Raw genomic sequence first — 144,179 nt, forward strand, 5'->3', positions numbered from 1 at the left:
TACCCTACAAGGCTATCCTTCTGAAATGAAGAGCAAATAGTATATTTCTCAGACAAACAAAAACTGTGGCAGTTCACTACCACATGACCACCCTTACAGGGAATTCTCAAGGGAGTATTGGGTTTGGTACCTGAAAAATAACTACCACTGCCATTAAAACTCAAAAAAAAAAAAAGTCAAACCCACTAGTAAAATAAAATTGCCAACAATGAAGAGAAAAAAAGTTATCTACAACTCAAAGAACCATCAAATACAGAAGACAGACAGTAAATCAGAAAGAAAGGAACAAAAGACACTTAAGACATCCAAACAAAAATCAATAAAAAGCTAGGAGTAAATCAACAACTTTCAGTATCAACACTTAATTAAAAGGATTAAACTCCCCAATCAAAAGACACAGACTGACTAGATTAAAAAGGAGAACCCACCTACATGCTGCCATCAAGAGACCCACCTCATCTATAAAGACTCACATAGACTAAGAGTTAAAGGATGGAAAAAGATTTACTATGCAAACAGAAAAGAAAAACGAGCTGGAGTAGCTATTCTTATATCTGATAAAATAGACTTTAAACTAAAATCCATAAAAAGAGATAATGAGGGCCACTACATAATGATAAAAGGGTTGATCCATCAAAAAGACATAACAATCATAAATATATATGCACCCAATGTCAGAGCAACCAGATTTATAAAGCAAACTATTAGACATAAAGAAGGAAATGGACACTAATACTATAATAGCAGGGGACATGAACACCCCACTATCAATATTAGACAGATTATCTAGGCAAAGAATCAGCAGAGAAACACAAGATCTAATCAACACTCTAGATCAGTTGGACTCGGCAGATATCTACTGAACATTCCATCCAACAACCTCAGAATATTCATTCTTCTCATTAGCACATGGATCATTCTCCAGGAAAGATCACTTGTTAGGTCACAAATCAAGTCTCAACAAGTACAAAAAAATTGGCATTGTCTCATGTATTTTTTCAGACCACAGTGGATTAAAGTTAGAAATCAATAACAAACGAAATTTGGGAAACTACAAAAATATGGAAATTAAACAGCATCGTGAATGGGGAAAAGCAGAAAGCTTTTCCTTAAAAAGCAGGAACTAGACAAGGATGCCCATTCTCACCACTCCTATTCAACATAGTGTTGGAAGTACTAGCCAGAGCAATCAGAGAAGAGAATTAAATAAAGCGCATCTAGATTGGAAAAAAGGAAATCAAGCTGTCCATGTTTGCAGATGACACAATCCTACATATTGAATAGCCTAAAGCCTCTACAAAAAAACTCTTGGAGTTGATAAATGATTTCAGCAAAGTTGCAGGATACAAAATCAACACACAAAAATCAATAGCATTTCCATTCTCCAATAATGAACATGCAGAAAGAGAAATCAAGAAAGCTTGCCCATTTACAATAGCCACCAAAAAAATAAAATACTTAGAAATTGAGTTAACCAAGGATGTAAAAAAAAATCTCTATAATGAGAACTGCAAACCACTGCTGAGAGAAATTAAAGAGGACATGAAAAGATGGAAAAATATCCCATGATCCTTAATTGGAAGAATCAACATGGTGAAAATGTCCACACTACCCAAAGTGATCTACAAATTCAATGCAATCCCCATCAAAATTCCAATGATATTTTTCTCAGAAATGGAAAAAAACTATCCAGACATTTATATGGAATATCAAAAGACCATGCATAGCCAAAGCAATTCTGAGCAAAAATAATAAAGCTGGAGGCACAACACTACCTGATTATAAATTATACTACAAAATTATACTTACCAAATCAATATGGTACTGGCATAAAAACAGACACTGTTCAATGGAATAGAATAGAGAATCGAGAAATCAACCCACACACCTACAGCCATCTGATCTTTGACAAAGGCACCAAGCCTATACACTGGAGAAGAGACTGTCTCTTCAGGAAATGGTGCTGGGATAACTGGATATCCATATGCAGGAGAATGAAACTAGACCCATACCTCTCACCATATACCAAAAACAAACTCAAAATGTATTAAAGAATTAAACATACACCCTGAAACAATAAAAATACTCAAAGAAAACATAGGAGAAACAATCAGGAACTAGGCCCGGGCACAGACTTTATGATTATGACCCCCAAAGCACAGGCAACCAAAGGAAAAATAAACAAATGGGATTATACCAAACTAAAAAGCTTCTGCACAGCAAAAGAAACAACTAACAGAGTTAAAAGACCACCAGCAGAGTGGGAGAAAATACTTGCAAAATGTACATCCGACAAAGGATTAATATCTAGAATATACAAGGAACTGAAACAACTTTACAAAAAAAAAAACCAAAAAACAAGTAACCCAATTCAAAAGTTGACAAGAGAACTAAATAGGCATTTCTCTAAGGAAGATATACAAATGGCCAACAGACATATGAAAAAATGTTCAACATCACTCAGCATTCGGGAAATGCAAATCAAAACCACACTGAGATACCATCTCACCACAGTTAGGATGGTTAATATACAAAAGACTGTGAATGATAAATGCTGGTGAGGTTATGGAGAAAAAGAAACTCTCATACATTGTTGGCGAGACTGCAAAATGGTGCAGCCTCTATGAGAAATGGTATGGAGGTTCCTCAAACAATTGCAGATAGATCTACCATATGACCCAGCTATCCCTCTGCTGGGAATATATCCAAAGAATGGAAATCATGAAGTCTAAGGTATACCTCTTCCCCAGTGTTTGTTGCAGCACTCTTTACAATAGCTAAGATTTGGAACCAGCCCAAATGTCCATCATCAGATCAGTGGATAAGGAAAATGTGGTATATCTACACAATGGAATACTACTCTGCTATAAAAAAGAATGAAATACTGCCATTTGCGATGACATGGACGGACCTGGAGAGAATTATATTAAGTGAAAGTAGTCAGGCACAGAAAGAGAAATATCACATATTGTCACTTATTTGTGGGAGCTAAAAAATAAATACACAAACAACCTGGAGGTGGGAGGGAAGAAAACACAACAATTACAATTCCTTGAAGTTGATACGACAAGCAAACAGAAAGGAGATTGTTGGGAGGGAGCAGGGACAAGGAGGAGGGAGAGAGGTTTTGGTAATGGGCTACATTAATCAACCACATTGTATATTGACAAAATTAAAAAAATAATAAAATCCAACACATTTTATTTTACCCTTATTTATTGCTTCTCTAGAAATCTATACAGTTTTCTTCTTCCTGAAAAACTTTTTTTAACATTTCTTACAAGGATGTTCTACTGCCAACAAATCCCCTAAATTTTTGTTGTCTTTTCAAAACTTTTGAATGATAATTTTGCTGGATACAAAATACAGTATGGTGGTTATTATCTTTTGACACTTTAAATATTTTACTCCACTCTTTTGCTAGCAAGGTTTCTGATGAAGTCTGAAATTTCATCAAATGCATGCAAGAGAAATCTGATGTAATTCTTACCCTTGCTCTTCTAGGTAAGGTGTTTTTGTTTGTTTCTCTCTTGCTTCTTTCAAGATTTCCTTTCTGTCTTTGATTTTCTACAGTTTGAATAATATGCCTAGGGGTGTGTGTGTGTGTGTGTGTGTGTGTGTGTGTGTGTGTGTATTTTGGTGTTCATCCTTGCTATTCCCTAAACTTCTTGGATCTGTGGTTTGGTATCTATCATTAATCATGGAAAGTTTTCAATAATTATTGCTTCAAATTTTTTTTTTCTGTTTCTTTTTCATTTCCTTCTACTTCTGGTATTTTTATTATATGTACTTACACTTTTGTAATTATCCCACAGTTCTTAGATATTCTGTTCTATATTTTTTATTCTCTGCCTTTCAGTTTTTAAAGTTTCTCTTGACTCTCCTTCAAGCTCACTGATTCTTTCCACAGCTCTGTCCAGTCTGTTGATAAGCCCATCAAAGGCATTCTTCATTTCTGTTTTAGTGTTTTTGATTTCTAGCATCTCCTTTTGATTCCTTTTTAGTTTCCACCCCTCTGCTTACATTACCAACCTGTTCTTTCATGTTGTCTACTTTCTTAGTCATGTTATAGTTGGGATATGATTTGTTCCCACCAAAACTCATATTGAAATTTGATGCCTGCAGTGGATTGAAGGCCCGTCAAAGTCATTGGAGCTTAATCTCCACTGTGACTGTTGAGGGAGGGAAATCCTATGATGGTAATTGAAAGGTGGGGCGTTGAAGAGGTGTTTAAGCTGATGGTTTAATGATGGTCAAGAGGGTGGTTCTTGGGGCTTTAAAAGGAGAGCACGTCAAGAGCTCACTCTCTCTGCTCCACCATTTTCTGCCACATGAGCCCCCTGCATTGCTGTAAATCCACCACCAAAGAAGACCCTCAGCAGACGTGTTCCTTGGACTTTGGACTTCCCAGCCTGAGAATCTAAGAAATAAATTTTGTTTTCTTACAAATTACCCAGTTCCAGGTATTTTGTTATCAGCAATAGAAATGGACTACTACAATACCCATTGTAGGAATTTTCAGAGGTGGGGTCTAGTATGAGGTGTTTAGGTCATGGGGGTGGTTCCTTCATGATTATATTAATGCCCTCCCTTGTGGGTGAGCAAGTTCTCACTCTATCAGTTTTCATAAGAGCTGGGTTTTTTTTAAAGAGGCTGGCAGCTCCTCTCCTCCTCTCTTGCTTCCCCTCTTGCCATGTGATCTCTTGCATTTGCCAGTTCCCCTTCTACTTCTCACCATGAGTGGGAGCAGCCTGAGACCTTTGCCAGATACAATTGTCTACTCATGGAATTTCCAATGTACAGAATCATGAGCCAAGTAAATCTCTTTCCTTTATAAATTACCCAGTCTCAGGTATTCTGTAACAGCAACACAAAAATGGATGAATACAGAGCTCTTAGCACATTAATCACAGCTGTTTTAAATTCCCGGTCTGATTATTTCAACATACCCACCATATCTGAGTCTGTGGGTCTATTTCTTTATTCGCTATTCTGTATCAAGACCTATTTGTATCTCTACCAATACCATACTATCTTGGCTATTATATAGTAAGCCTTAATTTGGGGGAGTATGATTTCTCCCACTTCATTCTTCTTTGTTTTCTTCGAATTAAAAATGGCTTATTGTTATCATGACAAAACTTTTTTAAAATAAAAAAGGCACATTACAACAACCTTCACATCATATTTCACTCCTGCAGAATTCTTTTTTACTATTTATACATAATTTTTATTTGAAACCATTGAAGGTTTTTCTTGTCTTTTTTTATGTTTTTAATTGATATGTATTGATTGTACATATTTATGGGTGCAGAGTTATATTTTAATACATGAATATGAAGTGTAATGATCAAATCAGTGTAATAGCAAATTAATCATTGCAAAAGTTTACTGTTTCTTAGTGATGAGAATGTTTGAGCTCCTCTCTTCTAGCCATTTGGGAACATACGATAAATTGTTATAGATGCCTAGCGCCACTATACACCACCAGAACTTATTTTTCCTATATAGTTGTAATTTTATGTCCATTAACCAACCTTTCACTTTCTCCTCACCCTCCTCCTCTTCCCAACTTCTAGTAACTACAATTCTACCCTCTACTTCTAAAAGTTCTACTTATTTTTATTATTAGCTCCCACATATGAGTGAGAACATGAGGTATTTATCCTTCTATACCTATTTCACTTAATGACTTCTAGGCTCATCCATGTTGCCACAAATAACAAGATTTTATTATTTTGTTTTAATTGCTGAGTAGTATTCTGTTGTGTGTACATATCACATTTTCTTTATCTATTCATCTGTTAATGGACACCTAGGTTAATTCCATATCTTGACAATTGTGAATAGTGCTGCAGTAAACATGGGGGTGCAGATATCTCTTCTGTTTCCCTTCTGGAACACTCATAATATGTATGTTTGAATCCTTATAGTTGTCACATTGATCTCATAGGATTTCTTCATTAAACAACATTGTTTTTTCTTTGTTCAACTTGGTTATTTCAAAAAGCCTGACTTCAAGTTCTGAGATCCTTTCTTCTGCTTCGTTTAGCCTATTGCTTAGGCTCTTGGTTGTATTTTTTATTTCACTTAATATACTCTTCAGTTCAAAGATTTCTGCTTGGTTCTTTTTTATAATATCTATCTCTGTTAAATTTCCCCTTCAGATCTTGAGTTGTTTTCCTCATTTTTTTTGTGTGTTGTCTATACGTAATTTCTTGTATCTCCTCGAGTTTCCTTAAGATTATTATTTGGAATTCCTTGTAAAGCTTGTTATAGATTTTCTTTTCTTTGGGCCCTAGTACTGAAGAATTATTGTATTGCTTTGGGTGTGTCATATTTTCTTTCTTTTTCTTTTTTTTTCATGTTTCTCATATCCCTATGTTGATGTCTAAGTATCTTGTGGAACAGTGACTCCTAATTTTCTGGAGTAGCATTTGAAGTGAGAGACATTTTCTTGTAAATGTGTTCTCCAGTGTCAGTTGGATAGGGTATTTTAGGTTTGATTCCAGGTGAGCAGAGCACTGTAGCCTCCATGTGATTTGACTGTATTAAATGTTGGAGTTGTCTGTGAGTGCCTCTATGGCCTAGGCATTGGGGCACTCAGCTGCTTCTTGCTGATGTGGGTAACACTCAGCTGGGTTGCTAGGGTTGTGAATGAGATCTTGGGGTCTTGGGAGAAGCATTGGAGTGCTCTGTGGCTCCTCAGCTTATATGGGCAACACAGGGTGGGATTTCTGGGGCTGTAGCCAGGACCTTGGACTTTGAGAGAGCCAATGAAGCTCTCAGTACCCCCTTAGCTCAAATGGGTGCCTCTCGGTGAGGTCACTGGGGCTTTTGGATGGGCTCTACACCCCCCCCAAAAGAGTCCCTGGGGCATTATGCAGCTCCTAAGTTGGGGTAAGCCACTCTGGGCAAGGTCACTGGTGCTGCATGCAAGATCCCCCAAGAGAGATGCTGGTGCACTCTGCAGCTGCTCAGATGCAGGGGACTGCTCTTGTTGATGCTGCTGTGGTCATGGTTGGATTCCTATGCCCCCAAGAGAGATTCTGGGACACTCTGTAGTGTCTCAGCTGGAGTGAGTCACTTTGAACAAAGTTGTGGGGTTGTGAGCAGCAACTTGTGCTCCCATGAGTGATGCTGGGGCACTCTGCAACTTCACCATTGAAGTGAGTCTCTCTGGGTGAGGTCTCTGGGGTCACGGGAAGGGCCCTACAGCCTCAAGAGAAATGCTAGGTCACTCTGGGCCAGGAGGTGTGCGTAGGACCATGCACCTCCAAATGAGACCCTGATTCTCTCTGCAGCTCCACTGTTGGTGTGGGCCACCCTGGGCAAGGTTGCTGGGATTGTGGGTGGGCCCCTGTGTCCTCAAGAGAGATGCTGGTTTGCTCTACATCTCCCCAGCTGGGACAGGTGGCCCTGGGTGGGCTCAGTGGAACTGCAGACAGGACTCTGTGCCCCTGAGAGAGGTGTATAGGAACTCTACACTTTTCCAGCTGGAGAGGTTGGCTCTGAATAGGTTTGCTGGAGCCATGGTGGGACTCTGTGTTTCTGGGAGAGGTGCACAGGTTCTACACTGAAGAGAAAAGGACTGCCAGTGATGGCAGAAGGCCCTGATCAGTTGGCTCCCTCTCCTGGGTGTGGCCTCCACATTATGCTGTATCACCTATTCTTCGGGGTGCAGGGCACTATGTGGGCTCAAGTGTTGGAGTCACTGTGTGATAATGGGGCCTTAGGGCTGTGGAGATGCCAGGGCTATTGGGTGCCAGGGTAGAATGCAGTCAGATCTCAGCTCTGATCTCAAAATGGTGATGTGCTACAGCAGGCTAGGACCCAGGGGATGGGGGAATCAGGGGAGTGCCTCAGTGTGAACTCTTCCTCTAGACCAATGCCATTGTGTGGGATCTCAGCAGCTCCCTACAGTGGGCTCATGGCCTACAAGGTCCACACAGCTCCCCTGTAGCTTGGATTGTAGGTGACTGTGGCACAAGTGGGGACCACTTGGAACTCACCCTGCCTACCTTTCACCTGTAGCAAGGATTAAAGATTTCCCCACAGGGAGTGTACAGATTTGCAGCTTCAGTTCCTGTTTGAGGGGGAGGAGCACTGTTACAACTGGGAGGAATGGGTGGAGAGGAATGCACTGTCTAGTCCCTCAGGGTGGGGTGTAACTGCTGTTCTCAGCTGGCTTGGGGAAGTCAGCTCACTGGCAGCTTAGTCTTTGGAATGAAAGGGTGTCACTCACCCCTGGGGTAAGACACTTTCCAGCAGCAGTTCCAGATCCAAGACAGGGCAGTAATCTCAGTAGCCACAGAAGGTGGGGCACAGTGTCAGCTCCTCTGGGGAAGTGTAAATTTGTGGACTTCTTGGTTGATCGCAGTCTTAGGAGAAAGCATTTAGTCTTTCACCATTCAGTATAAAACTAGCTGTAGGCTCTTAATTTTTTGCAAATTTATTTTTTTAATCAAACTGAGGTAATTTCCTTCTAATTTGCTAATGGATTTTTTTTTTAAATCATGAGTGGGTGTTGGGTTTTTTCCCAATTGTTTTCCTGTGTCAACTGACATGATCTTGTGATTTTTTCATCTTTAGCCTGTTGATACAAACTAGTTTATTTTCAAGTGTTGAACAACCCTTTACAAGTAGGAAAAAAAACCTACTTATTTATAGTGTATAATTCTTTTTAATCATTGTTAAAGTCTGTTTAATTTTTTTTTTTATATACGAATTTGGTCTCTTAGTTCATGAGAGACATTGGTCTGTAATCTATTTTTTTTTGGTACTGTCTTTCCTTAGAATTTGTATCAGTGTAATATTGGCCTCACAAAATGAGTTGGAAGTGTTACCTACTTTTCTATTTTCTGGAAGATATTGTGTAAAATTAGTGTTAATTTTTCTTTAAATGTTCATTAGAATTCTCTAGTAAAACCATCTGGGCCTGGAAGATTTTTTTCCTTTGGGAGGTTTAAATTGTGAATTTATTTAATGATTTTAGGATTATACAGGTTTTCTGTTTCATCTTGATGGAGTATTGTTAACTTGTGATTTTTGAGAAATTGTAACTCTTTTAGTTTGTCAAATTTATGAGTAAAAAGTTATTTGTGGTATGACGTTATTACCCTTGTAATGGCTGCAGGATCAGTAATGATATCCTGTGTTTTATTCCTGATATTGGTGACTTGTGTTCTGTCTCTTCTGTCATTAGTCTTGCTGGAGGCTTACCAATTGTACTGGTTTTATTTTAATGAACCAAATTTTTATTATTTTCTATATTCAATTAGATTGATTTCTGCTCTAATCTTTATTATTTCCTTCCTTTTGCTCTCTTTGGATTTGCTTTGCTCTTCTTTTTCTAGTTTCTTGAGGTAGAAACTTAGCTTATTTATTCAAGATATTTCCTGTTAACATAAGCATTTAGTGTTATAAATTTTCCTCTCAGGACTGCTTTAGCAGCATCCCACATATTTTATGCTGTATTTTTACTTAGTTCTATGATTTTAAAACAAATCCTTTGAAATTTCCTTTAACCCAACGAATATTTTAAACTGCATTGTTTCCAAGTTTTTATGTAATGTCCCTTTCTATCTCTGGTAATTTTCTTTACTTTGAAGTCAAACTTATTCAATTTTAATACAGCCACTCCTGCTTTCTTCTGAGTAATATTTGCACAGTATATCTTATTCATCCTTTTGCTTTCAACCTACATATGCCATTGAATTTGAAGTGTTTTTCTTGTAGCTATGATATAGCTGTTATTTTGTTGTTTTTGCCTCTCCCCCAACTGTCAATCTCTCTTTTGATCAGTGAGTGTAGATTACTTACTTAAGCTTTAACATATCAAGAATTGCTTTAAATATATGTCAGTTGATTATTTTTCTATTTATTTCCTCCAGCTTAGTTCTTTTTTTCTTTTTTTCCTTCCTATGGGTTAAGCCTTTTTTAGGATTCCATCTTTATTTAACGTGTTTTAAAGAGATATATTCTCCAGATATATAGTTTCTGTAGTAGTTGCTTTGGATATTACATTATATAGCTCATCACATTCTATTGGTATCAACATTTTAACATTTTGAGTGATGTGGAAACATCACTTCCATTCAGGTCCCTTTATCTTTCCCATTTTTAAATATCATTGTCTTAAGTATCAAATGCTGTTATAATTGCTGTTTCAAGTATCAAATATGAAATAAGACTCGTGAGGATTGTCTGTCATAATACCTTTATTACTGCTTTCATTTACCTTTTTATCTTTTTCCTGATGCTCCAAAGTTTCCTTCTTTTATTATTTACTTTCTGTTTAAAGAGTTTCCATTCACCAACCTTTATGGGCATGTCTGCTAGTGAAAAATTCTTAAAAGTTTTCCTTCATCTGAGAATGTCCTTATTTCCCCTTCATTCATAAAATGTAGTTTCACTGGATATGGGATTCTGGGTTGACATTTCTTTTACTTTCAGCTCTTGCAAAATGTTGTGCCATTTCTTTCTGGACTCAATGGCTTCAAATGATAAATCCTCTGTCATTTTAATTGGTATTTTCCTACAGGTAGAGATCTGCTTTCAAGATTTTTGTCTTGTTTCCAGACATTTAATTATGATTATCTTTGTTTGCATTTATCCAATTTAGATTTCACTCAGTTTCCTGAGTGTGTAGGTTTGTGTGATTCACTAGGTTTGGGAAGTTTTCAGCCATTATTTCCTTGAATAGCATTTTAGCTTCACCCTCTCTCCTGGGACTCTGATGAAACAAACATTGGCTCTTTTGTTACTGTTGCACAGGCTCCTGAGTCTCTGTTCATTTTATTTTCTAGTCTGTTTTCTGTTGTTCAGAATGTAATCAAACTCTATCGACCTGTCCTCAAGTTCACTGATTCTGTCTTCTGTCATCTCCATTCTGCTACTGCACCCACACACTGAGACTTATTATTATATTTTTCAGTTCAATAATTTCCATTTTGTTTTTTGAATAACTTCTATTTCTTTATTTTTTCATTTTCCCCCCAAACAATTTGTATTTGATTTTTGATACAATTCAAAGATGAATGTTTTAAAATCACCTCAGTGTTGATGTCAGTTGTCTTTTCTCATTGAAGTTGTGATTTTCCTAGTTCTTGGTGTAAGAGGTGATTTTCAATTCTTTCCCTGACATCCTGTCTATAACAGACTCTGGGCTCTATTTAAATCTTTTATTTCAGCAGGCAGTCACTTTGGTTAGATTTGGCACCCAGGACCTAGACTATGTTTGAGGGCTGTGGGCCCAGTGATGTTTAATTTTCAGAGGTTTTGTGGTATGTTACATTGATCTGTTTCCAGCTAGGGAAGTCTCTTTGTCCCTCTGGCCTGAGACTCCTCTGGCTGGGTACTTTTTGTGACTCATATTTATGCCATCTGGCCATCCCAGTTTCTTTGGACAGAGAAGGGGTCTTAGGCCTGCTGGGGCAAAGCAGCTTCCCAGGCTGAGCTGCTTGTGGTTGAGTCCCTCTTGCTGTTGCTTGGCCAACCTAGCATCTTCCATTAAGGGTGGGGAGTCTTAGGCCTAGCAGGAAAGAACTCTTCCATTAGCCATTTATTATTAACCAGGGTCCCATCAATTCCTCTTGCTGGTGGTGCCTGCCTCACCCAATGGGTGTCAGAGACACTGATTGATCACCTGGAGAAATGAGCATATCTGGGCTGCCTTCTGTTGACAGGCTTGGATAGGTCAGACCTGGGTCACTTTCTTTTATCAGGTGAGGAAATTTAAGATCCTCTGCTCTTCCTCCAGGACTAGAGCTCCAAAACAATTCATCTTCCTTCTAGCACTTTTCAAGGCTCTCCTTTTGTTGTCTCTTGCATTATTTCCAGGATTTACAGTTGTACTTAGTGGAGAGGAGAAGGGAGGAACGAGTCTGTCATTTTATATAGACCATATTCTTCCTCCAATTATTTTTATAATCTTCACATCTTTCTAAGTTATTTCTGATATGGGATAATTTTCTTCAACAGGAGATACCTGGCCCAGACACAATAATTTAGTAAAGTTTGGATTGGTCCTCACATATATCATTTGTGACTGTTTACTATGAAGAGTTGTCATCTATATTTTAAGGTAAAAGGGAAGGAGAAAAAGAGTCTGGGTCAGAGTAAAGTTCTAGATGAATTTACTTACCATTTGCTTTCAAGAGCTACTGTGAGCATTTAATGAAATAATACATGTAATTAATGCATTTATTGCCAGCACATGTAGAAAAATAAGTATCTAATAAATGTTACTGTTCCTCTTCTGCTACACAGCCCAATTTTTACCTTAGTGGTGTAAAGTCCCTGAGGACAAACAATTTGTCTTCTCCACTCTATACCACTAGGGTCTGGTAGAGTATCTGGCAAAAAATTGAATGGCCTGAATAGGATCTTATCATTTTTAACACTTCTATTTCTCCCTAGCTGTGCTCTTTCCCTCTTCTGCTTTTTTGAACACCTTGTTATTGTTTCTTGCTTGAATTAGCTCATCAAAAGCTTTCCTCCCCTCTAATTATTTGCTGGGCCAGCAAGCAGTAAGCTTCTCTGTGTTTATGTATCTTGATTATCCTTTGGTACTCAATCATCTATTCTTGGGCAATGATATAAAATATTTCTTTTCCTCCTGAAAATTTTAGGCAGTTGCTATCACAGCCCCTGTGATTTGGAAGAAAAGGGATATTTATTTTAAAACATTTTTTGTTTGTTTTTTGGCAGTTGGCTGGTAAGGGGATCTGAACCCTTAAAGGGGATATTTCTTTATAGCACCAATTTTATTTCCTCATACTAATGGGACTACCTCACAAGTTTTTAGCCACTATATTCACTCCTCATAGCAGATCAAGAGGATGAAAGGAGAAATTCTAAATTTAATCCCAAGTTACTGCAATCTAAAATCAAACCTAGATAAAAAGGATTAGCATTTAAATATTAATGTCTCTAAAACCTGCATCTTATATTGCTGTGTGAAATTAAACTCCAGAAAACATTTTATTTTTCCTTAACAAATAAAATAGGTTTGAAAAAACACTTTGAATTATTTAAAAATGTGTATGTGCTCGGGTGCTGCACAGTGAGAACACAAAACAATATTCATCTAATACCATCCTCTGTGTCTATTTCTTTGGGATTTCAAAACAAAAACTTTCCAAATTATACCCCAAAGCCTTCTGCCATTTCTGCGATAACATCTGACATTATGCAGAGTGAAACTTAAGTTCACTGCATTTAAAAACAACTGAGGGCATGATGAAGATGGCTCAGACACAGAGTAGGACTCACACTCATGGGAGGCAGCACAGAACACGAGTACTGTTCCTTTCAGCAGGAAACTCCTCATATCAGATAGATATTAAAGAAGCTTAACATTTTACCCAACATTGTTATTCAGGGAACAAAATTTATTTACTGCAAGTATCTGTGTAATAACTTTTTCTTTGTATTGAAATAGTTTGCCAGGATGTCCTCTCAAAGTCATTAAAACATGACCTGGTAGGAAAATATAAGTTAAACATTTACCGTCAAAATTTTGATCTAGACACATAATATTCTTTTTTTCAACAGAAAAAATATTCCATTGGTTCAAGGATACATCAGATCCATTCAATTCAATATCATGTTATAAAAAGTAGAAAAACACAAAGGAGATAATTCCTTAAATCCAGTGTTTTCTGCAGACTAAGACCCTTTTTGAAAAGTAAAATTATATTTGCATTTCTGTAAAACTTGGATAGAAATTAATATCAGTGTATATGTACATAGTGACATTTCTGACACTAGAGCAGTGGTCTTTACTACTCAGTTAGAGCAAACTCCTTCTAGAATAAGGTAGTATTTTTCTGAGCCCCTTTGAAATGGTGGTTAAATTTACACACAGGATACATAAATGTACTATGAGAAGGCAATGATGCAGCAGGCATGAGAAACCATTTAGATTTAATAAACTTATATGACTTGAAAAGCACTGATGTTTTGGTATGTATCTAAGTCCAAATGGGTACTCATTTGAATGGTTCAAACTTAGATAAGAAAATCTCATACAATCAATGAAACTTACAAGAATATAGACTATATCTCATTCCGGGAGTATAATGAAAACGGTGCCTAAGAAAATGAAGGCTTTGTGTCTAACACATGACTTGTTCGGTAAATAAGACTAAAAAACATAAAAGAAAACTCTTTCTAGAAAGACTGACTGTGGCTTTTGACTAAAAGCTCAAAATTCCATTTCCACACTAATTACATTCTATAAAATTCCCAATGTTAAGCAGAGATTGAGCGCATTATCTAAAACAATTCTACAGAAGGCAATATTTCCCTGGTGGGATTGTTAACTCTGAAGAATGACATTTTATTTAACAGACAGCATGGACTTCATACCTATCCATTATCAGTGCTTTTAAAACCAAACAACTTTAAAAGTTAGCAGCAGTTTCTGCATGTACAAAAATACACATTTTTTACATAACATATGGTAGTAAAATTTATCAAGATATATTATACAAACTCAAAGGATTTTAGATAAAGTATCAGTCTCATATATTACAGAGTGATGAAAAATAAAATGGCATATAGTCTGTCTTCAAATCACACAATATACTTTATACAATATTAACATATTCACATTATTACAGGATTATCGAAGTGAACACAAAGAATAGGAAAGGTTATTAAAGAACCTCAGTACCTATTTTCTTCTGATCCTTCTAGTCGAGTGGATGATTTTCTACCTGCCAACATGAAAGAAAAAAGGCTAGAAATATTATTTTCATAGGAAGGGAAACAGTGTTTTCCAGAAAAACACTCCAAGCCACAAGAGCTTCATTCACATCTTGCAGTTCTGACAGTAGTACGCCGTAAGGGTGAGGTAAATCCCTGCTAAGTTTATATATTACACCACAAAAGGTGTGGACACTTAGGAGTCTTCACATGGGAGGAGCTGGTTATAAGGTGAAATCTACTGCACACCTGTGACTGAGGTGGCCAGGGTCATGCAGGAGCTCTTTGGACACAGAGTTCTAAAAGTTAATTATAATGATTAGGGCAAAGAATGCCATGTCCTCAAGAGGAAGGTAGCGCGTATAGCTAATACCAAAGTAACTTCCATCTTAGAGAAAACATTTTTTCCCTATAACTGGAAATGTAACCTTTAGGACAACAAGGAAAAAACATTGATATGACAGTTTTCTGGTGACTGATAAGAAAAAACAATTTGGAATAAGCTAGTTTGTGGGAGAAAGGACCATTTGATGGTGGACTAAAGAGTTCACATGGACTGTAAGCAACTTCTTATAGCAAATAGTTTAAATGAAGGACGACGCACATCCATTTTTAGTGCTATCCCTTCATTCTGGTCTGCGAGGCTTATGGTCTATTCCTAGGTGAGGAAATGAACAGGTGTAACCTTTAAGGAAAGAGAAAGGTCCATGGATATGAAATAAAACATGGATACGAAATGAGATATAAACCATGAATCATTTGGGACAAATATATGGAAAAACTTCCGGAAGTAAGAAAACCCAAAGCCAATGAACATCTGATAAGGCCTGGCAGCCACTTTGTTGGGTATTCTATCCAAGGACTTCTTATAATTTACCAACTTCTAGATTGCTCTCTCAATTACAAAACTACAAAAATCAGAAAAACGCTTTATGTCTACGGCCCTCACACCCTGAACGTGCCCTATCTCATCAGAAAAACAACTTACGTCTATGGCCCTAACACCGTGAATGCAACTGATCTCATCAGAAAAATGATTTATAAGTAACTTTTTTTTCGGGCTGACTGTAATCTGAGGGTAAGGGCTGCAGAGAAACGCCTCAGCAAAGAGGTGCCAAGCTTTCACATGATTTGATGGTTTATACCTCCTTGATTTAAGCCTCCATGATTTATTTATACCTCCATGGACCTTTCTCATCTCTTTTGCCATAAAAGGTTACACCAAGTCATTTCCTCACCTAGGAATAGATCATTAGGCCTTGCCAACTAATATAAAAATGGATGTGTGTCTTCCTTTATTGTAACATCTGACTATAATGCTTTGATTACATGTTGGTAACAGCACTTGTGTAACTGAGAAGGGACTGTTGCTGCACTCTTCTCCTCCATGCTGAGAAAGCGAATGCTGTCAGGAGGTCAACTTCTGAATAGGAAAAGTTACATTTTTGGAGAATGTTTCTAGCACAGGTACCTAAGGAAAGGGTATTGAAATGAGCAACCATTCCCTTCTTTCTCCTCACATCTTTTTCTTGGAGCCTTTGCAAAGCAATTCAACACTAATGGAAAAACAAATCAACTAACACAACAAACAAAAGTTATATCATGGTACCCGGGGCTCTTGAATCACTCCAATTTTCTTCACAGTAGCTGAATCAATGGCCTGTTCCTGGAATGATACTGTGAGGACATGTGACTATAAGATACCACAGAATGGCCACTGGCTTAGATTTGAGGAAAGGGTTTCCATGACTTCCATCATTATCAGACATGCTTTTCTTCTTTTGCTTTGAGTAGTGGCATTTTTCTTGCTTATTAAAAACATTCCATCGAATGTGGATGTTTTCTCTGTGCCCTTCCCCTCTCTCTCCAGTCCCCTATAGTTCATTTATATCCTGGTTTTCTCACGACACTAATCTCACAGACTGTTCATAAGTCATGTTTCCTTTATAGAAGATGCTTTCTCTAGTCCTCTGCTAGTATCTCTATAATCCCATGCTTTAATAAGGAAAATATCTCCCAAACACTTAAGTGATAAAATTTTTTAGCATAAAATTTTTGTCAAGTAGTCTCAATAAAAAGAATTATTTTGTTGCCCTAAGTATTTGCAATAATTATCCTTATGCTACCTATCCCAGATGTCTTGTACAAAGAGGTCATAATAACTATCATCTTTATATTATAAGCCCAGTTCTTATTCTCGTAGATGTCGGATCCTCATTGTGGTTAAATGTCTTTGGTTAAATGTCTGGGCTGGCCATATCCTCCATTCTCTGATAGCTGGCTGAGGCTCTTCCCCAATGCAGAACTGTAGAATAGCCCTGACCTACAGGCTTGACTTCCTTGTGGGACTTCATACACAGTTTGAGTCCGCTGTCTACTAGGCTGAATGGAGAACTGCTGTGTCTCTCTGATTCCTGGGAGGGAGAAGAATTATATGAATGGGTTGTCTGCACAGTACCAAGGTCCACGGCCTTCATGGGCATGTCTTTCTGTCTCTCTTCCAGTGAGTTGGCTTCTGGAACACCAGAAGCATGAGGAGGTGGCTCTGAAAGTCCTTTTAGAGAACCTGTTTTATTTTCCTCTGGCCTGGCTGCCTTTACTTTGTTTTTGAGAGACCAGTTTTTCAAACTGGCTATACCATTTCTCAACCATGTGTTGGGGTGAAGAGTTACAGAACGCATTTGTGAATGCTGCCCTACACTATCCTTTTTCGTATTGACGAGGTGGCTGCTGCCCTGCCCTGATGACAGACCAGGCATTCCAGAAATGAACTTGGAACTGCTAAAGTCAGAAGAGAGCTCTCCTTGTTTTCTTTGAGCCTGAAAATTGCAATCTATTGGAGAGGGAGTTTCAGTGGGTGTAAACACGGAATGTTCAGAAGTCTGAGAAAAAGGACTGTCCTGAGAACTCACTGATGAGCCAGATGGGGAGGTGCCTGGGGAGGATAAGCTGCAACAGCTAGTCTTTGGGCAAAGGCTTAATCTTGGGGGTAAAACCTTCTCAGTGTTTTGGTTTGTGGCACTACTCTTGCCCACCTCAATCCCCATGACCAAACTCTGATTAATAAGCTTTTGCCCCTCCATTTGCAAAGACTTATGCTGTTTGAGATAATCCTCCTCTCCCTGCAAGAGACCAGCTTCACAGCTGGTTTTATGTTGTTTCTTCAAATCAATCCCCCTGAGATAGGTCAGTTTGCAGTGCTGGTTATCTATGATGGGCTCTGAGCAGCGCCGGTGTATCCTGGACCTCTTGAGGGTATCTGTTGTGTGTGGCAGGGAGTATCTCGATGTATCTTCATCAAAGGGCTGGTTCCTCGAATGATCTTGTGAGGACATATGACTATATGATGCCACAGAAATGGACACTGACTTGGACTTAGGGAAAAGTTTCCCATGATTTCCTTCAGTACCAGACAAGTTTTTCTTCTTCATGTTTTGATTGGTGGCATTTCTCTCACAGACATCAGTGCTTGTGACTGAACTCTGTTTAAAACATGTCTTATCCCCTTCCTGGAGAGGTTGATTCTGCTTCAGATAATCCTCATCTTTTTGAGAGAGAATTGCTTCATAGCTGGACTTGCGCAGCTTTTTCTGATAAACCTCCTCGAGAGAGGAAAGCTTAGAATCTAGACAGTCAGTGCTGGGCTCCGAGCAGTGCCGGTGTCGCCTCAGGGTTTTTGGAGCATCTGTTGCATCTGAAGACAGGTAGCTGGGTGTGCACATGTCAGATGGGGCCCTGGCATGCTCCTGCAGTGGGAGGGCCTCTCTGTACATCACTGCAATTGTCATCTGCTTGGATTCAAGAGGCTGTTTCATTTGAATGTCTCCATCTTTAGACTGGTCTAAGTCAAAGTCACTCAGGGTTAAAAGGCCTTCCGCCTCAGGCTGGTCAAGACCTTCCACCTCCAGCTGGTCAAGGTCATAGTCACTAAGGGTTAAGACAGAGTCCATGCTTCTGCTACTCTGGTTAAGTTTCTTTGCCAAGTCACTACAGGGAGTGTCCACATCCCCATTTACTTCATTTTCCAAGCTGTCATAGGAAGAGTCACTTGGTTGGAAGCAAGAGATATCTGTCAAAAAAAAAAAAACATGATTAACATATTTACTTACCATAAATATAGCCCAAGCTTCATTAAACACAAACTATGGTGCTTAGTTTAATTATCTTTTCACATAGAGTGTTCAAATCTCTACTCTCAGGAAAGAAAGATTCTGTCACAATCTTCTCAATTGTTAGTGCAGAATAAAAATAAACTGCTGGGGTATACTGTACTAAATTTATCTCAGTTCCTGACAAAATGTTCCTTTAGTTTTTCTCAAAACAATAAAATGTCATAAGACCATGCAAGGATTAAAAAAAGAAAAAACCCAAACCAAAACAACAGCATAAGGGAATTAATACTAGGTATACCCAGATTCCAAATAAGACTGCCTTCTAACATGGATTGTTGGTGTTTATACATAATTAACTGTAGTCTTGGGGAAACCATTTACTAACCCTATTAGTTCCTCTTTTACAAAGTTCTTCAATATCCATTACCTTATTTAATCTTTACAATAATCATAAAGTTAGATTTTATTGTTATCCACATTTTACAGATGAAGATACTGATGTTCAGTGGCATAGAATAATTGGCCAAGGATGACATAACTGGCAGTAGAGGAATTCTGGAAGGTTGTATGTCTTTGAATTCAGCACTTCCCCAGAAAATGATGCTAGTTTTCAAACTGTTTCATAGCACACTAGAATCCTGAGGTGTCTCAGGGACCAGTAAGAGGAAGGAGAGAAAGGAAAACAAGAACAAAAAACAGGTCTGCCTCTACTGCCTTTGGGCCTTCTACCCTAGTTTTAACAACAGCAATTCTATTATATATATTAGGATTCTTCATAAAGTTTTACTGAAAAAAAAAAAAAGCTTCAAACTATAATGCCACAGCACACTGCCATTAAACATTTCTTGAAGGCTGGGACCTCATCTTACATATTTCTTAACCCCACCACACTGCTAATATACTCTGAAGGAACAGAGGCCCTGGATGCCACTAACCCAGGTCAGAGGCCTCTTTCACCTCAGCTGCTGTGGGCTTCTGGACAACCACTGTCCCAGCATCTTCACAGACAAAATCTCTCTTTCTCACAAAAACCAACCCAATTGTTCACAATACCTGAGGCATTCTCTCTAGTGTCACAACTCACTGAAGTCTCTCCTAAGAGGGAAGAAATTTCTTCACCAAATATCCTACAGCAATTTTCAATCAGAAACTGTACAAGCAGGGAAACCTGTAAAAAAGGGAGAATGAACTGCTACTTTTCATATAACATTTTTATAAATCACATTTTATGTGAATCTTGATTTTAACAAAAAATACTAAAGTATCCTGAGAAATTTATATGCTTTAAAAGTATACAAAACAGTTTCCCCTAAAAAGTACTTTCAAGAGAAGTTTGGCCATAGAACTTAATTTTAATCAGTGGCCTAAAATTATTTATGTCCTTGGCTTAATGCTAACATTTTATACCAATAGCTCTGTTTGTAATATTAGGATAATTTCAAGTATTCTTTATAGGGTGTTTGGGATGAAGAAATATACTTTGTTATGAAAATTTGTAAAGTATCATTACAAGATAAAGACTTATGAAAAGTACTTCTTGTGTAAAGGACAGCTTGTCCTAAGCTTGGGAAGAGGGCTCCTCTGTGGGTATATTATAAAGGACAGAGACAGCTAGAAAGAACATTTGTATTTTTCCTGATTAGTGTCTACCCATGCACTTGTCTGACTATCTTATCCACTGTTGCCTTCCATAAGCTTCCTAACTGAAAGTGCTTGTGGGGGTAAGAGTTTACTAGGGGGCTTTGTGCATCCATTGAGATGTACTGGAACCTTTCTGTAGTTTCTTACCCCAGTAGCTGAGGCCAAGGGGCAGGAGGAATGTTGGGAGCAAAGAAAACTAATATCTCCAAACCCTTTATTAACTGCCAGGCACTGCAGGAGTGTGATTTCAAGTAACTACAGTATTATCACCACCTCTATTTTTCAGATGAGGAAATAGTGGCTCAGTATAACTGACTTTGCCAAAGACTGTACATCTAGTAAATGGTGGGGCTGAGAATTAAACCTTGGCTTGTCTAACTCCAAAGTCCTTGTTTGTTTGTTTTTTTGTTAATAATCATATCAACTGCTTTATTATCACTTTATGGTTTAAGTCAGTCATAGAGTTTAGCCTCCTTAAAGGGAAAAGAGAAGAAACCCAAGTGCAATCTCTTTTCTGCTTAACAATCACCTTCCTATAGCCTATTAGGATAAGATAAAACACTTCATAATCAGTAAACTCAGTTTATAAGGAGGTGTACTTAAGTTAATTAAGAAACTGTCTTTCAGAATTAATGCTCTGAATTTTAGTTTCAAAATGGGGACTCAGTCTCCCAGGGCATAAAAATGAGAAACTTCTTTACCTTTTTTGTAAATTCATTTTCTACTTCTGGGCTGGAGGAAAAAGGAGGCCAAAGGATGCTTGGAGCAATACACACAGCTAAATTATATGCAGTCATCTGGTTAGACGAGGACTGTTGTTCGATGTTGTGTAATACCCCAAAAAGATACCTTAGGAGAACAACATTTGCTCTCGGAAGCTGGTCTAATAGCCTAAAGACAGAAAAATGTGCTGTTTAAATATTTTATTAAAAAACTTGTAAAGATGGGCAACCCTAACTTTCCATGAGGAACTGTGCAAGTCAAGGGGGAGAATCGGGAACAGAGTTCAGATATGCAAGAATTTCAGTTAACGTGGTACCATACAGAGTGAGGACCACCTATACAGAAAGAGAAAATTTTAAAAAGCACTGGGGATTTTTTTTTCACTACCTTCACAACCAAAGAAAATGTAAAAGAATGCAAAAAAATGTCCCATAAAAAAGTGCTGCCTGAAATATTTCCCTAAAACTAGTACAATGTGTTTTAGCTTAGGCAAATCCTATAACATTTCAGGATATTCTCAACCAAAACCCACAAAAAGTTTTCTGATATAGTTTAACAGTGATTAAATTTAAAGTGCATCTAGCTGCTTTTGTGGTAGCCATGGTTATTGTGATGGCTGTGATGGGCCACCCACATGGAGGTAATGTTTTTGGCATGCTTCTTGGCACTCGTGGTGTGCCTGGTTGTGAGGAGTGTCTGGTCCCTGGCTCCATACCTTGGGTCCCCAGGTGGGCCCCAAGGACCTGGAGTGGTGCCTGGTTGTGGGAGTGCTCTGGTCCCTGGCTCCATGCTTCAGGTCACCGGGTGGGCCCTGAGGCACTGACACAGTATGTCTGGTCGTGGGTCGGTTTCTGGTCCCCTTCTCCATGCCTTGGGTCCCCAGGCAGGCTCTGAGGTGCTGGCACAGTGTGCCTGGTTGTGGGAGGGGAGTCCAGTCCCCACTCCATGCCTCATGTCCCGTCCCCTGACAGACACCAAGGCTCTGGCGGTATGCCTGGGCTGGAACTAATTTTTTGTCCTTTGCTTCCCACTTCCTGTGGGAATTAGTACTTGAGCAGTGTGGTTGAGCTAAATTGCTGCTCTGTTGCTGTTTCCCTAGGGAAGGCTTTTTTTGCAACTCAGGGTTTAATGGTTGACCTTATAGGTACTTCCAGCTCCACAGAGACCTGGTGCACCAGGGTCGTGTAGAAACTCTGATCTAGGCCTGAGTTTTTCCATCAAACTGCACCCATACAATTCTGCATTCTGGACCAGTCTACTCTGAGTGGTCCTGTGCTGACTGGGGGTCAGATCAGCTGTCCTTGCTGTGTCCCAGTGTTCTATCAGTGGGCCTGTCTCCCCCACTGCCCATGCTCCAAACAGTTCCCATGGGATGGGGCCTGCACTGGTCCCTTGCGATGACTCATTGTCCTCTGAATGGCTCCCCTTTTTCAGCTGTTCTGGCTCCTCCTGTGTGGCTCCATGGGAACCCTATTAGTGGTCTTGCTCCCCTGGGGCCCACCAAGGCCCTCTTCTTCCTCCCTGCTGCCTCCAAGTAACTCCATCTGAAGGGCACAGCTGCAGCTTCTGCTGGCTCCTGCTCCATGCACTCAGCAGTTCCAGCCTTAAAGTGGCCACAGCACGAAATGCTCAGAGCAGTTTTTTCTTTCTGTCATCATGGTTTCTCCCACCTTCATGAACTCCGTAGGTCTCTCCTTCTCTTCCAATGAGCTCCAGCAGCCTCAGCTTGGCAGATGTTACATTTTTACAGTTGTAAATTTGTTGATATGTGCAATAGAGGGATGTGGCAGACCATCTTTTCTGCCACCTTGACCAGAACTTGATATGGGTTTTTTAAATGATCATTCACAAAAATGTTTTTTACTACCATTCAGAAAACAGATAAGCTGATATTCATGACTACTGCTTTTTTCAATAAGAATCTGCAACCTTGGGGGAATGAGGTAATTTGACTCCTGTTGCAAAAACAGCACAGAGGTCTTTCTTCAGTACAATGGACTGACAATGAGTATATTTTGTTAGATAAGTTATGAAGAACTTTGAAACAGACCAAAAGATTACTGGGTGTATTCAATGGCAAATAAGTCATCTAGCAAATGCTTCTGGGTTATCTGTTTCTATGGGGGCTCTGAGACTTTGAGCTATTTTACAGCTCCATACATTATAGATAACTGATAGCAGTGTACCTAATACTTGTCTACAGACTTGAAAATTCTGTTTGATGGAGAGACAACTGATTGATCTGCACCCATGTTTGAAAGTTGCTCAAGAAAAAACTGTACTAAACAAGCACACACAAAGAAATTATGTTGGGATTCTCGGGTTTTCTCCTAGTATCTTTTACAGCACAGATTACACTGCATTGTAATTCACAATTTATCTACTTTACTCTATCAGACTGCAGGCTGTGAGTTCCTTGAAGGGAGAAAATAGATCATTTTCTCTGTATCACTTCGGTTGCTGAAGACAATAAGGAGTCAACTGGTTAGTTAGATATTTACCAAAATTAAGACCATAAACTATAGATTGGGCCTACATATTAGTTAGTAAAGAAATGTGTATCATTTCCTACCAGATTCAGATATACAGAAGGTATACAATGTTCAAATATTCCATTTTAATAAGACGAGGGAAAGAAACAATAACAATGACAGAAGTCAGCATAAATCTATTTTCAAACTGGTCCCTGGGACTATGACTTTGATAATTGTCTTTATTTTAATAGACAAGCTTATAAAAGCTTTTAAGAAGTATTTTTGAGACATGACCAAATTAGAATAATTACCTTTGAATTGTATTTATTTTCTCTTCATTGTTTCCTTGATCCATTACACAGACCCAGTGATCATAGAGATTTGATGAAAAAATGCTTCCAGGAATATTTCGCAGAAATTCCTTACATAGATGGAAAAACAAACATTTTAAATCATTATTCTCATGCCAAATATGTATTGGAGAAATAAGAAAGAAAACATCTTGTTGAAAGTTCTGTGAAGTCCTCCCTTCTTCGTACTACACAGAGCTCTGTGCCCGCTCTCCACTGACTTCTGCACATGGAAACGTGTGCTTTTATTTTTTTCTAACGAAAACCGTTCGGATAACCAAAGTCTGGATGATGGTGAGAAAGATAAAGGACAACCTATTTGGGCCAAAATCTCCTGTTTTATGTATTTTAAGCAAATTAGTACTTTAAGGGACTGGCAGTAAACAATCTTAAATCCTTTTTTTCTCCTTTCCCTTAAATAGCTAGTCCAAGGAAATGCACCAAAATATCTGTGAGATTCATAATCTGGTAATCATTCATTTGCTCATTCTATATATATTTATTCAACACTCTATATGTATTTATACATATATGTCAGGCACTGTTTGAGGTGCAAGGAATAGAGAAGTGAATAAAACCAAGTCCATGCTAAATAGTATGTCCATGGTACAATATCCTTTCTTAGCGATCCCATTCTGCTGAGACCACTGGCAGGGCTAAGTGTGGTGAAACTAGATGATGACACAAACAGGATAGGACCAAGGGCATTTGCTGTTTGGATTTTTGTTTATCAAAAGCTTAAAAATAAAATATATTTGGTCTTGGTCCAAGAGTTCATTCTAGGCCAATCTTCTCTGTTGCTTTCGGTATGGCAACAAGAAGGCCAAGCTTGCAGTCTCATCTCCCATCAGCAAACTTTAGTCAGAGAAAACTCAATTCTTTGTCAATGCCAAGCACAGCCCCAGCCATAGTGGAAGTCATGACTGAACTGCTGCTATGTGTCAAATGGGAAAATACTAACGGGGGGCAAGGGAAGGCTAATCAACTGTAACTGAGATTCTAAGATAATTTTCAGGACATCCTTGTAGTCACTCTCTTAACATATTTTTTTTAGAGTGGTTAACAAGAAGAAGGATGGATTAATTCAAAGTTTTCCACTGTTCTATTGTATCTTGCAGTAGAAATATACCTGGATACTTGTGGTTCAGATATATTGTCACAAAACTTACCTTTCTGGGTAAAGCAATGGAACTTTCATAATTCCAAACTAATTTTAGCTGCTGCACCCACTTTAAAAGTCAGTTATAAGAGGCAAAGTTTTTTATTTTAAAATGGGTTGCTGACAATAGCTCTCTTTTTAAATCTCAATGGAAAACATACTTATGATCTGCCTTGAAGAAAAACATCATTAAATCTTAAACTTACACTTAAAAGATAATAACTCATAATATCTCAATGAACTCTCCCACAGCTGGAATAACAAGTTACAAAATAGAGCCACCATCACAGCTGAGAAGGATGTGCGAGCTGGTTCTGAATTACAATCACCAACTCACAGAAACCACAGCCCAGACCATCAGCATAGCTCTCCAATTCATTTGAGATGAAATTCTGCCAGATTAAATATGAAATTTTCCTTAAAGGTCTGAGAGATCAAAGCTATAGTGTCTCAAGCAATTTTTGTCCAATTATAGTTTGAGAAGATGAATTTATACTATACCACTTTAAAACAGTCTTAAAAATGAGAAACAAAAGTTCAAAAACTTTTGGCAAAATTGATCTCCTTTCAGGAAAGCACTTGGAAGAAATGAGACTAAAACACAGTTACATAATGATAAACCTTCAATTATTTGGAACCTATTTAACCAGACTCTTCAATCATTTGGATAATTTTTTGTCTTTTGCTTATTTTTGGAAAAATAATATTTCTGCAATCTAAAACATAAACGAACTCTTCTAGAATCATGCTTCTTTGTAATAGCATCAAGAATTTAGCAAAAAATTTTAAGAAGAATGGTGTTGTGAAGAACAGCACAGTAAGGAAATTCTTCTAAAACATTGGTTTTACCTTCCTAAATTAAGAGCTGGGAGAGAACCTAATTATATGAAAAAGAAAAACTCATATGCATTTACTCGTATATCCTTGGCATATATATCTAGCTAAGCATACCACAGATATCCTTATTGTATTTCAGGACTGAAGAGTCATCACAAACTCTGTACAAAACAGATTAGATGACCCTAGTTAAAACTCTCCAGTTCTCTTGAGTGATAATTTATTGCAAACATCCACAGCAGGGTTTGTTTAAGAGCAGACATGGCCCATTTACCCCCAAACACCTAGTGTTCATGAAGTTATGCAGTAAAATTCTGTAAGCAGCTGGCCACTCAACTGGAGTAGGGGGTATGTAAAAGTCTTCTTTGCAATATTTTCCGTCATTTCGTTTTTATGTTTCAGGCCTTGGGATGCAGGCTGGGGGCCTTGTCTCTACCTGTGGCTCCAGTATACCCCAACCCTTTGGGAAATGGGGCCTCCTTCTGCAGGTCTGCAGAAACTACTACTGGGGTCAAAAGCTCTGCTTAAAGCTGGTTTTGACTCTAGGTTTTCCAAAAATGTACGACATTTCCAAGAATGTGAGGGAAGAAAACGTTTTAGAACTCTGTCAGCCATGGGTAGATGTGACTTAGTAACCATGGGTAAAGGGTAAGAACAATAGAGAATGTCAAATGTAGTAAAAGTGAAAGAAGGCCCAGATGTTGTAGCCATTCTTACTCCACTTCCAAAGTAAAAGGCATTAGGGGACAAAGGAAGGAATATTTGTGGGCATGATGATTACGGAAATGAATGCAATTTTCAGTGGTCTCAATAGTTTTTTGTTTCAGTTGTAAGGCAAATGCTTGTTTATTGCATGGTAAGCTGTAACTATTTTTGAAAATTTAACCTTCATTAGGAAGGTAGTGAGATAGTGAAAAAATCATCATAAGCAGGATGTTCATTTTGGTAAACATGCTGTGTAAGTTTTGAGTATTTTAATTTTTAATTACAACTTTTTCTTTTTGCATGGGGTGGCAGAACTGAAGAAGAGATTGGTGTGAGGTAAAAAAAAATTTTTAAAGTATATCTGACATGTCATATCATTGGCAGTGGCTTTTAAAGTCCAATATTGACTTTTTGAAATGTTTTTAACCTTTTTTAGATTCTAAATCTACTTTGGTTCTTTCCAGATAGAAATAATGTTCATAATGAAACAAAACAAAACATAAAATGTTTAACTTCCTCCAGAGCTACACCACGGGGTGGATAAAGGGAGAACTTTTCCTACCTTTAAAACAGATGCTATCACAAAAATACATTCACAGTCTAGGTGTACTTCAACTCCAGAATTCAATTTCTCTTTTAGCTCTCTGCAGGATTTCAGATTAGCTGATAGCCTGAAGATTCCTTTTGATAGGGGTCCTTTTTGATTAAGAAAGTAAAGCATATCCTATGGGGAAGCAAAGGAAACAAAACAAAAAAGCACTTCACACATACATGCAAGGGAATATGTACTTCGGCTGCTAGAGGCCAGATTAAAAGCACTGAAGGATCGGAGCTGGATGGACAGCTAGAAGGATTAAAGTCAATCTTTTAGAGAGTAGCATGGTGGTTACCAGTGGCTGGGGATGATGGCGGGGGAGTTAGGGAGCTGTTCATCAAAGGATACAAAATTTCAGTTAGATAAGAGAAATAAATTTAGGTGATCTATGGTATAACATGGTGATGACAGTTAATAACAATGTATTGAATTCGTGAAAATTGCTAGGAGAGTAGATTTCAAGTGTTTACTCACTTTGCTTTCTATTTGTATGACCTCTGCATGCAGTGTAGGAAGAGAATGGGTTTTGGAGACAAGAAATCCATGGCATTTAAAATCTAGTTATGCCACTTATTTACTGTGCATCCCTGGGTAAAGTTCAGAGGCTTTTTAAAAAAATTTAGTAAAGGGCCGAGCCCATGGCGCACTTGGTAGAGTGCTGCGCTGGCAGCGTGGTGACGCTCCCGCCGCGGGTTCGGATCCTCTATAGGACTGACCGGTGCACTCACTGGCTGAGTGCCGGTCACGAAAAAACGAAAAAAAAAAATTTAGTAAAGAAGGAATGATGACAATAATAACTACCCCCTATATTTGCTGTGACAGATAAGCTGTGAAGGGGCTAGACTAGTGTCTGGCATTTATAGATGCACAATACAGCATAAAATGCCATACATCTAGTATAGTGTTTGCAGGATACTGGATACTCAATAAAAATGTTGGTTAACAGTGATTGTTTAATATATCAACACAAACTCAGTGGCTTTCAACTGACCCATTCTATACACAAAAGATAACTAAATGCCAGAGAATGTATCTTTATTCTTAAACACTTGAAATACAAATAAAGCAGTTTTAAAAACTTTAAAAAATATAAGATTAAGTAGTCTCTTTTGCTGAAGTGGCAAAAAAAAAGTTTCAGAACAATATGGATTTTAAGAAGGATTTGTGAGAGATAGAATATGGATTGTCTATCTACAAAGCAAATTCTAATTTACCTGAGCAGGCTTATATGGCTCTTTCTTGAAACCAATAGTCTAGATTATCTCTTATGTCTTCCTTATGATTCTGCAATAGCTAAGTCAGATTTTAATTCTTTTAAGTAATGATAATAGAGATTCTTAGCTAAAGCCAGGGATGTCTATAATCTTTCCATCTGGGGACAGGTTTACTTTCCAGAGTTCCCCATTCCTAAAATTCCTTTCCTATTAATTTACAGGCCAAAATGAGACTTACCAAGACAGGTTTGGGCAGATTATCATTCTCACAAATATTTGGCAGAGAAACTCCAAACAGCTGTCCTGGCACAGGAGATGTTGGAGATATGGGCAAGTTGTGCTGGTGAGTGCTAGAACCTTGCCAAAAGGCCCAGTTTAAGATAGATCTTCTCCTTTTAAATGTCTTCTGATTTGAATCTAAGGCAGAATTGAGAGTATTAGAAAAACTAGTTTAGTTTACTTAACTTTATTTCTATAATTTCCATTTCACTGTATGTTCATTAGTATGGCTCAGAAAAAAAATGCTTATAGATGTCATTTGTTATTGACAATTCAACCTCTGAAATTTCATTATATTCTGTAAATTAAGGAAAAATCAACTAAGGAAGAATCAAATGTTTGGTTCTTCTTCTATCCATTTTTGAGACACCACTGGTATGTTTACTCGAGTTTTGGCACTAAATTTCAAAGGGGAAAGAATGGCTTCCCTATTGAACTATTACAACTTAAAGCAAAAAGTGTTTTTCATACTAACATATACATTTTCCCATTTTAAAGATGAGACAGGGCATCCAGAAATTTGAAGACTGAATTATACTACAATTAAATTATGAGAAAAAGCAAGCAAGGAGGAGGGAAACAGGAAGATGGAGGAGAAAGAGGAAGAAGAGGAGGAAGAGGAGAAAGAGGAGAAGAGTTGTTGTCTCTATTAACATGTCCTATGGAAACAAAGAATGCTTTATTGCCTGATGTCCCACTCTACTAACACCAGATACAGGAAGCCAATGTCCTTCATTTTTTCCCTTTCTTTACAACTGCAAAGACTTTCATGTATCTTTTCAGTTCCTGACTTTAAGACGTATGCTTAAGGCAGGGTGGATGGGTGCAAACATAACTGAGACTTGCCCTTGCTATGGTGACATTTATAATCTAATAGGGAACAAGACTGGTGGTGGGGTGGGAGAGGGGAAAAGCAAGTGTATTAAGAAATAAAACATCACAAGGGAGGAACAATGGACCAAAGGTATTCAGAAGAAAGTAAAGCACATTGGTCCAGTACGAGGGAGAGGAGTGATCCTAGAGGTGTTTGCATTTGATTTGGATGCTTTTTTGGCAGTTGGCCGGTATGGGGATCCGAACCCTTGACCTTGGTGTTTATAACATCGTGATCTAATGAACTGAGCCAACTGGCCAGCAAGATTTGGATTTTGAATGAATAAGACTTCAACAGACCGCATCCAACATAATGCCTTGTACCTCATAAGTACTCAATTGTTACTGAACAATGATTTAAACTGAGGAGAAATTTAAGTGGAAAAAAACAACATATACCAAGTAGGCAGAAGTAAAGAGGGTCAATAGTGAGTTATGATTTTGATACCACAGTGCTGAAATTTTTGTCATCTGTGTCTAATTTTAACATGAAAGTTAGTTTGCAAACGATCTGATACATAAAAATGTTCCATTTTTAAAAGTTTCACTTCTAAAAGTGGCTGGCTCCTTCTCCCCCTCTCCTTTCCCCCAACACAAACACACAAACACACACACACACACACACACACACACACCAACAAATATAAACTCTTCACAAGTGAATGTAAATAAACCTACCTGTAGTCACTAAAGATTGATCAAAAGAAGGTAGATACTGAAAGAAAAGTTTGACCATTCAAAGAAGGGAATGGCATGGCACTGAATGTTTCCCATTCTTATAGCTTTTATCATGAAGACAGGCCCAGGGTGGAAGGGTAACTAAAATTTGGAGAGGAACTGGAACTCTTACTGGCTTGGAGAAATAGAGAACAAAGATAAAGGTACCCACAGCATCTGGAAAGTGAGAGGGAATCACAGAAAGGACAAAACCTGACAGTGGAAGCCCCAAATATTGTACATTCAGTTCTGCGCAAATTGCTGGCTAACCCCTAAAGCATGCATTCCTGGGGCAGATTCAAAACACCTTGCAATTAAGGCTAACAGAACCAAGATATGAGAGGCCACAATACCCAGATAGCACTCACTCATGGTTTGACTCCATTCTCTCTTAGCATCGTCAAATACAAACATTAAAGAAGTCTTTTATCTCATTTGGATATAATGTATCTTAGTATTTTATTTTCTCAGAATAACCTACTTAAACCAAATATTAAAAAAGCCAAGTTGTGAGAGGAAAGCAAATAAGCAACATTTTACCAGATGGCCTTACGACCATCATCCACACTTCACTCCCTTAGGATAGAGTAAGCATGTCGTCAATGTACACACACAGTCAGGTGGGCAAAGCTCTTTGGCTCTAAAGCCAGGAGCTTAGTTAGACTCTTGGTTCAGACACTTATTTAGGAGATTTACTTAACTTCTTCCCTTAACTTTAAAATGCAAAGGATAACCTATCCCTCAAAGGCTTACTGAAAGGATCATGCAAGATAATGTACGGAAAGTATTACTTTGCCCAGGGCATGGGTCAAAAGAATCTTGATTAACGCTGCCAAGAGACCAATCTACTCCTCAAAAACAAGACCTCCTCTCTGTACTTACTCTCCATTTGGTTTAACAGCCTTCTGGAGGTATGTAGACATGAAAGAATACCACTACTCTGTTAAGAATTTTCTTCCTGCTTTGACATTCCCAACCTACACCATTTTAGAAAACAGAAAATGAAATGAAACCCTTTCTGAAATCCAGAAAGGGGTTCCTGTATGTAGAGCAATGTCAATCTGGGCAAATGTTTGTTTAGTATGTACCATAATATATATGCTGAGTAGCTATACTCAGTCTGGTTTGCTCACATTTAACCTGGTTTTATTATTTCTATAACTATGATATTTACTTGATTTTTTAGCTTTCACATTTCTTAAGAAGAATGCTCTATCACAAGTTATAAACTCAGTTATTCTATGAATGTAGACAGAGGTTTAAATGGAAATTGAGGTTTTTACTTTATCATAAATACTTTCAGCTGTAGCCATGCTTTTTATGTTCAGAATTCAATGTGAGAGTTCAGGTTCCCTCTGGGACTGAGAGAAAAAAAAATTCATTAAAATTTACTTTCATGCAGAGCCTTTAATGTATAGCTTTTATTTTCTAAATGTCAAAAGCTGATGAAAAAAACATGCTACAATAAAAAAAGATTATGTAAATGTAAAGCAAACTAATTTCAGGTAAATCTAGCTTTCCTAAATAACCCTGGCAAGATTCAGGCTAGTGTTTTTGCATGCTTAAATTAGAAAACTGAATATTAAAAATTACAATCCTTAAAACTTTGTGCATATAGAACAATAAGCACAATAGTAAAAGCTTTAATTTGAAATTCTATTCTGGCCACATACCTACAGAAATTAAGAATACCTTTATTTTTGTTTTTTTCCAGAGTGGGAAATACATATGAGAGAACTTGGAATGACAGGGCACACAGGTAAAAGAAACATGTCCCATATTTTACTATCCACTATAAAAGTTCAGATTAATTCCAGTTTAGTCCTGCATCTGAAGCAGATATGGAAGGTAATAAGCCTGCTGTGGGCTCATACAAATGGGAGTTCCATTCACAATAGAACCCCAAAAGTTGCTTCAGACCACACTCAGAAAGATCCCAGCTTAATTAACTCTTCCACTTCATTTAAGTTTTTCCAGTAGATGTGACTAAGCCATTCAATCTTTCATTTAACTTCTGCTCTGTTATGTACACTGGACTAAGTCCTTGGATGAGTTCTCAGGCCTTAGAGAAGCTCATAGTCTAAAGAGACATGTAGATATGTAAACAAATAATCACAACATAATTTTTTATATTACACTAGAGATATGTATACAGAGTTCTGGAGACACAGAGAAAGGGGTAGCTAAAGATTCAAAGAAACAAAGATTTCCTAGAAGTGACATTTGAGTTGGGTCTTGAGGTCAGATCTTTGAATGTCTATATTCTGCATCCTGAATTAACACTAGAGCTATCTCACTGTGGACCAAGCACCCCAAGGATGAGTTGGAGTGACTCAAGTCTCAGAGGTGGAGTTCTGAGAGACCTATTGCTATTCTGTTTCCAGTGTAAGACTATTTAGTAGGAAGTCTTCTCCACAATGAAGCAGAAATTTGAAAAACAGATTGAAGATGACTGTGCAACCTAAAGCTATGCTGGTTAACAGGGATATTTCCTTTGAGCTAACTAGAGAAAACCTCTCTCAGAAATGGATGTATGAAGCTTTGTCTAATTGTGGCTTATTTTATTCCGGTGGTTTAAAATCACAATATGAATTGTTCTCAGCCAATATTTAAATAGAAATTATCTTCCTCTTTTGTCTCCTTGCTAACCTTAGAAACAAGATATAAATTTCCACATAAGATCATGCAAAATATCTACTTCCTGGGGCTAAGCAATTTAAAAATTTAAGAGTTCTGTGGATTTTAAATATACAGGCCACAAACAGAGTGTGATGAACTCTGAGTATAACAAGTGGCACTTGGTAAATAAAGCCAAATTCTATATGTATATAATATGTGCTGAAAAAGAAGTATTAGCTCATTTTTCCCTATTAGTAGTCAGGTTAATTGTTGGTATGTATGTGAAGAAAGGCAGGGAAAGAGAGTGAAGAGAGTCTTGTTCTTAAACTCATTTCTTCCTATGAGGTCTCCTTTTTAATTCTGACTTATGTTAGGGATGAGTTGGGGGCACAGAAGGTGGGAAGGAAGGAAACAGAAATATGGACTTTAAAGTACATTAAATTTTGATAATCATAGGGTCATATATTCTACATCACAATGAGGCTATGGAAGTACTGAAAACATTTTCCAGAGTGGCATGTTGCCTTCAAAATAAAAAAAAAAATCAAGAGTATTAATAAAAGCTGTGAGGATGTTAACAGTAAGACAAACAATAACTATGTAAAACTGTCTCCATTTCATGAAGTGAGTTAGTACTAACATGTCCACATAATAGGGAAGTTTGGTCAAGTGATGAGTGGAGATCTAAGGACAGAAGATCTATGTTGAGATTTCAGTTCTACTGCAATATGCTTTGTGATGCTGGACACAGTCTGAGTCTGCTCACTTGTAAAATGAATAATAATGTAAATTTACATGGTTGTTTTGGGGCTTAAAAGAAAGTATTCTATAAACTGTTAAGTTTTATGTAGAAATTACTTGAGAACATTATGAAGAGTGTCATCATCCAGGGACCAAAAATTCCATTTGTAGAATTTCTAGGCTCTCTACAGTTCTTTAATCTTTCTAGATGCCTTTTGGCTTTTTTACTTCTAATGAAAACACTGCAAAGATGTAACAGGCAAAGAAATGGAGACCAGTCAAAACAGAGGGTTCTGTTATTTAGGGGAAGCTCTGTTATAAAGTCTGGTAGAATACTGAGACTTTAGCTGAAACGTTTTTGATTAAATGTGCATTCTAATAATCTAAATTAGAGTGCAGAAAACTACGATCCCTGGCCCAAATCTGGCCTGCCACCTCTCTTTGGATAGCCTGTTAGCTAAGAATAGTTTTTACATTTTAAAAGGTTGAAAAATTCAAAAGAAGAACAATATTTGGTGACACAAAAAATTTTATGAAATTCAAATTTTACTGTCTGTAACAGTTTTGCTGGGACACTACCACACTCATTCATTTATGTATTGACTATGACTGTTTTCACTTAGCACTCTATGGCAGAGTTGAGTAGCTGTGACCAAGACAATATGTTGTGCTCTCATTGCTTTGCACGGTTGCTCAGGGCACTACAAATTTCAGTGACTCCATTATATCTTGACAATGTTTTAAGTGCCAGGTGTGTCATGATACAGCAAATCTAATTTTTTAATTATTATTATTATTCATGTCAAAAGAAGAAAAGTAGACTTCCAGTGCTGAGTTTTTAGGGCACTGTGAAGTGTGTATGACATTGTTATTGAATCAATGGGCAAAGTATAGTGGTTACTGTGCAATGACATAACAGCCATGGTGAAAAAATATATGTCAACTTTACCAGACTAAGCACTTGTCAATATATGTTGACATTACCAGACTAAACACTAACAATCACAGTATCCCCAACTTAAAAGAAAGCAACCATTAGAAAAATTAGAATATTTAAAATAAAATATCTCATCACTGCAGAATTTCTTCACAAAGACAAGAAATGAAAACAGATTGCAACAAAAGTAAATTTGAGTGGCTCATTTGTTAGCCAAGAAAGGACAGCCATATACTAATGGTGAGTTGATGAAATCCTGTGTGCTTGTAGTAGATGAAGAAATGAGCCCAGAGAAACTAGATTTAAGATTATTAGCCTTTTAGTGAGAACAGCTGATCAAATAGTTGAGCACATCAGGAATAATATTCATTGTAAACTAAAACAAGGCAGGTGACTCTCTTTGGTTCTTAATGAGTTGACAGATGTTACCAATACTGCTCATTTGCCTATTCAAGAAGTTGATGCCGAGTTTGAAGTGACTGAAGAATTAGCCTTAAACAGACTGCATAGAACAACTATGGGTGAGAATATTTTGAAAGAATTTGAGAAAATAATTCAGCACCACCTGAAGTGGAATCTGCTAAAATGTGTTATATCTGATGATGCAGCAGATGTGTGGAGTGAAAAATGGTGTGATTCAACAAATTTACAAAGGTTGTAAAATTTTAAAATGTTTAATAGCTATGGTTTATTCATTGTATTGATCAGTGGTACTGCAGGGAAAATATTTCAATCTATAAAGTGTTACTGGATTAGTAGTGTCAACAATGAACTTCATTTACTCTCATGGATTAACCATTGTCAGTTTTGTGAATCATCAGAAACAAAAGCCAAATATTAGCCTTTCTTGTACTATCACAGAGTAGTTCAATGGCTCAGCAGTGGTAAAGTTTTATAATGAAGTTTTGAATTCTGGGCTGAGATTAAACTTTTTATGAATGAGAAGAACTGCTTTCAATCACTATTCCTGGACATTGAATGGCTTTATAAATTAATTTTTCCTGTAGATTTGATGTTTCTTAATAAATCCAACCTAAAATTAAAAGGCAAAACAATGCTTGTGCATAAAACTTTTAATGCAGTAAAGTCATTAAACAATATTTAATCACAAGTAATGTCAAGCTGCTTTATACACTTCTGGTGCTGTCAAAACAAGAAGCCAGATCTCTAGTCCCACACAAGTCTGCAGCACATATATTTTCCGAGTTCAAACGATAACTCTAGTAGTGTTTTACCAATCTCCACGCAAGAACAAAAGAAAATATAATTCAAAATCTATTTATTCAATTGAGGAGCTTCCACTTAACCTTCAATTGGAAGTGATTATCTTCCATGAAATGAAGAAGAATCTAACACAAGTCTACAAATGCCATCTAAGAGAGAAATGTGCTCAATTAGGATTGTATGCTCGTAGAATGATATCGATATTTGGCAGTACCTATCTGTGTGAAGAAAATGCTTTCAAAGATGAAATATAAAAATCTCGTTACAGATCAGAACATTTGCAATTGATTTTGATGATTAAGTCACAAACTTTAAATCTCAATTATGTCAAATTTTTCCGCCTCCAAAAAATTCAACTCTTATTAGTAGACCTGTATTATGTATAATTATACTCAATTATTATATTTTGAATTCCACCAGTAAAAAAAAACATGGAAACTTTCCTTCTTTTGTTACATAAGCACCTACCTGCAAATTTCACTATCCAGCCCTTTACAGAAAAACTTTGCTGACCCCTGATCTAAATCAGTGGTTTCTGAAACAGTTGTTCATCAAAATCTTCTGTATTAAAAAAAAAAAAACCCACATAAGTGGTTCACCTGTAATTTTTAGTTGCATAGCTGGTTCTGATATCCAGCTTGGCTGTGGCACCATTGGGCTATAGTTACTCCATCCCTGATCCCATTTGCCACGAATCAACTACCACTGGAACTACCATTATCCTAACTACCAATAGAAAGAAACTAAGCAGAGGATTCCTGCAATTTAACTTAGAAAGCAAGTCACAGGCAGAACTGAGTAAGACCCTTAGGATTCCTACTCTCTGATTATTAGTCAAATTAATTAAAATTAACAACAGACCCAGAGAAATAGTTCTGAAAACATGGGTAAAAAAGGTAGAGTGGGAGAATATTATTCTCCTTAGCATAGTTATAAAGATTCTCTTTGTATCTTTAATGAGATAACAAATCTAAATTTAATTTGATTATCCATTAAACAAATAATCATTGAGTAAATACTCATTTACATATGCCAAGCACTGTGGCAGGTTCTGGCAGTACAGAAGTGAACAAAACAGACCAAAATCCCTGCTTTCATGAAGCTCACATTTTACTGGATGGTAAACCATGATACCTCTCTCTATAGCACCCCCTCAGAACAGCCCAAGGAAGTGAGCAAACAGCTTTATAGTCCAAAAGTTCAATTTACCGTTATAGGAGAGGAGAAGATGACAGGTATGAATTCACGGTAAGTTTGTACACCGGTGTTGGCAAGATGAGGGAGTCCCTGATGACCGATCTATTAATTTACTGTTGACTTCAGTAAAGTATAGAGTTCAAGGCCCGGTCACTATCCACAGAAACTGACGGGATTGGGTGTATATATGTGTGTGGAGGGGATTCAGACAGAACAGTTGACTCAAGGAGTTGGAAAATGCCTTAGAGAAACAGTTAAGTCTCTGTAGCCAGTATAGACTGCCCATTTGAGGGGGGTCATTAGTGATATAAAACCTCCCTGCTGCTGTATTATTTCGTCTAGCAGTGTTTCTTTAGAGTTCATCTAAAGAAGGAACTTTTCTAGGTACATAGGAAAGCAGGAAAGAGGGTCAAAGAAGCTGAGGTTATCTGCAAGAGAGATAATCATGATAATCATGGAATTCAAGTTGGATAAGGAAAGAAGTAAAAATAGGAGTTGACTAAAAGATGGAGAAAGTGATACAGTGTTGTAGGTTATAAGTAGACAGAAGGAACCTGGGCTTCCAGAGAGGAAAAACTGTTTTGTTTTGTTTTTCCATGTTTCCATGCACAAAGACTAGACGTGTTACTGTAAATGAGGAACTGACAAATCATTTGGGAAGGTCGAGATAGTAAATATTGTAGCTTTTGTGTGCCACAGCTTCTGTCCTAGTTATTTAACTCTTTAACAATAGCAAGAAAGCAGAGAAGAAAAAATGAACAAAGGCTGGCTGAAGAGGAAGAGGGTAGTTACAACTCTTTTTGCCTAATAAGATGTCAAAATTTGGAATCAATGGAGTGAATAGGAAGATAAATTTTACGCTAGTATTGCAATTGTTTAAAAAAATCTATAGATGTCTTAATATGAAAATTATATATTAAACAGTTTTACATGAATTGAAAAGTGTTTTGTTTAAAAGGATCTTGGTGTGTAAAATTCTTCACGGTGAGTGCTGATTTGTCTGTTTTCTCTAAGTTTAGATTGCTACATACACATTTTTCTTAAAATAGGGTCATTCTGCAATGAGGTTAAAAACAGTATGAGCTACTTTTTCATTAATGCTATGTCAATTGGATCACACACAGAAGAAGTACTTCAAAATTTCATCTGGCATTCAGACGATGCCTAAAATCTGTCATGTGGCAGGTAGGTGGCTTCAGTGATCTCTCAAGGTCCATACAATGCCTTTAAGTTTATTACTCCTTGGGCCCAAGTTTGCTCATTTGCAAAGGCAATCCCACTGTTCACTGGAACACCTAGTTGGTTCAAATTCATAAGGGCAACTGTAGAAATTTAGCATCAATTTTCTACTATCCCACTCATAGTTTCTGGTATCCATTTTCTATTTCCCATACAATCTTAATTTCAGACTGAGAGCTTAAAACTCAAACTTGGGTTAGGGTAAATTATGTTGGACACCATTTTTATCATTCTACAGTCTTTATAATGGGGAGGTAAGAAACAGCTCTCTTCACAGGAAATTAATACTCATTTGGTAGGCTAAAGAGAGACTTCTGTAGAAATCATCCTAGTCTTCACATAGTTATCAGTCCCAGGATCCAGGCAGGGCATCAGAGTCTTCTGACATCCATCACTGACAACCTCCTTTTTATACTGTGACCATTTAGGGGGAACACACAGTGGAGTGTATTACAGTACAAAGAAGGTATTGAAGCACCTGCAGCATTGCCTAGTGCCTTTGACTCTGCAGTGGCCATAAGGTTAAAGGGGAAAGAATGGTGAAGAAAGAAGGGATAGACTGTATTGCTATTAGTTGCTGATTGCTGATTTCTAAAATGATCTTCTTCTAAAACTCCATCTTTCCGTTCAAAACCCCTAGCTAATCCAAAAGAAAAATCACCCCATCTGGCTGGAAGATTGGTTCTTTTCATTTGTACAAAATGTGTGTCCAGGAATGAAAACTTTTGCTGAAAGAAGGCTCTATGAAGGACGAGAAGCGACTCACCACTCAGTTGCTGGGCCATAGCCAGACAGCTGCGCTTCAGGATGAACTGGCACCGCATCTCTTGGGGAAGCTGTTCCATAAGGAAGGGCTCCTGGAAATTGAAAGATGTGGTGGAGTCCTTTGATCCCTGTGTCAGGAGAGCAGAGTCTCGAAGATGGCTCATTTTAATTCCATAAGGATATTCATGCCCTACACAGAGAAAAATCTAAATGTAGACTTCAGACAGGCTTATACAGTGAGCATGTGTGCTAAAAACTGTAATGTACTGCAATTTACCCCTGGTACTTTTGGTGTAAAGAATCCTTTTGCTGACTGAATGATCACCATGTGCACTCTCATAATGTAGGTGGTCCTACCAAAATAGTTTTAAGGATGAGAAGAAAGGGAGGAAGAAAAAAAGTCTTTAAAAATATCTAGTGTGGAGTGAATGTACAGGTCAGTTTGTGAGTTGCACAATGTTGGTTTCTCCTATTTGCATATAAGAATATTTAGAGGTATTCTAGTTTCTCCTTTGACACTAACTGCATCTATAAATCTTTGGCAAAACCCCATCCTCTCTCAGCCTCAAATGCATGATTAAAAATACTTACTCTACCCCTATCACACAAGTATTGTAAAGATCAAATAAGTAAACATTGGTGGTTAATATTATTTAAATAATAGGGACAATGAACTATATATGTCAAGAATTACTATTGTTACTATTATTTAACACAAGATGTTTGACTGAAAAATGTTTAATTAGTTTTTATTAGTTATATAAGTAGAGCTTCTCAAGAGCATTCGGACGGGTTTGATTTATGCTTCCCTCCCACTGCTGCCCTCTGAGGCTGGTGTTCATAGGCAATAATCAAAGGAAGACTGCAGGGGATTAGAAACACAGAAACAGATGCAAAAAGGAATTTACAAACTAGAAAAGCTAAACCCTGGACATCTGATCACAACATAATTTTTGCTCTTTAATACTCTAAGTAATTGCATCCTCTTAGAGTGAAGCTCAAACACTACTGGGTTGCAGATTTTTTAAGCACAGGAGTAAGTTCCCTTCTATTGCTGACTTATCACTAAATGTAACTCAGTTAACGCTTACTGTTCCTTTCTACCTGGCATAGGGACTTAATGTCAATATTTGATTAATATCAAGCAATACAGCAACTTCTAGGAATTAAGAAAAAAAAATAAGCCTCCTATAACAGCAATAAAACAATTTATCCAAATAGCCAGCAGCTAATCTACAATTGAGGTTTGCAAGGCACATTAAAATATACAATTATTTTTGTGTTTATTTTTTGGTATATCGCCAATACAGGGAAATGAACCCTTGGCCTTGGTGTTATAACACTGCACTCTAACCCACTGAGCTAACCAGCCAGCCCCAAATATACAAATAAGAACTGCTATTCAATCGTGGGACAATCATATGTCATGTTCCATGGTTTTTTAGTAAGAGCTAGTTATGAAGCTTGGAGATGTTTTAAGCTTAAAAGTTACCATCTACCTAGTTTTAATTAAATTAATGTATTTTATTAAAACATATTTTAAGTATGTTTTTAAAAATTTGACAACTTTAATTGTTGTCCATTGACTTTACAAAAATGGCAACATTAAGTGAGAGCTAAAAAGAGAAAGAAAGAAACTACAATCACAATAATACATTGAACTTTGAGAAGTAGAAAACAGAACTGTAATCACTAGAGGTGGGAAGGGGTGGGGGTATTAGGGAGCAATTGTTTAATGGACACAAAGAATTATTACATTTTGAAATGATAAATACACTAATTATCCTGATTGGATCACCATATACTGTCCACAAATACTGATAGTCCACTCTGTACCTCACAACTATGTATAATCAACTATTTCAATAAACATAAAATTTTAAGATAGAGAGGGAAAAAAAAAACCTGAAATAAGTCAATTTTGTCCTCAGTTTATGCATGATCACTTTCTACATTCTAGGCATACACATTTTGTAGAAAAGTTTGGTTTTAGATTACTCAGATCACTTGAAGCACTGATTACACAGTAGTGACCTCACAGATAAATGAAAGGACTGCACGAGATGATGCATGTGAAATGCTTTTCACAATGTCTAGCAGGTAGTAAGCATTTTTCAATTGTTAACAGAAATCATCGTCATCAACATCATTGTGTTCATCATCTCAAAATCTGCTACAGATATTGTCCCTCATTTTAATTGCTCGTTTCTGTTCACCACTCTGAATAAAGTTACTGATCAAAAAATATTTTTAGCAAAATGATTTAAATAAGGTGAGGTGTATCCTATATACCAATACTCCTCAAATCAAATGCTGGGTAATTGAGCTACAGAAATAGCAAAGTAAGTTAGTGAAGGGGTAGTAGGTTAGCCAGTGAAGATTTATATGTTTAAATGGATTAATCCATTTTCTTTGATGCCTAGAAAATTCCTGGCACAGGGCAGGTATTTCATACTCACTGATGGTTTAAGATGCATGACTGGATTATAGACTGGTCTTCCAGAGAGGCAAAAGAGTAGATAGGAAAGGGAACAGAAAATCCCAACAACTGAACATAAAAATAAGTGTATGAAGAAAAGGAAATACATATTGCTGTGTTACAGAAAAAAAGTAAAGGTTTGGTAAGCTAGCTCTGTATATAAAGTGAAAAACAGAAAAAATCGACAATTTTTTCTTCCCAACTATAAAATTAGCTGCTTAGCATAGAGATTTTGTCTAACACACAGAAATGTTTGGTAGATATTTATTCCTCATATGAGATTTAACATTTAATAGTATTTAAACTTAGGACCATATCACTAATTCTCTCAGACACTTAGTATTCACTGAATTTTAATTACAGTTCTCTTAGATTTTCACAGAAACTTACCAATGAGTGGGTATGGTGCCGCTTCTTTGCCAGAATTGACCCATAACTGGTAATCTCTCTCTGAGCCCTTGGAGATAAAAGAGTTAAAAGTCATAATAAATCTTCAGCATTCGTACTTCAATGAGGACTTTTTTTTTTTTTTTGGCATTTTTGTTTTGTCAAAGGAAAAAACTGGGGACAATGTAAATGCTATATAGGTTCACAGGAGTGATTATGATTTTTAAAGAAAACCCCATCTCTCTCCCCCCCAATCCCCAGTGATGGCTAGGGATCCACAAACTTCAATGGAATCAGGCCCTCAATATAAAGGTAGCCCACGGAGTGTGAAATCTTGACTAAATCTTTTTACAAAGGAAGAACAAACTTCCTGGTTCTAAAAGGCTAATCTCTTCTTTAGAGTCCTGACTTCTGCTATGTCTCTGGATTTCTCAGAGAATATCAGACTTAACCTTCAACATGTCCCTGGCAAAGACAACCTTGTTATCCAGAAAACCACAAACATTTCTGTATGTATGATTAAGAAGTAAACTATCAAAGGCTGATTTTAGTTCAGCTGCTTCTGAGCAGGAGAAGAATGACCAAGAGGCTTTGAGCAAAGAGGCAGTTGGCATAGTCTACATTGGCTTTAGTTTGGGCAAGTCCAGTCCTGGGCACAGAAAGAATGAAAATTCAATCTAGAGAATAGGCCCAGTCATGGAAAACAATAAAACAATAAAATTGTTCACTAGTAGAATTATAACCCAGGAAGGGTTATATTCCTCTAGGAGGAATAAGGTAAATATATTTTAAAAGAAGCTAGAACAGATATAGTCAAGTCTGTTGGAAGTATTTCATATTCTTGACTTTAACTTCTGATTAGCAATCATGGTCCTGCCCTTATAATGGAGGATCTTGGCTATGGCAGACTGTTCCCACTACCATATACACATAGTTTGTTACTTTATCACTAGTCAAAAAATTATATTTCAAATGGAATGAGCAACCTAATAAAAATCCTTTCTTTTATATAGTGTCTAAAAACACTGTGATCATCTCTTAGATCAGGTATACTCAAATAGCTCCAATTCCTAATTAAATTAATAGAACTATTTTGGGGTCTGAGGATATTGATCACTTTATCCAAAAGAAAAATACAGATAAGGAAATGAATCCTGTCATTAATTAATCTCCCTTCCTACCCCTAAAACTATTCACTTTCTTCCAAAACATATTCACACAGGTTAGAAATCAATGCAGAGATGCCTGCTTTACTCACTGCATATAAATTTGATTACATTTAAAATACATTACTAAATTTAATAAGTCAGATTTTTAAATCCCAAATTGTTAAAGAGCTCAGGGCAAACCCTGAGCTCTTTAAGGGCTTACCATAGCACCGTGTACTAGCAAATTGAAAAACATGGCATGTCTTAAGCAATGTGTCATGTCACATCATAGTGTGTTTTAAAATTTATAGGGAATCTCACACAAGGAATAGTGTTGTTCAAGTGCTTTCCTTAGTTTCCACCATTCTGAAAATCAGTCTTTAATAAAAGTACTCATTATGTGGTGTTTATATAACTGAGAGGGAGGCAATGAGGAGAACCTTCCAATTCTCTTTCCCCAACTCATTCTCAAACATTTCAATATTTTCATCTAAAATCAAAATGTAACCTCTGTCCCAGAAAACAGGAGCAGAAGCTAAAAGCAAAATGAAAAAGTGTGGAGTATACACTAAAGCCCTTCAAATCCATGATCTAATTAAAAGCTTGTCTTTTTATCTACCAGTTCATTACAAGTACCAGGCATCTGATGCTCAGGACCTGCAGCCAGGCAATATGGCTTCTAGCCATGTGTTCTTTATGTAAAAATTCTACTACAGAGCAAATCCTTCAGAATTCATCATCCTAAGACTAATAGTGTCTTGGGATAATAACAGGATGATTAGGTAGGGAGAAGAACTGTCAAATATTGACAAGTGGAAAGGAGGGAAAGAGTTGAAACTTCATTATTAAGAATCTTACACCAAAAAAAATTTTTTTGTAGATGTATATACCATATACAATAAAAATACATAACATCACCCTAAAATTATAGTCCAATCTTATGCTTTTTGGTTCATACAAGTTATAAAATAAGAGTGGAAGATAGCATCCTTATTTTAAACTAATATTAAAGATTTACTGTCCTTATTTTCTATGCTTTGGGGGATAAAATATGATTTGGGTATATCTAATAACCAGCTGTCTCATGATGGAAGGGAAAATATTTACATGAATCTAAAGTATCAAGGTTTGTTTTCAATTAAGAATACCTAGCAGAGTAACTTACAGTTATCCTTAGCATTGTTAATGACATGTTGATAACTTCATTCGCTGTGTCTGAATTCATTACTGTTATAGTTTTAGACTGTAGAAAAAAAAGAAATAAGAAATACAGCTATGAATAAAGAATTTTAAAACAAGCGAACAAATAATAATTGTCAAATGATTATCCAAAGGAAAATCCTGATTATCCAAATTTCAAACCTGATTTCAAGTGTGGACAGAGTAAATCACATGACTTAAGTAGAATATAAACATTTGACTGTAATTTACTTTCATTTTCTTATATATTATGCCCTTTAATAAAACATTTATTTCTCTCATAATAAAGGATGTGTGGCTCACAAAATATAAGAGCTTAAGCAAGTAAGGAGAAGACTAAATATATTTCATAGAGAGTACAATAGAAAAAAAATTCAGTGAGGCTGGTGTTCTGCCTCATTTCCATTGTTGTATTTCCATAGCGCAATGGGTAATAAAAAAGGGAGAGAGCTGAATCTCTTTCTATCTCTTCCTTAGTACTGTTTTCACAATGTAGGATTTTATTTCTTTGCATGGTATAAAGTCAGTTTAGCTAAAATCAGAATAAGAATTGGTCATGAAAGACATTTAAAGCTTTGAATTTTAAAACACAGCTATTTATTGAGCACTTTCTATGTGTTAGGCATTGTGGCTACTAAGATTCTTATTGTGAAAATCTTCAGAGAATTTAAAACTGATGAGTCTATGAAAAAACTGAAAAGTTTAGAAAGCTCAATTCTATTACCAACTCTGCCATTCAATAGGGTATCTGTAATAGCTCCCATGCTAAACTACATTGAGAATTGCTATTTACAAATAGACAATTTGCATGCTACAAACAGAAAAGGGATTAACAAGATTCTGAGCTATCTATAGAGCTCACTGCTTTCAAAAATATATTATGTAAATATAAGGCAGTGTTGTGTTATCAAAAAGGAAATATTTTTGCTATTCACATAGGTTTTATATATGATAATTATCAGATAAATAAGCGATCAGGGCTGCTGATAGAAGGGCTTAAATGGTAAAAATAAGTAGCATGAAAGGAAAAAATATATAAAAGCAAAAATGATATAAAAATAAAGCTAAGTGAAATCCACTGATAATTCATCAATTGTTGTTCCCTTATATTATGTCTTCCCAATAAGTCAATTACTTCACATGACAAATTGCCTTTAAAAGTTGTTGGTTAATTGAATTTTATTTAAAAAAAATTTTTTTAATTGCACTGATTTCAAATTGTCCTCCTTCTATCCCAAAGATTATGCAAAAGTGTCTCAGAGCACAACAAAAAGTGCTTGGAACGCCCAATCCGGTGCCTGTTTTCTACCAGGGTGGCATAGTTATATTACATACTGAGCTTTGTAACTTGACGTATAATTTCAAAAAGGCTTCTGCTTTTTTCTTTTTCTTTTTTTTTCCAAGTCTGAAAACCATTTGATTCAATTTAAAGAAAATCTCTCATGAAGTCTTTTGTTGTGAAGAATCTATCCTCCCAATTACCTGGTCTCTAAGGTAATGGTTTTTCTTAACACTAGGCACATATGTTCAAAATAGTGCTATAGGAAATGTATTTTTTCCTGCTTGCCTTTCTGGTAGATAAAAAAAATGAATTTTGTCTGATACAGCTCTTTGGCTAGTAAACAAACAACAAAATAAACAGACAAAACTGAAAATGTGGCAATTCCTTTCCATATTAGCAGAACTCACTGACAGGTTGTGCCTAACTGAAGACCAAGGATAAAGAATACTTCCCATAGATGCACTCCTATTTGGGGAAATCACTCTTTCTGGAAGCAGGGCTTCTCGAAAGAGACTCCTGCCATTAAAGCTACTTCAGAGAGCAAAGGACATAGTATGTCACAGCACCCTTGACTTATAAAGGGTACTAGTGATAAAAGCAGAACACACAACCTGACCACACCTCCTGTCTTCTCTTTCAACATGGGGGACATCAGTCCTTTCTGATGCACACACTTTCTATATACTGAAAAAAAAAGTGTTAAAGGATTTTCCATGAAAATCCTGAATGTAACCAACTGCCACAACAGTTGAATGAAAGCAGGCCGAAACAACAGTGTTGTTGTTGTTGTTTTCCTACTTTGCTGCAGGAGATCTCTGTAGTCTCATACCATAAAAATCTGAGTACTTTCCTCAAGCAGCGATATCTCACACTCAGGAGTTGGTCAGAACATTTGCATAGCTTTTGCTTTTCTCCCAAACACAACAGTTTTGCATGTATTTTCTACACACAAATAAAGCTATCCAATGTAATCTAGAGCTGCTGTGTAGTATGATAGTCCATAGTACCATAAAAACATTCGTAAGTTTCCAACTTGTTCATCACTGATAACATCTTGGCCCTTGTATTACAATTTCAGTCATCAAATTAAACTTAACAACTAGGGTTAAACAATTAATATTAATTTGACCAAAATGATAAATACTGTGATGTAGAAAAATGCTGATTCCCTTACAAATATCATCTTTCTCAGATCTTCCACTTATTAACCTGAGGGATTCAATCCCTAAAAACTTAAAGAATGAAAAACTTTTCAAAACCACTCTCTACTTAAGAAGTGATAAGTTGGAAAAAAAAATTGCTTAATACTAATAGGAAATACTTCATGGAAGTAGATTTACTAAAAGCCTCTGCAGCTGCTATTGAAAAGATCCAGAGAAACATTCATGCCAGGGGGGGAAAAAGACATCTGACAATCAATATTTTTCCAAGTGTAAATGTTAATTTCTGTAGTTAATATGAATCTTTCCTGCTTTATTTATGCTAGTTTTACTTTTCATATATACAAAGACATAAATATATCCAGGAAAATGCATTTTCCCCCTATCGTATTTCAAAATGCCTACCTTCTATGGCACATACACAGTCTGTTTTCCTGCCTGTCTCTCTTTTTACTCATGGTGTTCTGCCTTATGCAGGGACTTGGAATTTAATTTTCTGGCTTAGAAACACTTACATAGGCACAATCCCCAATGTCCTTGGTGAAGATTTTGAGCGGAATGCTCTTCGGGTAGTCCTTCTCTTTCTCTAGATTGATGTATCTAATCAAATGCAACAACAACCCAAAACAACACTGAGTCAGATGGAATTCGCTAATGGCTTATTTTAAAAATCAATCTATTTTGCTAATATTCTCAATATACTACTTATATGCTGTTTTTAAAAAGACAGATGGAAAGACTCAGCAAACTCAGATTACATTATGGGTTGGAAGGAAATTTTAAAAAATCAGGACATTAGGCATGGGCACAAAAAAGAATGGGACATTCATGTCAGATGAGGTTGGAGAAGCACAATCAGCTCAAGGCACCTCTGGGAGATATTTTATCTTCAAAGCTTCCCTGTCTTCTCTGGACAGGTCTGGCTCCTTACTAATAAGTACAGGAACATATACGATACTTTTAACGAGGACAAACCAAAGCAATGGCTTTAGAATTCTCATTTAGCTCTCCAGCAGAGGGGAAATCTTGGTTATCCCACTGCTTAGGAAGCAGGAGAGGGGAGAAAGGGGAAAAAATTGTGGGTCTAACAGAAGTGCCTAAGTTGACCATTTTAGTCTGTATGTTCAATAACAGGGATAATAATTCATTTTTGAGGTGCTCAGCAGAAAGCCCTGAATTTGTGGAAACAATATATACTTTGAGGAAACTGCTAGTTCCAATTGTTAGGTTGGAGACAACAGAAAGATATGGGAGAGATTATTATCTAAATTATGTCTAAAATGATCTAACTAGACCTCAAAGTTCTCCTTCCTAGGAAGCACAAAATACATGTAATGAGAGAACATTATTTACAGTAAGTAGTAGCTAATGTGCAATCTAAACAACAGCTTATTCTGAGGACAAATGAACAATTTCTACCAAAGAGAAGGAAAATAGTTTGGGGAACATCTCTGCAGAAAAGGTTTTAATTCATTTATTACAGGTTAAAGACTAAAAACACATATACTGAAAAAGTACCTCTGAAGGAGAGAGAACCATTTTTCCTTTTGTTCCGGAGAACTGCAATCAAAGAAAACGAGAGAAAAAAAATTAAACCATGTAAAATACTATGCTAGCATATTTAAGATTGTCAATCCAGGTGAAAATATCAACAGCCTGTTGTGATTGATGTATTTACACATGTAAGCTGCAACCTCGGCACAACTGTGTTTTGGAGAACCCTGCTGTGAAAATGCCCTTTAGGAAAAACTATATAGTCAAGTGTAGTTTTGACTTGTATAGATAGAAGACAGACCCAGTGTCCTCCTTTACTGCTCTTTTACAAATGGTATTATACCAGTGGGAGGTATCTCTTACAGTGGAAAGAACAACTTGATTTGGAATTCAAACACCTGGTTTCCAAATTATATGCAGGCTAGGTGATTGTAAGTCACTTAACCTCTCTAAGCCTCAGTTTCCACACCAGAAAAACTGGGTTAATTATCTCCCAGAGTATTTTTGCAGCTTAAAGGGCCATACAAATAAATTATCTTAGAAAGTTTTTGCAGTTGAAAAGGGCCATACTTCAGAAAGTATGCTTAATATTGACATTAAAGAGATTGAAGAGAAATTTGGCATATGGATGGAAATATCTTGGCCCAGAAAAGAGCCTGTCAGGAGAAGAAACCTTTTTTTTATATGCATAGAGCAGATGTGTAACATAGTAAATCATTCATAGAAAACTTATTCATAATATCTATAACCTATTAAGATCAAGATTTACAACTAAATTACTATTAATAAATTTTCTGTTGATGTCACTGCTGCATTTAATTCTTAAAGTTAAAAATAATTTAAAGTTTATTCCTACATGGTCTTGTCACAAGCTTTTAAATCATATTTCTAATTCTTTAGAGAAGTTGGAAACTCTAGTTATTTTCATGTTCCAGAAAAATATGTTTAATAAATATTTGTAGTTTGTTTTTAATTTTGTTGCTTAGCAGTTTTCTCCATAAGCAATCTTTCAGGATTTGTTATAAAAAAGAGCTTTACACATTTTCTTCTTCTTTCTTTCTCTCTTTTTCTTTCTTTCTTTTTTTTTTTTTACAACCACTGACCATACTATTTCCAACTTTCAAAATTACTATTTTTTGATGTATTACTTTCCAAAATATTTTCTAGGTTCATTTACGCCAAATGTTGAATTTTTTTTAAGCAAAAATCTATGTTGAAACCACAATTACTTGAAGTTGATATGACAAGCAAACAGAGGGGACATTGGTGGGGGGGAGGGAGGAGAGAGGGAGGTTTTGGTGATGAGCAATAATAATCAGCTTATCTATATCGACAAAATAAAATTTAAAAAATAAATAAATAAATAAATAAATAAAAATAAAAAGACAAAAAAAATCTATGTTGAAAAATAGATGTTTTCTTCAGACCCATGAACTTTTTTCAAAGCAGTTAAACTGCCCCATTAAGAAACTTAGTATCTTTTTAACTCTTAATTGACATGTAAGACATATAGAGAAAACTGCACAAGGTTTAAATGTATATCTTGAAGAATTTTTACAGCTGAACACACCCATGTAATCAGCACCCAGATTATAGAACAAGAAATCACCTTGGAAGGTCCCCTTATGCTCCTTTTCAGGCAGCAGTTCCCATTATACTGACTTTCAACAGTATAAACTAGCTTTGCTTGTTTGGGTTCTTTATATAAATGTAACCATGCAGTACATACTATTTTGTGTCTGGCTTTTTTCATTTGACATTATGTTTGTGAAATTTATCCACATTACTTCATATAGTTGTAAATCATTCATTCTTATTGCTATATAGTGTTTCATTGTTTAAATATATAGTGTGCATTAGCTTAAAAATAAACAAATTATAAAATGTCAGTTTAATATACAGAGATTGATTTTTGTAATCTTCATGTATTTTCCCCTTGCCCCCACTCCATACAAGAATCCAGGACTTCCCTTTCCTTAGCAATTCTTAATTTCAGGCATTTTTTACAAGGCTAAAACCAGAAGTACTCCAAAGTAAATGGCTATCTCAGAGTTTCCTAAGCCCATTAAAAAATGATAAGATCAAAAAAAAAAAAAAAGAGAGAGAAAGCAGTATATCTTAGTATAGAAAAAGAGCAAGGCAGATTGGAAGATACTCTCAAATTGTTGAAAGTACAGAAGTCTGTCATCTTTGAGTGTGTGAACTGGGAATCATATGTCAGCCACTTAAGGTACCCTAATGAAACAGAAAATACCTGGAGGAAATAGTTTTAAGGAGTAACTAAGGAGGCTTGGTCCTAGGCACCAAGGCTTTTATATCAGCAAAGACACATGCACCCGACATGTGGCAAGGAATCATAACATCTCTGGGCATACAGGGACAACTATGGGCACAAAAAGATGATGTCAGAATTGACTGTGATAGACTGAAGGTCAGAAGCCTTTCATCTGTTTTGGAGACATCACAGAAGTGTCCTGTATTTTGGTTCCTCCTTAAGAAAACAGGGGTTACAGTAAAAAAGAAAATTTCCTATCAACCTGACAAAGTGGGGGCTTAAGGTTTTAATTTTATCTATAATTGAACAGGCATATCTGAGTTTGTAGCCTTAAGATTCATGCTAGGTACTTAAGTTTAAATATTATTCTTCTGATTCCTTTTGTAGACAGATTATTGTTAGATTTAAGTACTTCCTGTGTCTTCTGAATAATTTTTCCAAGCTATTGTAATTATTTGTAAAATCAAGGTTTAGCACCTATTTTTCTGGTGGATATAATTCATAGGTTTATAAATCAGAGTACATGTAATAATAGAGATATGAAATTACTTTTGGCCTTTTTTAAAGATGTAAATATCTACCCTGTTTACCAAAGTACAGCATTTAAAGTTCACATTGATTGTTTGCTCTTTCCCCAATTCGACTTAATTGGGAATTCCTTACAGATTCTGGCAGTTGTTTGTCAGTCTTAGATTTCACAGCTATTAGTTTTTAGTTTTGTTATAGATATTTTATTAACTGGGTAGGAGAGACTGCTTTGTAAGCTGCTAGTCTGATGGCATTTTAAGCTGATTATGACCTAGATTTCCTTAATATTTACTGAGATATATATACCATTTTCAATGGTCTTCATCCCTTTTTAAAGATCTGAGCTTCCCTATGATATCTTTTCACTTCAGCCTGAAAAACTTTCATTAACACTTTTTGTAGAACAGATAAGCCTTCAATAAATTCTTATAGTTTTTTAAAAAGCTCTTTATTTTACCTTCATTTCTGAAAGATATCTTTGCTGGATATTTTATTCTACCTATTTATATTTTATTTTATTGGTTATGCATATTTATGGGGTACAAAGCTGTCCGTCACCACTTGTGACCAAGATGTGATGCTTGAGTATTTTCTCTCAACACTTTATTTTTAAAGTTTATTTATTTATTAATATATTTTTTTTACATTCTATGATGTTGTTGCAGAGCAGATGGGGGAGGGAGAGAATGGAAAGGGGAAAGAAATAGGGTGGGAGAAGGAAGGAGGAGGGGCAGGGTTGAGGCCTGTAGCACCCTCCTCATTCCTGCATGGGAAACCGGGGGGGGGGGGGGGGGGGGGGGGGGGGGGGGGCTTCCAGCAGTGGCCTGGTAATTGCTGGGCTGTGTGCAGATGTCAGAGGGGTGTGGCTGAAGCCCTCACGCTCCCACCACACCACCACCCTGTCTCAGGAGCCTGGGGTGCTTCCTGCGGCAGCTCAGTGGTCACTGCTTGGCTGGTTGTAGGTGATGAGGGATGTGGCCAAGGACCTTGGGCCTCCGCTGCCCTGGCTTGGGGGAGCCCATGGCGCTTCCTGCAGTGCTCGGTGGTGGTTGCTGGGCTATCTGAAAACTTTAAAGATGTTTTTCCACTGTCTTCTGCCCTTCATAGTTTCTAATGAAAATCTCACAAAATTTCAAATTGCAGTTCTTCTATATGTAATGTGTTGCTTTCTCTCTGGCTGCTTTCAAGAATTTTCTCTTTTGATTTACAGAAATTTGTTTATAACATGGCCAGGTGTAGTTTTCTTCATACCCTTCTTTTTGGATTTACTGGGCTTACTGAATATGTACATGTTTGTCTTCCACCAAATTTGGGAGATTTTTTAACCATTATTTCTTTACTGCCCCAAACCCTCTCTCTCTTCTTTTTCAGATTTCATTAATATGTATATTATACCTTTTAATTTTTTTTTCACAAGTCTCTGATACATTTTTTCATTTAAAAAAATCTCTGTTTTCTCTGTTCTTCAGAGTGGACAATTTGAACTGATATATCATGAAATTCACTGACTCCTCTTTAATTTCCATTCTGCAAGGAAGGCCATATGGGAGATTTTTTATTTGAGATACTGCAGTTTTAGAATATTTATTTGGTCCTTTTTATATTTTCTTTTTCTCTGCTGAGATTTCCTATCTTTTAGGAATATTTATTTGGTTTTAGAATATTTATTTGGTCAGTTTTAGAATATTTATTTGGTCCTTTTTATATTTTCTTTTTCTCTGCTGAGATTTCCTATCTTTTCATTAATTTCAATTGAATTTTCCTTTTATCTATCATGCATACCTAAAAAAGCTGCTTTAAAGTTCTTTTCTGGTAATTCAACACATAGGTCATCTCAGGATTGGCTTTTATTATCTTTTCTCTTTCCTTGTTATTCATATGTCAAGAAATTTTAGATTGTATTCTGGACATTATGAATGTTTTGTTTTGGAGACCATATTCTGTTACAATTGCAAAACAGTGTTGATGTTTTCGTTTTAACAGACAACTAACCTGATTAGATGAAGCTAAAAATTCTATCTGTGGTGGGCAGCAGCTCAGTTCAATTCTTTTAGTCTTAGGTTGAAGGTGCTTTGAGTCTATCCCATGCATGTGAGGTTCAGCAATCAGCCACAGACTTGGGCAGTATCTATACACAGAATTTGGAGATTCCCTTCTCTAATGCACTCCTTTTTGAGATTTCTACTTTTACTTTCCAAATACTGTGGTTGATCTGGACTTTGTATTCTAGTTCATCAGCCCAGAAAGATTGTGGGGTGTGGTCAGTTTTAGTAGCACCATACCATGATGTGACTGCAGTCTGACCTCAATCTAAAGCCTTAAAAATAGGAAACACACCCAGTGTGGTGCCTTCTTCCAAGTTTCAACTCCTCTCCCAAATCTTCCAACTTTTGTTCACTCTCCCAAACCCTCAGTAGTTGCTGTTTGTATATTGTTCAGAGTATACAGTTGTTATCTGTAGGGTGGTCAGTCTGTTAAGACCTCACCCTGCATTCCAGAGGCAGAACTCAACACTTTACTTTTTTAAAAAATAAACTTAATTTTGAAATAATTTTAGATTTCCAGAAAAGTTACAAAGATAACACAGAGATTCCCTGTATACTTCTCACCCAGTGCCAGTTCCCTCTAATGTTATCCTCTTACATTATCATGGCCTATTTGTCAAAACTAAGAAACCAATATTGGTATATTACTATTAACTAAACTCTTGACCTTCTTCAGATTTCACCAGTTTTGTTTTTTATTTAATTAATGATCTTTTTCTGTTCTAGGAGCCAATTGAGGATACCACATTACATTTGTCTCCTTAGTGATTGGTCTATGACAGTTTCTCAGTCTTTCCCTGTTTTGTTTCTTTTTTTGTTTGTCTGCCATTTTATTTTACCTTCACAGTTTTAAAGAGTACTGGTCAGGTAACCTACTGAATGTTCTTAATTTGTGTTTGCTGTATGTTTTTTTCATGATTAGACTGAGATTATGGTTTGGGGGGTAGAAATATCACAGAGATGAATTTCTTTTCTCTTCACATGATATCAAGGGGTATATGATATCTACATGAGATCACTGGTAATGTTAACTTTGATCACTTGGTTAAAGAACCATAGTTTGAGCAATACAATGTATGTAAAACTTGTTTCCACATTTTCCCCTCTTCTTAGAAAGAAGTTTCATGGAAAATCCATGATTAAAAATATCATGTAGTCACAACCCTCACTTGAAATTGCTTCCTTTCACTTCCAATTCCAAGAAGATTAAGCAATAAGTAATGATAATATGAGAATACTTCAAAAGGTTCATGGAAAGATTCATATTATCTTTTGATTCTACTTTTCCACAAACTTTTTGAAGTGTCCTTTTAACTAAAGAAATACATCATGCAGAGAATGATACAAATACATGTTTCTTCCAAATAAGCTGTTAAAATCTTGGGGTAGGCCAATACTGCAAAAGAGAATATAATGACATGCCTGTCCTTTATTAGAAAATTAAGATCCTGGAAAATTTTAGTTATGTGGCTTTAGAATGGTGCCTAAGGAGTTTGGTGGTAGTGTGAAGAGAAGCAGAATGAAGAGCATCATTTGAATGTGAAAAATACTAACTCTTAATTGTAAAATAAATACTGGAGTTGGGGCACATTGTTTAAAATTCACAGGTGTGAATTTTGGTTGTTCACCCTAACTGAAAAGTACAATTAAGTATGTTCAGGATGAGAGGACAAATATTTTGTATTCATACATTCTCCTACCCCATCTCAGCTGAAAAGTGAGTCTTGGGAAACTAACTTTTACTCCTTAAACTCATAAATTTGCTTTTGATTATTATATTTCTATAGATACTAAATCAGACTTAATACACAATTCAGGCAACCCAGTATTTCATGACATTAATTTAATTTATATAATGAAAAACTTTCTTTAGAGAGTTTGTCAGTATAAACCAGTTAGTCAAACTTAATTGGACATTTAATAATCATTTTATAATGATGGAAATGATCCCAGGAGTTCCCAATATTTACCATTAATTTTCACATATTTTAATTAAAAGCTCTTTGGGAGAAACATAAAGCACACAAGTATTTTTATTGGGGGTGTGTGTCAAAACATGAGTTATCAAGTGAATACTAGCAGAATAAAACATTTCGTTTTTAAAAAATTAAAGGAACAAGATTTTATTAAATTTTTTCTCCATACAAGAAATTTTCACGGTAGCTAACCCAGGTAAATACAGAACAAGCTGTGGTTCTTACCTGAAAGTGGCCACAAAGTTCACTGTGGGCCAGCCCAAGACAAAGGATTTCATGGCATTGGTGTTGCCTTCTCCCACTTCGTCCACACAGGTTGCTGTCCACATATCAGTTAATTTAATTTTATATTTTATCTTAAAGTTGTTGTTATATCTAGAAAGATAAAAACCAAACAGGATCTCTTGTTTTGTTTCTTAAATTTTACAGGAGCTTCTGTACTTGTGATAAGAGGGCAGTTTTCACTAATCATGACTCAAGAATGTCTTATTCATTGTATTAATCTTCAATATCCAGCACAGTAAATTGTAACATGATTGGCTACTTTGGCCCAAGAAAGCCTCTGAAACTTTGGTGAAACATTTATTTAGTCGTCACACTTGCATTTATGGCAGCAAATAGCCATAAACTGGCTTGTTTTAATTTTCTATATGTTAAGCACTGTATTTGGATCAAAAATCTAATTTTAAATTTACTGCTGTTACAAAAATTAATTTATTATTTAGAATTTGCTTACTTCCAAAATATTGGAGTTGCTGAACACAAACTACACATGATTTATTAAGATGTTTATAAAATTTTTATCCTAAGAGAGATGCACTAAAAAAACCTGAAATTAGAGGAATTTATAGTACATTTTTAAGTAAATGGTTACAAAATTTTCTAGCCTTTAGAAGCACAGATTATTTTAAATTTCCTTTCTTAAGATTTTGTTCCACTATTTTCCTTTATATTCCAGCTAAAACTGAAAAACTGTAGTCTAACAACAGAATCTAAACTTAAACAAACAAAAAAGCAGAGCTGACAAAATTAGCATTCATCTCTGGGGACTTTAAAGGTCATCTACTTTAAGATAGCAGGGAAATTGCTTTTTGACAATTTCTACCTTATACAGTTTAGTCCCCTGTTATGGAAACCACCATCCATCTTCACCTAATTGACAGATTTAATGCTCACGATAGACCTGAGACTTAAATACACATCAATCATAACAAGTCCTTGACCTTTTTAGACAAGTGAATAGATATGATGTGGGGGGAGAGGGGAGATAGGAATGGGGAAGAGGAACGGGTAAAGGGTCATGAAAACCAACTACAATGTATATTGAGATGTTAAATTTTTAAAAAGATACATTTGGAAGTATCCCTAAAACTCCTCTAATTTATAGAATATTTAAAGCTAAAACTATTCAGTGGGATTATAAAATGAAAAAGGGTTTTTCAGGAACTATAAATGAAGGATGATCTAGATTCAAAGTCTCATTTATACTTTCCATAGGGTACACTGATTTTAAGTGTAATTGAAAATTGCCTGTGTGGCATGATAGCTTCATTCTATATCTCACCCTATTGCTATAAATCTTTAGATTTTGTTTATGAAATAGACTCGATTACAGACAAAATCTTACTTCTTGGTGGCAACTATTTAGGTAATATCAAACAAAATCTATTAAGTCAAACAGCTTAAGTAATAAAGCTAGAATATGAAATTGGGCAGTGTTGATTCATGATCTTATTCATGCCCTTAACTACTATGTATCTATAAAAAGCTCTGGATATTGCCATTCCTATAAAGCACCTGGATGAAGTATCTTTCCATAAAGTTCCCTTTTGCATTTCTATCTTTGTCCTGCTTTTTTGTTTCTCCAGAGCTATAAGGTTTTTCTGATGAGGCTGTTAGTTTACTTCAGAGTTTGGGGGAGAAATCTCATGAACACTGATAGAGTTTGGATGTGTTATCACTGCCAAAAGAAATGTGGAAATCTGATGCCCAATGTGGCAGTGTTGGAAGCTGTGTCATGGGGGTGGATCCCTCATGAATGGATTGATTCTCTCCCTGGGGGATGGGGGTCCTGAGTGAAATCTTGCTCTATTAGTTCCTTCGAGAGCGGGTTGTTTAAAAGACTTTAGTACTTCTCTCTCTCTGTCTCTCTCCATGTGATCTCTTCCTCTCACCATTTGATCTGCTAGTACCCACCAGCTGCCTTCCACTTTCCGCCATGAGCAGAAGCAGCCTGAGGCCCATGCCAGACGCAGCTGTCCCAGAATTGTAAGCTAAATAAACCTCTGTTCTTTATAAATTACCCACTCTCAGGTGTTGTGTTATAGCAACACAAAATGTATTAATACAAATGCTTTTGTACATAAAGCTAGATGGGAAAGCTTAAAAATACTTAAAAGAAGTATTCCAATAAAGATTTATATTAAAACTAACAGGCCTGAGGTCACAGTGTACTTTTTCAGATTTGTCACTCTCAATTTCCAATAGTGTTATGCTACAAAAATTTAAAAAATACAAATCTAATCTGAACTGGCTAAAAACAAAACAAAACAACCCCTAAAATCAAATCTTTATTTCTACAATGTAGTTCCTTACTGCAAATTTATTAAGATAACAGATATACTTTTTGCTATCCTATCCTCCAATCTTTAAACTGTAAGGAATTAAAGGGTAATGTTGAAATACACAAGATTCTAGGGAGCTTTCTCCACATTCTATGATGAAGATATCTTATCAAATATATTTTGGAGCATAGATCAATATGTATTCCACAAGTATATGATGGCAATTCTATTGATAATGAATTAATAATCAGATTTTGTTTAACTTCATCTTTTTCACTTAAACAGAGCTCATCGTTGTTTACTATTTGCTTGGGAAGTAAAATATGAGAATAGTGATGGCTTGAGAGGGTGTGAGGTAAGTACAGTCATTTTCTCTCTGTAAATTCCATACGAGTACTGCTGTAGTTTAGATATGTTTGTCCCCTGAAAGCTCATGTTGGAAACTTAATTCCCACTGTGACAGTGTTAAGAGGGTGAGAAATCCTTTTATGGTAATTGAAAGGTAGGGCCTTTAAGAGGTGATTAGATAGTGAGGACCATGCCCTAGTGAATGGATTAATCCATTGATGGTTTAATGATGGTTATGGGTGTGGTTCTGATGGCATCAAAAGGAGAGCTCATGAGTAGCTCTCTCTCTCTCTCTCTCTCTCTCTCTCTCTCTCTCTCTCTCGCTTCTGCCATTCTTGCCATATGATACCCTTTGGCACTTATAGTCATCACTAAAAATGAGGCTCTCACCAGATGTGTTCCCTGGACTTTGGACTTACCAGTTACCAAAACAGGTTATAAGCAATAAATATTATTTCTTTACCAATTACCCAGTTTCAGATATTTCTTTTATAAGCAACAGAAACAGACTAATACAGGTGCTCTATGACTATTAAAAAATATTAACTTTTCTAAATATTTTAATGTCTATAAAACAGATCCTGTTTTAAAAAATGAAAAACCATAATTTTATTGGAAAAACAATTCTTATTAATTTTTCTAATGAATATCAAATGTGGTCTCTAATAACCCATCTAGCTTTAACACTTTTCTAACTTAGTAAGGAAAACAATGACAATAAACTGAAAACAATTTTCAGCAATGTTGTCAACATTCAGCACAAAATAGAGCAAATGTAATACTTTAGCCAATAAAAGGAAGCATTTAACATCCTCTATATTATTGCACTTACTACAATTTATTTAGTTTGACTAAATAAATATGTAAGTAGCTAGTCAATGATTTATCCCGCTTGTTTATTTCTGTAGGCTCAACTAAAGATTGAAAGCAGTTTCCAAATGAAGCATGAAGATGAGGTGATATAATATGGAAATTAAGTTATCCCCTCCTTCCTCATGGATAAGTATAAAGACTAACTGCTAGTCTTGGATAATTTCAGCAAATATATTGATTCACAGTACTATCCAATCCTTCATCTAAAAGTGAGAAGTGATAGGAAAGGAACAGGTTTGGTATTGCAGGGGGCTATTTCTTCTTGGTTGCTGTTTATTTCAGAAAAAAAAAATAAGTTATTTCATATTAAGAAGGATCTGTGAATATATTTAAATGTTTGCTACAGGAACGATCATGTAAGCAATTTCCTGAAAAATGGTGGTCAAAATTTTTGCAATGTGGAAGGACTCAATAATAATATAATTATCTCCTCAAATATCTATGTTTTATCCCAAGGGTCTTGGGTTTACGGCAAAAAAAAAATAAGTAAAAACAACTTAGATCACTCACACTTTTAAATATCCCCAGTGGATATAGAAAGTACTAAAATGAATTGAATCTCTCAAAAAACAACATTTAAATCAATTCATATAAATTTTGTCACTTCATAAAAGCATTGAAGTGGATACAAAGAGTTCTCTCAAAAGCAGTCTGTGGAAACAAATTGTGTAACTTTAGGTACAATCAAAATAAAAAGTCAGCTATAGAAGTAGAAGATTGGCACACATTTTTCCAATATATCTAAAACAGCAATTTTCTAGTGGAAAAGAAATTGTCCTTATACAAAAAGTTTTTACCAAAACATAGGTTACATAAAAACCACTTAGATGCTACCAGTAAACAGAACATAAATAACTTCAGGTAAGAAAACAGGCCTTCTAAGGTAAATATTACTACAATTGCTAAAAGAAAAAAATCTAAAGATAAAGGAAAATACATTCCTCCCTATGAACTAGATGCATGTTACAAGTAAATAGTCTTTAAGGTTCTAAAGTTTAGGAAATTGGTTATTATAATAAATTTTTGATGTCTGTCTATCTACCTCCAGGCTGAGCACAAAGCTATGTACCTAATGAGCACAATGCAGTAAAGTGGAAAGAGCCAGCCATTGGAATTAAGGCCTTCATTCAAACCCCAGGTCTGCCATTTTCTAGTACCCAACAAACCTCACTGAGCCTCTGTGTTCAATATGTAAAACAACTCTTGTTTTGGGGACTTGTTAGGAAAATCATTATTATTTTTTCCTACTATTTTTTTGACAGTTTTTTTTATTGATCACCAATATGTGGTGATCAAATCAGGATAATTAGTATACTAATGTTTGCAAAATGTAATCAGTCTTTGTGCCCCTTAACTAATTTCGTGCTAACCCCCCTCCCCTCTCCCTTTCCCACCTCTAATTTGTTAGGAAATTTAAATGAGACATTTGTGATTCTCCTATTATAATACCTAGAATATAGAACCCATCTAATAATTTTTAAACAAAAAAAATCATAACTAAACTACATGTTTAAAAAATAATGATTTGTTCTTTTGTTAATAGCCTCCCTACTTAGAGCTTCAAGTAGAGCTAGTGCAAAAGCATAGAAGGAGAGACTTTTCTTTCTCTGTATTCCTCATAACATCATATCCACATATAATTACATTGTATTATTTCTATTCAAAACACATTCTGAAACTGTTTTCTTTATCTTTGCATTCAAAAAAAAGATATGAACAGTTCACTAAACATTCCATTGAATTTCTTACTAGATGAGTAGTTGGACACTTTTACTCATCACAAAGGGAAAGACTGATTTAATGGTAATAAAAACTATATGGTTGAGAAACCTGTGAAAACCAGAAGAAAGCAAAGAGTAATAGAGGCAGCAGACCACATATGGGTTAAAAGAATGAAATTTGAAATAAGATGGACCTAGGTTCACATGTAGGCTCAACTAATTACTTTGTGATCTTAGGGAAGTCACTTAACTTCTCTCAGTATCAATTTCTCTTGTAAAATGAGTCAAATAATACCCACCATGTAGAACAGTTATAAGGGTTAAAATACTTAGAATAATACCTAACATACAATAAGATCCCAATAAATGTTTGGTTTTTATTGCTATTAATACCACTCAGATTAAATATACTATGTTGCAAAATTAGTACTTAGCCCTGCCCATGTCTCATTTATGACACTGAACAACTTAGGTGTGAGACTGTAGGTATTAGAAAAAAGTGTTTACTATTCTCTAGTGACTAAAAATCCCTTTGATGCAATTGAATTTGCTAAAATACCCTTATTGTTCATGATGTTTCATAAATAATGAGAATGAGTGGTGGAGCAAGTAGCTGCTACCACGTTCTAGTCTGGGTATTATTGCATTAACATTGCACATGAACATTTAGTGTTGAACAGAAAGTGAATTCTCTTAGGTACTTCTAAAGTATATTCCAAATATGTCTGTATCCTTCTTTTAACTGTCATTTCCTCAGATGAAGCCTCCTTATCTCTCATCAGGATTGCTACAATAACCTCTTGTCTAGTTTCCTTGCTTGCACTCTTGCCTACCATTAATCAATCCATTATCTAACATGAGCCAGACTGATATTTTAAAAACATGAATCACATTATGCCACTCCACCAATTAAAACCCTTTGAAATAATATCCAAACTCCTGATCACAACCTTGGTGGAACCAAGCCTCCAAGATGGCACCCAATGAACCCTGCTTCCTGATATTCACACCCTTGCAAAATTCTCTTCCATACTGTACCAAGACTGATCTGTGTGGCCAATAGAGTATGTCCCAAATGATGGCACACCACTTCCAAAATAAAAGAATATGGCTTCTATTTTGGGTGCTCTCTCCATTGCCTTCTCTCTCTCTCTCTCTCTCTCTCTCTCTCTCTCACACACACACACACACACACACACACACTCTCTCTCTCTCAGATTTTTCACTCTGAAGGAAGCAATCTACCATGTTGAGTAGCCCTGTAGAGAGACCCACATGCAGAGGAACTAAGGCCTCTGGTCAACAGCCAGTGAGGAACCGAGGCTGCCAGCATCCACATGAGTGAACCTGAAAGTGGATTCTCCAACTTCAGTCAAGCCTTGAGATGACTGCAATCCTGGCCAACAAATGACTGCAACTTCATGAGGCCCCTTGAGCCAGAATCACCCAGATAAACACTTCCAGCTTCCTGTCTTCAGAGAAACTATGAAATGTTTATAGTTTAAACTGTTATGTTTTGGGTTAATTTAGCAATAGATAACTAATATAACCTACAAAGATCCTGATAACCTAACCCTTGTCTACTTTGATCTTAACTCCTGTCACTCTTCTTTTGTTCATTATGTTCCAGTAACACAGGCCTTTTAATTCCTCCAAGGGCCAACCTTTCCTACCAGCTTTAGACCTGCCATTCCTTCTACCTAGAATGCTTATCCTCACAATACCTGAATAGCTGGTTGCTTTTCATCCTTCAATTATTCTTTGCTCCTATTTCACCTACCTAACATATATTCCCCACCCCATTTTACTTCACCCAGCATCCTATTTTCTTCATGGCACTAATCACAATCTATAATTCCCTCCCCCACACATAAGAATGGAAGCTCCCAAAGTGTAGGGACCATACCCATCACATTCTTCATTGCATCTTAGAATAAATTTATTCAGGGCATGGCATAGAACAGAGATTAAATAGACATTTGTTGCAGTTGCATGAATAACAATTGACTTTTTTTTTGGAAAAACAAAACAAAAAGCTCACTACAGATATTAGCTTTAGTAATAGAGGCCAGACATTCTTACGGTAAACATTGTGTAGAAAAGGTATCTTTGTTAGTGGAAATGCAATCTTATAATGATTACTGGGAGAGAGTATGCAGTATACTTACTTGATTTTAGTCACAAGAAACAGATCGTTGAATAGGAAAAGGTGTCGCTCCTGCCTCTGCAGGCCTCTTTTGAGTTCTACCGGGGCATCAATCAGCAGAGTCCTACTGGAGCACATAAATGATGACAGAAATGCAGACCTGTCAAAACTAGCAGAAGAACTTTTCCTGTAACAGATCAAATGCCACAGATCAGTTAGTCAAATGATCAAGTATAGAACCAAGTTTTTATAAAAGTATAGCTGATAGTTGGTCAAGAAATATAAAATTCTATAATATTTTTAATACAATGGCATAGTGTCCTTATTGGTCTCCAGTCTATTCTCCACACAACAGTCTTTAAAGTTTCATAATAAAAATTTTGAAACATAAAGCAAAGCTGAAATAGTTTTACAGTAAACACATGTATACCCCAATGTAGATTCTACCATTAATATTTTATGTACTTGCTTTATCATATACCTACTCAACTATCTATCCTTCTATCTCTTTATTAATTTTATTTTTGGCATTCAGGGCAAACTGCATACGGCAGTGCATATCTCCCAAAATATTTTGGTATGCATATCATTAGAGTTCAATATTTATTTAGAATTTTTCGTTTGATATAAAATTACTAAAAATTGAAATGCACAAATGCACAAATATTCACTGAGTTTTGACAAATGTATTCATCTGTGTAATTTAAACCCCTATCAAGATACAGAAAATTATTATCATTCAAGAATATTCCCTCTTGTCCCTTCTCAGTAATTATATAAATTATCTCTATGCATTGGCCCGTAGGTTGTTTATTTTTTCATTCTATGCTGAGACCTATTAGCTCAAAAGCTCGCTTGTACCAAATTCAAGTTTACACACCCAATTATTTGAAAAACAGCCCAAATGAGCAGATTTCTAGCCCCCCACACCACCGCCATGCTACTGAGCAACATGACCTGGACATGTAACCGCCAGAGATATCCTCTCTGATCTTCCTCTCCCTTAGGAGGTTCCCTTGTCCTCCTCCCCTTCTGGATGGTGGCCCCTTGCCATAAGCCTCTGGACAGTTTCTTGCTATGAGGGACTTATCTTATCAGGCAATCCTGTCCAATGGTCATATCTTTTTCCATGATCAACCCCCAAATCCCTCAAACTCCTTATACCAGTCAGTCTCTATTCCATCTCCCCATAAGCAACCACTATTTCCCAATAAAGATTAGTTTTGCCTGTTCTAGAATTTTATATAAATGGCACCACAGTATATTCTCTTTTGTGTAAGATATCTTTTACTCAGCATGTTTTTGGAATTCATTCATATTGTTAGATTTGTGAGTAATCCATTCCTTTATATTTATATTCAATGTATAAACATACCAAAGTTTATCTCTTCTCCTATGGATGGACATCTGGGCCGTTTCCAGTTTTAGCTATTATGAATAAAACTGCTATTAAATGTTCTGTTGTTCTTTTTGTGACTTATGTTTTCATTTCTCTTGGGTGACTTCCTCAGAGTTTAACTTTTGGGTCACAGAGCAAGTGTATGTTTAATTTTAGAAAAAACACTAGTTTTCCAAAGTGGTTGTACCGTTTTACATTCCCAGCAACACTGTAGAAGAGATCCAGTTTCTCCACAACCTTACCAACATTCGGTGGTGTCTGTCTTTTGAATTTTAGCTACTCTAGTGGATGTATAGTAGCATCTCATTAAGATTTTGATTTTCATTTCTCTGATAACTAATTAATTTATTTCATGTTCTTACTGGCCATTTGTGTATCTTCACTGGGAACTGTCCTTAAATCTTTAGCCTATTTATCTAAAAATCATGTACGTATCTTTTTATTACTGAGTTGTAGCAATTTCTTTATGTTTCCTAGATAGCAGTCATTTGTCCGGTATGTGTTTTGGGAAATATTTTCTCCCTACCTACTGCTTGCCTGTATACTTTCTTAATGATGTTTTGAAGAAGAAAGAAACAATCAGCACTAAAGGTACATGTTATCCCTCATTTTACAGATTTGAAGCTATTTACACTTGTCAAAATATACCATAATTAAGTGAAGGTGATTTACAAGTAAGCATGGTTTCAAAATATGTACATTTAAAAATTCTATGTAGCCTCTCAAACAGACAAGCATTTCACATTGATTCAACTCCCTCCACCCAAGGTGACTTAGCTCAGTAGTTTAGCTGAGTAGGTTAGGACTTAATGGCTTGGGAGGTGGGGGCTGATTCTAACTTTTTTGCGAAGTAGCGTGCAAGTTATTTGGTTGCCTGTTTCTGCAGCTGTAAAGTAAGGAAGTTAGACTAGGATTATAAGATCTTTAAATTTCCCTTATAATTTGTATATCGTACTAACTGTAATAATAAGTACCCAAAAAGTAGAATTAAGATTACTGATGAAAAAGAAAAAGATAATGGATATGATTGGCTATCTCCATGAAAGCAACCCAATCCTAAAGTATGGTTTATAAATGCATAGTTAGGCATATTGTTAGTCATCTCAGGGAAACAATTTAGAGTTGAAATAATAATAATAATAATAATAATAATAATAATAATAATAATAATAATAATAATAATAATAATAATAATAATAATAATAAAACCCAAGCAACAGTGACACATCCATGCAAGCAGCAAAACCAGATGAGATGCCTGGGGGTCTGCAGGCAGGGGCCAAGGTCTTAGGCCGTGCCCTTGCCCACATCCAGGAAAGGAACACAGCCAGCCAAGATGTTCAGAGGTCCTGAGATGGGAGCCAAGGGCCAGCCACACCCCCTACCGCAAACAGACCCTAAAATGTATTTATTAGACATGTGTGTTTCTTTGGGGTGTGTGATTTATCTTCTCATTTACTTGACCGGACTTCTGTTTAGGTTTTTCTAACACATTTTTAAGAGTTCTTTTTGCAGTTAAAAAATAAAATAAAATAAAATAAACCCCAAGCAACAGTAATAACAATAATAATAACAAGAACTAAGAGATAGTTCTCTATTAGTCTAATTAAAAATGAGCTCAAAGAACAAGAACTTGGCAGAGTCTCCATTAAAGTACACGTTGTAAGAGTCCATGAGTTACCACCCCAACTATCCAATTCACCTGGCAGCTATATTAAATGGAGATTCTAGCTTATCTATGTTCCTTGAGTTTGAGTAGTATGGGTCATAATGTCTGATCTCTCCCAGGAATACTAAAAGTCTAAGGACCATACACTATCCTGACAACTTTGACATAATGCCTGAGTGATCAGCCATCCCTTCCTCTATTATAGTCATTCTCTGTGTGTTGTCCCCTGACCAGTAGTATCAGCAATAACTGGAAACTTCTTAAACATGCAAATTTTAAGGCCCACCTCAGACTTACTGAATCAGAAATGCTGAAGTGTTGGTTCAACATTCTGTATTTTAACAAGCCATTCAGGTAACTACTACACATTGACGTTTGAGAACCACAGTGGTTGACTGCTGGTAACAGAAACTGTGGGTAATGGGGGACTATGTGTAACTTAAAAAGATGTATAGGTGAAGAACAAGGCAAGTAAATCAATTAGAGTCCTTTGGAAGAAAAGTGAAAAGGGTTTTTTTTTATGCTTGCTATTATAGATTGGAATTAAGCAGGGACAAAAGAAAATGCCCACATTCTCCATCATAGAGAAGAATCTTTTTTCTCTCAAATTCTCTTAGGGTGAGGGATCAAAAAAAGGTATAATGACATCTTTTACTATGTAGTGATCTTCAAATTTATAGAAGATAGGAATAAAGCTTCATTTACTCTTGCCAAAACTGAGGAAGGACAAGGCTAGCAAGCAAAAAATGGATGAAAGAATGGCTAAAACAGTATTTTACATAGCTTTAATCTCTTTATGGAATGACAAGAAAACATTGAGAGAGAAAATCATCTTTTGCATTTTGCTTTAGGTATCCAATAAACAACTGCTTTTTGGTTATAGTAACAAACCAGCAGAGAGCAGTATGGTTTAAACTAGGGATCCTCAAACTATTACGTAAAGGGTCAGATAATAAATAGTTTAAGCTTTGTGGGCCATACAGTCTGTGTTGAAACTATTCAACTCTGCTTTTCTATGGCTACATATATATAAATTCACACACACACACACACAAAAACCGGGGGGGGGGGAAGAAGATATAACACACCACAACTACGTGAAGTTGATACGACAAGCAAACAGAAAGGACATTGTTGGGGGGGAGGGGAGGAGGGAGAAGGGAGGGAGGTTTTGGTGATGGGGAGCAATAATCAGCCACAATGTATATCGACAAAATAAAACTTAAAAAATAAATAAATAAATAAAAAATAAAAAAATAAAAAATAATAAAAAACTCATAGACAATACATAAGTGAACAGGTATGGCTGTGTTCCAATAAAACTTCATGCACAAAAACAGGAGGTCTGTCTGGGCCACGGTTTGCTGACCTCTGGTTTAAACAATACTTCTAAATGTTTAAATGTTTATAAATTAAGGCTAATCTGAAGCAATTAGGAAATTATTATTTTTTGCTTGTGATTAGCCTAGGCCAAAGATTAATTAGGCTAATTTTAAAAATGGTTTTTATTTCAAAGCAATTCCAAAGCATGTTCATACATAGCAACTCATTTCTACTTCATGGTAATACTGTCAAATAAGTACATTTGGTGGTGGCGTTGAGGAGAATCCACAATGAAATTACTTTTATTTTTCTGTGTGGGTTTATCAACATATATGTCTATAATCTGTCATGTTAAAGATCGACATATAAGTATGGCAAGAGATGTTTCAATACTTTAGCAAGCTCAGCATTGGTTAAAAATCATTCATGCAGTACTTCAGAGAAAAATAAACATCTCAGCAACCACATAAGTTAAAAAGAAAAAAATCTTTCATAGAATGAAACAAAAACACAACCTTTGTGTTTTTTAAAACTACAAATCTTAATCAGTGTTTCCTATGTTAAAAAGTATTTCTCAATTATGTGATTCTGAAGTGTTTATTTTTAATCTGAGTGCAAAGTAGATGTGTTTATTTTAGTCTCTTAGACTATGGAAATGGGGAGGGGGTAAGATTATAACCTTCTATTTAGCCTCTTAATATAACCTGACTAAGATTTACAGGTTTTAATGAACAGAGCTCTAAAATGATCTAACAAATACAAGAAGAGTCTAAGAATTAACCTGTTGCTTGCTTCTTATATATTAACATTTCATTTTCAAATGGGATTGTGACGCTATTTCTGAAGGCAAAATGGAGTTTTAGGAACTTAATCATTTTTTTTTTTTGCTAAAACTAGATAACTTTCATGAAAGATGGCCACAGTAATATCTCTTAATTTATTGCTAAGGCTCATTCTAAAAGTCAATCCACTTTTTGGTACAGTTTTAGAGGTGGTACTTTGTTGTAAATCACAAAATAAACTAAAATTCAGAATACTTCTTGGAAATGTCTGTGTTTATAAGTGGTAATCAATAAGAGATTATGATGACCAGTGCTATATAGGACCTGGAAAACCACAAAGCCTGTTACAGTAACGAGCACATAGTCACTGCTCAATAATTATTGAATAACTGAATAGAATTTACCTTCCAGAAATTTACTCATATCTCAAAGCCCATTCCAAATGCCATCTATTCCATGAAAACTTTCTCTCAACAGAATCCTTTCTTGGCATCTTTATATGATATCTAACATTCATATTCTCATTTGACATTAATTGAACACACAATTACCATATAATAAGTTATTTGTAATAGTGATAAGGGTTGCCTTTGCTGGCTACATGCCATGTGCCAGGCACTGAAGATAGGTTTGATCCCTGGCCTTAAGGATTTAGCAGTCTGATAGGGGATTCGGACTTACTAGTAAACACAATGATAAACCAGTGAGGTAAGTGCAATAAAAGAAATGCAAAGTGCCAAGGCACAAAGAAGAGCAAACACAGGAATCCCTATCTGAGATTGGGTTGGTTAGAAAAGTTTCTTGGAAGAACCAAAGTTTTAAGACAGACAGACCAATGAAGTCTGAAGAGAACTCCAAGAAGAGCATGTCAAACATGTACCTGCACTGTGTGCTTCAGGAACTGTGGAAAGTTCAGAAAGTCTGGAGTTACAAGCACCTGAGGAAGAGTTGCAGCAAATGAGGAAGGGACCAGATCATCAATGTTTTCCCTACCATGCTATAGGGCTTAGATTTGATCTGAAAGCATTAAAGGATTTTAAGCAGTATACTGTGTTTTGTAACATATTGAAGAATACAAAGAAGGGCATCTTACAGGAAAGGAGACCATTAGGGTGTTACTGCAGTAATCGTAGGGAAGAAATGTTGTACATCTGAGTTGGCAGTGAGAAAAGGATAGGAAAGATAGAAGAAAACATATTTAAGAGATATTTTTTTAAAAGATTGTTAATTAATTCCATGCAATTGTATGTTTAAAAATGCTTAAAATGACAATCCTTATGTGTATTTTACCACAATAAAATAAATAAGCACAGATTGTTAAAATATGTAAATTGATTAGTTGTGAGGGGTGAGATGAAGATAAAACTAAGAAAAATACAGCCTTCCTGCCCAATCTTTATTTATTTTTCATGCATCAAATACATGCTGAGCGTCTATATGTGTTGGCTAGGCATTATGCTAAAATGGTGGAGATGCAAAGCAAACAGGTTAGATTACTCTGTATTCTTTTGGAACTTGAGTCTAGTTATTCAGCTTGATTTCTAGTAGAGGTTGGAAACCGCATTCCACAGTCTTTTTTTATTTGGCCCACAAAGGATTTTCAAAAACATTTGGTTTTCAATGTCTAGTTCACCACGTTCCCTCTCTGCTACTTCTTTACTCTGTCTACTGCACTTCCTAGGGCCCTGAAATCCTTTCAGTTTGTGATTCTTGTCCTAGTGTTGCTTCTTTTTAACTAGCTTAATTTTGAGTTCTTTTTTAAAATTATGGTAAAATGCACATAAAATAAAATTTTCCATTTGACCATTTAAAATGTATAATTCAGTGGTATTTAGTACAATAACAATGTTGTGCAACCATTAACACCATCTAGTTCCCAAATATTTTCAGCACCCCTAAAGGAAATCCTATACCTATTAAACAGTCACTTCCCTTAGCTCCTGGCTGGCAACTACTAACAACTTTCTGTCTCTATGGATTTGCCTTTTCTGGATATTTCATATCATATAATACATGTGTCCTTTTATGTCCAGTTTATTTCACTTAGCATAATGTTTTCAAGTTTGATAGATGTGGTAGCATGTATCAATACTTCATTCCTTTTGATTGCTGAATAATATATTCCATTGTATGAATATACCAAATTTATTTATCCAGTCATTAGCTGATGAACATTTGAGTCATTTCCACCTTTTGGCCATTCTGCATAGTGCTATTAAAAAAGTTTGTGTGCACATTTTTATTTGAATATCTGTTTTCAATAATTTTGAATACATATCCAGGAGTAAAATTGCTGGATCATATGGTAATTGTACATTTAACTTATTGAAGAACTGCCAAACTGTTTTCCACATTGGCTGCATCAGCTGACATTCCCACCATCACCGTATGAAGGTCCTAGTGTTACTTTTGATTCTTCCCTCTTTTGCTCCCTGCATATAATAATTTGTTATGTTTTAAGGACATTCTAACTAAAGAATAAAATTTCTTGACTCCAAGCCCTCACATAACCTACAGTCATTTCATTCATAATGAACTCCTAACTGAACTCCCTACTTTCATGCTCTTTTTTCTAATCTATATTACTCACTTCTCACTTCTGTCAAATTAACCTTCCTGATGCAAGTACCAATCATTATAACATGTACTCTAAAGAGTAACCCCAACTTAATAAACTATCAAGTTCTAGCATGTTTTACCTTACCTGGTTATGATATATCAGGTTAGAACTCCCTATATTGCCTGTATGTGGGGTAATCCTGTTGAGTCTTAGACAATAAATCAGTCCAGAAGTAATTTGGAACAAAAAGACATAACTATTGAAATAAAGCAATAAAAAACCATTACCAACATCAAAACTGTACCTTACTCAGCAATAAAAATTTGTCTATTATATATTAGTGACTATTTTGAACATCTCAGCATTGAAAGCATATTATCTGGAAATATAGTCTAAAACAACCATTTGTCTTATTGATGAGACAAGCATAAGAAAGTACTATTACATTTCAATTGTCATTATCTTGATAAAATCACATTCAAATCACCAAAGGAAATTACATATAGTGATTATAACATGATGTGATTGCAATATGTACTATACTTCCACTTCCAAGTACTCTCAGTGATAAAATGATGAATCATGTAGCTCATATACAGTCTGAATTCTGACTTGGATTAGAACAAAGCCTAGTGATAATCCCAAGATCAAAATGAACTAAGATAGGATAAGGGCTTAGTAGGATTGATGGATGAGTGATTGGATAAACATAGTGAGCAAGGGCTTAAAAGCAAGAAGTATTCAAAGCAGCATTTAGAAATTATCATCAAAATGCTGATTGGAACAGACACCTTATGTGATATAATGAGATCAATAATCTTACATCAACAATAATGCTAATATTTAAAGATCAAGGAAAACATTACATTAGTAAAGTCTGAATAACAAGAATGGAAAGAGGGAGTGAAGGACAGAAAAAAACACTAATAAATTGTTACACTAATAGAGCAAGATCCACACACAAAGAAACATCATTTCCAAAGAAGGGAGTTAATTATATTACTTCCTCACAGCCTTGACACAGAAACTGCGCAACAACATCTATTAGGAATTCACTTAGTACAAAGCACTTGACATTACAAAAACAAAGGAGAGAACAAGATCCTATAAGCATTGTCTCTGAGGACTTAAAAAGGTGATAATTTATATACAAATTACATACCATTATGCAAGCCCATTAATCAGAGAAAAATTTGAGCTTGAGAACTTCAAATAGCCTAGTAAAAATGGCAACTTTTCGAGAACAATAGCTCTATTTGATTGTGGAAGAATGAGTAGAAACAGAGAGATACCAATTAAGGACTGGAGAAAACTCCAAACCAGTCACTTTCATATGGCCTGCTGGCTTAAAAATACTACTTATCTTCATTATCAGCTAAGTAAAGTTGATTTTTATCATTATCTTGAATCAAAGAAGAATGGAGAAAACAGTCAGGCTACTCGAGGAAATTTATACATGTAGTACTTACAATGTGATTTGGTTATATGTGGTTACTGATTCAACAATGAACCAAGTCACTAGTATGCAGATTAGGCATTCTAGTAGTTTGACTAGTTCAGGTAATAATTAAATAATGGTACACTAAAAAGAGAAAAAAGAATAATACCTGATTAAAGGTAGTTTTATCTACAATTTTTATGTCTGTTAAAGTTAAAAAAAATTATCAGCTAATAACTTCTAACTAGGACATTAAGAACTATCATATTATACCTATTTATTACAAAGTCTTTAAGGCAGTATACTCCAGGCACTGACTTAAGTTACCTATCACCTCCAGCTCATTAATGCCAAAATGTCAATATTCAGGTTAATACATAAATGAGTTGATTCAAATATTTGATTCATAATTAATAGAAAAGATAGCTTGGACAGGAAACTTTAACTATTATCCTGCCAAAATACCTACATAATATGTTTTAAGATAAGTAAGAACCACATAATGAATACTTGCTTTAAGACATTTTTAAAAGAAAATAAGAGGTTCAACGAGTTAAAGTTTCTTTAAAAAATATCATTAGAGTCTATGAAATAAATTTTTGAGCACATTCTTGTTTTCAATAAATTTATTTCAAATTAAATCATTGGAAGAATTAAAGCAAATAATTTTTTTAGAGGATGCTTAATAAAAACATGAATATAATGGAATATTTTAATTCAGAGTGTTGTTTTTCTATATTGAGGTGGCTAAACTATTTGATGAAGGTTTAACTTTTATTTTTTAAATCCCAAATCATATTCCACATCTAAAAATAATTTATTCCATCACTCACACATGAATGAATGCCCACAGTACATTAAATACTATTCAAAATACTTGGAATCTAGCAGCCAATGAAGTAGCGAGGGGCCACGCAAAAAATTTCACATTTTAGTCTAAGTGAGATAGAAGAGGGGATGGTTTGAACAGAGAAGCAGCGGAATCCATATGGCGAACAGATGGCAAATAGACTGCAGGGAGGCAAGAGTGGAAGCATGCATTAAATACTTGCTTCAACAAAATTTTAAAAGACGGTGTTATAACAACAAGGTCAAGGGTTTGGATCCCTTTACCAGCCAGCTTCACAACCCCTGCCTCCCAAAAAATGAAAGAAAATTTAAAAGAAAACTACAGTAAAGAGTTGGCTAAAATTATTTAAATAGAAACTTATCAGAGGCTTTTTGCAATATAGTAACTTAGGAGAGAGATAATGATAGTTTGCAAAAGATGGTAGCTATGGAGGTGCTAAGAAATTCTGGATCTATTTCAAAGGTAGAACTTAAAAGGATTTGATGATAGAGTGATTTCTAGCATGAGCAACTGGGGTGGAGGTGAAGAGAAGAAATTTGGTTCTGTACAAGTTAGGCTTGAAACACCTATTAGACATCAAAATGGGGATTTTAAAGCTATGGGAGAGATCAGATCATCTAGAAAGTTAGTACAGAAGGAGAGCAGGTTCAAGTACTGAGCCCTGTGGTATACCGACATTTACAGTTTGGGAAAAGAAGGAGAAACTAGTAAAGCAGAACAAGCTGGGCTGTCAGTAAACAGAACCAAGAAGCCAAGGGAAGAAGGGAGAGACTGGGGTGTCCAATGCTGAAGAAAGGTCAAGGAATATGATATGACAAATATTATGAAGTTCTCTAGTGACCCTGACAAGAACAACTTGATGGGCATTCATGAAGAAATGACTCCAGCTTGGTTTTATGTTAACTTCAAATTTATGGAAATTGATGATTCTGCAAAGTCACTATCTAACTTGTTCAAAACCATGTTCAATTTCTGGAAAAATGTGTTAAGATAACAAATAAAACTGGATACATACAAAAGATGTCTCTAATCCAGGGAAGCCCTAATAAAATGATATTGTCCGTTATTTGGTAGAGCTATTTACAAAGCTGTAACAGTATTCTCTCTCTACAACATCTAAAACAACTAAACTTAATAGAACCTAAAAGCTACATCATAATTAGAGTAGATATTTTCACATATTCCAGGAAATTCTTCCCCACAGTTCCAAGAAAGTATCTCCCCTGTGAGAATGCTAAGCATGCTTTCTTGTGATCAGCAGCAATAACATTTAAGAAACACTACCAACTTCTTGCAAATTGTCATTGGAAGTTAAGAATCAGTTGAGATAAAGAAAAGAAGTCAGAATACTCTCTTTGACAGCCAGTCCATTTCAGTTTTCCAAAAGAATGTTTTAAAACTATCTTATATATTAAAGCCTTGAATAACTACCAACAAACCTGGGATTTTTTGTTTTAACATTTAGGACTGAACAGCCTTCCTGTCTGCCAAATCTAACATATGTATGTCACAATATATATGTGTATATGAATATGTGTGTGTACAGATGTTTTTAACTTACAATGGGGTTACATTCCGATAAAAACCCATTCTAAATTGAACATATCATGGGTTAAATATACCTAAACTCATGGAATGTCATAGCTTAAACATGCTCAGAACACTTACATTAGCCTACAATTGGGCAAAATGATCTAACACCACACTTATTTTTATAACAAGTTGTTGAATATCTCATGTAATTTATTGAATACTGTACTGTATTGAAAGTGAAAAACAGAATGGTTGTATGGGTACTCGATTATGGTTTCTACTTGAATGTGTATCACTTTCACACCATCGCAGAGCTGAAAAATCATAAGTTGAACCATCTTAAGTCAGGAACTGTGTGTATCTGAATCCTTGATAACTGAGGATTAAGGAGATGTTAGAGACACAATGAATTATGATTCCAGACAAAGGAATAGACTCATAAGCCCCACATAACACAAAATACTTTTTAAATCAGTAAATCTCTGATGGTAACTTGCAATAAAATATTCACATGTCTCTTTTGGATAAAAGTACACCAAAATTCAGATAACTGAGGTTTCCAGATAACTTGGTTGTTTATTTTACTGTACTAAAACTTACTTACTCTAGGTAGACTAAAAGCAATAACATAATAAAAACATGCCGAAGTCTTAGATAGGGCTGCCTTAACATATCTCAAGTGCTTCACGCAAGCCTACATTGGAAAATCTAATCTTGACATTTACACTTTGAAGCATTAAAATCTAACATACTTTCCATTTTCAAACAAAAGTAAACTCAAGTCTTAAAATTATATAGAACAAATGCAACATACATTGTCAAAATCTTTGTGCTAAAACGCTCAAATTGTACAGAAAAACAATTTTATATTTACTACTGTATAAGAAATTGTCTATTTTACAATTATTAATCCTTTCCACCTGGTGCTGTCACCATTGGTGAAAACACCTAAATGAAATATGATATAACAGTACTTCAAAGTTCTGGCATTTAAAATAACTTTTTACCCTGTACAATCTTAACATCTTTCATTTCATTTCACCGTCACCAAAACAAATAAAAATCCTCTAAATTGACCAGGCACATGTTCTTTGCCATTAATATGTATTAAAAACAGTGTAATTAGATGTAAAAATGATACAAAAGAAGGTTAAAGGTGGTAAGTATCTTAGAAAAGAGGTAAATATTAAGGGTTTAGGAGTCAGAAAGTGTCCCCCTGGCAACTAGGTGGTGAAGTTGCAGAGGAGTGGGCAGGGAGGAAGACGAGATCAGAAAAAGCTTCACAGAGGAGTCAGCATTTCTTCTAAGTCTTTTGGAGACTTGCGTTTTGGACAAAAGAGAAAAACTGAAGAATAAATTGATCAGGTAATTTGCTAAAGGTCACAAAGCTACTTATTGCAAAGTCAGACCTGGAACAATGGTTTCCTGATGCCTAAAGCAAGTAGACTCTGGATTAGGCATGAAATTCTGGACGTAAGTGGCAGTTTGGGCAGTATTTTTCATCTAGTTTTACTTGTAGGAAATAATCTTTGTTTATTTTTCCATTTCTCTGGTTGAAATAGGTCACAGTGAAAAAAAATTGCTAAAAGGACACTGAGAACAAGAAAAATTCCATAGCTCATGTTTAAATTTGCTGTGTTTCTTGATCTTTCTCTTCTCTAAACACAGAAACTATATGAAACCTTAAAAAAATCCCCTTATCCCTGGTATATTGGCCCTATCTGACTCATAATAGGTGTTATAATTATTTGTTGATTTAGTGTACTTATAGCCTACAAATATTCTACTTAGCACTTAATTACACATTAGCTCACATTCTTTACTAATATTTTTAATTTTATTTTCTTCATTGTACATGTTTATGGGGTACAGTTTGTTATTTCAATGCAAGCATATGTTGTATAATAATCTAACCAGAATGTTTAGCATATCACCTAAACATTTACCATTTCTTTGTTACAACATTAGAGATCCTCTTTTCTGGCTATCTTGAAATACACAATACAACATTATTAGCTATTGTCACCCCAGGGCACCAGAACTTACTCTACCTGTCTAACTGTAACTTTGCAACTTTGTATTAGTCTACCAACCTCTCCCCTCACACCTCACCCCTTGTTCTCTACTTATTTTGTATTTGTACATCATATTTCCCCAACTAGAGGGTAAGTTCCTAGTTGGCACTTTACATTTTAACTACACTATGTAGCAAGGCAGGAACTCTTTGGCTCCACAACTACGGCTATTGAAGGGCTAATGTCTGGAATCCTCACACAGTGCCAATTGTCTAGCTCTTAATCCTGTTTGTGACACCAACTGTAGAGCTACGTGACCATGCCAGTTTTCAGACTCTTTTACCTGCCCGTAATCCTGCACCAACTGGGCCAATTCATGAGCTAGGGCTGGGTCTAGAGCTCCCAGACCCCTCAAGCCCATTCACAGACTGGCTCACAAACCCTTCACACAACAGGCTGGGTCATGAGACCCCTTCACACAGGTCTATGAGCTAGGTAACCAGCCAAAAGGTCCTTGGAGCCATAAGTTGGAAAGCATGGCTGCGCACGGCAGATGCCTGAGGCCATCACCTGAGGCTGATGCCCTCGTGCCTCCTTGCTTCACTAAAACCATTTCCCTACTCTCTCTCTCTCCCTGAAGAAGAACAGAAGAATAGCAAGAAAACTAAAAAGATACATTGGCGCACATGTGCACTAACTCCATCCACTCACACACACAATTTGCTTACAATGGATGTGCTAAAAACACATTCAATGGGACCCAAGGGGAGGGCCCTGACCAAACTATTCTATTTTCCCAACAGGAACCAAATCTTATTTCTGATCCCCTGTTCTTAGAACTGTGCCTAGTATAGAAGACTCAAATATCTGTAGAATGAACAGCTAAACAAACACTACACAGTGTCCTTAGTTTCTTCTCTACATATAAAAATGGAGAAATCATTCAGTTTATTTGTATCATTCAGAAACCAAAAACAAACCCCAAAGCCATTTTGGTCTGAATGTGTGGTGACACAAATATATTTTAGCTGGAGCAGAGGTGGGGTGGGGTGGGAAAGAGAGGTTTTTTCTCTCTTTTGTCTGATAATCACCACAGTTACAGTATCCCAGTGGAACACAGGTAAAGAAAGCAACTACCTCTCTTGAGCAGAGGTAGACCCATCTGATCATCTGCTCCCCTTCTCTGCCTTTATGATTGTAGTAGCACCTCTACATCCATGCCACTCTATTTCTGGAATTCTTTTCCATTAGTGCTTCTAAATAGAAATCAAAAACGAGGGAATGAGAATTCAAGAAAAATGAGTACCTGACTTCATGCAATTTAGTTCTCTAATTGCCCCATTTTATTTTCTCAAGTGATCAAATCATTCCAAAAAGGGAGAAAAAGCTAAATGCTATTAGATATTATGTAAGGCAACTGTCTCTCTTGCATAAGGTAATAGACTGTAAGTCAGACTCAACCCTCTCAAAGACTTAGGCTGTGTGCACATGTACAACAGCTTGTGCTAAGATGCCCAGCATGGTTTTGGAATTCAAAACCCTAATGTGAGGACAAATCTTTCAATTTTGCTCCTTACAAAATACAAAGTCAAGCATATACTCAACAAATGCTTGCTGAACTGAAATCCAAATTGAAGAAAACCAAGAAACGTTAGTGTACTTATCCATAGGATATCAGTCATAGGAGCCATCATATGAAAATCATTCTATTAAAAGTCCTTTCATCATTCTCCAAAAATTGTTCCTCAAGTTCAAATTATCAAGAGATTTAATCATAATGATCATAAATTAATGCTAAATATTTTAACTTCTATTTTACTCAGTCTTTAAAAAACATTAGTAATAATGGAATACTTATAAATAACTGCTGATGCATGTCAAAGTGTGGAACCCACATATTAAAAGCTGGACAAAATAAAAATTGACAGCTCAACTAAACCTAAACCACATTTTAAGTCCTTATTCACAGAGCTGAAATGACATCATTCCCTTAACAAAGCAGAAAGCACGCATTGCATCTGTGTTGGTGGAGCTGAGCAAACACACATGTGGCCTGATTTATTTCCAGACTGTGAAAATTTTAGTGCAATGCTATAGGTGTTTTCCCTGACCATTTAAGCAGTAAAGCAAAATTCCCTGGCATAAAGGATTCTCTGGAAAGAGAGGTAAATGGGAAAGCGCTCTACCTATTCTATCATTCAAAATAAAACTAATTATAAATAAATTCTGGAGGTTTCTGGATCTTGGAGTTCGGAGAAGAACTGAGAATAAATCTTCAAGCAGAACACAATTAGATTCCAGTACAAGTTTCATTCTCATTCTTCAGAAAAGCTTCTCCACTGACTTTTACTCTGAATATTTACATGGAGAGTTAGTATTCCACAAAAACAGAGTAAAACTAACAATATTTGAGCTGTCTATTCTCTTTTTTTAACCAGGAAACTAGGTAGACAACTTTCTGAAAAAGAAGAAAACAACAACATCAAAAAAGGATAGGAGCAAGCTTTATTTGCTTCTGGAACCACAGCCAAATGTGTTCAAAACATTAACACAACAAATCAGGGTCCCTGCCTTCATGATACTTAAAATCTAATGAGACAAGTTGAGCACATATGAAACAAAGAACAGAAAGTTTTAAAATAGGTGGTACCAACTACAAATATAGTAGAAAGAGTCTCTGTCTTATAACAAACAAACATAAGAATCCTACACTAAAATCTGGTAGAAATGAGATTTAGGTCTAGCTTATCAATTAATTACTAGAGTGAAATCCAAAGTGGGGAGAAATGGGAGACCTATACGTAAATTACAGTTAGCACTAATATGTTTTGGATTGGAACATGAAGGCAATCACCACAAGGCCAAAGGTTTGACTGTCGTGTTCACTGCTGTGTTCTCAGAAGCACCTGGTCATAGGAAATACTTTTATTATGGTCTTGTAAAGCCTCTTTTCCACAGTCATGGGTTTCCTCTGAAGGTGGCAGATACTTGGTTAGTGTCCAAGGAAGAGCTATCTCTTTGAAGTAGGTGAGAGTGCCTATCTCTGACCTCTCATTCTTCTATCTGATGCCTTATTAAAGAGTGGAGATCCTTGGGGTTGGAACTGAGATGACCAATAGAAAGAGAGGAAAGAACAAATCCAAATTTATAAGTGAGATTTCCTAAAGGTACACGGTTTTCTTTATTTCCTTTAGGGCCCAGCATTTCCCTGAGTATCTTCCATGAAATGTTAATAGGTGTCTCAGATCAGGGAGGCCTTCTCTGTCTATTCTAACCTAGTCACTCTCTAATTGCCCCATTTTGTTTTCTCATACTAGACATCACTTTCTAATATTATAATTTGTTTGTGTGTTTTGCTATCCATCTCCCAATTAGATTGTAAACTCCATGAAAGCAGGGCCTTATGACCAAATGCCTAGAAAAGTGCTTGATACATAGTTATTGCTAAAATATTTGTTGAATAAATTGACAATTATCAGGTACTGTTATAGGGGATGAATGAGACAGATAAAATGCCTATTCCTTCCAGAGTGCACATTCTGTGAAGGCATAGATATGGTACTGGGAAAAAGAAACTGAGGGATACACCGGATTGAAGAGGTTTCTTTACCTATTTTTCAGAGCTTTTACTGTGCCAGTATGTGGAATAAAAATTGATGAAGAAACTTTCTTTCATACAACTGCACACCTGGCAGGAGAAATGTTTCCTACTTACATTGAACACACTGAGAAATGCAGTCCAGTGTCTTGCTTAGGTAGTCCCATCCAGCCTGCTTTGGCTGTGATGCTGGCACTAGGGAAGATTCCTATATCTTTTCCTGGGCTACAGTATTACATAGCCAGTGTGGTGATAGCAGTGATAACTAGGGAGAGATCTCCAATGCAGTATGGAAGCCAAGTGACAAAAGGCTAAATTGACAGTTCCAGCCATCACTCTTCACCTGGATGTTCTCCCTCTACTACTAGTGTAGGAGGATCTGGGTTTTATTGTCCAGCTTGAGATTCTCTGGGTCCTTACTAATTTCGTAAAATTCTTAGCCATTATATTTTCAAATATTTTTTCAGTCCCTTTTTTCTTTCTCTTTTTCTTCTGGAATCCCAGTAACATGTATGTTAGACTGTTTGATATTTTTTCATGACTCCTGGATGCTTTTGTTTTTTCCTTTGTGTTTCTTTGTGTTTCACTTTGGAAAATTTTTATTCAGCCATCTTTCAGGATTACTGATTCTTCATTCAGCTGTATCAAGTCTACTGATGAGCCTTTAAAAAAACTCTTCATCTTTGATATCATATATTTATCTATAACATTTCCATTTGGCTTTGTAAAATTCCCATCTCTTTGTTAAAATTTCTCATCTCTTGGCGAATGGGGTCTACCTTTTCCACTAGATCCTTTACATATTAATCATAGTTGTTAAAATGTCCCTGTCTGATAGTTCTAACATTTGGTTATCTCTCAGTCTGGCTGATTGTCTTATCTTTCAACAGTAGAGTTTCATTATTTTTTAGTGTGTTGTGGAATTTTTGATTGAATGCCGGACCTTGTGATAGGAGAAGAATAGAGAATGAGGTAAAGCATCAAAGAAATGGGCATGTCTCTTCTTCTGTTAGGCTATTAGCATGAGAGGTTGAGTCAATTCAGTCAATAGTTGGGTTTGGATTTTGTTGTTGCTATCTTTAACCTCAGTATACCACAAACTTTAAATTCTTCCAGCAATGGGCTATTGTTACCTTGTGCTCAATGCAAGGGGTGGGATGTTGGAGGCTATTCCCCATGTTTCAGCTCTACTTTCAGCTTTCAGCAATCCCTAAATGCTTGCACTACAGAAGGGAAAGTTCTCTTGGCAGCTAGCCCCTTCACCAACAGCAGACTCCTATTGCTTGTTAGTCAGCAGTGGGCTCTTGGTGGGAGCATGTGAAATTCTCAGAACTTCTGGTATGTCTCATTTCTAGGCACAGCCTATGTCCCTGGGCTTCTGAGGTAGGGTCTTCTCATATTCCTGCACCTCCTTAACCCCATGGCTTCCAAATTCTGCCATGAATCTGTGGTAGCTGTTGGGCAGAAGAAAGTTTCCTTCAGTGGCAGCAGAACTCTGCTTTGTATTGGTGCAGAACCCTGGGAACAAGAAGTTTTTTTTTCCTTCCCATATGCACAGATGACCTGTACTTCTACTGCTTCCCCAGAAGCTCTGGGTGTTTGCATGAGTCCTTTGGGTGAGGGAGATTGTTCCCTCTCCAAGAGGCAGATGGGTTTTGCTTTTACCTCTCCCCAGGAAGGAAAAGAGCTTCACCCGGACTCAGGATGAGAGGGATCGCTTCCCTCCCTTGGTAGCTTAAGGCTTTTGCTTAGTATGAGAGAAGATTCTGAGGAAGAAGGCAATGAGTGCTTCATGTCTGTCTCCCAGAGGCAACCAATTGACTTTTCATGCCTGGCCACCGAGGTGGGCTCTCTTTCATCTCCTGAACTATCTCTAACCTTTTTTGTGAGAAAACCAGTGTAGGCCCATGGAAAAGAACCTACATCTGAATATAAATTCCCTTTGTGTTCTAGGGATTCCAGTTACTTTAAACTGATACTTTAGCCCATATTTGGGGACTTTACAAAATACTGAACTTTAGTTGATTTCTTTTCACCTGCTTTGGTGATGTCCACCTCTTCCTCCCATGATCTTCCAAAAGTAAAACAGTTTATGTGTCCTATCTCTCTTTGGAGGGGCTTGTCACTCTTTGGAATTTAGTTCACTTGGTTGTTTTACAAACTCAGTTCACTAATGGGTTCAAGAAAACCTACATTTTTGAAGATTACATGGCATTTACTCATTATTAGGATGGAAATGATGGTCCATTGAGAATTTATTTTATTTAAAAAAATGGCTGTTTAATATTTTTTCAATCTTTCATCCTTTAAGATGTGAGGGATTTTTTTGTTTGTTTTTGCTAAGTTCATTTCAGTTCTAAATTTCTAAGGTTCTGAGAAAATCATGGAAGGGAAATATAAAGTTAGGCTGGAGTTATCAGTTAAAAAGAATAAGAAACTAAACCTGGCGATCAGGTAATCACTGGCCATTCTGAGACACAACAGAAACCTAAAGAAATGATTGTTATGTGCGAGGTGAAAAACCATGATGGGAATTTAGTGTGAGGAGTGGGGAGCGTTGGAGAGGGAAGATAGAAAGATCTGGCTAGGAAAGGTATCACAAGGCATAAGTTGAACTGAGCCATGAAGTAATAATCTCAGTACAGAAGCAAAAGGGGAGTCTATTCAAGGGAAGAGAGATAAATAGACCTTAGAAGTGTCTAGGGCTGAAGGGTGGGGAGGGAGTGCCAGGAAATGAGGATTAATGGCATAAATTTAGGAGTTAGACAGACCTGAGTTTGAAACTTGGTCTGATGCTTCAAGACTGTGTGACTTTGGACAGTCAGGTAAGACCTTTATATTGCATTTTACCAGTCTTTCAAATGGAAGCATTAATGCCTAGTTCTCAGAGTAGCTGTGTGGACTGAATGAGATAATCCAAGTTAGGCACTTAGCTAAGCACATCTGGATCACATCTGTGCTCAACACATAATGGCTGTTACTACTGGTAGCAATGGTTCTCTATCACAGAGTAGCAGCACCACACATCCTCTGCAGTATTAATCACTTGGAATTTCTCTAGAAACTTGAAGGAGGCTACAGGGTCACTTGCTTTAGGAAAACAATTGTCTCCCTGTGGCCCAAGAATAATTCTCTGGTTCTTAAGATATTGCAGTTCCTATCTCCTCAGCACAAAACCCAGAATATATGTTTAAAAGTAGTTCCAGAGAGTCCCTTGTACTGGGAAACAGCAAGTAATAATTTATGCATGGCAAATAGGAAGAACTACTAATTTCATCTGTTTCACTGCCTCTATGTGGGAAGGAAAGCAGATAAAAAAGGGATACACTGATAATCCATTCTTACTTACATGGCAGAGTTAAACCCATGTTTCATAATGCAAATACAGTGAAACACAGTTCAGCAAAGACTTCATTTCTGTACCAGGAATTAACGTTTGGTCCATGTCTATAACATAAAAGACTCAGGTACTGGTTGTTTGTTTGTTTTTTGTCTTGGGCTACCAGAGCCTGCAGTAGCTCTCCAGACACTTAGCAATCCTGAAGAGGCCTGAGAATTGCCCTCCTAGTGTCGCTAAGGAGTAAACTATTTTACCTGAATCTTATTCCCTGGGCTCTACCATTTAACTATGGCTTAATCACTTCACAACAAAATTAATGTGAGCATTAACTCACAGATTACTTTCTAATAGCAAAAGGGGAAAAACCCCTTTACAAAGGATATCAGGTTAACTTAGCTAAGTGGGACAACCTGACATTATGTACCTCCTGAAATGATGCAATATGAAATATGAGTATTTCAAAAAGTTCATGGAAAAATATAATTAAAACATAACACAGATCTTTCCGTGAACCTTTTGAAGTAACTTCGTATACTCTATCATATATAAAGCATTCTTGCACATAATGATTCTTGAATAAAATTAAGTAATCAAGCATTTAGATATAATTTCCAGTTTATAAGAAATATGGGAGAAATAAAAGAATGAATTAAATGACAATACAAAGAAACATCAGACAAATCCAGAATGTGGGCTGTGGTGGCCAGCCTCTAAGTCAGCATGCCATGATATCTGACTACTGGTATCCACACTCCTGTGTATTCAATTCAGAGCATGTACAATGTTGGTCCTTTTGACCAAGAGCCTACAGCAGAAGTTACAGTATGTCACACTTCCAAGATTAGGTTATAAAAGACACTCTAGCTTTCATCTTGGGTCATTGTGTGTGTGTATGGGTTTGTCTTTCTCTTGAATTGCTTTCTGTGGGGGAGATTAGCTGCTATGTTGTTACCAACCCTATGGAGAGACCCATATGGCAAAAAACTGAGTCCTCATGTTAACAGCCATGTAAGTGACTCTTCTTGGTACTGATTCCTCCAGCCTCAGTCAAGCCTTCAAGTGACTGCAGCATCAGTTGACATCTTGACTGCAACCACATGACATATCCTGAGCCAGACCCATCTAGCTTAATTGCTTCTAGATTCTCATCCTCAGAAACTGTGAAATAATAAGTGTTTGTTGTTTTAAGCTGCTAAGTTTGGGATAATTTGTTATCCAGAAATAGATAACGAATATTGACTATTCTATAGACAGATCCAGATTTTATAACTAGTCTCTTTAAGAAGTTAAATAGGGCTTTAAAAAAAGTTACAGAACCTGTTCTATATTACAAGAGAAAAAAGAGACATAATACCCAAATGCAACTGTGAACTTTGATTTAATTCCTGGTTTAAAAAATGATAGCTATAAAAATAGGAACTATTAGAATAGTTTGGATATAAACATATTTTAGATGACATTAAGGAAGTGATGTTAATTTTCTTAGGTGTGATAATGGTATTCTTGTGTAGAAGAATGCTAATAATTTTAGGAGTTTATGCTGAAGTATTTTGGAGTAAGAACTATTAAATTAATTAATAGTTTATAATTTAATTTCAAATGATTTAGAAAAAAGAACAACATATATATAAATACCTAAATGAACACAGATGAAACAAATAGACCAAATGCTGATAATTGTATGGAAAGTATAGGTAGTGGGTATATGAGTGTCCATTGTACTATTCTATAAATTTTATGCTCAAAATTTTTCCTAATTAAAATGTGAGAAAACAATCAAATGCCCCACCCACCCATATTAGGCTATATGTAATTGTCATTAGAATTAAAAAAAATCCAGCCCAGTGGAAATTGAGTCCAAATTTCTACACTACAGATTCTCGCTACTCAGTTCAGAAGTTTGCACAATTGCAAAACAAATATATCAAAGGACCATTGTTGAACCAGTTGTTTCACTTAAAAGTTACCCCATCTGTCCAATGTTTGCTGAAGGTTAAAAAATAAAAAGTTGTTACTAAGTCCTTCATCTTTTCCTGTTTTTATTTTATTTTCCTTTTAATAAAAAGCAGACAGTTACTAAGTCCAAGAGGAATTAGTCCTTTTAAGAATCCAGGTGCACAAACATAACCATAAACTCATTTTTATATAATAAATTAAGAACTTACGTGTTTATCCAAAACACAGGGGGAAAAAAAACATAGTGGAAAGAAGAAAAAAAAAAGCCAGCAGGAGTACAAGGAATTAATACCCAGAAGTTAACTGGAAAAGGTCCTTTAAAAACCAATGAGTTAAATTTGCAAGTTTAGTAAAATTTTACTTTCTTCTGTACCTCCAATATAAAAATATTATCTGGAGACAATTGCCCTGTTTAAAAAACTTGAGTGACATACTCGTCATTAACACAACCAAACTATGCTTTTTTAAAATATAAAGAACATCTCTCTTTCTACCCTGCACTTATATTTTTATATCATGAATTTCCTATAATGTTTTCATATCAGAATAAACGTAATTCAAATTTATTGAGCATAACATATAATTTTAAATATAAGTTTTACTTCATGCCACTAGAAATTTAAATTAAAAGTAATCTGATACATCATATGAAGATACTCTGTTAGTGAGGCTGTAGCAAAAACAGGTATTCTACATTACCGGTAAGAATAAAAATGCTACAACCCTTATCAAGGAAAAATGTAGCATTATTTAGCAAAATTATACACAGCAATCCCACTTCTGAAAACAATGCAGAAAAAATTAAAAGAGAGATAAGTGCAAAGTTTTCCACTGCAGGGTCATTTATAACAAAAGAGTGGCAATGATGTAATCAATCATTCATCAGTAAGGAATAGTATGAATAAACTATGCTGCATATATAAACAATGGATTACTGGGAACCTGTAGAAAGAGAATAGAAATATTTCTATATGCTGGTATGGAGTGATCACACAGATATAACGTTACATAAAAAAAGTAAGGTGGAAAATTATATAGTATATTATGGTTTATCTAAGAAAAAGAAAGATATATACTTGTGTATATACTTGTATATATATGGATATATATATATATGGATATATATTGGACATATATATATGGATATATATATATGGATATATATCCATATCTGCTTATATAAAATAATTGAATTTTTTAAAGTAAACAATGGCAAAGGGAAACAGACAGGTTTGAAGAGACAGAAATAAAAATCAAACTTCTCTGAATATAGCTTCTTTTAATAGACTCAACTTGAACTATTTACATATTTATAAAACCAAAATAAAATGAAAATAAATTAACCAAAATTTATGTCCAGGTAGTGTAATAAGCACACAGAGAAAAACTATTCCAAGTGACTTTTTTAAAAACAGTAATATAATACATCACTACTGGTATATGTCATAAACATAAATATAGTTGCTAAAAAAAATCTTAAAGTATTTACAGTAATCATATTTGTGGTGGTAGTATTGATACTGTTATTCTAAAATTTTCATGTGTGCATTCTAAGATAACATAATTATGTGATAGTCTAATCCCTAAATTCCCAGTGCTATTGAGAATAGGACACTCAGCATACAAAGAAAAGAAACATGATGTTAACATAGATTACTTTAAGTTAAACACCTGTAGTCTTGAGTCTGAACTGGAAGTCAAAATAAATTCAGTCATGACAATATATTTTCCTTATTATATCCACTGAAAAGACCTAAAAATGATGACCAGTCCAGTAGCAATGAATATCCCTTGTCCCCACACTGTAGTCATGGATAAATACCTGAATACAGGTCTCAGGTAGGAGGTATACAAGATAAACCAAGAACATGTTGTCAAACTAAAAAATACACTTTTAAACAACTCATGTATCAAAGAAGGAATCAAAGGGAAATTAGAAAGGATTTTCAACTAAATGAGAAGGAAAACACTACATTAGAATTTGAGATCAATTGAACAATTTGTCTCTCAAATGTATTCAACTGAAGAATTTGTCCCTGGATATTTGTAATAAAATGTATTAAAATCACAAGCCAAAACATCATATTAGTTAACAGAAAATTGTTCTTATACATGCAGTAAAAGGAAACATAACAGTTCACAGGAAGTAATTCTGATAAATGCAGTGAAAGGGAACTGAAAGCATTATTTCCAAATTCATCACATCACATAAATTTGGTAAAATATAAGTCCAACAAACTGAAACAAACTCCTCTCATTTTCTTGTCCTTTGTTTTACATTTGCTCCAATATAACTTGATATTTGGGGTATGCATGCCTAGAGATGACAAGAAACAGAAGTAGGATCATTATGGTTAACCTCAGCATGCTGAAAACCAAGAAGAGGCTAAATGTTATTATATGCAGCCCATGAATGGGAATGAATAGTAGAACCCGGCTGAATTACACACTGCAAAATAAGCAGCAAAGTTTGGGCCAAACAGTCACCAACAATTTCCAAATAACCAATAGTTCATTGATGGCTAGTATTTACAGTACCAAAACCCCACATTTTCCCTCTCTGGAGCACTTCTGCAATGATACCTGATTCTGTGACTAAAACAGAAATCACTGATTTGCAAGTAATGACCTGGACCAAAAAGCTGTATCAGATGCAGTTCAAAGTAATGCTTGCATACTTTGTGACAGAAATTGTAAATATTGACCATAGAATAAGTTGAAATTCCAGCAGTAGTAGTAGCTGCTTTCCCTGTGACTGCTGTAGACCATAAGAAAAGAAGATGAAGTGACATCTTCCAGGGAAATGTTGGGTTTTACAGAAAGAGATTCAAAGAGAGACCCAGGACAAATGGCAATTGCTGTGAACACATTTCCAAGAATAGCCATTTTTGCTTTAAGACGTCAATGGCTGGCAGGTTAGAAGCACTGAAAATCACAGGTTTCAGTGCATCTTGAAATAAATAGCCAATGAAATGAACATTTTCTCAAAATAAAACCACTCAAAAAATTGAATTTAAATTTGGTCAATGGGTTAATCACAACTGACAAATTTGAACCTAAGGGACAAACTGTTCAACTGAAGAACTGGAGAATTTGACTCAGAGACAAATTGTTCAATTGATCCCCAAATTGTGGGATGTCACTAAAGTAGTTCTTGGGAGAAATTTATGTTATTTAATTCCTAAATACTGAAAAAGATCTTAAAAATACTACATAAATTTCCAAATTAAGAAACTTAAAAACAAACAATAAAAAATTAAACCAGAAATAAATGGAAGCTCATAATAAAGATCAAAGTAGAATCAATGAAATGGAAGACAAAAACCCACAGGAAAAAAATCACTGAAACTAAATGCTTGTTCTTTAAGAATATTGATAAAATTGTTAAACCTTTTAGGAATAAAACAGGAAAGACACTGATATTACACTATATAATATACTATATATTGTATAATACACTAATATATAATATACTCTAAGATGCTCTAATAGTAGAATTACGAACATCAGAAATTCAACAAGTAACAATAGTACAGATTCTACAGATTTTTAAAGGATAATAAAGAAATATTATAAAGAACTACATGTCTAAAAATTTGAAAACTTAGATGAAATAGAAAAAAATCTTTGAACTACATAATCTACCAAAGCTTTCTCAAAAATAAATAAATAACCTGAATAATCCTATTAAAGGAATTGAATATGCAGTTAAGGCCTTCCCACAAAATCAACCAACCAGCTAAAACTTCAGGCCCAAATAGCTCCACAGATGAAATCTACCAAACATTTAAGAAAGAAATAATATTAATCCTACATAAACTCTTCTGTAAAATTGAAGGGGAGAAAATACTTCTCAGCTTGTTCAAAAAGGCTAGCATTACCCTAATACTAGAACCAAAGACATTATAGGAAAGGAAAACTGAAAACCAACATCCCTCAGGAATACAGAGGCGAAAATTCTAAAAAATACCCTTAAGCAAACTGAATTCAACAGTATATAAAAAGGATATTACATCATGACCAAGTGAGGTTTATCCAAGAATTCAGAGTTTCTTTGACTTTAAAAAAAAATCAAACAATATAATTGACAGTACAAATTTTAAAAGGAGGTATCATCATCTTAACAGATAGTGATGGTTTAAAAGCATTTGACAAATTCAATACTCATTCATGATGAAAAGTTGGCAATCTTGGTATAGAAGAGAACTTACTCTTTACTCCTAATATCAGAAATAAAACAAAGATGTCCACTATCACCACTGGTCCTCAACACTGTACCACTATACTACAGATTTTGTTCAGAGATATCAGGGAAGAGAGGGGAATAAAGGGCATCAGATTGGAAGAAAGAAGTAAAACTATCCTTTTTCACATGGTAGTCTATATAGAAAGTTTAAGGGAACATACAAAAATTTTTACTAAAACTAAAAAGTGAGTTTAGTGAGGTTGAAGGATATAAGACCATTATACAAAAATTGACTATAGGCCACAGACACTAGAGAGGCCCCAGGCAGGCAGAAAACCTGGGCACTGGCTGCTGCTGCCCTGCCCTGCCTGCACAGAAGGCAGAAACCTAATCCTGCCACTACTGGTGGAGACCCTCACACAGCCTCTGTAGAGGTGGTCCACAACAGCCACCATCACAGCTTCTTCTAGTACATGGATGGCTTCCTGCCACAGTGACATCTGTGATTACCATGCAGGTGGTCCACGGCATATCTGACTTCATTGACACAAGGAGAGTCACTTGAGAAACATGGAAACAGAGGAAGAGATCTTAACCATCAAAGTCCACTCCACGGTAATAGAGGAAGCAACTGATCTATCAAATGACCAGAAATCAACATAGAGATATTAGAAATACAAAAACAAAACAATCCACCCCCCCCAAAAAAAACCCCAGAAAATATGACACCACCAAAGAAATTTAGTAACTCTCAAGTACAAGACCGTACAGAACAAGAAAGACTTGAAAGGGTAAAAGGAATTCTGAGTAACTATCTTAAAGAAACTCAATGAGGTAAGAGAGGACTCAGACAACACAATGAAACAAGAAAAAATAACCAGGACATTCAATGAAATAAAAAACACAATGGAGAGCTTAAGCAGCAGATTAGAGCAAGCAGAAGAAAGAATTTTTCAACTCAAAGGTGGTCTTTATGAAATAATCCAGGCAGAGAAAAAGGAAAAACAATTTAATAAATGAGGAAAGTTTAAGAAAGCTAGCAGACAACCTTAAGCACACAAACATCCAAATCATGGGTGTTCCAGAAGAGGAAGGAGGTAAAAGCATTGAACATCTATCTATTCAATGAAATAATAACAGAAAACTTCCCAGAATTTTCCTGGAAAGAAAAGGGGATGACATATTCTAAACACTAAAAGAAAAAATAGCGAGCCAAGAATACAATACCCAGCAAGGTTATCCTTCAGAAACAATGGAGAAATAGTATATTTGTCAAACAAACATGGTGGGAGTTCATCACCACAATCAGCCCTGCAAGAAATTCTCAAGGGAGTCTTGCATCTGGAATATGAAAAACAATAATCACTAAAACAAATTTGTAAGGAAGAACAAAATCCACTGATAAAACAAAAATGCAAATGAGAAAGAAAAAGGAAACTAAATCTTACCACACCTCCCCAATACAAACTTTTAAGACAAACAATAAAATGGGAAAGAAGGAACAAAAGATATTTAAAACATCTAAACAAAAAGCAATAAAATACCAGGAGTAAGACAATATCTCTCAATAACAACCCTATGTAAATGGATTAAAGTCTCTACTCACAAGACACAGATTGACAAATTGGATCAAAAAGCTAGACCCAACTATATCCTCTCTTCAAAAGACTCACATCACCTGTAAAGATGCACACAGACTGATAGTGAAGAAATAGAAAGAGATATATACCACACAAGTGGAAACCAAGAATGAGCAAGAGTAGCTATTCATATATCAGATAAAATAGACTTTAAACTAAAAACCATAAAAAGTGACAAAGAAGGCCACTATATAATGATAAAGGTATCTATCAAGCAAGAAGACATTACAATCATAAATACATATGCACCCAACACTGGAGTGCCCAGATATACAAAGCAATACCATTACATCTAAAGAAAGAGATAGACCCCAATATGATAATAGAGTGGGGAACTGAATGCCCCTCTCTCATCATTGCACTGATCATCCAGGCAACAAATCAACAAAGAAACACAGGAGTTAAACTACACTTTAGACCCACTGGACCTGGTAGATATCTACAGAACAGTTCATTGAACAACTACAAAATATACATTCTTCTCATTAGCACATGGAGCATTCTCTGAGAGACCACATTCAGGCCACAAATCAAGTCTCAATAACATTAAAAAATTCAAAATCATCTCAAATATCTTTTCAGACCACAACAGATTAAAACTAGAAATTAATAACAATCAAAACTGAGGACTCTATACAAATACATGGAAATTAAAAAACAGGTTTCTGAATGGCCTATAGGTCCAAGATGAAATTAAACAGGGAATCAAAAAATTTTTAGAAACCCATGAAAATAAGTACACATTATATCAAAACCTGTGTGATACTGCAAAAGCAGTATTAAGAAGAAGTTTATAGCAATTAATGATTACATCAAAAAATAGATGTCAAGTGCACAACCTAATGCTATACCACAAAGAACTGGAAACACAAGAACAATACCAACCCAAAGTTAGTAGACAGAAAGAAATAATTAAGATCAGAGCAAAGCTAAATGATATATAGACTCAAAAAATGATATAAAAGATCAATGAAACAAAAAGTTGATTTTCTTTTTTCTAGAAAATTAACAAAATAAACAAATCATTAGCTAGGGTAACAAAACAAAAGAAGAGAGAAGACCCAAATTGTAAAAATCAGAAATGAAAAAAGGAGACATACAACTAATACCACAGAAATACAAGAAACCATTAAACTCTATTACAAACAACTATACAACAAATTTAAACACCTGGAGGAAATGGATAAATGTCTGGACACATAACAAACTAACCAAGACTGAACCAAGAAGAAATAGAAAATCTGAAAATACCAGTAAAAAGCAGCAAGATTGAAGCAATAATCAGCAGTCTCCCAAAAAGAAAAGCCCAGAATTGGATGGCCTTACTGCTGAATTCTATCAAACATTTGAAGAAGTAACACCAAATCTCTTTAAACTATTCTAAAAAATTAAGAGAGGCCACTCTCTCAAAATCCTTCTATGAGGACAGCATGACTTTGATACCAAAACCAGACAAAGATACAACAAAAAAAGAAAACTACAGGCCAATGTCATTGACAAACATAGACACAAAAATCCTCAACAAAATTCTAGCAATCAGAATATACAGCAACACATCAGAAAAATTATATAGCACAATCAAGTGGGATTCATCCCAAGTATGCAAGGATGGTTGAATATGTGCAAGTCAATAAATGTGATATACAGCATCAACAAAGTCAAGGATAAAAACCATTTGATTATCTCAATAGATGCAGAAAAAGCATTTGAGAAAATTCAACATTTCCTCATGATAAAGACTCTCAGCAAATTAGGAATAGAAGGAATCTATCTCAACACAATAAAAGCCATTTACGACAAGCCCACAACCAATAATATCCTGAATTGGGAATATCTAAAGGCTTTTCCCCTAATAATAGCAATAAGACAAGGATGCCCACTATCACCACTCCTATTTAACACAGTACTGGAGTACAAGACAAAGCAATCATGCAAGAGAAAGAAATTAAGGGCATCCAGATTGGAAAAGATGAAATCAAACCATCCCTCATTGCAGATGACATGATCCTATATATAAAAAAAAACCTAAAGATTCTACCAAAATCTCTTAAAGCTGATTAAAAATTTCAGTAATGTTGCAGAATAAAAAATCAATGACCCCAAATCAGTTGTGTATATATTCTCCAATAACAAACTAACAGCAAGGGAAATCAAGAAAGCAAGACCATTCACAATAGTCACCAAAAAAATAAAACACCTAGGAATCAACCCAACAAAGGAGGTGAAAGATTTCTACAATGAGAACTAAAAATCACAACTGAACTGAAAGAAATTAAAGAAGACACAAAAAGATGGAAAGACATTCCATGCTCTTGGATTGGAAGAATCAATATTGTGAAAATGTCCATACTTCCCAGAGTGATCTACAGATTCAATGCAATCTCCAACAAAATACCAATGACATTCTTCACAAAAATAGAAAAAACAAACCTAACATTCATATAGAACAACCAAAGACCCCAAAATAGACACAGGAATCCTAAGCAAAAAATTAAAAAATCAGAGGCATCATAGTACCTGGCTTCAAATAATACTACAAAATTTTATTAATCAAAACAGCATGGTAGTTGCATAAAAACAGACTCTCAGACCAATGGACTAGAATAGAGAACTCAGAAATCCACACACATGCTTTCACCCAACTGATTTTGGACAAAGGCACCAAGAACGCACATCAGCCTCTTCAATAAACGGATCTCGGAAAACTGGACACCCATATGCAGAAGAATGAAACTATACCTGTATCTCTCACCATATACCAAAATCAACTAAAAATGGATTAAAGCCTTATTATTAAGACCCAAAACTATAAAACTACTCAAGAAAACATAGGGGAAACTCTTCAGGATGTAGGACTATGAAAAGACTTCAAGAATATGACACCCGAAGCACAGGCAGCAAAAGAAAAAATAAATAAATGGGACTATAACAAACTAAAAAGCTTCTGCACAGCAAAGGAAATAATCAATAGGGTGCAATGACAACCTACAGAATGAGAGAAAATATTTGCAAACTATTCATCCAACAAGGGATTAACATCCAGAATATGCAAGGAACTCAAACAACTATACAGTAAAAAAAAAAAAAAAAAAAAAAAAAAAAACCCTGAAGAACCCAATTTAAAAATGTGCAAAGGAGAAAAATAGCCATTTTTTGAAAGAAGACATTCAAATGGTCAACAGGTACTTAAAGAAATGTTCAACATCACTTATCATCATGGAAATGCAAATTAAAATCAAACTGAGATATCATCTCACCCCAGTTAGACTAGCTATAATAAAAAAGACTGAGAATAATAAATGCTTGTGAGGATGTGGAAAGAGAGGAACTCTCCTACACTGTTGGTGGAAGATTTGCTGAAGAAATGCATGTACTCCCATGTTTATAGCAGCTCTATTTACAATAGCCAAGATATAGAACCAACCTAAAAGTCCATCGACAGATGACTGGATAAGGAAAATGTGATATATATACACTATTGAATATACCTCAGTCATAAAAGAGAATGAAATTCTGCCATTCACAGCAGCATGGATGAGCTTTGGGAAAATCATGTTAAGCAAAATAAATCATGCACACTGGGAAAAATACCACATGTCCTCACTCATAAGTGGGAGCTAAGAGAAAAAGAAGGAAAGACAGAAAGACCACAGTGATGCTTTGGACTTGCAGATGGAGAGAACATAGCTAGGGTTGCCAGAGGGTGGATGGATGGAGGGGGTGGGAGGCTAGAGAGAGGTTGGGTGGGGGACATGAGGAATAATGGCAATTTGTGGTAATGGGCATACTGATAATACTGATCTGATCATCACATCTTGGACACAGGGGGTGACAGTCAGCTTTTTACCCCAGGAAAATGCAAAAAATGAAATAAAAAACACTATTCCTAAAAGCATTATGAAATGGGGGTAAATAAGCTCAAAATATGTACTGTATCCAGTACCCTGCAAACTACAAAGCATTGTTGAGAGATTTTAAAGAAGTCCTAAATAACAGAGAAATATATCTTTTTCATATATTGGAAGAATTGATACTGTTATGATATCGATACTACCATGATGATCTACAGATTCAGTGCAATCCCAATCAAAATCCCAGCAGGTAATTTGCAGAAATCATACAGAGCATGTTTTCCAATTACAATATAATTAGATTAAGGACAATAACAGCAACACACTCAGAAAGTGCTGAAATATTTGGAAATTAACAACACAAAAAAACAAGCCACAGGTATAAGATGAAATCACGGGGAAATTAGAAAACATTTTGTACTGAAGTAAAATGAAAACACAATATATCCAAGTTTCTGGAATGCACCTAAAACAATGCTTAGCTCCTTAGAAAAGATAAAGATCTAAGATAAGTAATCTGAGTTTCTCTTTTAAGAAGCTAGGAAAAGAAGAGCAAATATAATCCAAAATAAGTGAAAGGAAGGAAATAATAAAGATAAGAGCAAAAGTCATTAAAATAGAGATTTCTGTTTCTAACCATGCTAGAATAACTTAAACTACAAAATAATGGGAAATAATATATGAAACAATCATTTTCAGACATTGGACAACCGAAGTACAGAACAGTAATACCCTAAGAGAAGGCAAACAAACAATGTGAGGTCTGACATTGTCCCAGATTGCTGCCCAGAGAGATATTCCACCCCACAGCACAGGAAGAAGCAAAACAGAGCCCAGCTTGAGGAGACAGAGTCAAGAATTCAAGCATGCCAATATGACTAGAATTCAAAAAGCAGAGTGCCAGTGAGGAAAGAGCTGTCTACAGAGCTCAGAGATCTGCAAAGGGTTCCTCATAAGTTTTCATCTAAGAACTGATCAATGCATGTGAATGAGGATACTAACTCAGGTTGTAGAAATCAAAATCAAGAAAAAGCAGGTAAAGTGATACCCTGAACTCACCAGGCTGGAAAAATATCTTGTTCCAAACAGCCAAAATGGAAAAACTTCATGAATATAAAGGGCATTGAGTGAAAGATGATATGATTGTTTATGTAGAAAATGCTAATAAATCTGTTTTTAAAATGCTAGTAGAACTACTAAATGACTGTAATGAGGAGCTTTTGAAATGAGGTTAGTGTGGCTGGGGAAACTAAATTTATAATATATAATTTTAGTTCATTTGAATATACATTGCCAGTGATTAGTGGCTACCGCACTAGACAGCACAGATTTGGAATTTATAAAGAACACTTAAAATTCAACCATAGAAAAATGGCCCAAAAAAATATGAAGAGATTTGAACCTGACACTTTACCAAAAATGCTACACAGAAGCTAAATAAGCATGAAAACATGCTCAACATCATCAGTCATTAGAGAAATACCAATTAAAACCACAAAGAAATATAATGACACACACACAGAATGTCTAAAATTAAAAAGAATGACCATAGCAAGTGTTAGCAAGGATGCTGAACAACTTTAACATTCATACATTGCTAGTGGGAATAAAAAATCTACAACCATTTTGAAAACAATTTGTCATTTTCTTAATATACCTACCTTACAATCCAGCTACCACTTCTTGGTATTTATCAAGAAATGAAAGTATATGTAATCAAGATACACACAAATACTCATACTTGTATGTGAACATACACAGCAACTTTATTTTTAATCACAAAACCGGAAGAAAACCATATTGTCCATCAGCATGTAAAAGGGGTATCAAATTGTGGTATGCTCACATAGTGCAATACTACTCAGCAATAAAAAGTGACCCAGTATTTATATAAAATTCTCAGAAATGCAAACTAATCTATAGTAACATCAAGCAGATCACTGATTGCCTGAGGGTGGGCTGGAGGTATCAAAGAAGGATTGATTACAAAGGCATACAAGGATACATTGGAGGTTATATAAATCTTCATTATCTTGATAGCTGCATTGGTTGCACAGGTGCCTAATGTATCAAAATTCATCAAATAGCACACTTTAAACGTGCACTTTATTGTACATAATTACACTTCAATAAATCTTTAAAGACAAAAAGTAAATCAATAAAATAGAAAGTGAATACAATCGAGAAAAACAACAAAACCAAATGCTGGTTTGTTGAAAAGATAAACAAAATTGATACACCTCTAGCTAGACTGATATAGGGAATAAAAGGTAATTTGGAAATCACCAATACCAAGAATAAAAGAATGATGATTATTATAGTTCCTACATACATCAAAAACATAAAAAAGAATATTATGCTTAACTTTGTGTCGATTAAGTTGATAATTGGGATGAAATGTACACATTTCTTGAAAGACACAAATGAACAAAATTGACTCATGAAAGAACTGAATACCGAAATAGTTCTATATATATTAAAGATAATATCATAATCTAAAATCTTCCCAGAAAAAAATTCAAACACTAGATAACTTCACTGTTAAATTCTACCAAACTTTTTAAGAAGTAATGGCCTTCCCTCACACAATTTCAAAGGGAGGAGGTAACACTTTCCAACCCATTTTATGAGGCCACCATTATCCTAATACCAAAACCAGACAAAGATATTACCAGAAAATTACAAACCCCTATCTCACATGAATACAGACAGAAAAATAATTCATAAATCATAACCCCCTTCTAAACACAAGAATACATCAGATAAATCCAAACCGAAGGACATTCTACCAAATTATCTAGCCAGTGCTATTCAAAATCATCATCGAAAACAAGGAAAGTCTAAGAAACTGTCACAATCTAGAGGAGATTAAAGAAATACGTCGACTAAATCTAATGTGGTATCCTAGATAGGATCTTGAGATATAAAAAAAAAAAAAAAAAAGATAAAAACTAAGAAAATCTGAATAAGGTATGGCCTTTAGTTAAAAATGTTGGTTCATTAGTTATGACAAATATAGTGTAATATTGTAAAATATAAGCAATAGAGTTCCCTGGTTGGGGGCTGTGCAGAAACTGTGCTTTTCTACAACTTTTCTCTAAATCTAAAATTATTCCAAAATAAAAAGTTGATTTAAAAAGTTAAATAACATAATTCACCAAATTAAGTCTGAAAACCCTCACAAAACCCCAACATGATCATATCAAAGTTGCACAAAAAGCATTTGACAAAATTCTACACCCATTCATGATTAAATACTCAATTACTGGAATTAAAGGGCACTTCGTACTTCACAAAAGGCATCTTTCAAAAAAATTCTAAAGGTAGCATACTTAAAGTTGAAAGACTGCTATATTCCTACCTAAGGTCAGGAATAAAGAAAGTATATCTTCCTTACCATTTCTGTTCAACAATATACTAGAAGTTCTGGTCAGTACATTATGGCCAGAAAAGAAAATAAATATCAAAAATTAGAATGGAAGAAATAAAACTGTTTTTATTCATAAAGGAAATGAATGTGAACAAAGACTATACTGAAAAATCTACATAAAAGCTAATAGAATTTTATTTAAAAAGAGGTAATAGAATTAATGAGCAAACTTAGCAAGGTGAAAGGGTAAAAAGTTAATAAACAAAATCAATTGTATTTCTACATATTAGCAACTAGCAAATGGAACATAAAATTTTAAAAATAGTCACAATACCAACAAAACAAGATATTTAGGAAGCAAAGTAATAAAAATATATACATATAGATTGATGGAATAGAATTGACTCCAGAAGTAGACCTATACATATAGGCCAATTGAGTTTTCACAAAGGTTCCAGAGTGAAAACACATGTACTCTTTTCCCAATCCAATTGGGAAATAATAAAAACTTAATTAAACATAATCAACAATGCACTGAACTTTTAGAAGGAGAGAACAAATGCTAGGACACTACAGAGAGAGGGGAGGGAAGGAAAGGTTTTGGGGATTGAAAGGTTAGGTAAAGGGCATAAAGAAAAATGATAATTTGTAATAATGAAATGCTAATAATTAAAAATAAAAATTTAAAAATCTTGCACTTTGCAATATATACATAATTTTAAGATTTTGATAATATATAAATAACTCTTATAACCCATTAATAAAAATTCAAATAACCAATTAAAGATGGTTTAAGTTTTAAATATAAATTCCCTCCCAAAAGATACACAAATAGCAAATAAACACTTGAAAATATGCTCAATATCATTAGGGAAACACAAATCAAAACCATAATAAGTAACCTCTTCACACACACAAAGACGGCTATGATCAAAAAGACAGAAAATAATGTTTTGGTAAGTATGTGGCGAAATTGGAACCTTCATATATTGCTGGTGGGAAGGTAGAATGGCGAAGCTGCCTTGAAAAATAGTTTGGCAGTTCCTTAAAAAGTTAAACATAGTGTTACCACAAGACTCAACAATTCCATTCCTAGTATATACCCAAGAAAAATGAAACAGATGTTCACACAAAACTTGTACAAGAATGTTCACAGCAGTGTTATTCATAAATAGCCAAAAGGTGGAAACAACCTAATTTTCCATCAAATGAAGAATAAAAAAACAAAATGTGGTATCTATCCATATAATGGAGATTATTTGGCAATAAAAAATTAATGAAGTACTGATACATGCTACAACATAGATGAACCTTAAAAACATTACACTAACTGAAAGAAGCCAGTCACAAAAAACCACATGGCATATGATTCCAGTTATATGGAATGTCCAGAAGAGGCAAAGAAAGGAAGAAACAGAAAATATAAGAAACAGAAAATAGATAAGTGGTTGCTTAGAGCTAGGGATGGGGTGGCGGGGGGGGATAATGAGGAGTTATGGTTAATGGCTACAAGTTTCTTTTTGGATCATGAAAATGCTCTAAGATTGTGGTGATGGTTGCACATCCCTGTCAATATATTAAGAACCACAGAAGTATATGCTTTTAATGGGTGAGTTAAGCAGTATGAACTGTATCTCAATAAAGCTGCTTTAAAAAAGAATGTTGCCTGGTCCCTTTTCCAAGAAATTACATGATCTGAGAAATCACAGTTTTTATTCATAAATGAAAATAGTATCTGTTTCTATCTTTCCACCTCCAGCTATAAGAATACATAAAAGGTAAGTAACAAACATTTTAGAAAGCTAGTTTCTTCATAGTTTGAAGATGACTGTGTTAGTTATCTATTGCTGCCTAACAAATTACTCCAAAACATAGCAACTTAAAACAATAAATATTTATTATCTATACAGATTCTAAGGGTCAGTAATCAGGGAGTTCCTTAGCTGGGTGGGTATGGCTTCTATCTCTTATGAGGATGCAGTCAAGCTTTCATCTGGGGCTGCGATCTCTGAAGACTTGACTGGCATTGGAAAGTCTGCTTCCAAGCTCATCATGTGGCTGTTACTCGGAGGCTTTAGCTCCTCCACTGTAAGTCTCCCCACAGGACTGCTCATGACATGGCTTCCCCCAGATCAAGTGATCAGAGAAAGAGAGTGTGAGAGCAATCAAGAGGGAAGCATCTTTTATAACCTAATCTCAGAAACGACACACCATCACTTTGGCCAAACCCTACTGGTTACACAGAACAATTGTGATACAACGTAGAAGGGGATTAGGCCAGGGTGTGACTACCAGGAAGTGAGAACCACTAGGGGCCACTGTGTAGGCTGGCTATTAAAATAACATGATTATAAACAGACCAAAGATCCCACATAAGCAAATGTTTGAGCTTTGCACTGAAAGAGGATACTACTTATTGCTCAGCAGTGTGACAGATGCACTCTCGGAGATGTATTAAGAGTTGCAATAAAAGGGTTTGCAAAGACCATTCATATTGTTTTCCATTCTCCTTGTTGCTGAGTTACTATCAGAATAAAGGAACACAAAATTGTAGAGTTGGGCGCTACATGAAATATTTAGTCAACTTCAATCCACCCCTCCCCCATCACTGACAGAAAAAGTCCCAGTCACAGAAAGGATAAGTGACTCTACCAGGGTTATACAGTGCTAGAGCAGGGAACTAGAATCCATTCTCTGTGTCTTCTCATTACACTAGGAACTAGGTGTCAGAAAACTAATGGCAGTGAGTCATAATATACATGATACAGTAAATATGTTAGCATTAAGTCAACATACATTAAATAGCTGCTTACTCCAGAATTGATATTTCTTTGTGTGGCTTTTCAACACTGGCAGTGTTATACTATCTCATGCAGCTGTAGACTCATCCCTTTTTCCATTCCAACTGAGAGCTTACCTACTTAGCTAGGGGAAGAAAGAAATCAATCATTCAGTTCATCTAATATGTACAAAATATCTGTTCTATAGCCAGCACTAAACATTTAGATTTGGAAAAGCAGAAAATATGGTCTCTTCACTCAAAGAGCAGACAGTCAAGTTGAGAAGACAAGCCTAAACCTGGAACACTCAGAAAACTCGACATTATGTGACAGGGTACCACACAGATTGATATATTTTAATTATTTTATTTAACAAAAACTTATATAGCAATTACAATATGCCAAATGCATTATAATATTAACACTTTTAATCCCCTATGAGGTCACCCATTTTACAAGGAAAGTGAGGCCTGAGGAGGTTAAGTAACTTGCCAAAATTCTCACAGCTGGTAAGAAGATCCAGGGTTCAAACCCAGGAAGAATATGGCTCCAGAGTCCAAACTCTCTTAACCACAGTAATATTAAGCTTCTTACTAAAAGTAACAATTATTCTTCTGCTTCCTTCATATGTCTTTTTTTCAAGGTTCTGAAGGAAAGTCAATCAAGAAATGCCAAAACTCCTTTGAGAAACCCTAAGTTTCAAGCTGTCCAGGAGAAGGGATTATCTTGCAGTGAAGATGTACTACAGTGAGGAAGTCTTAGGATAGCCTGCTATCCCATGAACAATGGTGAGGAAGGATGAATAAACATGCATTAATGAGAGAGTGCTTTGCTGGTGCCATAATGAAAGATAAAATTGAATCAGAACTGTGATTAGAAAATTATGCTAAAGTTGGAATGAAGAAATTAAATGGATGTGCTGTCCTGCAAGTACAAAAATAAATTAATTTTACCCTGTCAAAGACCACTAGAACGTGGGGAGACAATATAATCTCCTAAAGATTTCCTCCCAGCATCACACCATAAAAAAATAGCATACTGTACCAGGAACAAATGTATTTGATTGTTTTTAAAGAATATAGAAAGCAGTTTAAAAGAATAAAGTGATATGTGAGCCTGGGAAAACTTTTGCCTAACAAAGCAATGAAGTCCATTTTGGTAAAAATTTGCCAATTTTGCCACCTTATAAAGTGATTGCTGTCTCCTTCCTCTATATTTAAATTTTATGACTTTGATGAATGTTTCTTGCAAGGAAAAATGGGATCTTGCAGGCTGCTGACAATCTTCATGTATTAAATTTCTACTTTGGTGTTCTCATCACATGGATCTCTCAATTAAAGAGTTCAGAACACACTGTCCAAAACTGTAGGAATAGGCTTTATGTAGAGCCAACTGGAATGTAATGCAAGACAGCACAAAGAATAATGTTTGGCACAGGATTTTATCTAAGATAACACATCAGTACAGATTATTGTAATTCTGAAAAGGTCTTAAAGATTCCTAAAAATTCCTCTAAGTTTAAATTTTTATTTGAAAATTCTTATACCAAGAAACTATTTACAGAAAATTTACAAAATTACAAAAGAAAGTCTAGTAATTTACCTTTTAAATTAACTTTTCCTTTAAGTTATACCAAACTATTATTACAATTATCTTACAGTCACAGCATGAGAGAGGTCTTTATGAGGTAATTGAGTTCATTCTCATTACTATATGTGGAAGGTCACACTAAACTATCATAGAGAGGGGTGGATTTTCATTCTGTTATAAAAATAGATTTTACTATTATCCTCATTAAACCAATCAGCAGTATAAAATGCAATTCCTTCATTACAAAATACTATGTTACCACTCACTTTAGGCTAAAATTAAAATTATGATGGTAACATGACAGAGAAAAAAGGAAATGAAATAATGAGGAATTTGTGGAACACAAGTAATAGTCTGAGAAGGACACATGGAGGTGTATGTGTGGTCATGCACAACAGGAGTGAGTTGACCATAAGAAAGTAGAAGCCAGCTAGCAAATTGATGCTTTCTTAATGACCCAGTGCCTTCGGATTGGGCTCCTTCACCCTACTATCCTCGCCCCAACCCAGCCAATTCTATATGTATCTAATCTTGACTCAAAGTTTGGCACATATGAACTTCCTAGAGTCCCTTTAAGTGGCTGAGCAAACCAGGTCAATCTCCATGCATCGAGCCCTCATTTCCCAGATTCATTCTAGGTATACTTAGAACCTCTGCCTAGGGAGATTTCAACAGTTGTTAGGGTCTACCAGAAATAAATCCAAATGATCTGAGCTAATCTTGCTTCAGGCCAGACCTAGAGATATAACTGTCTTGCTAAAATGAATTTAACATTAGACTCTAGCTGGCTTCCAGATTCTGCATCTTTCATCTTTTATATTTTCCATCTGCTATGGTGTATGTACTACTTCTGCTGTTACTACTGCTAATACCACTAGCAATAGTAAACAGTCTACATATTTATGGCACTAATTATGTGCCAGACTACTTTAAGAACTTTGCATATATAAGACCCATCTAGTCCTCCTTATAATCCTAAGAGGTAGATATTGTTATTATTCCTGGTTTAAAAACTTACCCAAGATCACAGAACTAATAAGAGGAAGTACTGGGATGCAGATCTGGCAATTTGGTTCCAGAGTCCATGCTCTTAGACAGTGTATCATATTCCTTTTGTTTGTGCAATGCAAAGAATATTCCATCGAGACTAGAGACCTGGATTCTAGTCCTGTCTCTGACACTAATCAACTGTGTGATCTTGGGGAAGCTACATAATGAACCAGGCTCAAAGGTACACTTCTAGTTATGCAATAATGTTATAATAAAGTAGTACTTTATTAACAAACTTGACATTACTCAACTAGATGAGCCAGCAGGTTTAAAGCTTTAAAATGAAATATGTCTAAGTGAAGGGAAGAAGGCAAGCAATAACTAAGTTCATTTTCTAAGCACTTTCACTTATTTTCTCATCTTATATTCTATGATGCAAGCATTATGATCCATATTTTACAGAGGAAAACATTGCAATTCAGAGATTAGGTGATTTATCCAAGGTCACAAAGATAATCAGGATGGAGAGCAAGTATTTGAATGCAACCAAAGCCCAAGGACTTTCTGCTATACCATGCTTGCCTGGTGTTGTCTTTCCCTCCTCTCAGCAGCAGTAATCAGAGCTTTAAAGGGTAATATATGCAAGGTCCCTAGCACAAAGCCTTTAAAAATAGCACACACACAATGAATTAATGTGGAAGTGGAGATGGAGAGAGATGAATACCAACTTGAAAGTGGTAAGAGATTGTTACCTAAAACAAAAGTGGATACATTTTTGTGTAATTTCTACAAGGTGGGCTGAATACCATTACAAAATGATGAATTTCTGGAGGGAAAGTTTGTATGACTTGAATTCATTCCTAAATAATGAAGAAATACCATAAAGATGCCAATATATGTGGTATTTCCAGACCACATACATGAGTTCTTGTGGTATTCTGCTGCATGAAATTACTTCCTAACAATAACCCAAAATCATTTTGTTAACAGGAATCTCCATTTTTCACTAGCATAAATTTCACAAATAATACCAATCAACAAGGAAAGTCTCTTATGTATTGGCTACCTAAAGGAGGTCAGGAAAGTCAGAAACTATTATGGTAACCTACTAAATTCCTCTCTCAGTTTGGAAATGGAGACCCTCCTTCATTCACTCACTCATCCAACAAATAATAATTGAACACCAACTATGTACAAGGCATTATTTTATTAACAGATGTATGCTAGGACACTAAAGAGAACATGACATATAAGGTGATTCCAATGAAGTGTGATTGAGTGCTATGACTATAAGATACGCAGGGTTCTATTGGAACATGAATATTATTTATGAGGCATTAGAGGAGTTTCTGAAGCAAGTGACATTTGAGCCATGATTAGAGAGTATGGTGTGTTTAGGAAATTGCAAGCATTAGAATTCAGAGTATACAGAATGGGAGAAAATATTTGCAAATTATACATCTGACAAGGGATTAATATCTAGACCATGCAACGGTTAGAGCTCGGTGTTGTAACACCAAGGTCAAGGGTTTGTATCCCTGTACAGGTCAGCCACAAAAAACAAATAAAAGCAGCAACAGAATATAGAAGGAACTCAAACAACTTAACAGCAAAAAAATCAAATAGTCTGATTAAAAAATGGGTAAAGGGGATGAATAGACATTTCTCAAAGAAGATATACAAATGGCCAACCAGTACCTGAAAAAATGCTCAACGTCATTAAGCATCAGGGAAATGCAAATCAAAACCATACTGAGATATCATCTCACCCCAGTTAGACTGGCTATTATCAAAAAGACAAAGAATAACAAATGCTGGCAAGGATGCAGAGAAAGAGGAATCCTTTTACATTGTTGGTGGGACTGTAAATTTTACAGCCATTATGGAAAACAGTATGGAGGCTCCTCAAACAACTACAGATAGAACTACCACACAATCCAGCAATCCAACTACTGTGTATATAATCCAAAAGAATGGAAATCATCATGTTGAAGGGATATCTGCACTCCCAAGTTCATCACAGCTCTTTCTACAACAGTCGAGATACTGAACCAACCTAAATGTCCATCAACAATAACTGGATAAGGAAAATGTGGTATATATACACAATGGAATACTACTAAGCCATAAAAGAGAATGAAACTTTGCCATTCACAGAAACATGGATGAGCTTGGAGAAAATTATGTTAAGTGAAATAAGCCAGGCACAGAAAGAGAAATACTGCATGTCCTCATTCATAAGAGGGAGATAATAAAAACAAAGAAGCAACCAAGCATACATACCAGTTCTAAAAGGCTTTATAATTCCCATGAAAAATAGATCTTATTAAATAATCTCAGAACAAATGTCAAATTTTTTATTATTAATTAGAGAATTCTGGTACTAATAAAACAAACAACTCCCACGCATAAAAATGTGATGTTAAACACTCTTTGTCTAATATAATGTTCCAAGCACATACCAAATGTATAATATCAGAGTACTTCAAAAATTTCATGGAAGAATAGAATTAAAAAACAATATGGATCTTTCTGTGAACTTTCTGAAGCACCCTCATATAAAACTTTGCACTCACCTGGTACTAGGCCGCTTTTGTAAGGCTTTACCCAGGATAAGAGATGGAGCACTCCTCCTCCTTTCTGCTTTCATTTTCTGTGAGGAAAAAAATATTGAAATGAAGACCACGTGGCTTATAAGGGAAGTAAATGTTGATTTTCAACTCAAATCAACAAATTTTGTATTGCCTATCTTTACCTAGTAAGGAACCTAAATTTCATTATGGAGATAAACTATAACATCAAAAATGGGATAGTAAGTGTCAAACATGGTATAGACAGTGTTTCTTATGAGAATAAACAGGTTAAATGTTGATCTGAGTATTTGGGAAAAGTAAGATCATAACCATTATTATTGCTTATCATGTGTCAGGCCCTATGTTAAAGGCTGGACATAGATTATCTCATTTATACCCCAAAATGTCATCAGGGTAGGAACTACTGTTCCTATCTCATAGGCAGCACAGGCCCCAAATTGGGCTTCAAGGAAAGACAGGACTTGGAAAGATCCAGTAAAAGAAGGAAAAAAACTGTTAAAGTGAAGGTATAGAGATTAAATTTTTACATAAACACTTAATCAACCTTTAAATTTTGTTTTACATTGAAATATTTCCACATTTGGGAATCTCTTCCTCCAAATAGGGTGTTTTACGATAACATTTTTTTAAAAAAGAAAAAAAAATCATTTTTTCTCTTTTAGGTCTTATATTAATAGAAGATAAACTGGATAAGTCAGGTTCTCTGTTTCCAATGACCTTTAATTTGTGGTGAATGAGGTTTGGCTTATCCAGATAATTACTCTCTAAATTCAATCTTAATATCTCTAGATACAGCCAAAGAGCCTGCCACTAGAGACAGATGAGTAAAATTAACGATATAACCACAAATAGCCATGAGTGAAGTTCAGGCTGTGTCACACTAAAGCCATTCTTCCTGCTGTTCCCTTTTGCCTTGTCCTAGCCAGAAGTCTCACTCATGCCTGTGGGCCTAGGACAGTCATGCTTGGGAACTGGATGTTGCTCTAATAGGAACCATATAAAACTAACTAGCTGGCTCAGTGTCAGTATCTCATTACATGACTCATAAAGGAACTGTTTCTTGGCTAGTAAAATAAAACCTACATCCTAGCATAGGAATAGAGGAAGAATCATCCAGTGGGAAGAGGATACTGAAATTCTTTGGCACAATTCTTATCCCACAAATTCACCATGGCCCCAGGGATTTCTCCCAAGTTATTGTTGTCATCACTGCTCTGGCCTTACTGTTTCTGTTCCCCTCATTAATCTTTTGGCTCAAATATGGAGTCTATACACCCAAATCTTCTTACCACAGCTGAGACAGCAGTTGAAACAATTATATAAAACACTGATCAAAGACAAGAAACAAATCGGTTAAGAAATAGAGAATATCAAATGTATTGATCAGGAGTTATTAACCATGAATCAGTTTCAGGCCAGGTCACTTGTATAACATTTTTTGCATGATGTGTATTTATTTGGTGCATTTCTTCTAGAGAAACAGCTCACAGCTGTCAGATTTCCAGAAGAGTCTAATCTCTCCCAACTCTAGTGATTTCAATAACCTAGTTTATATATTCTAGCTTGCTAGTCTCATCTCACTACTTCTATTAGTCACACTTTTTCGGAACATAACCCTCAGGAATCTAACATCCTGAGGCTAATGTAACTGCACAGGTTGCAGGGAGAAAGGAAATCTGGAAGACAAGTATTTGTATTGCAGGATATAGCAGCACCTCCCAATGTGAAGAGTCTCAATAATGGAATACTGCATTGATTTTACTAAAAAAAAAAAGTGGCAGTTTGTTCATATGCATCAAGCTATAGTCTAAATTTTTTGCAGGATTCTGTTTCACCTTCAGACCTTGGCTTGATTCCTACTACCTGTACTGTATTGTTACAGCAGTAGTTACACCAATTGTCTGGTTGGGGTTATTGTTGGACTCCTGCCGACATAGGCAATGGTAAAGCTACATGACAACACCAATTGTGTGGCTAGGCAATTCATAACTAAAGCCAAAACATTTCATTATTTTAGTTATACTAAGTTTCCACTTGTACTGTCAGGGCTAGGGCTCAGACAACTCAAAGCCATTGTACAGACTGGGTCATAGACCCCTCACACACAGGTCCATGCTCGGTAATTGGGAAAGATCCCAGGAGCCATTGGCAGTCCTCAGCAGTAGCAGCAGAAGCAGCAGTGGTGGTGGCCTCCCAGGACATCCTGGGGACACTGGCAGCAACAGCTTGCAGCAATGGCCTCCAGCAGCAGTAGCAGCCTCCCCATGGCCGCCCCCACCCCCTGGGAGCATCCCAGTGGGTGGGAGGGCTCTGTGGATCAGAGCCACTTGTCCTTTACACTTAAGTCCATAACCCAGGACACCTTGGGTGCACATGAGCAATTACATTAGACAATAACCAAGGAACACCTGGGTACACGTGCATATCTACATCAAATGCTCGGCAAGATTCTGAATATCTAAGGGGCTCTGACCACTGATTCCCATTTTTCAGGCCTTTTTAGTCCTTTGAAATTTGAGATGTGCCTAATCCTGTGAGCTTTACCTGAGCCCCTTACCCTCTGCTTTGACCTTGAGGGTCTGGCCTAACCTAGTGGGGGTCATTGCAGGATCTATCTTGGCAGCTTTAGGTCTGCTTCTTCTACAATTTGATTTCATTATCAGATCCAAGATCCTAAACTTTCTTAGTACATGATTTTTAATTCTGAGCTCCTGGCTTTTTCAGATTTATAAAGAATTTGGAATGAGTTCAAAAGGCAGCCATAAAGTGATTTAAAATGTGTAGAAAAGAAAGAGCCTATGAAAAAAGGTAAAATGATCTGAGAGTCTTCACTGGAAACAGTCATAGTCTCCAAATTAATAAAGACCTATAATATGGAGAAAGTAAGTATCTTCCTAAGAAGATGAGGCAAAAAGAAATGGGGCGAACCTGTAGAGCAGGAATCCATGTTGATGCTGGATGTGGTTCTTTAAGAAATTAACAAAAGCTGTGAACTAAATTTTGCATACAACTTCAGGGGGTTCAGAAACTCCCACAAAATAAATTCCTTAGGCATTCATGGACTCCAAATTATGAAACCTTCTGGTATAAAGAAATCTTTCTGAAAGTGATAGCTGTTAAACATGAGAACATATAATCAAAGAAGGGTGAAAATTTTTCTTCTGCAAAAGTGCTTTTAAAACAGAAGTTTAGCATATAAACTTAATGTAGATCTTTTACATACACAGTGATTAGACTGTGTTTTCTGAGTTACCAAAACTGTCGGGTGTGTAAGCAGCCAAATGTTGAATGCATCCACCTCCTCCAGATAAATTCATATTGACGAGAATGCAGTCAAACCACAGGCAAATGTTGTTTTTATGTAAGGTCCTACTGTTTGTATTCAGACTTATTCTACCAGTAATGAGATATAAAACCCAAGGCAATTCAGTCACTTCTCTGGGCCTCCATTTCCTTACCTACAAAATGAGAATATTTGGACTACTTAGTTTCTTAAGTCCTTCTATTTCTGACATTCCCACATTAAGTTTCCACCAAAGATTTACCCTGGATATGTAAGAAAAGAAACATTACATGCACCATGCATTTTGGATTCACAGGATTCATTTTTTTCTTGTAAGCAATAAAAAATCTTAAGAGCAGCTAATATAATCAGGGCTTAATAAATCGATTCAGGTATTAATTCATTCAAATACACATATCTCTTTCTTTTGTTCAGAAGTGTAGCAGAGCAAGTGGCCAATAGTAACTTCAAAACAAATTCACTAATCTATTAAAGAATCTGTTGTCAGGCAACAAAGACTTGAATTTTCTTCTTGTTTATAACAACTGTGTGAAATGCAATACATCGAAAGAGAATGAAACTATTGATTACTTTACAAATGTATAATAGTACAAACTTATCAGTACAGGTTGAGGTTATGCTTATATTAGCACCAACAAATTTCACAGTTGTTCTCTGACAGGAATAACTATTATTCTTTGCCTCACAGGAAACAGAAGGTAAACTTCAAACAGTCCATATTTTCTTTCTTAGTTTAAAAATCACATAGTGGATGCCATTTTGAAGTGAATTATTTTTAATTTTTTAAAAATAGATAAACTATACATTAGGCAAAAAACAAAAACAATTTCACTAATCTTTAGGAAATGGTTTTCTTGATATAGTACCATTTACCTAGTGTTAAGCAATCCCCAAAACTAAACAAGAACTTTATGTGAGTTAGAAAACAAACAAACATAAAGTAGCATCTATCTACTTCTCTGCCCCCAAATGGGAAAAGATGAGGAGGAGCTTGGAAGAAGTTCTAAATGGGAATAAAGAGTGGTGAAATTTCAAAAATTGTTGTCTTTTTACAAACAGCCATTTATTAGGGAAGCATAACATGCCTATTGTGGTTTCCTACCGTTCCTCCTCTACTCCTCTATTGCTCTACTTAGGGTTTGGGGAGATGGGGGTGGGAAGGGGGGTGGTTGTGTATTAAGTGAATGAATTAACATTGTCTATACATGAGATTTTAAGGTGGTAAAAAAGTGTGCCTGTGTACAAAAATGAAGTTATAAGCAGGTAACTAAATAAAAAAAAGTTTTGTTTTATTTTCAACAACTCAAAATATTTTTACAAAAAAACCTGTGTATACAATGAAATTTTAACTTCATATCAACCAAGAGATACAGTATCATTTTTGGAACTTCTAAATCAGTCTGAATCTGGTCATTCATTTTTCTCACAGCAATTAAAGGAAATTAAAGTAGACCAAAAGAAAGGAACAGAATGAAAGATTTGTCAGAAGCAAAGAGCAATTTTTCTTGCTTTGTTTTGTTCCAATCACTATGAAGAAAAATAATTCATGCATTTTAGTTGAATTTAAGTGAAATGGTACTGAAGTCACTTTCAAGCATTTCAAATAAGCATAGCATTAAAATAAGGGCTTTGAGGAAAGCTCTTAAAGAACCCTAGGTTTTTAAGGCTAGGAAAAAATATTTAAAATATTTAATCAAATTTACAAATTGGCTTATTCAAATTTGACAATTAATCCTTTTGTGGCTAGTCTGTGCAATTTAGTGAACAATAAACTATTTCTTTCTTGTCTTCCCTACATGCCTGTAGCATTTATGTGTGGAGACATACCCAAGCCACTGAACAATTATACTTCAAAGACCATGGCTCTGCAAGAGAAAAAGAGACTTACTTTTAACCTTGCACCTTGTCTCTGGGCTCTATTATCACAACAAGGTTTTGACCACTGGGTAAGCTGAAACTTCCCACTATTGTCAGTTTGGTCTGTGATAAGTATGATCTATTTACTCATAAATCATCTCATCCAGAATCAGTGTGAGCATTTTACTAAAACAAATGTCATCACAGTACAAACTACTGTTAAGGAATATAAATTCCTTCCTGAGGTTAAGAAAGAAATTATTTCACTTTTGGCTCTTTCCTTTTTCTAGGGGACAATTACCACTTTGAAGTACAACAATAAAGATGAGAATTTATGTAATGTAGAAGAACGGGCACTGGGCTAGAAGACATTACACCTTAATTCTGGACCCAAGTTCTATTATTTAATTTCTCAGATTCTCTCTAAAATGGACATAATACTTGCCCTGCCTACCACAAACAATCAAATAAAAGTATATATATGTATATATATATATATACTTATATATATATATACATATATATATATATACTTTTTTATATATAAAGTCCTCCAAAATAAAAAGCACTGTGATAATGTAACATATATAGTAAGCTTTGACGTGCATAAGTACTGTGCATAAATCAATATGAGGATACTAGAATTTTCTTACACATTATTCTTTGTTCCTCTGCCTCTTCTTCCACTCATACAGGACTGGAGTATCACAATGGACCTTCAAGATGGCTGGACTTTCTTCTTTGGCAAAGCCACCAGTTTCAACATTTGGTCATGATTCCAGCAGTATTTGAAGTAGGCAGCATCAATCACCAATGATCTCTGCCTAATAATTGGCAGGGACCCATTACATTTTTTACATAATGGCCCACACAAAATGATATTATTTATACAACCATGACCCAGTATGATAGACAAAGGGGCATTCTGGCTACCCTAGTACCATCCACTTCCCTGAAGGCCAGGAGGCTGAATGCATCAGACACATCTGCAATGGTTGGGAAGCTTTGCCTCATAGTAGAAAAGTACATGATCAAATCCAAAAACCATACTGGTAAAAAACAGTGTATCAAATGAGAACAAAAAGAGATCCAGGTATATCAGGATTCTGATGTATTACCACCTGGTAATGGCTACTGTCAAAGCTGAAGTTCAAGAGTAGGGGTAGAAGAGAGAATACAGATATTCTCCTAGGTGTAAATTAGGACCCAGGTAAAGAGGAAAACAAAAGGCCACAGAGAAGCTGGGATTTCCAGATCTTTGGTATGTGAGCTGAAGTGGGCACACATACATTCCTTTTTCAGAGTCCACACACAAGTGACCAGACATCCAGAAACAGGTTTTACATTTCAGTTGTGCCACGTGACAAGTGTCTGACAAAATTAGGTCAAGGCTGTTCAGCACAATGCTGACATACAGTGCTGATGAGGCTATTTCTGCTGTTGGTTGGATGTCTCTAACCTAAACTTGTCCTAGATAAAGAAAATAAGTCTGAAACACAATTACAAAATAAACTGGGCTGTGTTGCTTATAAGCCTCATAATCGGTGGCTGAAAAAGGAAATTACCTCTGTTCCCTTTCCAGCCTCCCCCATTGTGGCCAACTCTCTCATAAGTAAACGAAAGCTAAAGATCACCCTCACCCCAGTTTACCTCAGGAAACTGCTGCCTAATTGAACATTCTCTCTGCAGGCTTCCTGCACACATCAGGACCTCTAGAATCCCTGTGATCTTGAACACTTGAGATACCAAAATAAAGAAGTGCAAACTTTTCCTTTTGTGAAAATTTAGTTTAGAGTTTTTTACAAAATGATCTGGAGACAATAAGGGGAATGAAACTCCACTGAATCACAATAATAAAATATATATATGTATATATATATATATATTTCCTCAAAGCACTGTGTATATTACACAAGTGTATGTACAACCATACATACACACATATAACTTTGATATTATATGCCTTTTTGTGATAATTTATAGTTTATAATGTGTTTTAGTGACACTTTAAGTTGAAATCTAGTACATTTTCAGGTACAGATATATTATACAAGGGCTAGTTTTATAATCACATATTTTTGGTAAGTTGTATATGATCCTATAAGGCACAAGATGGCTCTGCTTTGAAAAGAACAGCCACCTAGTCGTGGATGGAAGGATAAAAGCTATGAAAGAATTCAGATACCTGTTATTGACTAGAGAGGATTTCATTTTCTATAGGTACTGTCAGTTTTTTCACTTCTGTTCAGTCTGTTGAATATGGTCTACATTTTGTTCTACATAGTTTTCACCAAATTATAACCTGGGAGAATGCTGAAGTCACAGAGAGTGATAAATTGCTTGACAATCTTCATTCAGAAATAAAAGCAACAACTGCACTAACTATTTAGGTGCCTGTGATTTGTGAATTTTCAGTCTATGAGTTACAACTGTCTATGTTAACTTAAGAGACTCAATACTCAAAATTAATAATTACTTTTTAGACAAATGTGTAAACATAAAATATTGTCCTTAACATTTATTATATAAAGACTATGACTTATTCTGTTCTAATATATGAATTTTAGAGTCACTAAGAATTAATTTTTCTTTTGCCATGTTAAAATGCACTATTGTGTTCACATTTCAAGTAAAAATAACCACTTAAAATGTGAACAAGTGTTTTTTACCCCCAGACTCATGATTTATGATATAAAAGTTTACTAAATTGAGAGAGTTTCAACTGGGTTTCCCACACACATGATTTTCCACAGCAAAATCATTTGAGACCTAGGATTCAGTGCACCCACAATGACTTTTGAAATATATTCCTAAGAGTTTGTCTGGAGAATATGCCACGCTTTCCAACAGTTAGCACAAGTGAGGAATCAGCATGGAGATCAAGCTTGGCTGAGGAGCTCCTGAAACAGTACATCTGCCTGATACAAAAAAAATCTGAAAATGTCAGACACTGAGGCATAAAAATCATAAAGTAATTAGTAATTATCAAAGTAGTTAGAACAGTGATTGTGTCATTGATTGTCATTATTAGCCAATGTTTACCTAATGGCAGCAGTGAACATAACATATAATGATAGGGAGAGATGGTAGAAACTCTGCTCCCTAAAGAATGTAATCTCCTGTCAAGAGAAAAGCCCCTCAAATGTGCTTTTTCCTGCTGGTTGTATATAATTCAAATCTACTCTCTCCTACATCTAATGTTACAAATAATAATAAATGCAGATACGGTCTAGTTGGAAAGAGAAACAGAGCTGGAAGATCTGGGTTCAAATTCCAGCTCTGCTACTTACTACATGTAGCCTTGATAGGGCTCAGTTCCTTCTGTAAGAAAAAAGTTAATATCTACCTCATATAATTGATGTGTTTTAAATATGGTTAGGCATTCACTTACAGGTTTTTAAATTTTCTGCACTCTTCCATAAATTGCAGCCAACTCATCTTTTTGCTCAAGTTTCTGCCTGTAAATGTTTTAGCACTATATTGTTTTAAAAAATAAAACTTTTGTTGCTTTACACTTACTCACGCATGGTAAAATATACTAATGACTTCTGCACTTTTTCTAAAGTGTTTTCATACACCTTTTTTTAACCCATAAAAACAACCTTGTGAAGTATACAGGATATGGATTATTACCCCCATTTTACAAATAAACAAAGTCCAATCAGAAGTTGAGGTCACATAAGTGATAACAGAGGCCTTTCCTGATTAATCTAGTTCTATTTTTATAATTCCAGGATCCTCCCAACCAAAACAATCTTATATGTCTGATTTTATGCAATTCACTTTGTGAGTCACAGCAGAGAAGGGTTCAGCAGGATCCTGGTTTAACCATGAGCATAACTTTCTCAGTATTGAAGAGTGAAACTAAAGCTTACTCACCAAGATGTTTCATTCAAACCCCAGTATAAGACACACACATAGCCAAAGTCAGCTCTTGGGGGTGTTCTACCATAAGGTGCTATAAACAGATTTGGACCCAGAGAATGTAGGAAAAAAAGACAGAATGAAGTTTACAACAGCAGCTGCTACTATTTAAAATGTTAGAGCTATTTTAAAATTACTTTCCCCTGACTAGCTTTCTGTGCCTGTAGATTTCTCTTCCCTTTCCCAACACTCATTTAAAGAGTTTTTGATTAGTATGTGAAGCCAAAGTGTCACTGTATTTGAGTCGGACAGAAATCATCCCTAACTGAAATGATATCAAAACTGTTCTATGCAAATGTGAATATCCTCAAGGATGCATTATCCCAGAAGTATCTATATGCTGCAATTATATTTTATTATTGTTAGGAATTGCTGTACAAGTTTACTGTATTTTTTTGAAGAGCCTCAGTGATGGAAAATCTTTGTCCTCTGAAGGTGGATTTGATTTTTGGAAATATCCAAATCCTCGGACTAGCAAATAAAGGTGATCCAGCTAGGCAATTCTGCTTGAGGTTAAAAAAATAAATGTGGCAATAAGATAAGGAGGCTGACTTCTTATACAGTATCTATAAACTAGCTTCTCAAACATATCTACCTCACAACCTTTGAACTTAATGGTCCCACTTCTCGCAATCTTTTTATAGCATGCTCTTTTTCATCCATAAAAGAGTTAGGGATCACTTAAAAGAGGCCTTCCCTGAACTCCATAATGCAAAGTGGTCTAGCTCAATAATCACATTTGTCTAAATCAGGGTCATATTTATTTCTTTAATAATAGTTATCACCATTTATAATTTTTTTTGTTACTGCTATTGTTTTTGTCTCTTCCTCTTGACCTGTGCTATCCAATATGCCACTAGGCACATTTGGCTATTTAAATTTAAATTCAAATGAATTATAATTAAATAAAATTAAAGAAAAAAACCCTGGCAAATTAGACTTCACCAAAATGAAGAACTTCTATTCTTTAAAGACACTGTTAAGAGAGAAAAAAGACAAGTCACAGACTGGGAGAAAACATTTGCAAATCACAAAGCTGATAAAGGACTTGAATTTAGAATATATAAGGAATTTTTGAAACTCAGTAATACAAAAGCTACCAACCCAATTAAAACTGGGCAAAATATTTGAATAGGCACTTCACCAAGGATAACATATAGATGACAAATAAGCACACAAAAAAATGCTCAACATTATTAGTCATTCCCATCATTAGGAGATGCAAATCAAAACCACTAGATACCTTTTTGCACTGACTAGAATGACTATAATCAAGAAGACAGATAATAACAAGTGTTGGTGAGAATGTGGAGAAACTGGACTCTTGTACACTGCTGGTGGAAAGTAAAATCACTGGGGAAAAAAATTAGACAGTTTCTTAAAAAGTTAAGTATTCACCTAAAATAAAAGGGTACTTCAGAAAGTTTGTGGAAAAATGAAATTAAAAGACAATACAAATCTTTCCACGATCTTTTTGAAAATCCCTTATATGACGCAGCCATTTCACACCTACGTATTTACCCAAAAGAAATGAAAGCATAAGTCCATGCAGAGACTTGTACATGAATGAATGTTCACAGCAGCTTTATTTGTAATAGCCAAAACCTGGAAAGAATCCAGATGTCCACTAATAGGTGAATAGATAAACAAACTGTGGTCTGTCTCTACAATAGACTACTACTCAGCAATGAAATGAACTATCAATACATGCAAATCCACAGATGAATCTCAAAATAAAAGAAGCAAGGCAAATGTAAAGTCTGATTCTGTTTATATAAAAGTCTTGAAAATGCAAATTAACCTGCAGCAACAGAAAGCAGGCCCGTGGGTACCTGGGAATGGGGAGAGACTAAAGGGATTAGAAAGGGACATGAGGAAACTTCGAGGGACGATGAATATGTCCCTGACCTTGACTGTGGAGAGGGTTTCACATGCATCAAACTTATGTCAAAACTCATACATTTACAATACTTTAAATATGTACACTTAGTTGTATGTCAATTATCCCTCAATGAAGCTGTTGAAAAATTTTAGCTCCTCAGTTGAACCAGCCACATTTCAAGAGCCATATGTAGCACAGTGGCTACAAAACTGGACATTGTAAATAAAGAACAGTTCCATCTGTGCACAAAATTCCACTCAACAGGACTGCTCTAGACCAGGGGTCAGGAAACTACACAACAGGGAATAACTGCTTGTTTTTCTAAATAAAGTTTTACTGGAACACACAAGCCCATTCATATGCATATTGTTTACAGTGCTACAGTGGCAGAGCTGAGGAACTGCAACAGAGTAGGTATGTCCTGCAATCCTAAAATATTACCTGGTCCTTTAAGAAAAGGTTTGCTGACTCTGCTCTAAACCATAAGTTCTGAGGACAGGAATCATATCTGCCTTGTTCACCACCGTACATAACCTGACTAGTATTGATGAAACACCTAATATGTAGCAAGCACTACTCTAGGCACAGGGAGGTAGCCTTGAACAATATAGAGAAGGTCCCTATCTCAATATTTTCACAATGTGGGGAGAGATACAGGTGACCGATGAAAAGCAAGTAAATAAAATATCAAGCAAGGATGAATGCTGAGATGACAATAAAGCAGAAGGTACAGAGCATGACTGTGGGGCAACTTCCATTTAGGTAGTCAGGACAGCCCTGTGGGAGAACGTAAGATCTAAACAACATGAAACAGTCAACATTGCAAAGACACCATGGCCTCAAAACAGGAATGCATTTGATGATTTGATGTATAAAAAAGAAGGCCCATGTGGCTAGAGAACACACAAATGAGGATGAAAAGAGGTCTAAACGTTGTTATAAATGTGACCGAAAGCCACTACAAAATTTTAAGAAGGTGAGCAACATTATCAATTTACATTTATACAGAGTAAAACAGTGGGAAAAGGGCAAAGCAACCTTTCATTTATTGGGCAAGTACTACTTGATAAATGATGAAGCTATTCTTTAATTCTTCCCCCCTATACCATATGCTTAATAACACTTAGAACTGTTCAGGAAAATGTCTTTTATTTTTTCCCAAAAGTTTACAAAAATAAAAAATGCTTTAAAACCACTGTCAATTACTTAACATTCATTTATTTTCCCAAATGTAGCACTAACCTGGTAAATTCATACGTGTTATATAGGATAACTTGAACACACACACACACACACACACACACACACACACACACACACACACAATCCTTCCATCTCTGAAGGGGAAAAGCGACAAGGACAAACCGCAGCTTGAATACATCAGAGGCTGAGCTGGCACTACAGCCCATACATCATCAAGCTCACGGACACCCCTAGATGGCTCTGCGACACGATTAAGGTCCTTGGGGACTTACATACACTCCTATACTCGGCGCACAGATCTCACCTCTCTTCAACTGACCTCCAGACGACCCACAATCCTGTTGGGAAGATTTATGTAAGACAGTAAGATCAGTACAAGCAGGGAGCTAGAGGTATAGGTGCAATGCCTTAAGATATTTCCTCAGTAAGAGCTACATGATCCCTCCAATCGCATATTCTTTCCAGAGAAGCTGGAAGAGCACCACCATGATGAGGAACAAAAATGGCCAAATATCCAAATACTGTAAGGTTTTGTGCTGGGAGTGAGGGGGCGGGGATGGTGGCAGACATGGCTAGAAACATCCAAATCAATGTCTAAGAGCGGCCCACGTGCACTTGCTCAGGGAACCGTTCCAAGGAAACCCAACCCCGATTGGAATGCTCCCGCCACACCGCGGCCGTGTTGATCGGAATGGCAACGCTACAAGTAGTTGCCCGCATCCCTCCTCCCAGCTTTGACAGGGAACACGCGCGCCGCCCCCACGCCCACACAGACACCCAGATCCCTCTCCAGCTACGCCCGAGTCCCGAGGGCCAGGGGACGAGCGCAGGGCGAAGGCCCCCCACCTTGGCCCTCGCGATCCCCTGACACACCCCCAGCTCCCACACAGCCCGGCTCTAGGCCAAGCCAAACCCCCATGTACCCGAGTGTGGACCATTAGCACCCATAGTCGCACCTCCTACTCTGACCACCACCTCGGAGACCTGGGGTCGATCCAGGACCTTCTGGCTGGGCACGGGAACACCTCCCCTCCCCAAATTACAGTGGAGCAGCCGCGCCCCCGCGGCCAGGTGAGGGGCTGAGCCCGCCCACCTACCTTCTAAGTGGCTGGCTGCTGCGCCCGCGCAGACGCCTGCGGTCCTGATGACTTCGGGGATGACCCTGCCAAGCAGCGATGCGCGCCCAGACAACCTTGGGGGACTCAGGGGCCGAGCACGCAGAGGGGCCGGGGGAAGGTGACCCCCCCAGTCCAGGCCCCAGGCCCGGACTGAGGGAGGAGCCGGGCTGCCGATCCGGTGGCGGGGGGTTGAGACGGGGAGGGAGGCTGTGGGTCACTCAGAGGCGGGTTAAGATGGGTTAAGACTTCAGATATCAATAAGGCAGCTGGTACCAGAGTGAACCGAGAGATAGCAGTGCGGTTGTCGTCAGGGGCGACAGGATGCGCGAACGCCCTGAAACGAACGCCCTGAAAGGAATGCCCAGGGCCTCAAGCTTCCAGCGTTAAATCCCCATGACAGCGTTCAGCTCGCGCGCCACGGTGGCGGGCTTGGAGGGCGCGCACGGGAAGAGGGAACTGCGGCAGCCGCAACCAAGGGCGCAAGCCCCCGCTCAACATCCTCACCTTCTTGGTGCCGGGGCATCCGGTGATGAGAGACACTCCTGTCAGGGAAGAGGAGCGCCCTGGCTGCCCACCTAAAGTCTCCTGCTGTGGGGACATCGCTTCCATGAAGAAAATCTTCAAGCAAATCCCATTCCAGGAGGAGGCTTCACGGTCATGTCTGTGGGCTGGTGGCCGGAGGGGCGAGGACGTGAGGCCGAGGCGCAGCCGCGGCACTCAGGCGGGGCGCCGAGCTCCGGGTGCAGGCAGCGCGCCTCCCGTCGGGGCCATGTATCGCTGACTGCGCTCGGCACCTCCAGCTGAAGGCGATTACAGCGGCAACCGCCTGTCAGCGCCGCAGCCCGCCCCACCTCGGGTCCGCCCCCTCCGCGCCGGGACCCGCCCCCCGCCGCCGTCCGCCGGCCCCTGTCCTCTTCCCCATGGTGCGGCCTGCGGCAAGCCGGCCCGGTGTCTTTCTATATATATTCGGGCGCAGGCGACCGACTGACCTTCTCACTCCGCGACTCCGACTGGGTCTTGCCTTAGGGAGCTCACCAACCCGTGTCAAGCATGGGGGCCTCTAGTGCAGGAACACTCACCAGTCCCGCTGCCCTGCCTCCTCCCAGCCGACCCTGTCCCTTCCCGCCCCGCACCCGCAACAGAAGGCGTCGCTGCAACGCGTGCGTCAGCGGAGCGGTGGCGACCTCAGCCTGAACGGAGGAGTTGCAGTGATTCCTGCTTCGCTTTCAGCAGATTGCGGAGGGGAACCTCCCCCCCAACCCCCCACCCCCCAAGCCCGAGGCCTCAGGATGGAGTGGCACGTCGCAGAGTGCCGCAGCTGTACAAATTTGGAAGGCCACAGCATCGCCTGAACTCTTGTGCAATCCCGAACGCTAGCCTGCCGGGGTAGCCCTGCCCGGTCTGCAGCCTCCGGTCTGCAGCCCCTGCACATTCGCCCCAGCGGTTTCCGCTGCCTGCGGGCTTCAGGGACAGGGGCATTCCAAACGTGAAAGTGCAATTAAGGAACATGCAGGCAGAGAGAGGATGCTGAAATTTGGCTTAGCTATTGAGAAGGCTACAATATGTGGAAGTGTTTATCAGATATCGGCGCTGAGAGCATAACTTCCTGTCAGCCCAAATAGTGGCTTTTTAAAAAAAAATTTTTAATTTTTTATTATTTTTGCCAAAGAATAATCAGAGGGAGGGGATTTGGAGACGACCCGGGTTGAGTTGAGTGTTGCTGCACTTTGTCGGACTGGCTGACTGGTGCCGATGATTCGGTAGGTGGCATTCTTCCCTTGGAGTCAGGCCTGCAAAGCAGCGGTGGATTTGTGAGGAAGGACACCGCTCTATGATACTAGGTTGTTGAAGGGGGGTGGTTTGTTTTTGTGGTAAGGAGGAAAAAATTGAGGGTTCCTGCTGGGTTGGGCTGTTTTTAAGACAGGTTGTAGAAGAAGAGGGCTCTGGCAGGCCTTGATTCAAGCAGGGATGCTGTCCAACACACACACACACACACACACACACACACACACACACACACACACACACACACACACACACACACACACACACACACCATCACCACCATACCCTGGAATTGTTTATTGTGGAAATAATGGGGAGAAAATGTTCCAGCCCATTTTAAGCATTGTCCACATCACACTGTTTAAAGTAGGCTTACACAGGCTTTATAAATCATATATATGATTCGTGAGTAATATATAATTGTTTGTATGTGTAGGTATGTATATGTATGTATGTTTTTCATGGTGACTCTTTTTGCAACTGAGACTGCTGTGCAATGACAGGACTTTGCACCTACCATAGGGTTTATCTTGAATTTTAGGCTGCAGAGCGCTTTGCAGTTCCTTTCATTCTTTGTTGAAATCATCCTCTTGTAACTTAGTCTTTTTTAATTGCTATCGTGAATGGAGCTTCCAATGTTCCTTATTCTGCTTCATTTATTTTGGTGACATTTATCTCCTTCTAATATTTCGTGTGATTTATTTATGTTTGGTGTTTGTTATCTATATCTCAGAAAAATGCAAGCTTCCAGAAGGCATGAATTTTCATCTTGGTTATTCACTGGTGCATCCCAAGTACCTGAAGCAGTTTCTGCTACAATAAATGTTGATTAAATGAATTAATGAGACACACAAAAGATATGAGATAGATCTAGAAGAGCCAGACTAGAATTAATTGTTTCACTCAGAGCCCCATGAGGTGTTTCTTTTTGCAATAAATACCTCATGCTCCAAATCAAAGTATTGTTTTTACTGCATATATGGAAGACTTACTTTCAGTTCTTAATTAGTAAGTGCTTTTATTTTAAAATCCATTAGTTTTGGTTTGCATAGAAAACCATCCCACCCCACCCCTATAAGGAGTTTTGAGACAGGTCTCACTTCCTAAAGAAAATTGAGTTGGCTCAGATTAATATTATCACCACAGCAATGTTATAAGAGCTCAAATCTGATCACATCACTCTCCTGCTTAAACCCTTCTTTGGCTCCTTGTGATTATAGGATAAATTTCAAATGCCATAGTATGATTGGCAAGACTGCATATAATCTCACCCTTGCCACCACTTCTTACTCTTGGCACTCTTGCCTCTCTTCAGCTCTCACCCTCTTCTCTGTCTCATTGAACTCTTTGTAATTCCAAAAACTCACCTGGACTTCACACATTTTCATGACTTTGAATCTGCTGTTCTCATTGCATGGGAAGTTTTCCTTCTATATTTCCAACCCCTGTTACTTTGCGCTTACACATCTAGTACCTGGTGCACAGTAAATGCCCAATAAATATTTGTTGAGGAAATCTTCAATATTTGAATCAATAACTACGTCAGAAAAAATCTTCCTGACTTGGCATTTCTCCTTACCTCACTACCTCCACATACCAACCACACACACAGGATTAAGTGCATCTTCTGTAGTGGTAACAGAACATTTACTGAGTGCTTACTTTATTTAAGCATTTTAAGTATATTAATTCACCTGCATCTTTATAATAATCCTATGAGGTAGATTCCCTTACTACCTCATTTTACAGATGGGGAGAAACAAGCCACAGGATGTTAAATAATGTGCTCAAACAGCTGATAAGTAATCAAGCCAGGCTTGGAACTTGGGGTGTCTGCTCCAGAATCTGTGTTCGTAACCTCATGGTCAACTTCCTCTCCTGTAGAGTGTGTTTCTGTCTCTTTATAACACATACTATACTATACTGTTATCATATGCTTTACTTCCCTTGAAATAAAAGACTATTTTATTTGTCTTGTTTATGCCAGGCACATGGGTATGCTCTCAATGATTTTTTTTCAGTGATTTATCTTTGAATGAATGAAAACAGTATTAGAAACAACAATCTTCACCTCCATTATTGTGTTGTACAGTGTGAAGAAGATACTCTGATGAGGAAGAAACAATACTGGACTAATCCTTTCATTCCTTAGACAGTGAAACCATTTTCCATGCACTGGGAATGTTATGTTGTAGAAAAGGGTGATGCCAGAGAACAAAAGTAATGATAAGGCAGTTGAAGGAGTGTGATGACCAATGTCAGACACAAGCATCCAGAATATTTTGAAACAAACCTTAAAGCAAAGTACCAAGAATAGCAATGTTCAACAGCTGGGAAACACTAATAGCAGACCTTTAGCAGAAACTAATCTAAGAATGAAGTCAAAATGCTTTGCCAGCCAATTAGATTGAATAACGGTGAAGAAATTTAACTGCAAAAAGAGATGTTCATGCAACTAATTCATTCAATATATATTTATGTACAGGACACAGTGCCAGGCACTTGGGGTACAGTCAAGATGAGTCCACAGAAATGGTTCATATAAACCCCAAGATGTACATATAATCATTGACAGTGCTGTCCAAATACCCTGTCAGAGGTTGCAAACTGATGGCCTGCTGGGTGAATTCAGGCATGTTTTTCAACATATGCCTTTTTCTTTTGGCAGACTTGTTCCAACCTTAAAAATCAGAATATTTCATATATAATTCTGGGTTCTCTTGAAAAAAAAATTGAGAAGTTGGCAACACTGGGCTCAACTTCTCCAAGAAATCAATCAGCTGAAACTGAGTTGTAGCTGTGTTACTTCATTTAATGCTCACAATAACCCTATGGGAGATACATTCTCAAAGACACCATTGTCCTTAGTGCTGGGAAACTACTAACAGGTAAGGTAATAGAAGGTGAAAAATGGCAAGAGAGATAGAGAAGAAGCCAGAGAAGAATAAGAAACACCACATGGAAGCGTTTTTGTAGTTTGTTTAAAAGCCAAAGTAATAGAGTTTTTCAAGAAGAAGCTTATCTGTTAAGAGAGAGGTAGGGGAAAGATGTTAATCTTCACTTAGAGAACAAAGCCAAGGGAAAGTGTTTTTTAGAAGGCAAAAGTCATCAATAATGTCAAATAAGACTAAAAAATATCTGTTGAATTTATCAACCGGAGGGTCATTGGTGACCTTATTTAGAATGGCTTGAGTGAAGTGAGTGGGCTAGGAATTGAGAAGTGAGGAGGATATGGATATAATGAATGAGCATAACTCTCTGGAAGTATGGTTGTGACAGGGAGGAGAGAGAGCAGTAGCTGGAGGGGATAGGTGTTTAAAGGGAACTGATATGGGTCTAACTACATTTAAATACTAAAGGTAAAGCATCAAAAGTGATGCAGAATCTCAAGACACTGGACCAATGGGATTGAAATGGGATCTCTAGAGCAAAGATAGAGGAGTTGGCCTAGATCTGAACAGGAGCATGGCTTCCATTATCATAGAATGTGTGCTAAGACAGAAAGCTCTTCTGATGTGTTCTACTTTCTCTAGAAAGTAGGAGGCACTGAACACAGTCTAAACAGACATTGAAAAATGAGAATGAGCACAAGTCTGTTGGCTCAGCCAAGGTACGTAGCCATGAATTTGTAATGGACTGCCTGCACAGGGTGTTGTTTCTCTTCAAGGATTCCAAAAAGTAGACTACTGGGTTCACTGAGGAATAAGGTTTGCCAGCTGGGTGTAATGAAGAACAGTAGGGCAAGAGAGATGAGAATACTGGTAAGGGAGTAGTTGAGGTGGAAGACCATGGAGTGGCTTCTTCCTCACTCACCTCTTGAAAATTACTGACATGTCTTTCTCCTGGTTTCCTTCTCAAAGATCTTTGTGGTCTTGTTTTTCTTTTCCCCTACCCCTAAAGTCCTCAAGGATTCACTTTGTGATCTTGGAATTTTCTGTGATCTTGCCCACATTTATGGCATGTATTACTAATTGGGTCCCTATTAATTAGTTCCCTGTCTACATCCCAAACCTCTCTATTGAACACCCAAATGGACTCACTTATAAACCCCATGAACACCTCAAACTCAATAGGTCTAAGGACTGAATTAACTAATTCCTCATCTCTCACCCTCACTAGTTCTCTGTAACTTCTACCATCATTTTCCTCAGTAGCTCAAGCTGAAAGCCTGGTAAAAATCCTGGATTTCTCCCTCTCTTCAAACCCAGTCGACAGCCTCCCACCTCATCCCAGCCCAGTCACTCTCCATCACAGAGGCACACAGTTGACCACTGACTCCTCTTCATTCTTACCTTGTACACCCAAAATCTTTCCCTTCATCTTTATTTTCAGCCACACCCACAGAAAGTTTCTAAACTAGATTTCCCCTAAAGAGTTCTATTCCCCCTTCATACATTGCTGGTGGAAATGAAAAATGGTGCCTTTTGGTAGTTCCTCAAAGAGTTAAGCATAGAATTACCATATGACCCAGCAATTTCACTCCTAGTTATATACCCCAAAGAATTGAAAACAGGGACTCATACAGATATTTGTATGCCAGCGTTCATTGCATTCACAGTAGCCAGAAGGTGGCAATAACCCAAGTCTCCAATAACAGATGAATGGATAAATAAAATGTGGTATATCCATATAATGGAATATTATTCAGTCATAAGAAGGAATCAAGTTTTGATACATGCTACACCATGGATGACCCTTGAACACATTATGACAGGTGAAATAAGACAGATACAAAAGGACAAATACTGTACGATTCCCCTTATATAAAATAACTAGAATAGGCAAGAAAGTAGATTAGAGGTTACCAGGAACTGAGAGAGGCAGGAATAGTTTATTGCTCAAGGGCCACAAAGATTCTGTCTGAGGTGATGGAAGTGTTTTAGAGGTGGATAGTGGTGATGGCTGCACAACATTGTGAACGTGATTAAGGCCAATGAATTGTATGCTCACAAATGGTAAATGGAGACAATAACTGCAAAAGGTCTTCTTGTCTGCAGCCTCACCCTCCTCTAAGCAATAACATAAATTTCATCTTTCTCAAACACCAATCTCATCATGTTTCTGTACTCCTTGAAACCTTCAATGGCTCTCCATTTCTTTCAGTACTAAATCCAAACTCACAAAGCTCCTCCCAGATCTTCCTGCCTGCGTCTCAGGCATGAATTCTTGCTTCTCCCTGACCTGCTCTCAAGTTTCTGCCCTGTCCCTCAGTTCTGCAGAGCGAGGATGACAACTGTGTAGGGTCAGCATGCTGCTCTAATCATCTAAGTGACATACAAAAAGTATCATGATTTGTTGTCATTTGGGGGACACTTGATGATGGCTCAGCTCTTTGGAATAACTATGAGCCTTGATGTAAGAGAGCTTTTCTCTTTACTTAATTCTCAAGACCAGATGTGAGGCTTTCTTTCTCTTCCCTTATTAAGAATATCAAAAGGTGCTATTTCCTAAAAGAGTGTAATCCCAGTTCAAGAGTGAACGTTTATGGGCCAGTGGAGAGAGGAATTAGGGAAAGGAGAGGAGAAAAAAGGAGGAAAGAGAGTGTAAGAGGGAGGGCGTTTGTAGCTGAGACTGGAAGAGGAGCTTGGGGTCAAATTTTGAAGGATCTTAGATTCTATGGTAAAAGTTTAGACATTATTCTTTAGGGAAAGTGATAGAAAGGGGAACTGGCTTCTGTTGAGTGCCTGCCATGTGTTAGGTACACCTTCCATACATTATCACATTTAACCTTAATTGTGACCAAAGATGTAGGTATATTATTACACTTATTTTAAATATGAAGATGAAGCTCAGAGAAGTTAAGTGACTTTCTGAGGTCACACAATCAATAAGTGGCAGAGCCAGTATTTGAACCCAGATCTGATTGGGTCCAAAACCCATATGCTTACAATGTCAACACTATTATAGTATTAATAATAGCTACCATTCATTGGGAGTTAACTGTGAAAGATGGGGAGATATAGATTTGGGAGTCAAGCACGGTGCTAAGCACTTTACTCACTTTCACAATCTTCAAAATGACCCTAATAGCTTGTATTTTTATGCCCACTATACAAACAAAGAGCTTAGTATTTAGAAATATTAAGCTACTTGTCAAAGATTATATAGCTTCTGATTGCAAGAGCCAGAATCAAACTCAGGACAGCAAAGCCCATGTTCTTAACCACTAAACCTAATGGTGCTGTCTTCTTTTAGCTCCTTTTTGACTGGAGAGCCTCATAAATTGTGTTGCATCCATTTTCATGTGAGACAAAACTAGATATAGCCCTGAACACTTCTACTTAGTTTATGGTCAGCTTGCTTGCTTGCTGGTCAGATGCTTAACTTAATCATTTTAAAAATATATTTTACACAGCAACTTGATATTTTAACAAGAAACTGCAAAAATGAGGAGAAATGTCTGTTTTATATCAAAGTTTAGGTTGCTGTGAGAACCAGACCAAATTAATTAACTAATCATTATTTATTATCTACTGTGTGCTGCATGCTCTTGCCCATTTTTCAAGGGTAAGCACAATTTGTGATACTTCTCTCTCCCACAAATCACTTGGGTTTCTTTTCTTTTTTCTTTTGGCTTTTCCTAGGCATTTAAATTGACTGCATGTTTGTTAGTTCTGTCTACAAGTTTATGTTATAATCCTCTCCAGAGATTTGTGGAAATAAGCCCTTTTAACTATACTCCTAATTCACTGTTATATCTGCTGCAAAGTTGATTATTGTCTGTGTTGATATGGTAGAGTTAGGGCACTTGGTCCCATGAGTAGGTTCAGTAAGCTGTGCAAACTCTCTCAATTAATAAGTGGTGAAATGGCATTCCAATTCAGTTCTGGCCCTCAAGAAAAAAAAGAAAGAAAGAAAGAAATCTCAATCCTTTCCCTTAAATCCTATTTAAATTATAAATGAAAATCAACCATTGCATATTTGCAATAGAAAGTAACAGAAAATGATACTGGAATTTTAAACAGGATTTATTTTTTAAATAGTGCTTATTTCAAATAAAAGGAAGATAGAAGCTTACTTTCTGAGAAATTTTTACCATTTCCCCATGCATTCATCCATTCATAAATGTATACATGTGTTCATCCATCTGTCTGTAGTTGTATAGAAAATGTCTGGAATTATCTTCCTCTAATGTTAATAATAGTAATATGTGGGTAGTGAGGTTTAAGGTGATTTAAAAGCTTTTAGTTTTCTAAATTGCTGGATCCCTTATAATTAGCATGTACCATCTTTACAGCAAACAGAGTTTTTAATATGAGAGATTTTAGTAATATTTCATAGTCTCTCTTTGCCTCCTTCACCCCCATATAAAACCTTAAAGAGCCCTTTTAGTAAGTAATATCTCTTGTGGAAAAATATTTTATTTGAATATGAAAATTCCTTCAGTTTACTAATTTGCTTTCCTTTCTTTTATAAAATTCAAGGGAAATAAAATTTAAATTTTCTTTAAAATAAAGAAAGATATAATAGAAGTTATTCTGCTAAGATGCCAACAGTAATTAATTCTGGCTATGGAAAACTTTTATTTTTATATTCTTCTTGTACTTAACATATTTTTTGTTTGTTTGTTTTAAAAAGTGTTAGTAAAGAAATGTTAAAAGAAAACATCTTCACAAACTTGTTTAATAAACAAAAGCATTTGCAATAGGTACATTATGTAAGTTCCACTCTTCAGAATGAAGATGGATTTCAAGATGGATTTTGCCCTAGATTCCTAAATTTTACTAGTGGAAAGTTTGATAGAAATTTAATTAATAGAATGTTTAATAAGAATAATTGCTGGATAGATGCATTTGGGAACTGAAGGGAAAGGGGAAAAGGCAATGAGCATTTCATTAAAGCCTACTATGTGCTTGGCACTGGACTAAGTCCTTTATTCATTATCTCATTTAGTTTTAACAGTAAACTTATGAAATAGGCACTATTATTATTCTTGATTCTAAAAATGAGGAGTCTGGAGTTTTACAACATTAAATCACTTGCCAGGGTTGTGGTTGTGTTAGCCAGGATTCCAGCCCAGGTTGTATGACTTCAAAGCCCTTTATATTCATTCTCTCATTTAATCCTTATAAACTGTGGAGGATTCCACCCCCCATAGATCAGAAAATTGAAGTATTAAAAGGTAAAATAATTTTCTCAAGACACATGACAGATCTGGGATTCAATACAGGCCTATATGATTTTACCACCATGGACTTCCCAGTGTGCCAGCCTTTAACATAGCATGTGTGTGCGTGCACGTATGTGGTGTATGTGTGTGCAATCACATATATACTATTGCAGAAACAGAAATACATTTTTATGGAGATTTAATAATTAATTTGGTTTGATTTCTAAGACTTTCCTTAACAACTCAATTTTATGAACTAGTAAATATGCCTAAGGCAATTTTCATTCACATTCAGAACTGAACTTTGTAGCTACAGAGCTTATGCTGCTAGTTGTGCTCCAGAAAGGAAAGAATTTGTAAAAGAGAAGAGAGTGTAAAATTCTCAAAACATAACTTAACGGTATTTCTCTACATCTTCTTCAGCCTAGAAAAAAATTTTCCTAGAAAAAGAAAAGAAACATAATAAATTCTAGTTTTTCTACATGATCATTTACTTCCTTTCTTTTTTTTTTCTTCCTTTCCTTTTTTTTTTTTTTTTTTTTTTTTTAGGCACACACACACACCTTAAGCTTTAGAATGAAAGGTTTTAAATTAATATATGATGGACAAATATGGAGATGTGTTCTGTAAAATGATGATTCTATAAAGCAATAGCCAAGAGCTTCTACGTGTGAATTAGAAAATAGAACATGACCTCAGAGAGGCAATTGCTTTGGGATGGGTTCTGTGAAAATAAAAGTGTTTGACATGTGCACAGAATTTTATACTACATACAGGCAAATTGCTTCAGGGATGAGCAAATAAATGAATGCAGGTTCTATTTTTGTGGAAGAGACAAATATAGCAGTAATTTATGCTCTGATTTTATCCTACTGTGTTACAAATGCACATTCTGAGGTAATGAGCTGTGGGAAAAAAAACTCCCACCATTGTATGAATTTAATCTTTAGTTTCTTGGAGAGAATGGTATGCCTTCCAAAACTCATAGAATCATACATGTAAAAAAATCAAAGATACTTCCCTGAAATTTTAAAACCACAAGACTTATTTTTTTAAAGTTCTTTTTGAAACAAAATAGCAAAATTTAGATGGACAGCAGTGGATCCAGCATGTAATTACTCCCAAACTGCACATGATCTCAAAACAGTTTACATTTGGTTTAGGAATGTGTTAATTTTGTTTGATAATACCAGTAGAGTTTCTTTGCTAATTGTAGTATATTTAGGTTAATGTTAAAATTGATCTGATTTCCTAGAACAGTGAATGCTGACTGGCTGATTCATGGAGGCTACTAGTCTAGGATTATAGCTTTGCACATAGATCCTTCTTTGGGTAGCAATTAACCTTGAATTTGTTCACTTCATTACTTTCATACTAGAAGTAGGTTGGGTTAACAAAAGCGTCTTATGAAATGGGCATTTGAAGGCACATTTTATAGTTGATTTAAAATGCAAATCATAAAAACTATTTTATTCCAAAACAATCAAGAAGAAGACCTGTAATGTTTATGCTGGGGAAGAGCAAGTAGCTAGTCCATAAAAATATTCTTATTATTTATTTATTTATTTTAAGCACATTTACATTATTTTTTTCAATCATTGTACATCCCTGGCATTTTCATTTACAAAATTGACATGCAATAACTCTTGACTACCTAGTATTTATTTAAGCTAGAAATTTATTTAGCCTTAAAAATAGAAATTTAAAAAACACCCAAATTTATGAATTTGCTGCTGTACTTTCCTTCTTTGAACCATTAGCACAAAGCAAAGAAACTCCATTGGAGTCAGAGATCCAAGTTTGCTTCCTTACTCCACTTCGTAACTGTGTAAACGTGGACAAATTACTTAACTGTTCTGAACATCAGTTCAGACGTATTTAAATACACCTCAAGGGTTTGTTGGCTTGGTATATATGAGAAGAATGTAGGTAAAAGGATGTTGCATGATGTAAATCACTACACAAATGGTATTTATTATCATCTTCTGTTTAATGTAGACATGAGTGTTCCTTACTCAGCTCTAGGTTGTAAACCTCAAGTTAATTCTCAAGTTAGTTCCCTGACTCTTTAAACCTCGTGACAGGAACTGGCTGTGTGCCCTACAGGAGGAGGCAGAAGGGAAAGGAAGGAGGAGAGGAGGGAAAGGAAGGGGAGCAGGGATCCTTCCTTTCATTTCCCCACATCATACAAAGAAGGCTTACAAAACCAGAGAGTATGTCAATATGAGGGAAACAATATGAATTCACTCCCCTGTAAATTAAACGTGAGAAAACTTTTCTTTCCTATGTGAGCTTTCTTCCTACCTTTGAGGCACTGAAGGCTGTCTCCACAGCTCCAGTGGTAAAATACCGCAATGTTAAATTACTGAATGGCACCATACCTCAAAGAACAGAACAGGAAGAGGAGACTGACTGAGAAAAGAAATTGCTGATGTTGACACACAGAAATGCTCCAGTAATCAGCAAGGAATGGAAAAAAGTAAAGTATACATGAATGTTTAATGGGGCTTTTAGCAAACTAAATTTTGCAGAAATGTGCTTAAGCGTGTGGCATTGCTTAAGGATAGACCCATCAGGTCAGGCGATCAGACAGAGTCTTTTGTTTGCACATTGTGTGTGGCAGGGGAGGAAGAGAAATACACATTCATTTTCTGAGGAACATACGATGGCTGAATTAAAGCAGAAATACATTTTCATTTAAATCTTTCAATTAGGAAGAAATATTAGGTACCATCTACATTGAATCCAAAGACAAGGTAAGAAAATAATTCTTTGTAGAAAGAAAACATCAAGTGAAGATATATTCAGTGTATCACAGATTGTGTTGCTTTTGATGCACTGTTGCTCTGTAGGGCGCTATTAAGAGAAGACAAGATAAAATTACAGCTGATGCTGCATTTATATGTTATCTTGTCAAGAGTATCAGCAGGATTTAGCTTAACCAAATATGAACACTCTTCCCAAATACTAGTGAAATATAAATACAGAAATTGGGGGATTCTGAATGGAAGTACAGTATTTTATTGGCTGATGCTTTACACATGTATCTTGTTCTGTGTTAGGACACAGACATAGACACAGAATTGTCCCCCATGCAATTACATTCTATGAACTGTTATAGTCAACTTGCTGCCCTTTAAGCCTTTAACTCTATGTTTAGGAAAGAAGGAAAGAGGGAGAGAACAAGAGAAGTGAAGAAAGGGAAGAAAAGAAAGGAGAGACAAATGGAAGGAAGGAAGGAAGGAAAAGAAAAGAAAGAAATGAAGGAAGAAAAAAAAATTGTGTGCAAACAAGCATTGGTTTACCATAACTTCAGGTAGTGTGTGAGAACTGGCCTAAGATTGGGAGGTAGAAAAAGGTTAGGACTTTAACCACATTAGTGAGAAATAGCCTATGGTGGAGAAGTAACACATTGAAGCACTTTATATCTTTTTTTGCAGTACATTGTGCCAATTGATTGGAATACCCTTTGTAGTTACTGTGGCTGTCTCTTTCTAAGGAAGGAAATCTATTATAGATGAATAGCTTAATGGCCTAAAGGAGCATATGAGAGAGGGGCTCATATAATTAAAATTTAAAAACAGAATTTTCCCAAACTGCAGATGGGTTAAGGAAAGTAATACATAACATGATGGGCTGACTTGATCAAATTATCATGTAAAGCATTTTTCATATGGGCTGATCTGGTTTGTATGCCTCTGATAGTTCTGTGCTCTTGAAAAGTCTATTCCCTTCTCTGCAAAATAAAGATATTATACTTCAACTTATTTAAATTTAAATATCTAAATTTTTTAAAATGTTTCTCTCCATTGCATCTATGGTCTGGTATGCCAAAGACTTCCTATTTATTTTACAACTGTCTCTACCTGGTAGATTACACAATTTTGTAATCTATTCTGTCCCATTTTATTTTTTGAGAGGAAAAAAAAATGTTATAAAGATTGTTCATCTCTCAGAGCATTTTTGCTAACAGACCTGAAATCTGGAAGTGGAAACAATGAAGAGAAGAAACCTCTAGTATTATATATTATTCTTCCAATTGTGGTCTAGTGAAGCTCACCCCATTAACCTACAGGCCTTGCATAAGAAAAATCTATTCACAAGGATGGCTGAGGAGCTGACTACTCACTTAATTTAGATATTTTCCATTAAATATATTAAAGTAACTACATTTCCTTCAGGTGTACACCATCACCTCAAATGCAACAGGTCTAAGTGGAACTCTTCCTCATAATACTGCCTTCCTTCCTCTGTGTCAATCACCAAAGGTCTAAACTTGTTTGACTCCTATCTCTCTCTCAGTTTCCATATCGAATCAGCATAGAATAATGCTGCTGCTTCTTTTGAAATGCCTTTTAAATATATGTCTACTTCCCCACCACACACACTTTCTTAGTTAGGCCTTAAACATCTCTTGCTTGGATGTTTACAATTCAATTGTTTTTTACAATTTCTAGATGGTCTTCATGGCTCCATTCTTTTCATGTTCCAACCATCCTACAAACTAATTAAAATAGCATTTCTGCTGCAGGTTCAGATCCCCTGGAAACAGACTCTGAGATGCTGAGATTTGAGTGCAGGAGGTTTATTGGGGTGTGCTCACAGCAAAAAATCTGAGGGAGGGAAGGAAGGATTGGGCTGATGAAAATGTAGAATTGAGAAGTATTTTCAACGGAAGCTTCAGCCAATCCCACAGGGAATTCTGAAGGTCTGGGCCTTCAGACATACCCACAACTGAAGCAAGACGGCTGAGCCCTTGTCACCTCACCAAGACCAGTCATTACATTTGAGCTGCCCTGGGGAGGGGTACATAACTTTGAGTGAAGTAGCTCCCTTCAATAGAGGGCAAGGTCTGGAGAGAGCCACAGCTATGAGTCATTTGCAGCAAATACTCCTGGCTACTGGGAGCATGTGTGTTTTTGTCTTGAAGAAGATACTGGGTGGTATACCAGCAAATCTTCCAGAATGCACATCTTGGAATGCTCAGATCTTGCTTCATGTAGAACATTTGCACCATCCAGGAAAATCTCCAGGATTCTGATTGGTCTCTTTTTCTGGAAACTTAAAAGAGGGAGGTCAGTAGTATGCCATGCAACCCTAGCCTCTATAGCTGGTGTGAAGGTCACATCTCATATCCTTTTACTACCCATTCTAGACTTGCTTTACCCTCACCCTGGCCCCTCTGCAAGTCTAAGGGGCTTAACCAATGGGCTGAATCAGTCTCTCATACCTGAGGAGTCTATGCCCTTGCTCACCATGCCTTCCTCAGGCTATGGCTGAAGCACCTGTCCATTTACTACCCAAAGTGGGCAGCAAAGTCCCAGTTAGTCACCTGGGGCCCTAAATAGAGTTTATGTTGGTGAAGAATGGCACTTTATCCGCATAGGATTTCATCTTTGTAAGTTCTCAGATAGTGGTACTGACTAAGGCTCTGTGGGCAGATAAAGTAAACTCTACCTGGGATATGTGACAATTCCAGACCAGTTGAATTGCTTCCCTTTCCAGCATTGAGAGAATCCCCTGCAATAAACTTAAGTAGCTGGTTGATGTCTTTAAGAGATAGTGTTGTATCAGGGACTCAGCATTGGTTTTTGTTGTTAGTAGGTGGGACATTTGGCTATAGTAGTAGCTGAGTCAGCAGTTGGATCCTTGTGTGGCTTCTCTCTTTATATAAATCAATTGTGCCAGCACCTGTTTATCCAGTGGTAGAGGTCGGCTGACATCAAACATCCAGGTTATTCTGTCCACGTGGATGTTAAATGCCTCTTCTGTGGGTGAATGCTCTCTGGTGGGCCTTAACATGTGATACATGTGATACAAAGATCATTCTTCATGCACTTTACCATATACCTATCCACATGCCTCTTTCCCAGATTTGTACATAGTTTTCTAATCCATCCCCTGCAGTCCCCGATCAACTAGCCAAGTCAATTGTCACTTCCCACGAGTTTATATCCTTACCTTGGTCCACTGCTCTCTCTGCACAAAGTGGATGACCAGTACACTGCCCAAAGATTTCCCATCATCGGTTTGCTTATGTTCTCTGGCCCTGCTTGTGCTCAACCCAAAATGTAATACCTGCATCATAAGATGACTGATGCTGGCAGAGCCTAAACTTGTGACTTGGTGGTCTGACAGAATGATGAACTATTCTGGACTCATAGTTACTTCATGTTTCCTGGTCAAATGCTCCATCTCTACTAGGGATTAGTGGCACATTTGGAGCTGTTTGTTGGTTGGTATATAATTTTGTGTTAGAGGTAGTATGTCCTTGATCCAGAATCCTGGGATCTGCTTGTGATTCTTTCTGCTGGTGCAGTCCATAAACTCTACACGGTATCTTTTCCCACCAGAAATACCATAGGGTCTGCTGGTATATATAGGTCCTATGGCCTAAGTGGCAAGGCTGATTACACCACAACCTGAACCTGCTACAGAACATGTCCTTGATCGAGGCCCACTCAAAATTAGCATCCTTACAGGTCACTCAGTAAATACCCAGAATAGCATTCCCAAGTGGAGAATATGCACCCTTCAAAATTCTAAGAACCAGGTTTTGTGTTTCTTTTTTCATAGTGGAAGAACCAAGACGCAGTAATTTGTTCTTTACTTTGACAGACTGTCATAGGCTCTTACTACTGTAATATGCTGCAGAATGTCCGTATGATCCAGGTCCCTTTGGATTATATTAAGACAAAGAACAGGATAGTTAACACACCCTGAGGCAAGAGTGACTTTATGCTGATGTCTGTCCCACATGAGTGTGAATTGCTTCTTGTCTTCCTCCTAGTTAGGGTTAAAAAATAGTGTCAATCAGATCAGTAGCCTTACACCATACTAAGGCCATGCTAATCAGTTTTAGTCATCTCTGGTGCGGCAGCTGCATTTGGGCCTACTGTTCAGCTGGTTTTGCATTAGCTTACTTTCATTCTGGAGGATCTATCTGACTGGTAAATTAAATGGGGATATGATGTGGTCCACCATCTCTATATCCTTCAGGTTTATCTTTTAGGGTGGCAATTTTCTCTTCCATTCCTCCTGGGATGCAATTTTATTTTTGTTTACTATATATACATACATATATGCACACACACACACACACACTACACATATATATTTTTTGGTTTATATTAAGATTTATTTTTTAATTCAATTTAATTTAATTTTACTTCTGAAAATACATTGTACTTGATTTTCGTGCCCTTTTACCTGTTTCTTTCCACCCCTTCCCCACCCCCTCCTACCATCGTACCTGTGCACTTGGCTTAAATAGTTCAGGGAACTTTTGTGGTTATTCTGTCTTCCTTCCCCCACCCTTTATTTGTTTGTGTGTTTATTTATTTATTAATTTTTAGCTCTCACAAATAAGTGAGAACATGTGGTATTTCTTTCTGTGCCTGACTTGTTTCACTTAATATAATTTTCTCTAAGTCCATCCATGTTGCTGAGAATGGTAGTATTCCGTTCTTTTTTATAGCAGAGTAGTATTCCATTCTGTGGATGTACCACAGTTTCCTTATCCACTAACAGAGGAAGGACATTTGGGTTGGTTCCAGCTCTGGGCTATTGTATATAGAGCTGCGACAAACATGTGAGTACAGGTATCACTTTGGCATGATGTTTTCCATTCTTCTGGGTATGTTTCCAGCAGTGGAATCACTGGGTCATACAATAGATCTATCTGTAATTGTTTGAGGAACCTTAATATCATTTTCCATAAAGGCTGCACCATTTTGCAGCCCCATAGACAATGGATGGGAGTTCCTTTTTCTCTGCAACCTCTCCACCACTAATTGTTCTCAGTCTTTTGGATGTTAGCTATCCTAACTGGAGTGAGATGGCATCTCGGTGTGGTTTTGATTTGCATTTCCAGGATGTTGAGTGATATTGAGAACATTTTCATGTGTCTGTTGGGCATTCGTATATCTTCCTTTGAGAAATGCCTGTTCAGATCCTTTGCCCATTTTTTAATTGGGCTATTTGTTTTTTTGTTGTAAAGTTGTTTGAGTTCTTTGTATATTCTGATATTAATCCTTTGTCAGATGTATATTTTACAAAAGTTTTCTCCCACTCTGTTGGTTGTTTTTTAACTCTGTTGATTGTTTCTTTTGCTGTGCAGAAGCTTTCTAGTTTGGTATACTCCCATTTGTTTATTTTACCTTTAGTTGCCTGTGTTTTTTGGGAACTATTCATGAATTCCGTACTGACTCCTACTTTCTGGAGTGTTTCCCCTATGTTTTCTTTAAGGAGTTTTATTGTTTCAGGATGTATATTTAATTCTTTAATCTATTTTGAGTTGATTTTGGTATATAGTAAAAGATACAGGTCTAGTTTCATTCTCCTACATATGGTTATCCAGTTTTCCCAGCATCACATGTTGAAAAGGCAGTCTTTTCCCCAGTATGTAGTTTTGCTGCCTTTGTCAAAGATCAGATGGCTATAAGTGTGTAGTTTGATTTCTGGGTTCTCTGTTCTATTCCATTGGTCTGTGTGTCTATTTTTATGTCAGTACCATGCTGTTTTGGTTATTATAGCTTTGTAATACAGTTTAAAGTCAGGTAGTGTTATGCCTCCAGCTTTATTTATTTATTTATTTATTTATTTATTTATTTGCACAGGATTGCTTTGGCTATGCATGGCCTTTTGTTGTTCCATATAAATGTCTGAATAGCTTTTTCCATCTCAGAGAATAATGTCATTGGAATTTTAATGGGGATTGCATTGAATCTGTAGATCACTTTGGGTAATATGGACATTTTCACAAGGTTAATTATTCCAATCCAAGAGCATGGGATATCTTCCCATCTTCTTGTGTCCTCTTTAATTTCTCTCAACAGTGATTTGTAGTTCTCTTCGTAGAGATTTTTCACATTCTTGGTCAACTTTATTCCTAAATATTTTATTTTTTTGGTGGCTATTGTAAATGGGCTAGCTTTCTTGATTTCTTTTTCTGCAAGTTCACGGTTGGATTATAGAAATGCTACTGATTTTTGTGCACTGATTTTCAACCTGCAACTTTGATGAAATTCTTCATCAACTCTAGGTGTTTTTTTTATAGACACTTTAGGCTGTTCAATATACAGGATCATATCATATGCAAAAAGGGACAGCTTGACTTCATCCTTTCCAATCTGGATGCTGTTTATTTCCTTCTCTTCTCTGACTGCTCGGGCTAGTACTTCCAACACAATGTTGTATAGGAGTGGTGAGCTGGGCATCCTTGTCTAGTTCCTGTTTCTGGATGATATTGGCAGTGGGCTTATCATATATGGCTTTAATTATGTAGAGATACTTTCCATCTATGCCTAACTTGTAGAGAGTCTTTATCATGAAAATATGTTGAATTTTGTCAGATGCTTTTTCAGCATCAATAGAGATGATCATGTGGTTTTTGTCTTTGCTTTTATTAACGTGGTATATCACATTTATTGATTTGCGTATGTTGAACCAAACTTGCATCCCTGGGGTGAATCCCACTTGATCATGGTGTATAATTTTCTGAATGTGTTGCTGTATTCTGTTAGCTAGTATTTTATTGAGGATTTTTTCATCTATATTCATCAAAGACATTGACCAGTAGTTTTCTATTTTTGATGCATCTTTGGTTTTGGTATCAGGGTGATGTTTGCCTTATAGAATGAGTTTGAGAGAATGGCCTCTGTTTCAATCTTTTGGGACAGTTTGTAGAGAATTGGTATCAGCTCCTCTTTGAAGATTTGGTAGAACTCTGCAGTGTACCCTTCTGTTCCTGGGCTTTTCTTTGTTGTGAGCCTTCTGATAATAGCTCCAATCTCTTTAATTGTTATTGGTCTGTTCAGATTTTCTATATCTTCTTGCCTCAGTTTTGATAGCTTGTAGGCATCCACAAATTTATCCATTTCCTCCAGATTTTCAAATTTGTTGGCATAAAGCTGTTTATAGTAGTCTCGAATGATTCCTTGTATTTCAGAGATTTCAGTTGTAATATCACCTTTTTCATTTCTAATTTTTGTTATTTGGATTTCTCTCTTGTTTTAGTTAGCTGTGCTAATGGTTTGTCAATTTTATTTATCTTTAAAAACAAAAACAACTTTTTGATTTATTGATCTTTTGTATCACTTTTTGGGGTTTCAATTTCATTAAGTTCTGCTCTGATCTTAATGATTTCTTTCCATCTGCTAACTTTGGGTTTAGATGGTTCTTGTCTTTCTAGTTCTTTAAGGTGAAGTATTAGGTTGTACACTTGCCATCTTCCCATTATTCTGAAGTAAGCATTTAATGTGATAAATTTCCCCCTTCATACTGTGTTTGCAGTATCCCACAGGTTTTGGTATGATGTATCATGGTTTTCATTACTTTCAATACATTTTTTGATTTCCTGTTTGATTTCTTCTTGGACCCATAGGTCATTCAGGAGCATGTTCTTAATTTCCATGTGTTTGTGTTGTTTCCTGAGTTTTGCTTATTATTGATTTCTAGTTTTAATCCATTGTGGTTGGAAAAGATACTTGATATGACTTCAATTTTTAAAAATTTATTGATAGTTGATTTGTGACCTAACATATAGTCTCTCCTATAGAATGTTCCATATGCTAATGAGAAGAATGTATATTATGTAGTTGTTGAATGAAATGTTCTGAACATATCTGCTAAGTCCAGATGGTCTAAAATGTAGTTTAAATTCTGTGTTTTTCTGTTGATTTGTTTACTAGATGATCTGTTCAGTGCTGAGAGAGGGATGTTCAGGTCTCCTACTATTGTTGTATTGGGGTCTGTCTCTTTCTTCAGGCCTTACAGTGTTTGCTTTATATATCTGAGTGCTCCAGTATTGGGTGCATGTATATTTATGATTGTTATGCCTTCTTGCTGGATAGATCCCTTTATCCTTATATAGTGGCTTTCTTTGTCTCTTTTTATGGCTTTTGGTTTAAAGTCTCTTTTATCTGATATAAGAATGGCTACTCCTGCTAATTTTGGGTATGTCTTTTCCCATCCTTTGATTAGTCTGTGTGTGTCTTTACAGGTGATGTGAGTCTCTTGAAGACAGCATATAGTTGGGTCTAGCTTTTTAGTCCAATCCATCAATCTGTCTTCTGAGTGGGGAATTTAATCCACTTATATTTATGGTTGTTTTGAAAGGTATTGTCTGACTCCTGGCATTTTGTCAATTTTTATTTGGATGTTTTAAATAGCTTTTGTTCTTTTCTTTCCCTTTTATTGTTTGTATTTGATGTTTGTCAATTTTTTTGAGGTGGTAAGACTTAGTTTCTTTCTCTTTCAGAGAGTTTTATTCTTTCTTGTTTATTCTTGGTAGTGATTATCATTTTTTGGGTTCCAGGTGCATGACTCCCTTGAGGATTTCTTGCTGAGCTTGTCGTGTGGCAGTGAAGTCCCACAGTTTTTGTCTGTCTGTAAAATACACTACTTCTCCTCCATTTTAAAGGATAACCTTACTGGGTACAGTATTTTTGGCTGGCAATTTTTTTTTATTTTAGTATTTTAAATATATCATCCCATTTTCTTCTGGCCTGTAGAGTTTCTTTTGAGAAGTCTGCTGTTAGACTGACAGCAGCTCTCTTATAGGTGACTTGATGCTTTTCTCTTTCTGCTTTTAGAATTCTCTCCTTGTCTTTGAGCTTTGCCACTTTGACTATAATGTTTCTCAGAAAGATCTTTTTAGATTGAATCTGTTTGGGGATCTTTGAGCCCACTGAATCGAAGGCCTGTGCCTCTCCCTATACCTGGGAATTTTTCCATTATTACTTCATTGAGTAGGTTTTCAATGCCTTTTCCTTTTTCCTCCCCTTCTGGAATATCTATGATTTGATTGTTTGTACACTTAAGGTTGTCTGCTAGCTTTCTTAGATTTTCTTCATTTTTTTTAAATTCTTTTTTCCTTTTATCCATCCACATGGGTTATTTTGAAGAGAATGTCTTCAAGATCAAAAATTCTTCTGCTTTTTCTAGCCTCCTGCTTAAGCTATTGGTTGTGTTGTTTATTTTGCTGAATGAATCTTTCAGTTCCATGAGTTCCGTTATGTTCTTTTTTAAGGTATTAATCTCTTTGTAAATTTCCTCCTTCATATCCTGGATTTTTTTTCTCATTTCATTATGTTGTCTGAGTCTTTCTGTATTTCGTTGAGTTTCCTTAAGATTGTTGCTGAGAATTCCTTTTCAAATATTTCAAGGGTTTCCTGCTCTATAGGGTCTGGTATTTGAGAATGACTGTATTCTTTTGGTAGTGTCATACATTCTTGGATTTTTGTATCTCTAGTATCTCAGTGTTGATATTTGGTCATCTGGTAGAGCAGTTGCTTCTTCTATTACTCTGGAGTGGTCTTTGAGGAGAGATGCATCCTCTTCTTTTTCTGGTCTCCACTGGTGACTGTCCTTGTGTCAATGCAGTTGAGAGGCTGGTGGGCTGCATGTACAGTGACTGTGGCTGCTACTGTGGTGGTGAGACACTTTTGTGGCAGCTGTGATTGTGGTGGTGGAGGTGGTGAGCCACCTGCATAGAAGTGGTGTTTTCAGCATCTTCCTGTCTTCTTCTGGGTGGGGGGAATTGCCCACGGCTCTTGCCTAGGACCCTGTGTATTCTCCTGCCTTCTGCCAGGTGGTGGGGACTGTCTACCCTTCATTTACTATCTTGCTTGGGGTATACTGTGGAGTTTCAGAGGCTTCCACTTGGCCTTCCCCAGTATAATATTTCTTGCACCACAGACCAAGGAACCAATGTTGAGAAAAGGCGCAGGTGAATCCATGGATCCAGTGGATCTACAGTGAGCCAAAGCTGGGTCAGAATGCTGTTTATTATCTGGTACCATAAACCCCACTCTGAAAAATAAATTAAGGTGAAATAATCAGGTCTTTAGCCTCCTGATTATCCATTCATGATTTCTTTTGATTTAAATGTTTACCAATACCCTTGTTGACTGACAGTCCATCTTGCCCCTAGGGGTATTATGTTCTATTAACCTAGTGGTTCTTAACTTGTGATTTCTAAACTAGCAGCATTAGTATCACCAGAGAAGTTATTTTCAGTGCATTTTATCAGGTCCTACCTCAGACCTACTGAAGCAGAAATTTGGTGGATGGGGTCCAGCAAGTTGCAATTTAAAAATCCTCCAGGCAATTCTGATGCACGTCCAAATTTGAGAACAAATGTATTAACCATTGCTTTAGCTCTCTTCAGGTCAAGTCTCCCTGGCTGCTACTCCTACCTTGCTGCTCATTACCATCACTACACCTACTTTGCTTCAGATACTTAAGTGAAAACACCTGGCCCTAGTATTTCAGGCTCAGTATTGTTATCAGGGAGCCAAGTTCTGCGACAGCATTTCCTACAGTCAGCTCAGGCCTACAGAGGGCTGCCAGCAATAGGTTCTGCAGTGATGCTGCTGCCCCTCTCATCAGCTTATTGCTTATTGCCTTGGTCCTTCATACCCTCCCATTAAACACAGCCATATAGTAGATTTTCTCGCATCATGTAAAATATCTACCCGATTCTGCCCACTTCTTTGAGCTTTTGATCCCTTCCTCTGTCTGCTACAGTAGTTCTGGCATTTCTGCTTTACCAACAATGGGCCATTGCTTTCTCCAAGCTTCCAAGTACTATCCTAGTGTGGTGGCATTATCTGCTAATCTTTCTCAATCAGGGCTCTTATTTTGCAATATCATACTAGTTAAGATTTAAGGTTGAGAATTCACCATCCTCTGAAGCTCTGCTACTCTGATTCTTGGTTTGTTTCTACCTTGCAGCCACAGGAGAGGAGACTTATAATACCACAAGGAGATCTTCTGTTTTTCACTTAGTCTTTAATTGGTGATTAATCACTCCAAGCTTTAGCCATCTAATTTCACATAGTTCTTATAATTAGCCCTTCCCTGTACTTTCAAATGCTTAAAAAATTGCACCCACCAATGCAGTCCCTTCTATTAGTATTCCATCCTAATTCACCACTGAAAGTTTTAATAATTGCACCACTGCTGTATGCCTGGGGCCATCCCTAACCTCACCTACCACTAGTAGATATATGCTTTTATTTCTTTGGTTAAATACCTAAGGATGAAATTTCTGGGATGTATGGTAAGTATGGATCTAACTTTACAAGAAAACTGTCAAACTATTATCCAAATTGATTGGACCATTTTTACATTTCCACTAGCAATGTATGAGGATTCTTGTTGTTGTATATCCTTGCCAAAATTTGTTACTGTTACTTAAAATATAGCTATTCTAGAGGATGTGCAATCATATCATGTTGGGTTTAATTTGAATTTTCCTGATTATTAATGATGTTGAATATCTTCTCATATGCTTATTGGCCATTTGTATTAGTTGGAGTTCTCCAGAGAAACAGAATCAATGGAAAATAGAATATACATAAAATAAAGAATTGGCGCATGCAATTATGGAGGTTAACAAACTCCAAGATCTGTACGGTGAGTTTGTCAGTCTGGGGACCTAGGAGAGCCAATGGTGTAGTTCTGGTCTGGAGGCTGGCAGGCTGTAGGCCCAGGAAGAAGTGACATTGAGTCCAAAGGCAGAAAATAGCCAATGTTTCACTTGGCAGTCAGGAAGGAGAAATTCTCCCTTACTCACTTACTTGGACAGCATCAGCCTTTTTGTTTTTTTCAGAGCTTCAACTTATTAGATGAGGCTCCCCACATTAGGGAGGGTGATCTTCTTTACTCAGTCTGCTGATTTAAATAGTAATATCATCTAAACACCCTCACAGAAATGCCCATAATAATGTTTGAACAAATATCTGGGCACCCCATAGCCTAGTCAACACCTAAAATTAACCAGAACAT

At 36.4% G+C, this 144,179-nt stretch overlaps 1 protein-coding gene across 1 annotated transcript; it reads right to left on the reverse strand.

Moving 5' to 3' along the window:
- Window positions 1-16,949: 16,949 nt before the first annotated feature.
- LOC134375103 (rho GTPase-activating protein 20-like) lies at window positions 16,950-120,100 on the reverse strand. Its single transcript, XM_063093271.1, has 15 exons — window positions 119,996-120,100; window positions 106,186-106,262; window positions 62,762-62,926; window positions 55,313-55,462; window positions 48,288-48,329; window positions 47,285-47,369; window positions 44,293-44,370; window positions 41,983-42,049; window positions 39,115-39,303; window positions 28,761-28,939; window positions 27,276-27,437; window positions 23,974-24,083; window positions 21,167-21,356; window positions 19,878-19,992; window positions 16,950-18,781 (listed from the first exon to the last, which is right to left on the reverse strand). Exons 1-15 carry the CDS (start codon window positions 120,098-120,100, stop codon window positions 16,950-16,952), a joined length of 3,546 nt encoding a protein of 1,181 aa, XP_062949341.1.
- Window positions 120,101-144,179: the final 24,079 nt, after the last annotated feature.

This window comes from Cynocephalus volans, chromosome 4 (genome assembly GCF_027409185.1).
Source record: "Cynocephalus volans isolate mCynVol1 chromosome 4, mCynVol1.pri, whole genome shotgun sequence".
In the NCBI taxonomy this organism is placed as follows: Eukaryota; Metazoa; Chordata; class Mammalia; order Dermoptera; family Cynocephalidae; genus Cynocephalus; species Cynocephalus volans.

Coding starts and splice junctions, on each gene's coding strand:
- LOC134375103 (XM_063093271.1), bottom strand. CDS start 120,100: ATGGAAGCGATGTCCCCACAGCAGGAGACTTTAGGTGGGCAGCCAGGG. Junction 48,330..55,312: donor AACTTTGTGGCCACTTTCAG/GTAAGAACCACA, acceptor CTTTGATTGCAG/TTCTCCGGAACAAAAGGAAA. Junction 47,370..48,287: donor TGGTTCTCTCTCCTTCAGAG/GTACTTTTTCAG, acceptor GCATTTGATTAG/ATACATCAATCTAGAGAAAG.